The sequence below is a fragment of the Martes martes genome (assembly GCF_963455335.1).
Source record: "Martes martes genome assembly, chromosome: 13".
Classification (NCBI taxonomy): domain Eukaryota; kingdom Metazoa; phylum Chordata; class Mammalia; order Carnivora; family Mustelidae; genus Martes; species Martes martes.
Window position 1 is genome coordinate 54,098,698 of NC_137901.1, and position 144,179 is coordinate 54,242,876.

The 144,179-nt window shown below is 39.6% G+C and overlaps 2 protein-coding genes across 3 annotated transcripts in view; both read right to left on the reverse strand.

Annotated features, from left to right (window-relative positions):
- Nucleotides 1-16,104: 16,104 nt before the first annotated feature.
- On the reverse strand, nucleotides 16,105-62,109 carry AKAIN1 (A-kinase anchor inhibitor 1; the record flags this gene model as incomplete). Its single annotated transcript, XM_080821581.1, has 2 exons — nucleotides 16,105-16,298; nucleotides 62,073-62,109. 2 exons carry the CDS (start codon nucleotides 62,107-62,109, stop codon nucleotides 16,105-16,107), a joined length of 231 nt encoding a protein of 76 aa, XP_080677707.1.
- A 76,585-nt stretch (nucleotides 62,110-138,694) lies between these two features.
- ZBTB14 (zinc finger and BTB domain containing 14) overlaps nucleotides 138,695-144,179 on the reverse strand; it is a 5,896-nt gene continuing 411 nt past the window's right edge. Inside the window, exons 2-3 of one of the 2 annotated variants that reach the window (XM_080822145.1) lie at nucleotides 143,036-143,119; nucleotides 138,695-141,941 (exon numbers count right to left, since the gene is read on the reverse strand). In XM_080822145.1, coding sequence (XP_080678271.1) covers nucleotides 140,595-141,941; nucleotides 143,036-143,038 — 1,350 coding nt within the window. In that variant the 5' untranslated portion in view covers nucleotides 143,039-143,119 and the 3' untranslated portion in view covers nucleotides 138,695-140,594. Of the gene's footprint in view, nucleotides 141,942-143,035; nucleotides 143,432-144,179 lie in introns of those variants that run through there. The other variant, XM_080822144.1, reaches the window with a different exon arrangement.

Consider the following 144,179-nt stretch of genomic DNA (forward strand, 5'->3'; position numbering starts at 1 on the left):
ATAAGGCAGAAATGGATTTATCTGATTATGCCAGCCTAATAGTGCTGCTACAGGGTAGTCAGAGAGGAGAAAACTCAAAAAACGTTAGAAAGAATGTGAGTAATCATCACTGTAAAGATTAGGCAGAGATTAAGCCTACCCATCTACTCTGAAGAACTTCATTTCTAAAAACCTAAAAGTCCTTTTCAACAACTAAAGTGACACCTAGTGTCCAGAAAGAGAAGTGAGGCCGTTCTCAAGTTGAGAGCAGCCCATTTATTTCTTTGCTTCACGCCCTTCAGTCAAGGATTAGTTAAAATGGACCATTTTGGGCTCCTGTCATCTCAGAAATAGTAACAAGAAGTCACTAGCATGGACAATGGTAAGAATCATGGAGAAACTTAACTCTTTCTTAACAACCATACAAAGCATATTGGATATTTGTTTGCAAATTCATGTTAAAATTAGAAAAGAATCATTACTATAAAGGCCAAACGATATCCACTGATAGAAAATGGATTAAATAAATTATAACACATCCTTTCACCAAAATGTAACTCAAAAGTTAAAATGTTTAGGGGTGCCTGGGTGGCTCAGTCAGCTAAGCATCAGACTTAATTTTGGCTCAGGTTGTGATCCCAGAATCTGAGGACTGAGCCCCCACATCAGGCTCCCCACTCAGTGGGGAGTCTGCTTCTCCCTCTGCCCTTCCTCCTGCTCATGCTCCTTGCTCGCTCTCACTCTCTCTTAATAAATAAGTAAAAATCTTATTTAAAAAAAAGTTAAAATGTTTAATAATATGGGGGAAACATCTAGAATATCTAAGTTGGGCAGTGGGGGGTGGGGGGAGGGTGGGGAAAGCTATGTAACACACAGAGAATGCCTGGACTTTGTAAAAAATTTTTGAAATGCATATACTTGTACATAACACCCCAGAAGTTAACAGTAATAGTGTTTGCCTTTGAGCAAGAGAATTAAGGTGAACGTTTTTTCTTTTTTTGTCAATGTATATTGCTTTTGCGATAAAAATACGATTCAAATTTTTACCAAGGGCACAAATATAAATAAGAAAAGTGGGAGATACTAAAATATCATAAATTAGATAAACAGATTATTGATTTCTGCTACAATTAGGGGGGAAATCATACATAAAATTGGGTAAGAAGAAAATATTGGTAAGTAGAACACTGACAAACTATGTCACATTATTTCCTGATGATATTTACCTTATGTCACTACTGGATCTATTTCAACACCAATCCTCCTGCCTCTGTACCAAAGATTCTGGGGCCAAGGTGCCAACTCATCTGTCTTAGGGGTCAGGAGCATATTGACAAAGGGTGAATTGACAATGGGGAGGGCTGTGGGGTCTGAAAAGAGCACACCTCATCAGAAGACATGTAAAATCAAATGCTTTCACCTCCTCTCTGTGCCGGACAAATGCATTGGACTGCTTATCTCATGCATCAGTCGGAGACCTCCCAAAAGTAAATATTCTGCTTAATTCATTATAGCACTGGTGCTTAATGCCCTTCCTTAAAGTTCATGGTAGCTGACTGAATGTTTGGTCAAATGTCCCTACAGCTGTACTCGTTCTGTTTAGATATCCTGGGTGGTCAGCATCAGTGTCTTGCCTGGACGCTTTTATCAGAGAATGGCATAGCCAGAACCTGGCCACGCTCCTGGATTCTGGAGACAACAGACTGAGATCTAGATTCCGGTCCTGCCTCTTCCCAGGATCTTCAGCAAATCCTTGAATGTCCCTGAGCCTTAGCTTTCAAGTTTGCAGTGAGGATAATGGTGATCTTCCAGATGGCTGTGCTGAGGAGGGCATGAAATTATACTTTGAAAATCCACGGCATAGCAGAAGCTTAGGAAAGGTTGGTTATCACTGTGTGGCCGCACTACCTGGAATTGGTGGTTGGCTCTGCATCACACTTCACACGAAGCAGGTCTCGAACAATTCCTGGTTGAACCCTGGGTCTATAGGCTCATCCTTTACCTTCCCCCCCTCTTTCACCAGCTCCTTTCTCCAGCTCACCAGGCTGCGGTCCCTCCCTGCCCCAGCCTTTCCCAGAGAATACAAACCACCGGGATACCAAGCTCTTAACTTTTCTGAAAGCTTTTCTCCAGGGTTGACCACCATCAATAAGTAGTGTGGTAACAGTGACGCTGCTCAGGGGAACATTCGGGGCCTGTTAAACATGTACCTACTCCAAGCGGCTTGACGTGCCTGATATTTCTCTGTAGGCTTCACATCTTCTCACTAATAGATGTCATTTGAGAGTGGCCCCTCCTAATTCTTATATTGCCAGTCTGTGGGCTCTCAGCTCTCTAGAGAACCTTCACCTTAAGAATTTCACAAGTACTCTAGGTATGAACCCACTACTATTTATATAAGGGATATGTTCTGTTTTTAATCCGGGTGATATCAGCATTTTCCTTTTTGTTGCAGAGTGGGGACACTAATGTAGTCAATGAATTAGGAATTAATCCAAATGTGTGAGTAAGTTTTTCAGGGTAAAGTCTACAAATACTATGGGGTTAAATTCAAATTACAGGCATATCATAAGCAAAAAATATTGAACTATTTGTTTTCTATCTAAAGATCCAAAAGTTATCATACAATTATTATATATTAGATTAAATAATATGCCATTATTGTTGTATATGTAATGTATATGTAATGTTGTATATGTAATATGTAATGTTGTAATAAACAGAAATAAAACTTATCTTCCATTTCTTTAAGAAGAAGAAGAATTAGAAAAAGCAAAACCTTGGTTAAAGTGGAGAAGAAATCAAGATGTATAAGGTGATTGTGTCAGAGTAATTTGTTACTTCCAAAGATTCTAAATATCCAAACCAGATGAATCAGATCATAAGATTGGAATAGGTGTTACAACCATTATCAATTATCTTTGGGAAATCAAAGCAAATGAAAAAGACATCAGAGGATTGAAAATCGGCAAATACTTCAAGTTTCAGGAAGTATTAATTCCAGATTGATAAACTTAATAACCAGCAACCTTTTACAACATGTTATTAAAGAGATAGTTTGTGAACATTAAAAAAAAAAATCACCAATTAGTAACCGTAACCGTATGTTCTCTAAAAATGAACCATAACAACTACATTTTCTGTTCTTTTTGGTAAGGACATTAGCTAGCTGTAATAGATTGGGAATCAAGATCCATGAGTTTACGTGGCCACGAGCGAAGTCTCTTGATCTGGGACTAAATATCCTCAGGTGTTTTCTTTATATGTCACCAATAACTGTTTATCAAGAAAGGTTCCACGGTAAAACACACTGCAGAAACCTTCAGTTAAACAGAGATCAATAAACAGAGATCATTGTTACAGAATTCTCAGTCCTTAATAAGTTCACTACATTGTCAATTTCCAAGTGAGAGCGACTGTATCCAGTGTTTCCCAACTTCATTGCACAAAGAGCAGTCTTTTTCCACAGCACCTAGTAAGACTAGGCTTCTGCAGAACTCGGAGTAATGCTGTGCACTAAATCCCCTCCAGTTCTAACAGTTTTTGGTTAATTATAAACTGTCAGTCAATATAGTCACTGTTGCTACAGTTAAACCCCATGGTTTAGCAACGTTGTGTCAAATTTTTACACACATACACAAAAACAATGAAAACTGAAATACGTATTTTTGAACTCTGGAACTTACAAATTAAGTGATTCAAAATCCAACCTCAAGCTAAATTTTAAGGCAATTTTAGATTCAGTTAAGCTTATTTTCCTATTAGTTTTTGTTCCGGGAGCTATTAAAGTTTATCTCCTGATAGGCTATCACTCATTCAATTTAAATTGCATGTTAATTCACTTATAAAAAGAAGCAAGAGGACAGGGGATGAGGGATGGAGAGAGATCAGCCCCTTTATAATTCAGTTAGGTAATCCTACATCCTTAATTAGATGAGAAAAACCTTTTAACTCTCTCCCATATTTGAAAGAAACCCTGAGATATGTTCCAGATACAACACAAAAGGAATAAGCTTTAGCAAACAGTATCATTCTGTAACCAAAAACATTCTCCAATCACACTTAAACTACTGATATGTCCTTTAAGTCTTATTTTTAAAATACCTTGTGGTATTGATGAAGACCTTCTAAGGCTAATTAATACCTATGATCTATATAGGCATATAAATTCTGCAAATACCAATCTCTCTATTAAAAAAAAATTCTTCTTCTTTTGATTCCGTATTCTACCCCTAGTGCCCTTGACTGACCCATGTTTCCAGGGACATCTCAGGCTCCCCAAACCCTCAGTTTAGTAAACTCCAAGAGAAGGCACCCTCTCCACCCTCTCCTGCCTAAAGTCGCAACTCCCACTTCTCTATTTACCTAGCCTTTCAGAAATACCTTGACTTCTCCGCCAGACCGTTCTTTATCACCTTGGTCTTAATCTAATCCTCACCATAACCAGTTGGTACCCTCTGTATTTACAAGTGAGGGCACCCAGGCTGGGAAGGGTCATATGCACAGCAGAGGGAACAAAAACCTAGCCTCTGGCCGTTCCCTTGCCACTTCCCACTGGGCCCTGTGTCTCCAACAGCAGCCTTCGTTCACAACCTGCAAACCGCAGGGTGCTTTTCTGTAGATTCTGATCTCACTATTCGTTAGAGGGCGGCTTCGATCCAATTACTTAGTTTCTCTGCATCTCAATTTCCCAAACTGTAAAATGGGCATTTTGTTCAGGTAACTCTGAACTGTAATAATACATAACAGTGATTCTGTTCCTTCATCATAGACATAAATATTGGCATTTTTCCTGAGAGTTCTCTGATTCACTGACATGAGGAATGGCTGCTATTGAATACCCCTTTGGAATAAGTGATTTCTGACACAAAATAATGTCAACCTTAATCCTCATACACCTCTTAGGAGCCGTCCAAGATCATTACAATGCGAGGGAATAAACTTCCCTCAGTTTCATCACTCATATGGAATAAAGACAGTCCAGACTGAGTAGGATCCCCTTCGTTCGTGCCCCAACCCTATGATGCAACGCAATTTAGAATACACGTTGGAAAGTCAAAGGACAACTCAATTCCACATCTACTGAGTACAAACATGTTCAAGGCACTGTACTGTATCATGTGAGTGTAAGAATGATTACGACATGGCCTCAGCCCCAGAAGTACTTGTAATTTGCCAGCAGAGATAGAGATCTCGGGAGACAATTCCAAGAATATGTGATAGACACTGAGAGAGGCACCCTTGGGACCACTGGACACAAAAAAGACTGTGTTTAGACCAGTCTTATTGGCTGGAAGTGTACAGGTATGAAAAAATATTTTGGGGAAGATAATACGCTTGAGCTGATTCTGAAAAGTGAATAAAAGATTCTAAGATAAAAGAAGTTGGGGGTGGGGCGCCTGGGTGGCTCAGTGGGTTAAGCCTCTGCCTTCAGCTCAGGTCATGATCTCAGGGTCCTGGGATGGAGCCCCGCATCAGGCTTTCTGCTCAGCAGGGAGCCTGCTTACCCCTCTCTCTGCCTGCCTCTCTGCCTACTTGTGATTTCTCTCTCTGTCAAATAAATAAATAAAATCTTAAAAAAAAAAAAAAAAGAAAAAAGAAAGTTGGGGAAGGCATTCTAGGCAGAGGGGACTACTTACGGTCACAGACACTAAGGTGTGAAATCAGAGAGAAACTGCAAGGGATTAGAACAACTAGAGCATAAAGTGTTAGGTAAAAGTGGCATGAGATGACCTAAACAGGCAGAAGGAGGCTACAATCTACAAAGCATTTTTGATATAGAAAAAAATTAGAATTCAAAAAATTAAAGATAATTTAGAAATTTTATTTAAAACAATGACTTTTCCTTCTCTTTTTTTCCATTTCTCTAGCCCAGAAAGATTTCCATGAAATAGCCTTTCCTTCATGGAACTGTTCTTGATCCCCTTGGCCATTTTGTCTCTATCTTAATTAATCTGTTTTTATTATATATTACATCCATTTGCACAAAAGTATTTTATCTCCTTTCTCTTTCCTACACCTTAAAAGCATCTTGCAAATTAGGGTTTTCACATAGTACTGGGTATCACAGGTTTTCAGCTGAATGAATTTGTGTGATACTTTGAACTTTTCTATTTTTTTAAGACCTTTTTTTTTTTTTTTTTTTGAGAGAGAGAGAGAGAGAGATCACAAGTAAGCAGAGAGGCAGGCAGAGGGAGAGGGGGAAGCAGGCTCCCTGCTGAGCAGAGAGCCCAAGGCGGGGCTTGATCCCAAGACCCTGAGATCATGATCTGAGCCGAAGGCAGAGGCTTAACCCACTGAGCCACCCAGGTGCCCCTTGAACTTTTCTAAAGAAGCCAGTCATTCACACATTTTCTTGAACTAATCCTCAAAAGTTATGTTAATAGCACACTCTTCCCTCTAGAGGGAGCCAAGGAACTTCCTTTCACTCCACCTCTTAAAAACTCGTGACAAGGACACAAGGGAATCCTCATATACCTAAATCATCAACCATGGGCTATAGCTTGTAAAAGACTGGGTGTAGCTTTGATGGGTCGTATAAACAGAAATGGATTGCAGAAAAAATTTTGTTTTCTTGGAACTCTTTTCTGCATAGGACCAACGTTTTGATGGTTCTCACCCTCCCACACACATGGTATGAAAAGACCTTACTAAGGATTACGCCTATCTTTGGAAGCCATGAAAGAATAAAGAAGAACTTAAGAACGAACACACACACATGGCAGGCGTACAGCAAGGTACTTAGGCCCTTTACTAGTCTAGGTAAAAAGATTTATCCTGCTTTTTCCACCGGGTTAAGAGACCACATAGTGGTCATGGCCCTAATGTCTATCTAGTATTAAAGAACTTTCCATTCTTTTAGGTCTTGGGATCCTCAGGACTGAATATAATGACACTGGCATTCAGAAACTGATCATACCAACATGACCAATAATAAGTGGAATTAGGATAATGATCCTCTTTCTCTGAAATAATAAAAACAAGCACTAGGAAGACAAACTCATTTGCTTAAGGTCACAAACCTAATTAGTTTGGAACAAATAACAGCACCAGGGTGATTTATGATAGTTGAATAATTACTTCAACCTGAATTCTAATTTTCAATAAACTTCTAATTTAATAAAAATAAACATACATTATCTAAGACATATCAGAATAATAAGCTACCCCAAAAGGTAAATATTTTACAAAATGATGAAGAATAATTTTGTTGTATGGGGTTTTTGTTTTGTGTTGTTTTTCTAAAACAGTAGTGAGACTCTGAGTTCATCATTCAATCTGAATGAATGAATTCTTTCTTGAAGTTTGCCTGGCAAGCTTCCAGGAAATCAAGAGGTCACATGTCTGAGGAGGACCGCTTTCATTGTCCTGATGCCGCAATGCTCCAGTCTCTGAAACAGAGTGAAAGTCCAAGTACCTACTTTCTATGCAAATTATTTCCATTTACTACTTATATGAACTGCTCTTATGCAATAGGCCTACTTCTCATTTAGAACCAAGACCAGAAGATTTTGCTTATTTTCATCCTAAAAGTACAGGTTTGGAGTCAGGACACAAGCCTACCCTAACACACACACACACAAACACGCACATTTCTCGCCTGAGCATAAAGCACACTCCTTTCCTGATTTATTACGCCCTTCTTTCCCTTTTTTCTTCTCTCTCACCTCTTCTCCCTTCATAGTTGGATTCAAAATTAGGGTTGGTGACGAGGCACAAGCTTGGTGGACATAGGGAAGAAATTACTATAGAGGGTACAAGCAAGTTTACAGAAAGTTGAACAAAAAAAGACAATCGAGGGCGCCTGGGTGGCTCAGTGGGTTAGCCTCTGCCTTCCGCTCAGGTCATGATCTCAGGGTCCTGGGATCGAGCCCCGCATCGGGCTCGCCGCTCAGCAGGGAGCCTGCTTCCCCCTAAAAAAAAAAAAAAAGACAAGCAATGAAAAGAGTTGTTATCTAATAGCACTGAATTTCTTTCTTACCCACCTCAAGCATAATTTTAAGTGACTACAAGCCTATCCAAATTCCCTCACTGTAAACCACTGTGTATCAGCAAGGACATCAGTGAAGTCCATTACTCCACGTTGCTTTTAGGGTTGCGATTCTAAAACAAATGAGGGTGAAAACTGGATGTTCTTTCTTCTATCTGATCCCAGTATTACAAATGTGATCTGTAACTGGTACGATACTACTGGTCCCAATATGTGTGGATCAATGATTCACAGATCAGAGGATCTTTGCTTCTGGGAAGTGTATAGCCCAATGCTGCCCCTAGCAGCATCTAGGAGAGTGGATGAATGACAAAAAGCATACCTTAGTTAAGGCAGAGTGGCATGGATGCCCTGGGAACTAGATGAACTGGAATTCTAGATTAGGGGGAATCTTTCCACGGCAAGATATCACCACCAACTGTCCTCTTGTTGGGAGGAAGTGGTTGGAGGTTTCGAGTTTAGGACTGGAGGAAAATGAAATCAGCAAGGATTTTGGCAGCCAGATGGACTGAATGGAAACTTGAAGTACCCAAAATGTAGCCAGTTTCCCACCCTTCAAAGGACTGTTGCTGAATTCTGGAATTGCCTGTGAGAGATTGGGGAACCAAAGGCTTTAAAAGGCAGAGTAACATTTGCCTTCATCTCTTAGAACTCTTGTACATCCCTAGTAGGAGGATAACTTAGTACTACTGCATAGGAAGCCTCTAGTATCTAGTAAACAAATGCATACCATGACCTAGCAACCCTAATCCTAGGTATTTACCCAAAAAACAAACTATAGACCGCCCCTCCTCCCCCCAAATTGGTAAAAGAATATTTACAGTGATTTATGGGATGGCTCAGTCAGTTAAGCGTCCAGCTCTTGCTTTCTGCTTATGTCTTTATCTCAGGACCGTGAGATTGAGGTTTTTGGTTTTTTTTTTTAAGATTTTATTTATTTATTTGACAGACGGAGATCACAGAGATTGAGTTCTGAGATGGGCTCCATGCTGGGCAGGGAGTCTCAAGTCTCCCTCTCCCTTTGCTCCTCCCCCCCACCGGGCTCTCATGCTCTTTCTCTTTCTTTCTCTCAAAAAAAAAAAAAAAAGAAAGAAAAGAAAAGAAAAAGAAAAAGAAAAAAAAGTAATAGCCAAAATAGAGGGGAAACCCTATTAGAATTGATTAGTAGTGGTATATTTATACACAGTAATAGCAAATAAAAAGAACAAATTACCACTCTTGACACCAACCTAAGTGAATCTCACAAAAAACTGAGGAAAGTAAACCAAGGAATAATGTATACTGCATGATACCATTTATATGTAGTTCAAAAGTGAACAAAACAAATCCAGGATTATATAGGCTGGACAAGTTGTTAGCTTTGGGGTGGTAGCCACTGGCAGGGGCATAAGGAAACTTGTAGGGGTGCCGGTAACTTTCTATTTCAATCTGGTGGTACTTCCTTGGCTATATATCCATATAAAAATTCATCAAGCTGTACACTTATATGAATCTTCAATAAAACGTACCCAAAATACCTCACATAGAATCATTTATTGTTAGAACTAGGAAGAAGCTTAGTGATCACCATGGCCAACTCCTTTTTTTACACATGAGGAAACCAAGGCTCAGAAAACTTAAATTGTAAATGTCCTAGAGCTAATGTATTCATTTGTTCAACAGGTAATGAATGGGTGCTTACTCTTTGCTGAGACAGGATTAAGATATTTAAACAAGACAGATATATGACCTGCTTTCATAAAGCCTCTGACTTAGTTGCAGAAACAGAATTTAAACAGATAACCTAAAAAAATAAGTATATAATTGAATACTGTGATCGATGTTGTGAAGGACTGACACCAGGTGTTTTTGATGATTGCACCTGGAGCCGGAACCCAGCTCACTTGGCTAATGGGTTAGTCCTCTCTTGACCCCGACAAGATTGCCTTTTTCCCTAATCTGAGCTTTTTCAAAACTAGGAACAAATTATACATCTACATGAATTTATTTCTCCAGATTTAAAGGGCAACCTTTAATTGCAAAGCATAAGCAAAACAATAAATAAACCTAAAGGGATGATTTTCTCCCATTGCCAAAAAAAAAAAAAAAGACCCAATTTCATCCGATGAGGCAGAATTATTGGACTTAAAATTTGTTTTCTGTTTGTTAAATTTCAGTTCTTTAGATTCGTCAGGTTTATGGCCTGGCAATGGTCTCTAAATCACTTTCCCTTAGCAGAACAGCCTCTGCTGCCTGATTATTTGATATTTATCTGAAGACAGTGGTTATAAATTAGCCAACTTAGAAAACAGAACTGAGATAAATCAATCTCAAGACAACCAAGATATCCATAATAAAATTAAAATATACAACACTTCTGATAGCTTAACCAACTCACGGTCTATTACTTTGGAGATCTGTTTTGAAAGGGGCCAGCTACTGCCCAGTATCTGGCTGGAGCAGATTGTCTCTGCAGAAAGGCTGGTCCAATTTTCCTGCAACGAAGCAGAAGTCATGAGAAACCTCAGTTTTCTTGACAAGAAATAACCATAATGCCACTGTGTTCAGCTTAGTTTCCTGAGAAGTGGACCCTGAAACAAAGAAGTGGGTGAACGCACTTCATCTCGGAGCTCACCTTAGGAAGCACCAGTGGGAAGGAAGATGGCGAAGCAAGAGAGAGAAGGCACGGGCCATGCACACCTGGGACTCATCAGGCTGGCAACCGCTAGAAGACCGCGCACTGTGCCTCGAGTGGGCCCACCTGAGAGGCCACGGGGCTGGGACACAGAGGCGCCAGCTCCCATCTATTATCCTTACAGGGTTGCTCCTGGGGCCATGGTCTCCTGGTGCTTCCAGCTGCCCCTTGCATGGGCTGAACACACAGATATAGCCAGAAAAATCCCACAGGCAAAAAGTGACAGCTATTTGCAGTCAGAAGCCATCTGTGCACAGAAAAAGGGCTAATGCTGAGAGCGTGGATATGGCCACCAACAGAGCCAGAGTATCTCAATGAGAGGAGCACACAAGAATGTCGATCCTTACACACAACTGAGAACCATATAAGAAATGCACTGCTTAATTGGTTATGTAGAAATCAGGTAGGAACCTGCTGTACAATAAACAGTAACTTGCTCTAAAAACTGAAAAGCTCTATAGGAATAATTCTATTTATTTCTTCGCTTATTACTTAGAGTGTGGGCCATCTGTGGCCCAAGTCTAATGATTAAAGGAATTATTTTTCTCAATGGGAAGATCACCCTGGTTCTTCACAAGCTGCCAGAGTCTTCCTGTTCAGTTTTAGTGGAATAAGCCAAAAGTGGTTAGGTATAGCATTAGGGAATTTAGAGAGATGATAGATAGATAGATGGATAGATGATAGAATGGCAGATATGAGATAAACTATATCTACATAAAATACATATCTCTTAATACTTTTTTTAATGAAAGAAAAAGAACCTAAATGAAACTAAAGGTACTGTTAATTTTAAATAAATCTTTCTTTAGCATAATGTATTATTTTTCTAATACAGTCCTCTCGGGTTAAGAAAAGGGATTATGAAATCAATTAAGAATTTTGCATCATTGAATTTTTTAACTAGATCATTCAGCTTAAGATCATATCAATTCTCTTTTCTCTGACAGATGAAGTCATGAGCACGGTATCATTTCCTTTGTCCCACCTCATGATTTTTGTCAGTTATATCTTTATACTGTCAAGATATAACAATTTACATTCTTTTCTTTGGCCTAATCTTCACAATTATGTAATGTTTACTTGATATTTAAGTGAAGGCAATACTCCTCACCAGTCCTTTTACTGTAGCTCCTCCATTGTTAGACTCTTTTTTTTTTAGATTAATTTATTTATTTTAGGTAGAGAGCAGGGGAGGGGCAGAGGGAGAGGGAGAGAATCTTAAGCAGACTCCGGGCTGAGTGGGAAACCTGAAAGGGGGGGGGGGCTTGAACCCATGACCCTGAGATCATGACAGAAATCAAGAAATCAGACACTTACCTGACTGTGCCACCCAGGTACCCCTAGACTGTTTTAACTTTTAGGTGGCTGAAGTTCATGGATAGGCAGTTTTTCAAGAAGGGCCCTTGAGCACCAGTAACCCTTGACTTTTCCTCCTTCCCTTTTTTTTTTTTTTTTTAATTTGCCTTTACTCTCCAGTGAGTGTTGGCTGGGAATAACAAGCTTACTTCATACTTTCCTTTTCAGAGCTACTTTGTAACTTTGTAGATTTTTCTCTCTTCTGATAGAGTACTGATTGTTGCTATGAAGTAGTCCACACCAGCCTGAAGTTTTTACCTCCGCAAATGGCTTGCTCTCAGCGTAGGAATTTCTAGGATATTTCTCTTATTCCAGAAGTATCGGTATTGAGCACTTTGTATCCGTTTTCTAGAACACCTTGAGGGAATTTTTCAATATGCGTTTATCTTTCCCTTTCTTCATTTCTGTACGATAATGCTGTCACTGCTATGTGGGAGGAGCACCTTCTCCAACTTTGCCTTTTTCTTCCTATGAGCCATTTCCACTACACGGTAGTCGACGGACAAACAATAACATCACCCACCACATTCATCTTTCTCCACACCTGGGTCAGGATTCCATGGACTTTGCATGTGGCTCTGAGGAGGAAAGATAAGTGAACTTGCCATGCTCTGTTGTGACCTTCTATTTTGTTCCCTCTACGGTTTCTTTTTCCTTCCTTAGCTACCACTTTCTGACGTTAACGGCATTGAGCTATTTCTACTGATGATGATTTTTCTGGCCCTTTACTATTTTTGTGACATTTCTTACTAGGAGGCAGTTTTATTCTTCCATCTTAACATAGAGATGCCCAGAATTTATATTTCCTAGGCTCCCTTAGCTAATTCATATGCTCTCAAAGTTTAAGATCAGTGATTCATGTATTTCTGAGCCAAGTACTACTTGCTATTCATCACTTAGGATATACTTATCCTTCTGAGACTCAGTGTGACTTTATCTGCAAAAGAATAACATCTTCCCAGATGCAACATATTTTGAGGTTGTAACAATGAGAAAAATGAGTTAATGTGCAGCAATATATTTCAGAAAACTTTCTCATGCTCAAGAGAAAAGATGTTATTATTGTGGTTTCCACAATCTCCTCACATGAACTAAAGACTTTACTCAAGGGTTTAGTCTTTTTCACCTGTTTGGGTACTGTAGTGACTAAACTAGTTACCAGATTTCTCAGAACTTTTTATTCTCTATTGTATCTTATTGGAATAGCCATTACGGTGGATAAGTTGAAAACTCCCTTTTCTAATTTTTTTTGGTAAGACCTTAAAACCTTGAAAATAGTTATTCATTCCGAATTGGAATAAATAACATGGTTATTTTTAAACGGTTCTTTTTTTTTTTTTTTTTTTTTGGTAACCTGAAATCCCACCATAAGGGAAGATGAAGCAGCTAAAAAAGAGAGCTTGGGGCAGGCTAGGGGGGAGATGAAGCCCAGAAGGCAGGAAGTTGTTTTGTATCGATTTACAATCCTGTCCATACTGGATAGATTATTACAGAAAAGCAAAGTAACATAAAAGGATTTCTTTTCTCTCTTTGGTCTACTCCAGGGCCAGGCAAAGTAAGAGATGAACAGCTGAACACACAGAGCTGGGAGGCCCATGTCTGCTTTGCCATGTAGTAAATCAGGAAGCTAAAAGACATTAAATAAATAAATAAATATTCCTATGAATTCCAAAAACCAAAAGCTGTGTGCTGGTTTATGATAATAGCCAACTGATAACCCATCTTAATCCTATGCCACATGAAGCTTGATAGGCCCCTTTCAAGGCCAATAACTTTATACTGAGAAAGATTAGCAAGAGTTTGACAGATGGATTTATTTTTACAGGGGAACTTCCTTAGGATTCTGCCAACATGGCCCCAACCTACTGGGTGCAGGGGTCGCCCAACTTTCTTTTCTTCTTTCAAGAATTTCTCAGTCTCTGTGTTCCCTGCTGTAGATGTTCCATCTCACAAAGATCATGAAAGACACTCCACATTCTAGATCCACTCACCTTTACTTCCTGAGATCAAAAGGCCACTTTGTAGCACGCGTCCTTTCCCTTTCCAGCCTCGGGAACTGCCATCCCATAGGCTCACAGCACAGGCCCAGGGAAGAAACACTCTCAGGATCATGATATCTAGGGGTTTGGAAAACTTGGGGTGCTCTCATGGTGCCAAAAGAATGTAAGATACATGTATGAAATGAGCCACACAGTAGGGTAGAGAAGTGACAACATATTCCAAAGCTGGATATATTTTATTTACAAATAATGTTTAGATACCAAAGTTAATCAGATGTTCTCAAAGATCCTCAATGAATTAGCACAGACACACCAGAGAAGAAAGATAGTACATTTATGAATTTCCGCCACATGATATGACAGCAAGGTCCAGGACTGGTTATAACCAGACAGCTTAGTATGCATGGTGCTAGATCACTTGCAAACTACAAGCATTGGGTTTACTTTTTATAGTAGATCCTTCTGAATAATTTACCTTACTACTTTCATTCCCATTATCTACAGACTGTGCAATCACACCATATCAATTATATGACTTCAGATCAACTTAAACTCATTCTTCGATTATCATGAGTTTTGCTAAAAAATATTTAAAAATAAATCACACTTAAATTTTAACTCCCTCTGCTCCCTCTCATAGCCTTTCTTCCTGTGAATTTTTTCCAGCTGTGCATCATGTGAGATAATCTAAGAAAACTGATAGGAGAGTGTTTCCATTTATCTACTATAATCAATAGTATCCATTCTAGAAAGCATAACATACTGTAATTCTAGAAGTATATCTTAATATCAGTCATACCATATATGCTGATACTGGCTTTAAAAAAAAACTATCAAATGTAGACATTAATATTCTGAAGCCACAGGGTTTTTACTAAAGGCCAAATTCTTTCTCTGTCTTCACTAGCACCAACTCAATGACTGTTGTGAAACCCAGACTGTGGGATTGTGATGACTCTAGAAAGATGCGCATTATTGACATGGAAGTGGAGCCAAGGTCATACCATTGCTATAATGATGGCTTTTTTCATATGCACATATATCTCCATAACTGCATTGTCCATAACACTGTTACTTTATTGTTCCCACTCTATCTTCGTGCTTCAGAGAATTAAAAATTGGTTTTTCCCATTTTCAGTGTTATTTATTCCTGATATGTATGATTTTCATGACTTCAAAAATATAATTTTAATTAGTGGGTGGGAAAAGAAAAGCTCCTATTAGAAAGGTACTAATGCGACGACATAGCCTGATGATAACATACTCTTTATAAATAGAATCTATGGTTCCAGTTGGTCTCCATAGGGCTTCAAAAAAACAGTCATTGGCAACTCATGCATCTAGATCTATCACTTGTCTTATTTTAATTTTAGATGGAAAAAGAAATCCCTATTTCCAAAGGATTTCTGCACAGAGAGTAAAGACCAGCTATCAAACCATGGAGAGAACTGAGACCAAAAAAAAAACAAACAAACAACAAGAACAAAAAACAACCAACCAAACAAAAAAACCTGAGTCCTTTAAAAGTTAAACTCCTCCTTTCTAAAAAGTAATATAAATATATGCCTTGTAAGATCCTGAGGGACTGAGTCTTAGAATTTGCCTTTGCTCCATTTGATCTAGGACCTGAACCCAGTGAAGCCTTCAATTCCATATTCGAAGTTGACGAACCCCATTCCTTCACCTTTCCAGCATGTCTTTTTAAAATACAAAGAACACAGTACCATACTCAGTATCTCAGCAAAAAGGGTTGCTGTTTAAACTCATAGAGAGGTGCATAAAAAGCAAAAGTAAATAAGCAAGACAGAATCTCAGCGGGGTTGGGGGGGGGACCTTAAAAATAAATGGTGCTGCAAAACTACTTCTGCAATTACAGTGTCCTGTTTGGGCCCACTCCGTTTCAGAGGCACAGCATTAATATAAACAGAATCATCTAACGCACTTTTTCAAAACAGTGCATCTCAGCCAAGGGCTAGCGCGAATTCATCCTACTTCTAGGTGCCGATGACACTTTGGTTTGCTTTACTGGCAACATTTTGGCAACGCATCCTATACTAAGAGGAAGGCCGGAAACCAAGCAGGTGACAAGAGCCAAATCGACGCTGTTACTTCTTTTCATGTTTCTTGGTTAATTCCCCGACGCCCAGCTGGAGGCTGCCCCGGCTGTCCCGGGCTCTGTTCCCCCTCTGCCGGCTCTCCTGGGAGACTTGCTGCACGGCTTGCAAGATGGCATTCTGCACAATCTGTTTGCTGGCTTTCTGCAGCTTCACCTCTTCTGGCTCACTTCCAGGTTTCTCACCTAGCCAGAAATAGGAAAGGGGGGGTGGAGAACAAAATCAATTTCAGGAAAGGCTACAGGAAGGAGCAGGGAGGCAAGGTGAGACCCTCAGAAGGTGCTAGCGTGGCCCTGTTAATTGTGAGGAGCCCTGCTCCTGTCATACTGCTCCTGGCTCCCTCTCCATTTGTTTGCCTCAGTCGGGTGTCCAGTGTACATTTCTCGCCACCTCAGGATCCTCTGCAGCCAGCAGGTGTCATGAGAATACAGTCCTGGCCAATAAGGACCTCTGGGAAGGTTCTGGAAAGAGACAGACTCGTGCCCCTTTTGGCCTTTGACACCTACCCCTTCTTCTGAGGCAGGATGCAGACCTAATGTTTTTAAGCATGGAGATGGAAGTCGACATTCTGCCATGGTTGGGGAGAAGACAAGAAACCAGTTCGGAAAGCATCATTCAGCTTTCACAGCATCACACCAGCCGCAGACCATGCACTTCTGGACTTCTTTGTATGAGAGATAAATGAACTCCTTGCTGCTGAATCTGCCACTAGTAGTCATGTTACTTGTATGTAATGTATGCCTGAGAGATTTAATTTCACTGGGGCTGGTGAGTAGATTGTTACTGAATCTATATTACGCTCAATCCTGCTCCTAGAACATCCCAAGGAATGAAGCCATTTGTTCATCAGAATCTGTCTTCCATGATCTAGAACAGGGTTGGCAAACTTTTTCAACAGGACCAGATAGGAACTGTTTTATACTTGGGGACCATATGATCTCTGTGGATCATGTGACTCAGCTCTGCTTGTTGTAGCATTAAATCCACTATAGACAATACAAAAATGAATTCATATGGCTTTGTTTCAATAATTCATTACTTATTAAAAAAACAGGCTGCGAGCCAGGTTTGGCCCATAGGCCACAGTTTGCCAACCCCTGGTGTAGGATGGCAGGAATTTTCTAATTAGAAGGCAGGCAGTCTACCCACCATTGATTGTTCACCTCCTTCCCTAGCTAAAAACAAGACAAAACCTTGATTTCATCCAGGCAACTATGTAAGCAGGTATAGCTAAGTTCTGACCAATGAAGTGAAAGTTCATTTAGTAAACAATCTGAAAAAGGTCTTTACAAGGAAATAGGCAGAAAAAGGCCCTCTGCCCTCTCCCCATCCCACTGCCTGTGACTCTGACACGATGACTGTTACTACAGGGGGTTTTGCTAACCATGACGGAATCTTTAGAATGGAAACCATTTTCAGGGATTTACAGAGAAAAAGTTAGAAGGAGCCTAAGAAGTCAATGACCAAGAGCCATATGTCAATCCTTGGCTGACCACCGCCAGACTGCTCTCATGTTAGGAAAACACACACACACACACACACACAGCCCTTGAGGTGCCTGGGTGCCTCAGTTGGTTAAGTGTCTGCCTTCAGCTTAGGTCATGATCCCATAATCCTGGGATCGAGCCCGGACTGAGTTCCAGATTAAGCCCCAGATCAAGCCCTGGGTCGTGCTTCCTGCTCTGTAGGGAGTCTACTTCTCCCTTTCTCTCTGTGCCTCTCCCCACCCCCCCACCGCCACTCCTGCTCTCTTGCCTTCTTGCTCTCTCACTTGCTTCCTCAAATAAATAATTTTTTTTAAAAAAAGAAAAAAAATACATATTCTATTTGATACACTGATGCAAATATATCTTATTGATGCATTTAGGGCTTTCTTTTATTACGCAGCATACTTATTACTAACTCACGCATAGCAGAATGATCATGAATCTAACATTTGACTAAAGAACAATCATGAAAATTTTAAGTTCCACCTGCTTATATTTAGTGATAAATAGAATGGGCATCATTCGTTATGCAAAACCATCGTTTTGGATGTTCCCTCTATTCAAATATGCTGCTACCATGAGAATGTATTTAAGATCGGAGGTTGTTCACCGGGACTGATTCACTGACAATGGAATTCATCCACCCAGGAGAAAAACATCACGTAAGAGAATACTGAGTCACTCCGGAAGACTAGGCAGCTCTTATCCCTTGAGACACAGGGTTGTCATTATTTAGCCACATTTGTACCACGAGCATTACTTCCTGAGGGATTTACAGTTTAATGAACAAACTAAGGTGAATCTATTCAAAACCGAGGGACAATCCTCACCTCGCTCCCCTCCAAAAAAGAAGAATAAAATGAGCAATCTGCACCAAACTAAGCAGAGAAGCAATCAAAAGCTACAATGTGTAACGGACAGAAACTTTAAATTAGCTGACAAGAATGCTTCAAAAATGCTCTGTCTAAAAAGAAAAAGAAAAAAAAAAAAGACTGAACAGTAATACCAAGGTATGCTAGGGCACAAAGATTTAGAATCTGTGTTTTGAAACCCTTCAGAGCTGTATCCAGGTTCTTTCCACTGCTTTATAGCCTTACCATCTTGGGCAAATCATTTAGCCTCTGTAAGCCTGTGTGTATACCTGTCAAATGAGCAATTAGTATCTATTTTAGGAGAGTTGCTAGAAAATTAAGTGACATGACACTTATTCAGCACTCAGTGTGGTTCCTGTGGACTTGGTATGCACCACTGTGTATCAGTTAGGGCAAAAACAAGGCTATTGTAACAAAGAAACTAAAAAATGTAGGAGAAAACTCAGACAAGAAAGTGATATTTATTGTTCTCCCTTGTATCAGCTCAGAGAGTCTCCAGGGTGCAGGTGGCTCTGCTCCACCAGGTTACTGAGGGGTCGGCTTCCTTCTGCCATGTCCTGCTCTACTCACCTCATCTGCATGAGTTGAGCTGGTTAGCCAATATCCCATTTGGGGCAAGAAGGTAGTCAAAGGGAAAGTGGAGGGTAAGTGATTTCCTTTAAAAAATTACCATCTAAGGTGCAAACATCACTTTGCTCACATTTTCCTGGGGGAAACTGAGTCACAAGACCAGACCTGGCCACCAGGAAGCCTAGGAAATAAGTTGCAAACTGGGTGGCCACAGGCCCTCCTAAAACTCAGGGAGGTTCTAATGTTAACATGAAGAAGCAATTACATACCTTTTGAAATTACTTCTGTGCCATGGCCAAGGCTAATTTGAAGAGGAAGAATATATATTTACAGCAGGGCAATAGGAAAATCGGGGAGCTCTGCCTACTACCACTCTAGAGCATAAACGTGTAGACAAACAGAAAAGCTATAAAGGTTCCTGTTTGCTCCTGGAAAGAGCATCTTAGCCAAACTACGTGTGTGTTAGCTCTAAGATGTCCCTGTTGTACAGCTATTTTTCTGTCTTTAAATGGAGGAAGGAAGAATTTAAGTATGAGAGTAAGCTGATTCCTTAATAGGAGAAAAAGAGAGAGAGAGAGAGAGAGAAACACTCTAAACTTAGCTGTGACCTAATATCTGAGCTAAACTGTCACATTCTCATCCATCCATTATGAAGATAAATTGATTACAAAGTCAAAGGCAGTCTGTGCCATGCTGTGTCTAGAGTATCCCTTGGGTGACCTGAAAGGTGGGTAACCCTCGTGGCCCTCATCAACACTTTGCCCTGGGTCATGAGTACCTGTAGTGAAGAGTATAGGACAAAAAGAGTGGCAGTTAACTAGGACAGAGAAAGTGAGGAATGCAAAATGAGGGTAAAAGCCAGGCAGAGCACTTGGACAATAACAGAAAGACAAAAAAAAAAAAAAAAAAAAAAAAAGAAAGAAAGAAAGAAAGGAAGGAAAAGAAAGAAAAAAAAATTACAAGAAACTAAAAAGACCCCAAATATCTAAATTAATCCTGAGAAAGAATAAAGCTGGAGGCATCACACTTACTGATTTCAAGCTGTATTATAAAGCTACAATCAAAACAGCATGGTACTGGCATAAAAACAGACACCCAGACCAGTGTCACAGACTGAGAGCCCAGAAAGAAACCACACATATACATACATATATAATCAACTGATATTTGACAAGGGAGCCAAGAATACTCCATACTTTTCAGGAGAAAAAGTATCTTCAAGAGATGGTATGGGAGAAATTGAATAATCATATGGAAAAGAATGAAACTTGATCCCTATCTCACACCAGTCACAAGAAATTAACTCAAAATGGATTAAGAACTTGAACACCTAAAACCATAAAACTCCTAAAAGAAAGTATGAAAAAAGCTCCTTGGAATGGATCTCAGTGATAAATTTTGGGGTGTGGCACCTAGAACACAATCAAAAATAAGCAAAGTGGTGTTACCTCAAATTAAAAAGCTTCTACACAGCAAAAAGAACGATCAACAAGTGAAAAGACAATCTACAGAAAGGGATGGAAAGGGTTAATATCCAAAATATATTTTAAAAAACTTATACAACTCTATAACAAAAAATCAAATAACCAATTAAAATGGGCAAAGGACCTACATAAACATTTTTCCAAAGAAGATATACAAATGGCCAACAGGTACATGAGAAGGTGTTCATCGTTAATCATCAGGGAAATACAAATCAAAACCACAATGAGATATCGCCTCATGCTTGTTAGAATAGTGAGCATCAAAAAAACAAGAGGTAAATGCTGGTGAGGATGTGGAGGAAAGGGAGCCCTAATGCAGGGGGCAAGGGGTGCAGGGAGATTGTAAATTGGTGTAGCCACTATGGAAAACAGTACGAATGTTCCTCCAAAAATTAAAAATGGAAATACCATATAATTCAGCAACTCTAATTCTGGGTTTGTATCCAAAAGAAACAAAATCACTATCTTGAAAGATATCTGGATCCCCATGTTCATGGCAGCGTCACTTACCACAGCCAAGGCTTGGGAACAACTTACGTGTCCATCAGCAGATGAACTGGATGAAGAAAACGTGGTATGTATGTAGAGTACATGAAAGAAAAATATGCTGTCATTTGTGACAACGTGGACAGACCGGAGGGCGTTGTGCTAAAGGTAATAATTCAGACAGAGAAGGGCAAATACTGTATGATCTCACTTTTATGTGATCTAAACAAAACAAAACAAAACAAAAAAACCAACTCATAAGAAAAATAGATCAGAATTGTGGTTCCCAGAGGTGGGGGAGAGAGGGTGGAGGTGCTGGATGAAGGGGGTCAAAACAAACTTCTGGTTACAAGACAAATAAGTGAATAAATAAGAAAAATTTTTTTTCTTTTTTCCCTTGTGTCCGTATGAAATGATGGATGTTAGTAATCACTTCACAGCATATGTAAGTGAAGTCATTGTGCCCTACACCCTAAACTTGTACAGTGACCTATGTCAGTTATATCTCAATAAAACTGTAGGAAATAAAGAAGTTAGGTAAATCACAGATACATACTGTGTGTAGGCTCTTCGGCATGCAAGGAAATCCTAATACTCTTCTGTTCCTTTACGTGCTGGGCGTTTTTCGGCGGTGTGATTACCATGGGGAGGCGTGCGTCCCAGCCGGACATCTTGGAAATATTTGGCTGAGTCTCACATTACAATTCAGAAACTGGAATCACCCAATACAGCTCTAATTGGATATAACTGGATTACCTAGATTGTTCTCTGCCATTAGAGAGTTTCAGCGCTCCCTCCCCAGTGCTCCCTTCCTTCCCAAGTCTCCCTGACTTCATGGCATTTACCTACCCTTGTTTCTGCTTATTCATGACTTGAAGTGCTTCATGAGTTTACAAACTTCCTTCTTTCTGAGGATTTTTTGGCTAAGGTTCTGCTTGTGATGGCTTGATTCTCAACATATCTTCAGCTGAAATTTCTGAGAGAGAAACTGAAAGACTCACCATACCACCACTGTCCTTGAAAAACAGGACTCTTATCCTAGTCACCTCCTAGGCAGCCATAGACTGACTGAATGCCCGTGGCTCATTTTGGCCTCATCAGCTGTGGCCTGAGTTTGGATCAAGACTCATTTTGGCCTCATCAGCTGTGGCCTGAGTTTGGATCAAGAGGTGAGAACACATCTGCATAGGAGTTAGGAACCACCTAGCCCCCTCCTCCCCGGGCAAGGGGCCAAGGGCAGGGCAGACACTCACGGGATTGGCCTCATCCAATATCAGAACTGACTGGTGCTCCTATGGCATTCACTTGGAAGGACAGGACATTTGACAACAACCTGGGAGAGACCCCTAATAAAAGTACAGTGTGAAAAAGTGCATTACAACCCGACAGAAGGCGGAACCAACCAGAGAAATCCTCAGAGTCCTGCCATTTACTTACACGCATTACGTTCGCTTGAAATTAATGAATCACCTACATGTTGTAGGTGGCCAATTGCCTAATTTTAAATGATGCAAATGTACTCTAGCCTAATTAGCATTTACAAAATCATTCTGGTATTTCACAAAAGATGATGAATCGATTTAATTAGCTTTCAACTCTAAATGCCCAATACAGATACACCCAAGTCAAGAATGTGATGTAACTAAATTTATCTTCAGTGTCTTTCCACCTCAAATCATATCCACCTACACAGGTGGGCAGGCACACACACACGCACACACGCAGGCTTCCTCAGGATCATGCTTCCTTAGGACACCCAGTCCACTCCATGGTGACACAGATGACACTGAGCTCCGAGCCCCTCCCTTCTTCAGAGCCTCTGCTTCCATATGGCCTCCTCATCTGCCCCAGTAGAAGCTGTCTGGAATTCAGTGCAATATGGTTAATAATTGGTCTTCATTCTTTTTTTTTTTAAAGATTTTATTTATTTATTTGACAGAGAGAGATCACAAGTAGGCAGAGAAGCAGGCAGAGAGGCAGGGAAGCAGGCTCCCCGCTGAGCAGAGAGCCCGACTCGGGACTTGATCCTAGGACCCTGAGATCATGACCTGAACCGAAGGCAGCGGCTTAACCCACTGAGCCACCCAGGCGCCCCTGGTCTTCATTATTTAATTAAACCTATTAAAACCAGGATCGTAGGAAGATCTTCCTGGTAACAATTTATATTTTTCTCCCCCTAACAACCTAAGGGCCACTGGCCTCTATTACATTAACCCTATCATTCTATTCCAGTGAAGTGTGTTTTAGAAAAGGTCGGTGTTTCCATTTTGAGGCAGAATCTGATTAGTGATTTTCCTTTGATCGGAGAGATCAGTTTCCTTCGACACACAGACAGTGTGGCAGCAGTTGTATCATAAGCAGCATCTCTATCTATGGTCCCTCCCCATGGGGTCACTAAATATACAAATTACAGAAGTCTGTCTCCAGGCAGCGTAGGGGTGGGTTGGCACCGCCCGCCCACACTCTCCAGGGCACAGCGCTGCTAATGGTGACCATGGATCGTATTTTTTATCTTCCCCTCTGATTGCTTGAGACTATCGAGACAGTGTTATCATTCATCAATGACTAGCATGTGGAACACAGAGAACAAGGACTAATTCTGGTCCCTTTATTAATGGAATGATGGTCTATTTTCCGGCTCTAAGTACAGGAATTTTCCATGAAGGACCAGATGTTAGCTCTTACTCATTTGTGCCAACTGCTAGCGAAGCTGTCCTGGGTGCCCTGCTTTGCCACTGAGCAAGCTAAAGTTATAGGACTTCCCAGCAATGGAAAGTCACAGCCCCCTGAGCTTCCAGCTTGCTGTTAGCACCTTCAAACCGAAGGTGCTTTCCTATGCACCATAAGCAAATCAGAAGCAGCATTTGGCAGATTGAGAGTCAGAAGGCAAGACAGGTATTGGCAGGTATAGGACACCTCTAAGTTATATTTGACTTACCACCATCACCCACATCAAATCAAGTACAGAGCATTAAGAAACACTCCTAAGTGTGCCTGCAATGGCCAGGCTGGTCATTTTATGAGGCAAGCTACATACATCTCATACACTATACAGAGTTCTTTATTGAAATGCCCTATAGAAGAAGAGAGGAAAGATATTTATTGAGCATCTATACACAGGGTCCTGTGGAAAGTGACAGAGACCACTGGGCCAAAGCATTTCATTCATGCATGCATTCATTTTTAGATGAATTACAGAGCACTTGCTATAGGACAAATGCTAGGTTCAATGTCAAGCCAAACAGTTCCAGACCCTGCTTTACTGGAGTTTACAATACAGTGGAAGAGTCAAGTGTGGATCATATAATCAAACAGGCTTATAATTTTGAGCCGGGACCCATGCATGAAGCAGCATGAGAGCACATTACAAGGGAAACTGATCTAGTCTGGGACCAGAGAAGGATGCTGGGGGAAGGGGACTGAGAGGTTCACAAGGTGTTAACAGATGAAAGGAAGGTGGTGGGAGCAGGAAGAAAAGACTATGTCAGGCAGGAAGTTCAACCCATTGTGGAAATTCCCTATTGTGGGTAGGACAGGGTCGTGTGGGGAGCTGAAAGCAGCCTAGGTAGCTGGATGCCCAACAGTGGGGAATGGTGGGGGAGACAGGAGACCGTGCCTAGGAAAGTGGGCCAGCCAGATGGTACAGGTCCTGGCAGGGTAGGAGGCATTGGGTCTTTTTTGGAGAGAGAAGCTGAAATGCACCCACAAATTCATGCCACACAGGGTACGCAGAGAAGTCGGAGGAGAGTTGCATAACCATGGTGGGAACATCCAGGGCTCAGAGCAGGTCTAGCAAAACAGATTGAACTCGGAAATGCCAACAGGAAAAGAGAGGGAATTCCTTCCCAGGCCTCAGAGGGCACGCCAGACACACGACTCTCTGACCCAGTGTCCTAGAAAGCTTTTACCTGGTACGGCTACCTCATTATCTTAGAACATAATTGAACTTATATTTTTAGGAAAGCCATAAAGAATAGCGCCAACAAAACTTGAAAAGAAAAAGTCGTCTTCAAACTAGAAATCCAATTTGAGTGTGTTGGCCAAGACAAAGGTAATTTTGAAAAAAGAACAATAGGGAGGACCTAATTTACCGGCTATCAATAGCAGCTATCAGTAGCGATTCAGAAAGTGTGATCTTGGTACAAGGATAGAAAAACTGGCCAATGAAATAGAATAGGAAGTCCAGAAACAGTCCTACTCATTCGAGGTCACCTGATTTATGAAAACTATGACACTGTAGTACAGCGGGGAAAAGACAGTATGCTCAGGCAATGGAGTGGAGCCAGGTAATTATTCACATGGAAAAATAAGGAGCTTTGGCCGTCCCACACTGTACATAAAAAATCAGTTCCAGGTGGACAGCATATCTATACTTGAAATGCAAAGCAATCAGGAGCACTGACGCTTTTTAGGACAGTGAAATTACTCTGCGGGACACAACAATCATAGATACAAGTTACTGTACTTTTGTCCAAAGCCCTAGAATGTACAACATCAAGAGTTGACCCTGATGTAAACCATGAACCGTGGGTGCTAATGAGCATTGCTGTAGGTTTGGCAAGTGTAACAAATGTCTACTGTGGTTCAGGATATTGACAATGGGGGAGGGAGGCTGCAGCTGTCCGGGGTTGGGGCAGGGGCATTGTTCTTTCCCCTTAATTTTGCTGAGAACGAACTTAAAACTCCTCTAAAAGGAAAATAGTCTTTAAAGGATGATCAAGGGGCACCTGGGTGGCTCAGTCAGTTAAGTGTCTGCCTTTAGCTCAGGTCATGATCCCAAGGTCCTGAGATGGAGTCCCGAACCAGGCTCCCTACTCAGCCAGGCGTCTGCTTCTCCCTCTTCCCCTCCCCCTGCTCCCACTTTTTCTCTTTCTGCCTCTCGCTCTCTCTTTCGCAAAAATAAATAAAATCTTAAAAAAAAAAAGGCAATCAAGCATTCAGAAGAAAATATAAAAGAATATCTTTCTAATGTGGAGGTAGGCGAAGAGTTCGTAAACAGAACACAGAAAGCAATAACCATAAAGGAAAACTGATATATCGTACTATAACTAAGCTAAGTGGGTTTTGTCATGGAAACACAGCCATGGGAACAGGCTTTCCACTTGAGGAAGCTGAGGTGAGGAAAATGTTTGTGAAAAGCCATCTGGGAGATGCCTCAAGTATTTAATTTTCTGAACACTTGGATAACAAATAACTCAACCACGACTGAGTTATGAATTCAGAGAGACTCGCAGGGCTGTTCTTCCTTTTTTTAAAATCTTATTTATTTATTTGACAGACAGAGATCACAAGTAGGCAGAGCAGCAGGCAGAGAGAGGGGGGGAAGCAGGCTCCCTGCTGAGCAGAGAGCCCGATGTGGGGCTCGATCCCAGGACCCTGAATCATGACCTGAGCCGAAGACAGAGGCTTAACCCAATGAGCCACCCAGGCGCCCCACAGGCTATTCTGACCACCACACAGATTTCTGTAAAACCTTATACAGGCTTCCATCCTTTTGTCCCAAAAGACTAGGAAGATCAAACTTCTCCCCAAGTCCCTAGTTTCTTACAGTCAGTAGCAGCTCTAGAATGTCAATGGAGGAAGGATTTAGGAATAGCAATCCAGAGGAAGGGGAAACAAAGAATTTGTCCTGAATCTAGGGCATGCATAGCACTTTACACAGGGCGTATCAAATGTTCATTTGCCATCTCAAGCCACAGTGGGTGGGATGGAGGAGACGGGGCCAGCCCCCCAGTGACAGTGATCACCTGTCTCCTCACCTTTTCTTTTCTTTTTTTTTTTTTTTTAAGATTTTTATTTATTTGACAGAAATCACAAGTAGGCAGAGAGGCAGGCAGAGAGAGGAGGAAGCAGGCTCCCCACTGAGCAGAGAGCCCAATGCGGGGCTTGACCCCAGGACCCTGGGATCATGACCCAAGCCGAAGGCAGAGGCTTTTAACCCACTGAGCCACCCAGGCGCCCCTCCTCACCTTTTCTAACCAGCTCACTCCTTCAGAGCGGGCATGTCACCCAGTGATCCAGAGCCACCAAACAAACCCAGCCCAAATTCCTGGCTCCTGCATGCCTGTCCCAGAGGTATGCCAGGTTGGTGGGTGCAGCACCTCCCAGGTAGCCACTCTGGAAATACAGGAGCTGGATGTTAGAGGAAATGAGCACCGTGTGAGCCTCTGAATTGAAGAAAGTGCCAATACTAGACCTGAATAGAAAGCAAAATGAACCTTGGAACCCAGGGGATCACGTTCTCTCTTCCCAGCCTCAGAACTAGGTCTTTGCCTCAAAACAAGTACTACCACCCCCAGGGCTCATCTCCCCATCCATCGCCTCCCCAGCTGGGCCATGGCTCAGTTCTACAGCCTCTGCTGCCCCTTGGTGGCAACTCCTAGCATTGCTGCAGAAACATAACAGATATCCTATGTGCCCTGGTTCCTGGATACCGGGCTTATGTGTGTACACGCGCACGTATGTGTGTGTGCATGTGTGTATATGGGAAATCCTTGACCCACGAGACAAGACAAGACTCTGGCTATTTTATCAAACATATAAAATAAGGAGCTCATCCATGGTACTTTCTGACTACAAGAACTCTTATGAGGCCATTTATAGATAGATTCATCCTCCTGCAAGTTCTGGAGCAGCTGAAAATGCAGTCCAGAGCTTTCCTGTCCTCATTCAGATGAAAATTGCTTGACTAAATTAAAAGATCTCTTAAATATTTAAGGAAGATTCTGAGTTCCAAGGCAAAACTAGCCACAAGCTCTCCCTTCCTACCCATCCTGGAAAGGGAGGGAGGGAGAGAGGGAAAGATGTCAGCTCTTGGAATGATTTTTAAAGAATCCTTAAAAAACAAACACAAAAACTCTCCTCCTGCTGGCCTCCCTAATGTGAACAGGATAATCCTTCCAATCACTTTTTTTTCCTGCCTAAGAAGGAATCAAATTCCCAGCTGTGACAAGTCATCAGAAAGTACAAGTCTAGAACTTCACTAAATAATCTCTCAAAAGTAATGTTTCAGCCCCAGAGGATGTAAGTATATAGCAAGGATCCCAGGGGGCTAACCAGGGGAACAGTACGCTCTGACATCAAGTAAAATCTTGCCTACTTTCCTTGACGAAGCAGCTCCCAACCTTTTGAAGACGGTTCCTTTGCAATGTCAAAATATTTCACATATCCCCTCGTAACACAATGACAAAAAGAGGCTATGAATTCTGTAATGCTTTTAGTTGAATTTGAATGTTATTAATCACAACAGCCTCCGTGTACATTTGAAAAATTGCAGGGCTTATGTTGAGACTGTATTCCAACTGTGGAAAGAATGTGGGGCAAATGTGACACCCCTGTCTCTCCAAAGAGCTGCTTGGTTCCCGGGGTCTTTGTTGGTCCCACATCAGGCTAGAGCTGTTAGAAGCAATAACAGGAAGACGGATGTTACAAACTAATCCGGAATGATGGAATGTGCATAGGGCCCAGGGCACTGTGTGGACCTAGAAGCCTCCCACCAGCTAGCCTCAAATTCTACCCTCTCCGAAATAGTCACTCAAGTAACATTTATTCAATGTCTAAATGGGCCAGGTGTGCACAAGACAGACCAAGTTTTCACCTTCAGGAAGAAAATGATATCTAAGATTTCTCACAGTTTTTAAATACCTCCAAATATTTTAAGACTTAAAAGATTAACAGGGATTAAGAATGAGTTCTCAGGGGGCGCCTGAGTGGCTCAGTTCATTGGGCATCTGCCTTCAGCTCAGGTCATGATCCTGGGGTCCTGGGATTGAGCCCTACTTCGGGCTCTCTGCTCGGCAGGGAGTCTGCTTCTCTCCCTCTGCCTGCCACTCCCCCTGCTTTTGCTCTCTCTCTCTCTCTCTCTGTCAAATAAATAAATAAAATCTAAAAAGAAATTTTTAAAACAATCAATTCTCAGGCATCTGGGTGGCTCAGTCAGTTGAGCATCTGCCTTTGGCTCAGGTCATGATCTCAGGGTCCTAGGATTGAGTCCCGCATCAGGCTGCTGAGCAGGAAGCCTGCTTCTCCTTCTCCCTCTGCTGTTCCCACTACTTGTGCGCTCTCTCTCGCTCTCTCAAATAAATAAATAAAATCTTTAAAAATAAATAAATAAATAAATTGGTTCTACATGGTTTCCAGGCAGCCTTTGTCTAAAACATAAACCTTTTACACAGGGATTTGACCTCTGTGGCCAATTGCACTTAGCTTCCTGGCATTAGTACATAGGCAGCACCTCCGCAGAAGTCTCTTCTTAAGAATGTGCAGCTGCCAGAAATGCAACCCAACGCGTCCCATCAGCTGATCACACACCTGTGCTTGCTGTCCACCTTCCCGGCCAGGGCATCGGCTCCCTAGGGCACGAGCCCCGTCTGTCTCGCTCAGCCCTCTGTCCCCAGGATGGAGCACAGCACTGGCTCACATCAGATGCTCAGTGTTGGTCCAAGGAATGATGAATGGTGGTTGCATTAGTTTTCCAGTTTCCGCTTCCCGTTCTGTTCTAGCTTTCTTTCCCTTTTCTCTCTGCGCCCACTAATTTCCTGCTCTTGGCCGCCTTTGCTCCTTGTCACTGCTTTCCTGCAATTAGAATCCAAGCGCGGGAGGAAACAGCTGAAGAGTTGATCTTTTGGCACCACCTCAACCCCTCTGTGCGAACAACGGTGCAGAAAGCAGCCTGGAGTACGACTATCAGAAAGTCGGCCTCAGTTCCCAGACCACATATAACGAGGCCAATTAGCATTCAGAAATTGGACAAGGTCATATCTCTTCCTCTCTCTGTCTTCTCCATCATCTCCTCCTTTTCCATCTGTACAAGCCCCTTTAAGGATCAGTTCTCTGCTGCCTCCATTTGATTTCGAATACTTTTCAGAAGTAGGCAGTGCGGAAATGAGCTCCCTTCTGTGGGGGGTCCAGTGACATCCCCACGTGATTCACCTTCTACTGGCCCTCTCCATGTTTATAAACTCCGGAACCCTGCACACCTTGGATCCTTGGACTCTCGGAGGCTGTATACTCATCCATTTGTCCCAAGGACACCCCAGTCCCACTCTGAGTTCTCCTGAACCAGCCCTGACTTTGTCCAATTTAAATCGCGTAACACAGGTGAAATGGGTAAAGGTGAAAACATTTGATTCATTTCTTTAAAGCAGAGAAATGAGAAGGCATGTCGCCGTTGTATCATCTACAAATTGGACAAAGACATACAAAACTCCTTCTTCAACCATGAATCTCCTGGAGCAACATTTTACTATATGTGGCTTTTCTTTTACTACACCTTTTTTTTTTTTTTAATGTAACCACGAGAATCTTGGCTTTCTTTGCTGTGTTGGGGTTAATTAGAAAAAAAGAACAGGTGGCTGGAAATAGAAAAGGAAGTGAAGAACAAGATCAGATGTTTCATCTCTCTCTCTCTCTCTCTTTTTAGTGATATTTCAGAAGGAAAAAGAAGCTGAGGAAAATAAACCCACAGTTCGGGAGTGTGTGTTAGAGTTACGTGACAGGAGGCTAATCTCCTGTCTCTCCCTGTGTCTCCGGGAGCTCCACCTTGGAGCACAGCATAGGTACAGAGCATTCATCTAAGATCCCACATGGGAAAAAGAAGAAAGGGAGGAGGGTGAGATGGAGGCAGGGAGGACACGAGAAACAGTTATTTCAAAGGACGGAAATAAGCTACCCCCTCCAACAAAACTCAAATTACATGCATCTAATTGAAATTGCAGATAGTGTCTTTAAAACTTTCTATCAACAAATTATGGTAAATAAAAATTCCTTATACAAGACACATTACAACCAGGCTAAGATGTAAGGGTCTATACTGGTATAATTTGGAGAGGTAAGTACTCTCATTTTTGCTTTATTTAGTGAAAATAATTAATGTGCATGGGTTTGCACAGGTAGATTTATACCCTATCATTCCTCTCATCTTTTTTCATGAAATATCAAGTTCCTCAGCCACAAATTCTTCTGCCATAAGTTTTTTAGTTTAACAATCATTCCACGTAAGAACTATATGGGCAGTGTCTCTGAGGCCACTCCAATCACACCCTCTCCTTCCAACTAAAGGTAAACAAGCTCCTGAACTTTCTCATAATCATTCTCTTGCTTTTCCCGTTGCTACATTGTCACCTGTAGCTCTAGTTTGATCATGTTCACTGCTGTATAGCATCCCATTTAATGACCAGATCAAAATGTTTATTCTCCTCCTAATAGCACTTGGCTTGATTCCAGTTTTAAATGACTGTGCATGATTCTGCTGCAAACATTCTTGATTTTTATCTATGAAGGCACATTCACCAAGAGTTTCCAAGATCTTGAAGCAGGAGTAGACTTCTGGGTTGTAGAGAATGAGCACGCCCAAATTCCCTAAGTGTTACCAACTTGTTATCCAAAGGACTTGTACAAATTTATGCTCCCAGGAGAGAGGAATATTCCTACTGTTCAAAATCCTGGTCAATAACCAGTATGTGTCATTTTTTAAAATTCCCAACCTGGTAAGCATGAAATATTATCTTCTAAAAAAATTATCTTCTGGATTTAATTTGCATGTTGTAGATACCTAACAAGGTTAAGCATCTTTTCAGAGATTATCATGTTTTCTCCATTTATGAAGCACCTAGTCACCGAATTCACCCATTTTCCCACTGAGTGGTTTGCCTTTCCTTTATTGTCTTGTGTATATGCTGGACACAACACTTTTGTCAGTCATAGGTCAGTCATAGCCACAGTCTTCTCCCTCTTTGTGGCCTTTTTTCCTTTTCATCTTAACTCTTGGGTTCACCTACAGATCAAATCTCTCTCTCTCTCTCTCTTTTTTCCCCATTTCTGTTCAGTGATTTCTTTTGTGATCTGAACTCACTCCTGAGCTCAGCGAGTTATTTTGGTGAAGGAAAACATGAGTGAGAAGCCAAGCTTTTTTTTTTGTTTTCCCTTTCAGTGTGTTTATTACTGCATTAGAGAAAAAAAAAAAGGCACAAGCATGTCATTTTGCTTTTGTCATTGAGTAGAATGTACTGATCAGAACAGGGCTCTAAAATATAGGATAAAGGCCTGGCAAGAGAAGGAAACTTTGGAGAAATTGTGCAGTTCAGCCGTATCTTAAAAAGTAAGCCGATGGCAGAAAAACAAGGCAAGAAAGTAGAGAGAGGGGCGCCTGGGTGGCTCAGTGGGTCAAAGCCACTGCCTTCGGCTCCGGTTGTGATCCCAGGGGCCTGGGATCGAGCCCCGCATCTGGGCTCTCTGCTCATCGGGGAGCCTGCTTCCCCTCCTCTCTCTCCCTGCCTCTCTGCCTACTTGTGATCTCTGTCTGTCAAATAAATAAATAAAATCTTAAAAAAAAAAAAAGAAAAGAAAGAAAGTAGAGAGAGTCGTCACTTGGTTGATATTATTTTGACCACAAGACGGATGGTAGACAGAAATCCCAAAAGGAAACTCACGAAGTAGACTAGAGCATCCAGACCTGACTGCCCTTACAGCACGGGACCCCAATTTATAGTGACCAACTTATAATGAGGATAGTCACAAGCAAATGAAGGAAAAAATAAGAAGAGATGGAGCCCTTCGAGTTTTGGGGAGATCTAGGAGGGGGTTGTACCATGGACCCCCCCAAAAATGTTATAACCAATAAGGAAAGGATTTATATGTAAAAAGCTAACTTGGGTCTATGCACTCTAAAGAGAGTGCTAGAGTCCTAGGGACTCAGGTCAAAGTGAGTGAAAATAACAAATTATGTATTTTCATGGCTACACTGTCTCACCTGCCCAATTTGCCAGCAACTTCTCTTGGGAAGAAAGCCCAGGAATCAGGAACCCAGGGCTAGCACAGGTGAGTCTCAGCTCCTGTCCCCGTGTGTAAGGAATCAAAACAATTAAAGCAACCTGTGGGGTGCCTGGATGGCTCAGGTGGTTAAGCATCTGCCTTTGGCTGGGGGTCATGATCCCAGGGTCCAGGGATGGAGTCCCACGTCTGGCTCCCTACTCAGCGGGAAGCCTGCTTCTCTCTCTCCCTCTGCCTGCCCTGCCTTGTGCTCTGTCAGATAAATAAATAAATGCATACTTGCAACCCCCTGATCTGATAGCTCTCTCTGCCCTTGCCCTGGAGGGTCTGCTGGAGGACAGAAATGCTACATGGAGTTATTCAAACATTGATTGAGCATTTCCTATGTCCAGGCAATGCTAGGCATTAGGGATATTGAAATAATCTACGTTTCCTGGCACTCAAGATATTCACAGAAGACATGGGCTATAACCTGATTCTATGTGCAAGCCTCTTAACCCCTTAGCCTGGTTCAACTCATCTTCCAAATTATAATAGAAATGCCTTCCTGAGTAGATTTCATTGGATAACTATGAGGCTAAAAAATGTATAATATTCAAATGCTATCTAGAGTTGAATGTGATGTATACATATTACATCACTAATATATTCATCGATAAGGCTGATGGGCCTCTTACAAATTCTGCCATGAGTTTAAAATTCTTATTTTTTACAGTTTTCTCTTTAGAAAGGACTGACGAGGGGTGTAAAGGAGAAAGGACTTCCCCATGATGGCACTGGCAGTAAAAAGAGAATGAAGCAATGAAGAGAATGACCTATACCGGGAAGGCCAGCCTGTGGGCATCTGGCTGGTTTGTGGTTCTCAAATTCTGGCAACATCAACGCCACCCCAGGTTTAACAGTTACAGCAGCGATGATGGGATGTAGCTCAGAAATTTACATATTGAACTGTGACTGCAGGTAACATGGATACCGGTGACAGGTGGGCTGCCCTGTTATTTTCAGCTCACCTTCAGCCTATCCCTACAAAGCATGAGGAATTAAATGGATAAGTGACCATTTCACAGTTTATTCAATTAAAGGGGACAACTGAGCAGATGACACAGGTCCCAAAGTGCAAGATAGCCTTTTCCATTTACTAAATTAGCTAACTGCCAAATCCATGCTATACTTTGAGAAACAAATCAGCCATTAATCTCCAACAAGGTTTTAACCTTAATTTCCCAAAATTCTGACTGTTACTTCATCTACCCACTCTTTAGGTCTCAAATTGGGGTTTTGGAAATTAGCATCATTTTCAGGGCTTTCCTCTTTCATTATACTTTAATTTGTCAAAGCACTCAGGTTTATCGACAATATAAGAAACCGTTTGCTGAGGGAAAATGGAGCTGCTTCTATAATTTTTGGATCACTGAGAAGCAGAAGTAAATCAAGTGAAAAATTTTCAAATTCTACTGTGTTGTGAGGCCAAAGGCATCATTGGCTGGGAACACCCTCAGATGAGTTCCTATTTATGGAAAAATTGCCTCTCCTATATATGCTCTGAATTCTTTGTATGTTAAACTAAAGTCATATTGTCTTCTTGGCAGCCTTCAAGGTATTAATTTCAATACTTGATTGGATTTAAACAGTATGAATTAAAATGGATTCCAAGAATTAAGAAAATTAGGAGACACGCTTCCAAATCTCATGAAGCATTAGCAAGTAAATCAATGTAGAACATTCGCAAATGATAAAAGAGAAATGCTGGCAGATAATGTTATCAATATGTGTGTTCAGAAGGCTGAACAATATGACTTAGTATCTTTTGGAGCCATCTGGTAAACTTATGTGAGTCACATAATGTACTGGACAGTTTATTTTAAAAATCCAATAGTACAACAATTATGCCTTTTTAGAAAACAGGGGGTTATAATTCAAACTATCAGATGAACAGAAAAAAGTCATTACACATTCGAATACATATCATAGGCAGCAGTTGCACCTAATTGACCTACAAAAGTCCTTCCTTACCCATGGTTCCACTGTCCACAGTTGCCCACAGTCAACCATCACCTTGGAAGAAGATGGTCTTCTTCTTCTTCTCCTTCTTCTTCTTCCCCTCCTTCTCCTTCTCCTTCTTCTTCTTCTAAAGATTTTGTTTTTAAGTAATCGCTACACCCAGCCTGGGACTTGAACTCAAAATCCCAAGATCAAGAATCCCATGCTCTATTGACTGAGCCAGCCAGGTGTCCCAGATGATCTTCTTTCTTACGTACCTTCAGAAGGTCAGTAGTAGCCTACTGCTGTGTCACAACACCTACATCACTCATTTCATCATATAGGTATCTTCTCATTTCATAGCATCATCAGAAGAAAAGGGGATACAGTATAATAAGGTGTTTCAAGAGAGAAACTACACTCCCATAACTTTTAGTACAGTTTATTGTTGCAGTTGTCCTATTTGATTACTAGTTATGGTTGTTGATCTCTTACTGTGTCTAATTTATAAGTTAAACTTTACCATTGTTATGTCTGGGTAGGAAAAAGCATAGTCCGTACAGAGTTTGGTACTTCCTGTGGTTTCAGGCATTCCCTCAGGGTCTTAGAACGTATCCCCCGTGGATAACAGGAGAGGAGGATTCCTGTATTTGGAAAATATTCTCTAATCGTGTGGAGAAAACCTAGACCAAGATGAAAAAGGATGGTGGAAGAAAAACAACAACTCATACTTCAATTTAACAGGCGCATAGAAATGACTTTGTGTAAAATCATGTTACCACGAAAGAGGGACGGATAAGTTAATTCATAGCAAGATGACACAAGATGAAACATATACTCTATTAGTACCTTTCTCGTCCATTAATTGAGTAATTTTCAATTCATCATTTCAACTCCGACAACTCATGCTATATACAGCTGGTGTCTCTGACATGTTTATTCTAATCTACCACCCCAATCGGTTATCGAGCATGAAAACTAACTGAAGAAATATGGATCAGGGCAAGTGCCCCCTCAAAAAGAAAGATGAGCCCAGCAAAACATTCTACTGAAATGTTTCAATCTGTGTGTTGTTCTTATGGAGGGGAGATGCCCTCCAAGACTTTTTAACTGGTGCCTGACATAAGGAGATAAAATGGGTCATCAGCCATTGGCTCTACCCCAAGCTCAGCTCACAACTGGAGAGTAGCAAGGCCTGCCTGGCAGACACCTGTTACCCCTCCGGGGGCAGTAGGGAGTACATTCCGAGAAAGAATGGCAGCCACGACAAAGCATTTCACTTCCTTGGGCTGTGTCCTCTCTGGAATTACACTATAAACTCAAATTCCTAAAATCAGTATGAGAAAAATGACATTCTAGAGCTGCGTCCAGTTTTCAGATTAAGCAGCAGGGAGGGTTTTCAAAGACGGGATGCGACGTGCTCTGACCTGTGTTCTTGTTCTCCCTTTGTGTTGTCCCAATCGGATCAAAGGAGCTTCACCCACACGTCCACCAAAATCCTTCACATATAAGCTAAGCACATCTATAAGCTTGGTCTCTCTAAGTTAAAGAAAGGTGTGCCACGGGAAGAGGACATAGAGGCCTCCTGTTTCTCCACTCCTCTTTCTAAAGCAGGCCCTGCTGAGCCTTCATGTCACTTGTTATAAGTGAGTGTGGCTGACCTTCAGGAACCTTCTCCACTCAGTGCTCCAAACAGCCCATGCCCATGAATTGATCCTCATAGAAAAGAGCCAGCAGTTCCGAGGTAGCAGAACCCACCCGGGGCTGAGAAGCAGCCAGCTTCACCACCAGCCCACCGAGTAACTTTGATAATTCCCTTGACTTCTCTGGCTTCAAGCTTCCTTTGCTAAAAAGGAAATATTCAACATTCCAAAATGTGCTATGGGATTACTGTGATAAACTATCACTTACATTGCTTTTAAACTATCTGATCTTTCAGCAAATTAATTAAAACGTAGACAGTTTCCAGAAAGATCATAAGCATCTATTGGTGAGCAGGTTTCCTAAGCTAAATAACAAATTAGCTAAGCATCATGTTGTTGTCTATGTGCAAGCCCCTCTCCAATTCATTATTATATTACTGATTATGGGAAGAAATTAAAATGCTCACATCGTGGTGAGTATTGCATAACATACAGAAATATCAAATCACCATGTTGTGCATCTGAAACTAATATAACATTGTATGTCAACTAAAATTACAATTTTTAGGGGTGCCTGAGTGGTGTCTGCCTTCAGCTCAGGTCATGATCCCAGGGTCCTCGGACTGAGCCCTGAGTGAGACTCTCCACTCAGCAGGGGGCCTGCTTCTCCTTTACCCTCTGCCTACCACTCTGTCTACTTATACTCTCTCTGTCAAAAAAACAAACAACAACAACAAAAAACCCTTTATAAATAAATAAATAAAATAATACTTTTAAAAAACAAAAGGCTCGTGTCTTATAGCAATGCATTTGGTTTTGACTCTTGAGGCATCAGAAAATGCTAGAGTTTTGATTTTTCAGAATTAATAAGTTTGGCTCCTCAGGGACTAGTGAGTTGACATTTTCTATCCGTTTGCCCTAGGAAGCAGGGACAACGTGTTTGCTATGCTATTTCTCCCTTACTTTGCTCCCCCTATAGCAGGCCCATAGAACCACTGTCCAATGCTATTGCAAGGAGCAAGACACTCTTCTATGTTCGGTTCTTGGCATCACCACAATCTGTCTGATAGTTCATGGAGTATGAGCTATATTTAAACCAAATTTCAATGATAAACTTGTAGAAAAGACAAAAGTTGTTGATAAAAATCAAGTCCAGACAGAAGAGTCTGCTCAACATGGATAAAATTAAAAAGAAGGTCAGAACGTGATTTTGTTCCTGCTTCCTATTTTGGTTGCTCAAAATGACGTTTGAAATTGTTTTCTTAGAAATTGGCAGAGCATGATTTAAGGCTGCAAGAATGTTAATCACAGTAAGCATCCTGAGTAACTCAAACCCAGAGTTCCCCAAAACATGTGAGTGTCTGTTTTCTTTTCAATCAGTTACAGGCACTTCTTTTAAATGTGTTTCTGCTCTTGGGTTACCTGGGTGTCTCAGTGAGTTAAGCATCTGCCTTTAGCTCAGGTCATCATCCCAAGGTCCTGGGGTCAACCCCTTCATTGGGCTCCCTGCTCAGTGGGGAGCCTGCTTCTTCCTCTCCCTCTGCTGCTCCCCCTGCTTGTGCTCTCTCTCTGTCAGAAAAATAAATAAAATGTTTTTAAAAAATATGTTTCTGCTCCTAAAGTGACATCTTCCATAGTGTTTTTCACCATCTGCAAAACATAGCACTTGACTGGCTTAGGTGACAGTAACCAGCCATTTGCTGTGCTAACTTGCAAGGATGTGTTCATAATTAACAAATGGCCCTGCTTCTCCATCACATTAAAAAAGGGGAAAAGAAATTAAATGATCAGGAAGGACCTTGCATGTGATTTGCATTCTTGCATACCAAAACATTTTTTAAATTATGTAATAATTAAAGCAGTGTGATCCTAGCACCGAAGCTGACAGATGGGTAAATGGAACAGGTTAGAAAGCCTGGTACCGGGAATTTGGCAAAGATGGTAATTCAAATGAACAGAGAAAGGTACTGAGAAAATTGGATAATTGTTTTTTAATTTAAAACTCTAACTCCAGATGGAAAAATAAATGGTGAATTTTTTTAAAAGTGAAGAACATATCCATATACACTAGGGTGGATACATAGGGCTGGAGAGATGCAATGGAGAGAAATGGTGAAAGAACAGAAAATAACAAAAGAAAAGACAGAGGCTCTGCATGAGCCAATAACAGTGATATGTCATGAACTAAAGAATGTGATCAAATCCAACACATTTGAGGTCAAAAGGAAAGAAGAAAGGAAGAAAAAGAGGAAGTGAAGATCAAAAATAGACAGTGACTATATATCTGATCTTGGGAAGAAGAAGTCCTTCTCAGAATAAAAACAAAGAAAGAAACCACAAGAAGAATGATAAACTTTACTACCCCACAGTAAAATATCCTATATGTCAAGAAAGCCATAATAATCTTAAAAGGCAATAAACTGGAGAAAATATTTGCTCTATATTTAAGAAGAGATTGATCTCTTAATATGTACATGGGTCTTGCCAATCAATAACAATCCCATAGGAATATGACGTAATTATAATGACTAATTGACAAAAGACATACTCAAATTGATCAACCAAGAACAAGCACCAGCCTGTGTATCTTCCAATGTATAAAAATACAAAAAGGAATGAACCCAAAACTGTGACAAGAAGGGAGAATGAAACTGAAGGCACCTATGAAGGGAGAGCTCTACAAACGTCTGGAAGAAGGAAAGCATATGGGGTTGAGTTAGAGACAGGAAAGAGTCAGAAAAAGCCACAGCCTGGGATATACCAGAAGAGGACAGCCAAGAAAGTGAGCCACAGTCAGTCCAAGAGAACAGAGAAACTCGGGGATACATATGGGATCAGAATGCTCAGTGCTGTGGGGGCGGAGATACAAAGAAGGAGTCAATGGACAGAATGATAGAAAACAGACGATGGGTATTCATCCTCCTTCTTCAGCCCAGTCCCCTCCAGAATTAAAACATCACAGTATTTTTCTCCCTAGGCAAATGGAAGACAGCAATAATAATAAGTGACAGCTCTTCTCCCCCTCATGTTCACAAGATGACTGCAATAGATTCGCCTATCAGACCCTCCTAAAGCAATGTGCAGAGGCGGAATGTGGACTCCTTCCTCCTAATGACTATTGCTACGAGTTAGTTTTTTTTTTTTACTAGGTGCCTTCCTCCTTTTGCATCGCTCTCTACGCACAGCTCAACCAACAGGCCTTCTTTGGTCATACGGCCAGACCAATCATGGGCAACAGACATGGAAACCGTCATTATAGCCTAGACTAGTCAGTATTTTCCTGAGTCAGACAGGTGAATGCAGATACCAGAACAAAATAAAGACTCTTTTACACAAACGCAGAGGAGTTGCTTCTGCATAGGCAAGGATCAGTGTTTGCCACATCAATGTCGTCAGCCTAGAAGAGCTACCAGGAGACATCATCCCATCAAGAGTTTTTCATAACTAAATTTACAACACAAGTGCTATTTGCAGGTTCTCATAAACCATCGCCAACAGCAGTGCAAATAACCATATAACTAACTGTGTTTTGAGTTTTATGACGGTGTCCTGGCTCTACCTGAAATGTTGTATCTTTTACTAATCCCCGGTGCAATCATCTTCCTCCGTCTGGCTGACAACAGAATGCCGTGTTTATTTCCCCACCTAGCATTCTTTCATACACTCACCCATCTGAAGAGCTCTGTGCCAATTTTTGTAATAAAATTACTGCTGCCACTGGGGCTGCCGCCTGCTACTCTTTCCCGCTAACCTTGATTGAACACTTGCTAGGTTCCCGGCACAGTGAAGCACGTCTTGTGGATTATCTCATTTATTCCTCTAAACACCCTCAGGAAGTGGTGCTCTTCTCCCCACATGCAGACAGAGGGATAGGGTCACGGGCACAGCTGACCACAGGGGAGACCACTGTTTCCCAGTCCCCCCAACCCAATCCCAACACGACTTCCCCTGCATTGTGTGCATTGTGATTGCACCAGAATTTTGTCACTTGGGCTCTTTTTTTTTTTTTTTTTTAAAGTCCTGTTGACACATAATGTTACCTTACTGTCAGGTATACAATTGAGTGATTTGACAAGTTTATGCCTTATGTTATGTTCACCACAAGTGTAGCTATCATCTCTTTCATTGCATCGTTATTACAAGATCATTGACTGTGTTCCTTATGCTGTGCCTTTTATTTCCATGCTTTATTAATTTCATTAATTAGGAATACAGGAAGCCTATATCTTATTCTTAACCCTTATTGCCCAAAGGGGCAACAATGTATGCTCTTGTTTAGCACTATGTCTTGATACAAATGAACATTCTAGAAGCAGGGTTGGGTAAAGTAAATGCAGGAAGTGAACTTGAAAAAAAATTATTTCACAGAGTAGAAAGAAAATGGAATAAAGAAAAACATAACCCACCTCATTATTTTACCACTGCCCTCATACAGCCTTCCTTAATAACCCAACAGTCAAAGTCATCATTGATTAGCACTAGAAGGTAGGTGAGATTCTCCCTGTTTTATGGATGAGGAGAGCAGAAACTCACAAATGTTAAGTACGTTTCCAAAGGTTGCAAGATCACATTCCAAATCCAAGCTGCCCAGTTCCAAACCTCATGACCATTCCTCCTCAGCGCCATGCCATCTCCATATTTCCATATCTTTTATTGCTTAAAATGCTACTTTATCTTGAAATATACTTTTTGAAATCAACTTTTGGAACATTTATCTTAGTGTGAACCCTTCTCCTTACGGTTCATGCCTCCAAGTCCAGAGTTTCTAGAAGTGTGTCACTTGGGTAACATGGATCATGAGCAGGTGTCCATATCTCAAAATGAGGCAACTCTCAAAAAGGTGGGGAAGGACTACATAAGGGACCTAAAGGAGGTGTATCCAGTCAGGGTTCTCTGGAAAAACAGAACCAAATGGATAGAGATATAGAAACAGATCAGGGATAGAGGGAGGGATGAGGGGGCTGGGGAGGGAGAGAGAGAGAGAGAGAGAGAGAGAGAAAGCCTTTTAAGTATTGAAGTATTGGTTCTCACAGCTGTGAGAGCTGGCAAAGCCATACTTTGTAGGACAGATCAGCAGCCTAGAGACACAGGGAAAAAATGATGTTGTAGTCTTAAGTCCAAAGGGATTCTGGAGGAAGAATTCCTTCTTCCTCAGGGAACCTCAGTCCTTTTCCCTAAAATCTGGCACTGAGTGGGTGAGGCCCCCTCTCATTAGGGAGGGTCATTTGCTTACTCAGAGTCTACTGATTTAAATGTTAATCACTGAAAGATCCCTTCCCAGCAACAACAGACTGGTGTTAGACTAAAATCTGGGTACCATTGCCTGGTCAAATTGACACACAGAATTAACAATCAGAAGACAACTGGATGAAATTCACGGCCAAGACACCAAATACACAGCATGACATTGCAACCACCCACTCCACCTGAGACCATGACAGACACCATTCATCAGCCAAAGCGCTGTTCCTGGTGATTTCTTTAAAGTTCAGCTACAGGAAGCCAGTCTGAATCAGAAGATGAGGTGGAATCTACTATTACCCATGGCCTACAAGGTAGCACAGGGAGCATCCTTCCTCACACCAGCACCGCTGTCACAGACAATATTTGCATAGATGCCCACTACCAACTCCAGTCTCTTCTGAGATCTCTAGAGGACTAATAGACAAATTTAGAAAAGCCAGATAAACTAAACATGAAAAAAACACTTTCCCCAATTAACATATTTCTGAGCAAAAAAGATAAAGCACTATTGCAAACTACCTAGATAATTCCCCAGGAGAGAAATGAATACAATCTCATTGTTTATACAGATTTTGTCATCTATAATGATATCTACCCATCTATCAAGACCGCCAATGTCCAGCAAGTACAGTTACTTTTCACCTGCCTGTGACCTGTCAGTCCTATACTAGCCTAAAGTTTTAAGAATTGTAACAATTTGAAATTTTACATTGGGTACAATTGTATTTGTACCTAAGCCTGGCATACTCTTTGTATTACTAATTCACACACTTGAGACATTTAAAATATTCTGATATTTAACAAAAATACAGTCTAGTATACATTATATGGCAAAAATGTGGTACTAGAAACTTTGGCTGAAATTCATCTGATCCTATCAATCACAAAATAAAGCCAAAAAGCCAACTTTGTCACTGAACACAAATATGCCAAAAGTAAGAGAGAAGACTTGCTCCTATTATAATCAGGTCTCTGTTTGATTCTAAGGATCTCTGGAGACAGAGGATTCAATACTGGACTTAAGTAACTACTTAGGGGGTCTATTTCCATGATTGCCAGCTCTCTAAGTTTCCATACTTCTTAGTCTGACCTTAAGTAAGAAGCATTCACTTGGTCTCATGGCCCAGGTTCTCTCATTGGATCGCTGCTCAACTTAACCTCTGGACTTCAGTGTCCTTATGTTTAAAACAGGAGTTAGACTGGCAACTCTAGAATTCTGAGTTTCTGCTAGCCAAAAGACTTACACAGTCCCGAGCACATTTTACATAATCCATAATTCTACTAGCACACTCATTTACTATTTGATATGTGCTAAACATTTTAAGTACAAATTGACTCATCTAGTCCTCATGGAAACTATATTAAGTAGAAATTTGTGTTTTCCAAAACTGACCACAGCAATATCCCTGGTCCCTCACATTCTTCAGAAACTTGCTATCACTCATAACAGATGGAGTCTAGTTCTCTTCACCTTAAACTTGTGTAAGCATCTGTGACTGCCTCTGTTAATAGAATATGATAGAAGGGACATGGCATGACTTCCAAGGATACAGCTTCCACTTGGCTTTTTCTCCCTGAGGATGCTGGCCTTGGAGTCCAGCTACCATGCTGTAAAGAGACTCAGGCCCTGTGGAGAGGTCATATATAAGTGTTCCAATCAATAGCACCCAGCTAAGATCTTAACTGACAGCCAGCATCAACCACCAATGATGCAAGTGAAGGCACCTTCACGTGATTCCAGCCTCTAGAATCAAGTCATCCTGGCTGACACCCAGTGAAGCAGAGACAAGCTGGCCTTGCCTACCTCTCCATGGACTCCGCATGGCCCAGGTTGAAGATTCATGGCCAAAAGGAATGGTGTCATGTTGTTAAGCCACTAAGTTTTGTGGTGGTTATACAATAATAGCTAACTAGAACAAGGTCAATACCTATTACTGTAAAGCAAAAATGTGTTTATCCACATTTTTACAGATGACAAAACTGAAGCAAGGAGAGACTGTAAATTTCCCAAGGTCACACAGCTTGTACATGGAATTTGACCCCAGATAGTCTGCCTCTACAGGCTGGGCTCTTAGGCACTATGCTATCCTTCCCCTTAATAAGTAATTATGAAAAGAATGGTTAGTCATGGATTCATAGCCCTACTTATCCTTTGTGATGTTTCATGGTGCATCTCACCCAACCAAATTATTTACAGTTATATATTTATATAAGTTTTATATAATTGTATTTCCTAAGAAATCATGTTACCAGTTGATAACAATATCTTAGGGGAAAAAACCATATCAAGAAAGAGGTTTTGGGGGATGACTGGGTAGCTCAGTCGGTAAGCATTCAACTCTTGATTTCAGCTCAGGTCATGACCTCAGGGTCATAAGATCAAGCCCTGCATTGGGCTCCATGCTGGGTGTGGAGTCTACTTAAGATTCTCTCTCTCCCACTCTCTCTGTCCCTTCTTCCCTGCTCTCTCTCTTAAAAAACAAACAAACAAACAAACGAAAGAGATTTTTGACCTTTTCTATTTGTGCCTCCCAAGAAAACAAGAAATTGAAATTTTACTGCTAGAAGAAGCAATTTCTAAGGAGTCTAACTCCATTCATTTGTACCATATTTGTAAAACCCCTCTAAGGGAAATATGAAGATTATAAAGATCGGGATCCTTCCAAAGAAGAAAAGAGTTATGATAGCAGAAAAGAAGGGTGGTATCTAAATTATGTACCTTTTGTTTTAAAGTTTACACTGTACTTAGGTATTTTAAAGCAAGATAAATGATATGATGAAAAGTTGTATTCAAATATTGTCTGAGTTAGGATGATGAAAAACGTTTCATTTCACAACTGGTTAAAAAGTATTTAATCACTAAAACACTGCAAGCTGATATTACAATGTGCAAAATAAAAATGTAATAACCATTCTAATTACTACTAGCCATGAAAATGCTCAAATCCTTTCCCAAGAGAGAACTTGCTTTCACTGACCAAAGCACTGCTGCATAATACATGTGCATTTCCTTGATGAACACAATTGCTAAATGCCTTTTTTTTTTTTAAGAAATAAGCAAAACAAAAATCAAACATCAAATCATGGGGCACTGTAGTTGGTACCTTGTGTGTATTGTATTATATTTCGTAGCTTTTCCAATTTCTTTGTATTTTCTGTTTTCCAAATCATTGATTCAAGATACTGACATTTTCCCCATGTCCAAAAAGAAGAACAGTCATCAATGACATGAAAGCCCAACCAAAGCAGCTGGCAATGTGACTGTGAGCCAAAAAACAGTGGATCGACTTTTGTTGTATTGTACTTGGAATAAAATTATGTACTTTTCTTTGGAGGAGAAAACCCTGTCAAGGGTACTGGCAGGTGTTGTTTTTCTCAATTCTGTGCCTAAACATACTAGGCCCCTGAGGGTGGGGATCATGTCTATTTAGCTCTAGCCCAGGTCTGGCACACAATATTTGCCTAATAAATAATTAATATGAACGAAACTCTGTTATGCACACTGAGAATTCAGAAATAAGGTTCAAAGAACAATCCTGAGCTCTAGGAGAACAGAAGCATAGTGGGGTTGGTGATCACCAAACCCTTGACCACAGTAGTGCTGGAAAGCAGCAAACACCTGTCCCACCTGGGCCTTCCTTGGCATGGGCCCTCCTCTGCCACCTGATTTTCATGGTTAAAGACCTAGAAATGGGATTACAGCCAGAAAAAGGGGGTACAGGATTACTTCTAGGCTGTCTGGTATATTTTGTTCACCCGCTCCTAGCACTCTTCCTGGCACATGAAGAACAAAATCCAAGAAAGATGCTCCAAACATTTGCCCAGAGCCTCCCCTCACTGATGCATTTATTCTATCCCTGTTTTTGCTCCCTGCCCTCAGTGTCCTGGTGGCTTAATCTAGCTTTTCTCCCACAGACTTTTTTTGAACTTTCAGACTTATAAGAAGTTGCAAAAATGCTGTGGACTCTGGTGTTGAAGATGGTCCAGCCTGGCTAAGAGAACCCTGGGAACCACAGCATAAGCAGGTCCAAGCTCTTGAGGGCTACCTCTTCCAATGTCTATCTGTGTAGGAGAGGTGGTGCTCTGAGGTTTCCCTTTCTAGGGGGCCCTACCTGCAGAAACACTGAGGTCCATGTACAACATTCAGGAGCAGTCAATGTCCTCCTTGGAGACCTTGTCTGGCCTCCTCAGTAAACCGACAGCAGAGAGGAGTAAGGAGAACTGCCTGATTAGATGAAGTACTAAGGGGTCTGACCATTGATGAGTAAATAGCCCCCTCAAAAAGCAGACAGTGGGGGGCGCCTGGGTGGCTCAGTTGGTTGAGCAACTGCCTTCGGCTCAGGTCATGATCCCGAACTTCCAGGATCGAGTCCCGCATCGGGCTCCCAGCTCCTTGGGGAGTCTGCTTCTCCCTCTGACCTTCTCCTCTCTCATGCTCTGTCTCACTCATTCTCTCTCAAATAAATAAATAAAATCTTAAAAAAAAGAAAAGCAGACAGTGGTTGTCTCCAGTACAATGACCATGACATCATAAAACACAGAGCAGGCCCCATCATGGGAAAACTCTACCAAAAAGGAGACAACTGTCCTTGTGCACAGGCCTCAGATGCTTTTCGGAGACAGAATACCAACCTTTCCAGCAGTGGCTTGAAGTGGGGGGCTGTTCTGGACACTGTGGGACATATACGTGCATCCCTAGCCTCTAGCAACTGGATGCCTGTATCCCAGGCCAACTTCACAGGCATATGACTGGGGCAGTCACACGGAGCTCCACATTCAGAAGAGTCTGGTGCTTGTGCTAGTGTTCTCTTATCGCCATCTTGAAATTCTTAATAATCTTATCATTGAGCCTGTGTTTTGTGAGTGAAGTTCAATGGGACAATGAAGCATATGCCTGTGCAGAGAAGCACGCTGTATGTCATTCCTTTGCTACCCCATTTGCATAGACATATTACTCTAGCAATGCCCTTTGAACACAGAATTCCAGTGGATCATGAATTCAGCAAAGCTCAGAGCCTCAAAGGAAGTACAAATGTTATGTCTACAAATGAGGGAGGGGTTGGGAGGAGGTCACACTTGCTATTAGAACCATATCTTACTTAGGACACAGAAAGAAGGCAACGGCATTCTAAGAAACATGAATGACCCAGGGACCTTACCTTAGTCTTCCTTCCTCTTGTTACTTCCCTATATTAGCCAATCATTGATGCTGGAAATAATGATATGGGGGGGGCGGGGGGAAGGAAAGATGGTTGTCTTAATTGCTTGACTTTCCATTCTTTCTGACTCATGGGTAAGCCAAGTAGAGCATATTGTCAGACTATGTGCATTTTAAGAAGTGAAATAAAAATGGTTCAGTAAATGTTGTGCAGAAATAGATAGTGGAAACTGCACACCACAGGTGGTCTCTCAAGCAAATCAATTTTGAGAACATATATTTAAAATAACAACATAGAAGGGGACATGGCTGGCTCAGTTGGAAGAGTGTGCAACTCTTGATCTTGGGGTCATGAGTTCAGGTGTAGAAATTACTTAAATAAATAAAACTTAAATAAAATAAAATAATGACATAATGCAGGGTCAACAGAGAGCTTGTAAAAAGGTGGAAAATGCTTAAGGATATCATGATACTTTTTTCTTACAGATTCATGCCAGGTGAGCCTCTCATTAAGGTCAAAAAATTTTAAATACAAATTATAACTCAAATTTTTACTAAGCATATTTTATAGTCATTTCTCTACAAATCATTATCACAACCCTACATGATAAGAAAGAATATTATTATTACTATTCTATAGTTAGGTAAACTGAGGTTCAGGAAGACTAAGTAACTTTCTCTGAATTACTTAGCAGGTATGTAGAAAATCCTGACATTAAAGTCTAAGTTTCTGATCCCAAGCCATGTAATGTTTTCCAATGTCATGTGCCTGTATACTTTATATGTTAACTTTGAGTTATGTTTTCCTAAAGGATTTGAAGATTAATGATTTCAAAAATTAAATATATATAATTGCTTTTCATGGCAGTATAACAAAACATTTAGGCAATTCAATCCCAGGATTTCCAAAACAAAATAGGACACTTAGCATATTAAACAGCATTAAAAATGTATTTCCAGACTCATACCTCGTATGTAATACTCTATAAATAATAAATATGCTAATTTTCCTATATATAAATTGCTTCTAAGTTAAATTATATAACAAAAATATATCTTAAGCCTAAAGGAAAATTGATTTGATTATATATTTACTTTGATTCTTTTCTTCTGTGTTTGAAATTTGCAGTAAAGTGCCCTTCTGAAATGTGGAACCAAGAAAACTATCCCCATTTTTCCATTTGACCAAGATTATTGTAGGAACATGAAAAGCTACTTAGAATGTCACTGGAGAGGATACAGAGTCTACACCGGTGAGCAATCCTTGGCACATATATCATGGGCTCTGCCCTATTCCTTCCTCAGGCGTGACCCAGACCCTGTCTCAGAGTAATGCCTGCAGGCAAACCACCAAGCAAGAGGGATATCACACCCAAGGCCCTTGGTGCAAATCCCTGGTCGATGTCCCTCTGCGGCCATATGCCCCTGCCTTCTGCCCTGTACTGGAGTACTAAACTTACTCAACTTTGACCCTCTGGTTTAACTACAGTAGGACTCATCTGCCTGTGGATCTACAGACCCTCCTGCTAACTGGTAGTATGGTAGTTAACTGGTAGTATGTAGTAACTGGTAGTATGACTGCTATGACCATTGAGTGACTGAGATCTCACCGCAAACAAGTGGAAGAAGACACCACCAGTTTTTAATCAGTGACCATCCTACAGTCTTGTCAATGACCAGAAGAGGTATCTTCCTCAAACCAGAGCAGCACTTGGGTGGGAAGGCCCCAGACAGGCAGGAGAGTTAGAATCTTCTCTTGGTTTTTAGTTTAATAGGATGACTATGAGGTTAAAAAGAAAGATGACCATTTGTCCATTCATACATTCATTCATCCATCCATTCATTCATCCAATGTATACAAAGCACTTGTATGTGCCCTGTTCTGAGTAGAGAAGATACATAAGAAATAGGAGTATAAGGAACCAGGCAAGCTGCCTACCTGTTGTGCTTGCCCTTGGAAGTTTGATCAGTGATTCTCAGCCTAAATGCACAATCAGCCACCAGGAGAGCCTTTAACAAACACTAATGCTTGCTTAGGGCACACAACCTGAGATTTTATTTTATGTTACCAGTCTGGGTAGGACCCAGTCACTATGTTTCAAAAGCTCCCAAGGTAGGGCTGCCTGGGTGGCTCAGTTGGTTGGGCACCTGCCTTTGGCTCAGGTCATGATCCCAGAGCCCTCGGATTGAGTCCCACATCAGGCTCCCTGCTCAGCTGAGAGTCTGCTTCTCTCTCTGACCCTTACCCCACTAGTGCTCTCTTACAGTCTCTCTGCCTCTCAAATAAACAAAATCTTTAAAAAAAAAAAAAACTTCCCAGATAATGTTAATGTATAGCTAGCATTGAGAAACCCTGAGCTATAGCACAGAGAGTGATGGAATGGGCAGGAATAAGGACCAAGAAGTAAAATGTCTGTTGCCAGATCAAAATCCTGATCCTTTTAGTATGTTTGCATGATAATTTCCTTTGGGTTTTTCCCTAGTGTTCAATAAAAGTTCTCCTTAGCTATAGCTTAGGAAAGGAAAAGACATGTTGAGCAATGCTTTAAAGGGGGCACAGAACACCCTCGTCCCATCTTAGTGGTGGCAGTGGTCATATGGTCATTAAACGGAGATGACCTTAAGCAAAGATAAATTCTGGAGGCCAGAGTCAGGCCCAGATCTAATACCTCTGCTCCTCTTAGAGAGTCTTCTTTCAAGTCCTCTTGGGGGTATCCTTATTGTCATTTCAGGATAATAGAGACCGTTTCTTTTTTTTTTTTTTTAAGATTTTACTTATGTACTTGAGAGAGAGAGAGACTGTGAGAAGAGAGAGAGAGATCAGGAGCAGGGAGGAGGGCAGAAGGAAAGGGACAAGCAAACTCCCCATTGAGCAGGGAGCCTGATGCGGGACTTGATCCAACCCTGGGATCATGACCTGAGCTGAAGGCAGCAGCTTCACTGACTGAACCACCAAGCACCCGAGATATTTCCTTATAAAGTGCATATCTGTACCTAAAAGGACAAGACAAAAGAGACTCTGTCTTTCTACCTGGTTATGCCTCCCAGTCCCACACTCCGGCACTCACAAACAGGATTCTTACACACAGCCAGCCCAGTGGCAGTTAAAAATGGTCCAGATAGGAGGGTTTCTCTATTGAAATAAGGCTTCAACCATTCCCAGAGCAGGCTTCCCAGAAAGAATCAGACCCAGGCAAGACGGTCACTTCCTTCCCTACAGAACTGACCCATTCCTCCTCTTGATCCCCTCTACTCTCTACTCTTCAGTTAAGGGACCCTAACCTTTGTACGTACGTTTTTATGAGGAAGGCCTAGCACTGAGCACAGAGCAGAGCACCTGGCTCACAGAAGAGAGTCTGTGAATGTTTCTTGAATCAATGAATGAAAATATATAAAGTATTATACCCCCTCCCCATTCACTTACTGATGACCTTTCTTGATATCCCCAGCTCTGCTCCTACAAAGGTTACTACATTTCTTTCCCCAGGCCAAGCTGCACCTGACCTTTCCTAAGGGGATCTGCTCTGGTCCAAGGTTCTGAGTGGAGAAGGGTCATACTTATTCTTTTTACTGAGTTCCAGTCTAATAAATACTGATTGGGGCCACCCAACTGGTATTGCCCTATAAACACAAGAAAGAATGGCAAGATAAATGAAGCTATAATGTTTGTCCTTCTTAACATAAGTTATTTTTAGAGTGAAACAACTATTATTTATTGACTTGTACAGCATGGCCTGATGATGTGGTGAAATAATCTATTCTAAAACATGAGTCAGATTGCAATTAAGACTATAGGGAATTTCATTCTAAATTCCCTGGTCAGGGGTGATCAAAATCTCATTTATGGTGCTGCAAGAAACATATAATTTCATTTTTCCTTCACAAAAATGTAAAATTAAAGTGGAGAGGCAGAAATAAGTACACAAGAATGTTAGAAATAAATTCCATAGAGAAAAAAAATTAACAGCTTCTGTCAGGCAACACAAGATGTGGATTCTACGAAGGCTCCCTGTCTAAACACCATACAGACCCCTCATACAGTTTATGCCAGGTGTCCAGAATGGAGATATCACATTCCTAATTTGAGCATATTTCTTGAGTACCATAAACACTATTTCTCTCATTTTAAAGAAAAAAAAATGTTAAAGGAACGGGAAAAGGCATTGCATTTTTGCCTACTAGTTTCAGCAAATAGATCATCTGTCACTGTTTGAAACATGAAACAGTGTTTTAGTGACAAGTTAAAGAAAAACAATTTGGCATGTACTTTATAAAGTTGTTCCTTGCATTAAGAAAAATGCATGGGATACACACAGTGCGCAATGTGTCCTCTACAAATGTTAGCTGCCCTCCCTTTTCTTACGTTTATCTCTTCTGTCCAGTAAATGTGCACACTGAGAACCCTCTGAGATATTGAGGGTGGCTTTTAGACAAAGATTGAAAAAGGGGCACAGGAAACAGGTTAATTAACTCAAAGTAATATTGCAAGTCAGAACAACTTCTGAAGGAAAACTCTAACACCTGTCCCTATCTCTGGTTAGTGACTGTGGTTGTTTCACCAAGAAAGTATCTTTATAAGAAGAAGAAGAAAAGCTTTCTTCCCAAGAAGATTCATGTAGGACCAAAGATAATATTCAAAGAATAGTATCTAAGAATGTGCATATGGCTATGACAAAAGACACACACACACACACACACACACACACACACGACAAAGAGAATGTGAAATAAAACTTCATATTCTAAATACAAATCTACCCTAATTAAATAGTTAAATATTAAAACATAATGCTTTATATCCTCACCAGAAAATCACCATTCAGCTTTTAAATTTAGACAATATCAGGATTATTCAGATCAGCAAGATGGCCATCTGCTTTCAAGCATGCAGCTGCTGGCTTTTAAACAGCAACTTTTCATGATTCATAACTTATTCATCCCAGGACGCACTCAGACATCTGCTTTATCATCAACTCAGTTTGTCATAGCACTTGGCTTTAACGTTTAATAACCTCTACCCAGGTAACATATTGAACCAGTCAGTCAGTCTTCTTCTGCAAAAAGAAAATTAACTGTTGAGCTTTCCAAGACTGATGGTCCAATTTTGAAATCATAACCCTGAATATGTATATAAAAACACATTATTATTCATTTCCTTTTTAAACAACAACATCAGCAATAGCTACCATTAAGCCTACTGTGGACCAGACACTTCATCTTTATCTTCATTAACATTTTGGAAAATAGATACTATGATCTTCATTTTACAACTCTGCAAATCATCAAGATTGGATGGCTTATCCAATTGCACTAAGTATAGACATGGAAGAGGTAAGCTTTTAGAGCCTACACCTATCTGTCCTTAAATCCATGCTTCTGCAGCAACCAAATTTGCCTCATCTTTTAATTGTTCTAGCATAAGTGAAATATTCTCATCAGTTGTACAGAGAAGGAGAGACTACACTTATTCCAACGCCATTTATTTCAACTCAAAGACTATCTTGCATACAGCACCTTATTAATATAAGTGGTTTGAAAATTATTAAGCATTGTGTAAATTTGTTGGCTCTTTTTTTTTTTTTTCCTCCTGGTCAACTTTTGGCAATCTTGTCTGTCCACTCTTTCCCTCTATCACCAACAGCAGCAACCTGGAGTAGATGAAGAATCCAAGAAGTGTGAAAGCACAGAGCCCATTTCTGTGTGGTTGACAGTTGTAAACTCTAATTTGGAAGAAGGGGTTCTCAACATGCAGATTTTCTCCACAGGAGAATAGCTTTATCTCTTTTTCTTTGTCTCTAATCCTAGTGTATATATTATTCGTTGCTTGCTATATATTTAAAAACTATGCTATTTTTAGAAGGTCAATGGATCCAATGTCAAATCTTGGTTCTGCAACATAAAATTGGTCAGGCATTCTGAGCCTTACTTTTATCATCTGTAAAAAGGGGGGTAATGGCAACATTTGTTCCATGTCTTTTTTTTTTTAAATTATATGTATTAGACAGCTAAATGGCATGAAAAGATGATAACGGTGCATGTGTAAACAATCATGTCATAAAGTAGTATGTATGTCAAGGTAACATTTTTGTTTAAAAAAGTGGGAGCTATACTCATAGAGACAAGGTCTGAGAAGTTATACATAAAATATTAACAGTGGTGGATAATGTTGTGATTTTTGTTTTCTTTTAGATTATCTATGCTCATTAAAATTTCTAAAACTCTAACAACAAAAATTTTCAAATGTTAAAATATTATTTAATTTGAAACAATAATGGGAAATTAGAAAACACAGTAATAATAGGAGAAAGACATACAGGCAGTCAGCCACTAACTTAAACCTTTAAAACTACATATTTGATTAAAAAGCAAGACCCAAAAATATGCTCTCTGCAAGAAACCCACATTGAATACAATGATCAAGGTGACTTAAAAACAAAAGGATGGGGGCATATAGGTGGCTCAGTTGGTTAAGCATTTGCCTTTGGCTCGGGTCATGATCCCAAGGTTCTGGGATCGAGTCCTGCATTGGGCTCCTTGTTCTGCAGGGAGACTGCCTCTCCCTCTTCCTCAGCCTACCACTGCCCTGTTTGTGCTCTCTCTCTCTGGGTCAGATAAAAAAATAAAATTTTAAAAAAATAATAAAAGTATGGGAAATAATATGCAGGTTATTCTCATTATTCACAAAAGTTGTGTTCTATAAAGTAGCTGCAAACAGTGAATTAGCAAATATGGAACCATTGTTCCTAAGAGAAATACAGGGTTAGGTACCTATGAACCTCTGGTTGTAACATTTTAGTCAACTGATCAATACGTAACTTTGTTTTATGTGCGTTTCTGTTTGAGGACACTTTATTTAATATATGTTGTTGATGTATTAAAACTTACCTCACAGCCAACAGCACTATAACTCATACCTGAAGGGAGCTTATCTAACATTCTCCTCCATAAAGCATGTCACTACCTTCTTCCACTTGGAAATCTTAGACAACCCCTCAGCACTACACTTGAGGACCACACTAAACAGTGACATCACCAGCAAAAAGTACAAATGTGTGAAAAACCAAACAGACCACAAAAAGCACATTTGTTTACAGTATGAGAGCTAAAGTAAGAAGGTAAAGTGTTGCTTGTTCAACCTTAGCTGGGAACATGCATGTCAAGCAACTCAATTTTTTCTACCATTCTGTGTATGTCCTTGAATGGCAGAGGAAGTGCTGCAAGTACTGATTTTGATTGATCTATTTTACAAATAGATTTTACTGAGCAAGCAAATTTGCAAATATGGAGTCTGTGAATAATGAGGATTGACAGTACCATTCAAACACTAATCAAAAGAAAGCTGGAGTAGCTATGTTATTACAAGTCAAAAGAGACTACAGACTAAGAGAAATATCAGAGGTAAAGAAGAACATTACTAAATGATAAAAAAGTCAACTCAGAAAGACCTAACAGTCTATTAGATTGTTGTCTCTCTAATAAGAGCGCTTCAAGATACATAAAGCAAAAAGTGTCAAATCAAAAGGAAAAAGGGGGAAAATCCACAATTTTTGCTAGAAGTTTCAGCACTTCGTGCCTAATAATCAATAAACCAAGTAAGCTGAATATGAGTTAGGATATAGAAGAAATGAACAACATTAGCAATCAACTGTATCAAAATGACATTTATAGACCATTCTATCCCAAAAGAGCAAAATATACATTTTTTGGTGCACATGAAACATTTACCAAGATACACCATATTCTGTCTCATAAACATACCTTAACAAATTAAACAAAACAAAAATCACAGAAAGCTTATTCTCTGATCATAATGAAATTATAGTAGAATAATCAATAACAGGAATATATGTAGGGAATCCCCAAGTAATTGGAAACTAAACAATGTATTTCTAAATAATCTATGGGGAAAAGAAGAGGCTATCAAGGGAAATTACAAAACATTTTGTACTGAATGAAAATAAAAATACATTAAAAGTTGTAAGAACTGTTTAGATGAATATTTACAGCATTAAATGTCTATACTAGAAGAAAGAAAGATCTAAAATAAATAATCTAAGTTTAAGTCTAGAAAAAGAAGGGCAAAATAAAGTTAAAGCTAGTAGAAAGAAGGAAACAATAAAGAGCAGAAATCAATGACATTGAAAATAGGAAAAACATTAAGGAATATCAATGAGACCAAAACGATGTTTCTTCGAAAAGATAAAAAATTAACATTCCTGCAGCCTAACTGACAAAAAATAAACAAAAAAGCCAGAAATTACCAGTATTGGAAATGAAAGGAAGATATCACTATAAATCCTACATGTATTGAACAGATAAGAGAGTATTACAAACAAATTTGTTCACAGAAATCCAGTAAATCGGATAAAGTGGACCAATTTCTGTAAAAACTACCAAAACTAACCCAAAACTAACAGAACAGTCCTGTATCTATTAAAGAAATAGAATTCACGTTTAAAGAGCTTCCTGCAAAGAAAATTCTAAGCCCATATGGTTTCACCGATGAATTCATTTAAGGAAGAAATTATACCAGTCTACAACTCTTTCAGAAAATCAAAGGCAGAAATACTTAGCTTATTTATGAAGATAGCATTATACTGATATCAAAACCAGATAAAGATAGTATGTGGAAAGCAAACTATAGACCAATATATCTCATGAACACTGACCAAAGTATTGTTCAAAAAATATTAACAAATTGAACCCTTCAGCATATGAAAAGAACAGTACATCATAATCAAATGAGTGTTATCTCAGGAATGTAAGGCTGGTTCAACATTTGAAAATTAATCAGTGTAACCTACCATATTAATACTCTAAAAAAGAAAACCAACATTACATATTATTAGAAGCAGAAACATTACATATTATTAGAAGCAGAAAAACATGATATTCAATGTCTATTAATGATAAAAATTCACTGCAAACTTGGACTACAAAGGAACTTCCTCAACCTAATAAAAAGCATCTATGAAAAATTCTATGGCTAACATCATGCCTAATGGTGAAAGATTGCATGCTTTCCCCTAAAATTAAAATGTCCACTCTAATTATTTATATTTAATAGTGTGCTAGTGCCCTAGCCAATGCAAAATGGCTAAAAACTGGAAAAGAAGTTAAACAGTCCTTATTTACAAACAACATGATTGTCTAAATAAAAACTTAGAAGAGGGGTGCCTGGGTGGCTTAGTCTGTTAAGTGTCTGCCTTGGGTTCAGGTCATGATCCCAGGTCCAAGGATTGAGTTCCTCATAGGACTCCCTGCTCAGCGGGGAGCCTGCTTCTCCCTCTCCCTCAGCAGTTCTCCCTCCTTGTGCTCACTCTCTTTCCCTCTATCTTTATGAAATAAATAAATAAAATCTTTAAAAATAATCCTAAGAAATCTGTAAGTTAGCTCCTACAACTAATAAGAGAGGTAAGCAAGATCATAGGAAACAAGATTAACATTTTTTAAAAAACTGTATTTCTATACTAGTAATGAACTTTTAGAAATTGAATTGTTTTTAAATGCAATTTACAGTAACTCCCCCCCCCCAAAAAATTTAGGTATAAATCTATCAAAACATACACAAGACCTATAAGCTGAAAAGTACAAAATGCTAATGAGAGAAATCAAAGAACTAAATAAATGAAGAGAACTATCATGTTCATAGACTGGAGACTCAACATAGTTGAGATATTAATTCTCCACAAACTGATCAGTAGATTTCATTTTATGTAGATATAGGCAAGCTGATTCTAAATTTATGAGGAAAGTCAAAGGAACTACAACAGCCAAAACAATTTTGAAAGAGAAAAACAAAAAGGATTGTACTACTTAATTTTATTTTAAGACTTACTATAAAGCAAGATGGCATGGTATTAGTGGAAGGATAGACATATAGATGAATGAAATAGAATAGAGTCCAGAAATAGACCCACAGAAATATAGCCAGTTAACTTCTAATAAGTTACAAAGGTAATTCAACAGAGAGATATTATCTTGCCAACAGATGGTATTAGAATAATTGAAGATTCATAGAGGCACCTGTGCGGCATCTGCCTTCGGCTCAGGGCATGATCTCAGGGTCCTGGGATTGAGCCCAGCATTGGCTCTCTGCTCAGTGAGGAGTCTGTTTCTCTCCTCTCCCTCTCTGTATTTCTCTCTCACTCTCAAATAAATAAATAAAATCTTTTTTAAAAATAATAATTGTGGGGCACCTGGATGGCTCAGTGGGTTAAAGCCTCTGCCTTCAGCTCGGGTCATGATCTCAGGGTCCTGGGATTGAGCCCCACATCGGGCTCTCTGCTCAGTGGGGAGCCTGCTTTCTCCTCTCTCTCTCTCTCTGCCTGCCTCTTGCCTACTTGTGACCTCTGTCAGTCAAATAAATAAATAAAATCTTTTTAAAAAATAAATAATAAAATAATACTTGAATATTCATATAAAAAATAAACGTTAACCTATAATTCACAACGTATCTGAAAGTCAACTTGTTAAAGTCTATTTAACCATAGGTAATTTTTAAAAATAACAAATTAATAAAAGTAAAAAATAATTATGCTAACAGAAGATAACTTTTTTGCCCAAGTTGGCAGCTTATAAACCTTAAAGTTAAGACAGTCTATTATATCATTTATTTATTCATTGATCTCTCAGGAATTGGTAAGAGGTTTATATAAATAAATAAAAGTTATAATTACCTTGCAATAAATATTTTCTTAGATATTTTAATAGCTCTCTGTAGAACTATTGTTGCTAAAGGTTTTTGAAACTAATCTTATAAGTCAAAAACCTGGCTATTCAATTGTTTACAATTACACCATTTTTATTTCACCTTGAAATCCTTGTTATCATACCTAATCTAATTCATGAATGAGAAGAAAGATCTTTCTCTTGATAATAGATGTTACTTGAAGGAAATCCAAACAAGTCAAGTATATATCAGCTATCCACAAAAAGAGGTACATTAATTCTTGAATGGGGTGTGTGGGGGATGGCCCAAGGATAAGGAAACTTCTGTTCTCACTTTATATCTCACAATTTATTCTTTTTTTAAAAGATTTATTTATTTGACAGAGAAAGAGAGAGAGAGATCACAAGCAGGCAGAGCAACAGGCAGAGAGAGCAGGGGAAGCAGGCTCCCTGCCTAGCAGAGAGCCTAATTCGGGGTTCGATCCCAGGACCCTGAGATCGTGACCTAAGCCAAAGGCAGAGGCTTAACCCACAGAGCCTCCCAGGCACCCCTCACAATCTATTCTTTATTAGCTCTTTGTCAAGGAAGAAGGAGTTGTTAATCTGATTGTTCGGAGTCTGGAATTCTTTGGATGAAACCAGGGCACTGAAAAAACATTTGAATCTGTGAACATACGCTTTCTCACCCTGGAATAGGCCAAGAAATATGCTGAAATTCTCTTGTATTCTTTTTCACTTTCAACATCAATGCCCAGTGGTTTTTCTTCTTTCTTCTATTTTGACTTTGTCCATGAATGTGTAATAATGCCTTGATCTCTGCCCCCCAAAACCAGCACCATATGTAAACTGCAGACATCCCAAAACTTTTTTCCTCCCAAATGGAAGCTTCTTCATAGCCACAAACTAAGTAACCTGGGTCAATTTAGTGCTATGCACCAGGCCAAAATATTTTTCCATATTGGTTGTGTTTACCCTCTTTCATTTGGCATTGCTGATATGCTTCTAAATCTTCTCACATTGCTTTACAAAGATTCCACCTTCAGTTGTGGGGAAAAGAAGGAGGAGAAATGGATAAGAGATTCAGGAAAAACAAGGGGCCTCATTTTGTTTTTTGCCTCAGCCATGTGCCCCAGCTTAGTTTAATCTATATTTAAGGATAGATGTCACTTAAGGAGAAATTAATATATTTATACTTTGTTCCTCATTTAACTGCTACTAATTTTGCATCATTCCTTTAGAGAGAAGAAGAAATGCATGATAGGTTTTAGATAACTGAATCCTTAAATAATTAGGAGTCATGGTCCTTTACTAGTAAGGAGTTTAAATATTAAAATGCATAAAATGAAAATCCCCCTAAATTACAAAGTCTATGAATGGTATAAGAAGGAAGAAAAGTGAGAGGGTGGTGGGGATATGGACATTGGGGAGGGTATGTGCTATGATGAGTGCTGTGAAATGTGTAAACCTGGCGATTCACAGACCTGTACCCCTGGGGATGAAAATACATTATATGTTTATTAAAATAAATAAATTAATTAAAAAAAAGAAGGAAGAAAAGTATAGAATTGTGTTGTCTGCACTATGTAAACTGAGAAACCACTCAAAGACCCTGCCCACCTTAACCCCTGTTCCTTATAATCTGTAGACGAATTGAAACAAGAGAATGCAAGGTTGTTTTATACCGTGTCATAGAGTGAATCCTAAGTAGAGTTATATAAATTTACAATCATTTCTCCTTCATTACATTGTACTTCTGGACTGAAAATCGCTTCCTGAATCTCTGTAACTTTTCACCTTTGCATTTAAGGTAAGTGAAGAGGCAGCAGAATCATTCAAAGCAGGTCAGTCCACATAGGCAAGGCCAGAAGTAGACCTCAGGATTCTTGTTTCCCTTTGCTAAAACCCAAAGAGCTACAATGGGTTTAGAAGGGCACAGTACCCACTGACCCAATTTTATGAACAGTTCCATGTTAAATTATTATTATATTCATTGTGGATTATTACTTTATTTTACTTTATTAATTTTGGAATAATCATAGCACATGCCTCTGTTCCCTCCCTTCCTGGGTGGGTTGGGGAAAATGGAGGAGTATTTGCTTTGACTAGCACAAAACATCTGGATCCCTGATTATAGAGATCTAGAAAAACAACAGTCCTAGAAATGAGGCTGTAATGATGAAAATCTGGCAGAGTTCAAAAACAATTCACTGTTCTGATATTCTTTCAGAATAAAATCACTATATGAGTTGGAAGACATATGATCAGTATATGAAAAGGTAAGTTGACACAATATTTTAGCACCCTATTCTTATTGTCCCAAAATGCTTATGATTTTTAAGAAAAATTCGAAATTGAAGAAATGACCCAAAAAGTGTTTCCCCACAGGTTTCTGTAACATATCCTATCCAGGTCAATTTATACCATCTCTGACAGTTATGAATAACTTCTACATTCCCTGCAGGGGAAAAAAAATAAAACTAATACAAAACTTAGAAGAAAAATGGAAAAGTAAAGCCCTGGGCAAACAGTAGTCTGCTTCAGCCAGTTCAGTCTTCTCCAGAAATTACTCGCTGCTCATTACACAGTCTTTCACCCACAATCATGCCTTTAGAAAATGCCTAGTTAGCTTCACTCAACAACCCTAACTCTGGACAACACTAGCCCACCTCCACCTCAGAAGTGGAAGGATGTTTCCCTGGGGCTACATCTGACGCTCAAAAAGCGGCTACCCCTGAGACAGAAAAGGCATTTTGTCAAGAAGATAGGTTCTGAGAGAGTCAGAGGACCCAGAAAATTCCAGCTGAGGCTGGAAAGACTATCTGAAATCAGCCCCCCCTGGGGCTGGTAAAAGAGAAATATTGCTTCCCTCAGAGGGTAATTTGAAAATCAAATGAAATAATGGCATAAAAGTGCTTTACAAAGTGCTAAGTAGTTTATAAATGCTACGAAGAACTATTTTTTTCAACTTCATAGGTCCTTCACTGTACAGAACAACTTCCCCCCCTTGAATTATTTGAAATGGTCAGCAGAAGGGCCTCTGGACTTTCCTTTAAGTCATCATCTGAGTCACTGCCTGTGGTGAGTGTCAGGACTGACAGAAACTCACTCCTGCTTCCTCAGCTAACATCCTGTTTGGGGGTGGGGAGGGGGAACTTCCCCTTCTCAAGTTAACCCAGACTCAATTCTTCCCTTTTAAAATTGCATTATACTTTTCCTCCCTAGCTACCTGAGGTCTAATGGTTACAGCAAATGCAAACAAACCTTTCAAGTGAAAGAACCATAACAAACTTAGAGTCTTAGTCCCCTCTACTCTTTTCCATACTTCCTTTTCCCCCACAGCAGTATTTAATGAAAGCAGACCCTGGAATTTGAGAGAAAGACCTTGTTGTATGTACCCCCTAGAGACAGCTTCCTAGGTTAACAATGACCATGTTTTCCCCCAGTGCTCAACTTACACAGACATTACTCAAATACACACACATGCACACACCAGAAAGCCGGTCAACTGCAGGCAAATCTGACTCTTCGCCAACTTGTAGCCACAGATAGCAGCAAAAGGACCAAAGTCCTTCACTGCCAGCTCCTAAAAGACACTGCAACAGCCAGCGGCGCCGCAGTAGCAGTTTCTGAGCTGCAGCCTCCTGCCAGTTTCAGGTCGAATTCCTTGAGGAGTAACGCTTCTCTGCCCTTAGTCCCACTCCCGTGGGCTTCACCCACTTCTTTCCTCAGGACATCGGGAGGAACCGGGTCACTTTGCCACTTTTGCAGAGGGTTAAGTGGTAGAGAAGAAGATTCCCACCGAAGTATCCCGAAGCCCACGACTCCTGGCCGGATCTCTCCACCCTCCCGCCCACGTAGGCGCCTTTGTGTCTGGCAAAGGTCCCAATTCTCAAGGTGCCTGAGCTCCGATGGGATGTGGAGGAAGCAGGCGGCTAGAGCAGCGACGGGACTACAGCTGGGGATGGTTAGAGGACAGATGGGACGGGACTGGGGAGAGAGACGAAGACTCTGCACAGAGGCACTCTCCCGCCCCTAGTTTACAGACAGTAACTCCAAAACCCGCAGATGGGAGGCAAGGTAAAAGGCCTTTTCTCCCTATGCTCTCCCTTCTCTTCCCCGATCCCCGCCTGGACACCTGGTGAAAAAGCAAGGTGCAGGTATACCTGGAGCGAACACCATGACTTCCTCCAGACGCTACGCCCCTAGGTGAAGAGAACAGACAGGCAGACGGAGGGGTGGGAAAAAGGCCAGGACTTGGAGGGGTCAGATGGGCGCAGATGGGCGCGCAAGGGCCGGGACGTTCAGCACCTCGGACAGCTCCCCGCCGCGCGATCCCGGGAAGGCAGCTCCAGCGGCCGCGGCGCGTTCACCCTCCACAATGCACTGCTCTGCCGGCGGCTACCGCGGCGGCGGGAGGAGGAGACCGAATCCTGCTCAGTTCATCCCTCATTCCTGTGCCAGCTCAGCGTACACTGCTGCCTGGGGAGCAAAACACTTCTATCGCTTCCACGGGAGAAGGAAGGACGGAAGAGGAAGAGAGAAAAAGGTAATTGCCCGGCTTCCCGGCAGGGGGACAGCTAATTGCTTCTAATTACCTGCTGTCTCTCGCCCCCGTGGATATTGGACTGACATTTAGAGTGGGTTTGCCCTTTTTTATATATATAATTCAAAGAACTTTACTCTTGAGGATGACACTAAGTTCTCCGGGTTGGGTGACTCTAATAGAGGGGTGGGGCTTCCGAGTAATGGGTCCTTGGGGTCCATGACTCCTCCCTCACTCTGAGTCTCAGTCTTCTGCTAACGTCAGAAAGAGAGCTAGAGGGAAGGACAGGGTGACTGGAGCACATCAAGAGGGCGCCCCTATCAGGCCCCACCCCCAGGAGGCCGATCTGGCCTAAACTTTGAGGCTCCTAAACTCGGAGGTTCTCAAGGTCATCATTTTAGAGAAAGTAGGGCTGGCCAATGCACAAGAAAGACCTCAGTGAGGTATGTCTTCACTGAGACACTCACACACTCCATAAAAGGTTGAGCCAAAAGAGTTCTCTTCAAGAATGAGAACAGCCCTGAGACTGATCAAGAAAGGTTAGTACTTCCCCTACTTTCATCCGACTGAGAACTGGACCTCCCATACACACCCAGTTCTAAAGTGACTGGGACATGCCTCGCACTCACTTCATGCTTCTAATTCACTGCTCATTTTTAAATCATTATCCAGTTCCCCCAAGAAATATTTGTGTAGTGTGGATAGCCCAGACTAGATGTTACTCAGCTTGGAACAAATCTATCTGGGTTATAACCCCAGAGCTAACAAGACAACAGGATTCTCCAGCCTCAAAGCAGATGTCAGGTTGCTTTGGGTTTTATTCTTTGTTTTTGCAGCTGAAAGGAGTTTTCCAAGAACAAAGGGTGATCTGGGTCATTTCCAATGTTTTATGGGGTTTCTTGCACCTCTCCCTAGAAAATACAGCTTTCCTGGAAATACAATATTTCTTAATAATTTGGCTGATGGCCATAAGTTCTATACTCTTTTGCCAAATTAAAACATTCAAATAGCCTTATTGGCACTGGTTTTGTTCAAAGCCATCTGATAGATTTAGAATGCAAACAGTTTTACAGCTCTTGAACTGCAGTTTGCATGGAGGCATATGGGCAGCCTCAACACAACACAATCAGTGCTGCTCTTAGCACCTGGCTCAACACAGGCTTAAGCAGATGGAACCTGCCTCACAGCAGCAAGATGCAAGTCAGCTGATGGTCAGGATAAGGTATGTGCATGACAAGATGCAGTCCTTTCACTTCCCTGAATTACACCAAAACCAGGGACCAAGGGTGCTTCATTCTGTCTTCTTTGCTTTATCAAAACCAGAAGTGCGACACACTCTGAAATAATTTCTGAATGACTGCAAGTCCTCTTTTAAAAGGTCTTTTTATAACCTTTATTTTTTTAATGGGCTTTATTCTCATCATGCATAGACAATTATTCATGATTAAGGTAAAGAGAAAGTAGTGTGGTGTAGGAAAAGAGAAAAGATTTGAGGAGTCAGACTCAAGTCCCCCATTTACTAGCTGTGTGACCTTGGATAAGTCATTTAACTGTCTCATCTGCAACATAAGGATTAAGATATTGTGAAGGTTTGTTGTGGGGATTAAATGCAATGATGTATGAACAGATTAAATAAGAGAGCGTACAGCCCCAATTAAGCCCATTCCAGGAAATTGCTGACACATTGGGAACAGATGATACCCTCAGGAATGCAAACTAAATAGGTTAAAAACTTCTCAAATATTAGTGGGCATCTAAATCCCATGGAGGTCTCCTTAAAATGCAGATTATAATTCAGTAGATAAGGGTGGATGACAGATTCTGAGATTCTGCATTTCTAACAAGCCCCTAGGTAATGTCCAGGCTGCAGAGCCCTGCTGGTCCATAAAATATATTTTGATTAGCAAGGTATTCGATGTATCAGCATTTAAAAAGAGAAAAACTATTTATGCCACCTCCAACCTCAGAGCATGTCTTCCTAAATGTTAAATAAGGAAGGAATGCAGGTATATTCCCATAGACTTCCAAGCATGGCTTCCACAGAAGCCAAGACAGTAGTAGAAATAAAGAATGCCTGAAAATGGTCCCAAGAACATCCTTGATTAGTTTGCTATGGCAGCAGCAGGTAATAATGATGTAGTAAAAACTAATGCACCGGGTCAAGGACAAAAGAAAAATCTCCTCAGCCCGTCCTCAGCTCTTCTCTGCCCTTCTTTCTCCGGTGAACTCTTCATTTTCTCTACACAACAAAATATTGCTACCTAGCCACAGAACAATATACTCCCAACCCAGTGTTTGCTTGTTTATATTTTAGTTAGGGCAATTAATATTATTCCCAGTAAGACCCAAGCCCTGTAATACATTTTCTATTTACAATTATTTCATCAGTAAATGTTATATTCAAGAATATCATCTCCAATTTTTGCTACCCCTGGAGTTATTATTCTGTTGAATTAATTTAAATACTTTAATAAGGCTACTAGATTTTTTAATATCTTGGTGTAAATGATAAATTTAATAACAGACTGTCTCATAGGAAAAAAAAGTTTCCCTTTTTTCTACCATTAGACACAGATTCTTTGATAGATCTAGTCTTAGTCAACAACTGAGGCTTATGTTCCCAAGTATAGTCTCATTGTCTCTGTTTAAACACCTCCACTCAAGGCAACTCATTCTTTAGTCAAACAATCCACTACATTTTGAAATAGCCATCTATCAGAGAGGCAGCCACCCCTTCCACCACCACCATCTACCTCATTCCAGCACTATCATTTCCAGTCAATGATAGCAATACTGATAGGAAGCAAGACAGTGAACAATTTGGACTACATACCCCAACTTCCTTGCTCTCATGCTGAACTTATCAAACTGTGCACTCCTACCTATAGACATCTGAACAAGGAGCTAGATGAACTGGAAGGCACAGAAGGAAAAAAGTCACTTAATGGAATCAACTATTTTACTTGGAATCTTGGGACAATATTTTATATAAAATGAACATGGTCACACTATGAAGTAGTGATTTATGTGATATACAGACATTAAATTAGAAACTCCAAAGAAACTACGATAGACAGATTAGAGCTATAACTCTCAAACTTCCCCCCAGTTCTCATCTCTTCCCTCTAACATTAATTTATTCTACTCGGTCTTTAGAGATTTAAAAAATAGAAAAAATTTGGAAAACCCATCTTGAGATACTCCCACTGTTTGCATTATTTGCAGCTCACCTTGGCTCCAGCCATACTCTGATTCTTCAGGCTCCATATTCATTTTAATGCATTATTCAACCAAGTATAATTTCAAATACTTTTTAGTATCTCTGAGGACAGTTGAAATAGATTGAAAAGAAGAATTTTCATTATGAAGTATTGAAACATAATTTTTTCCAAATGTCTTGGCTTGTAGGTTTCAAATGATTACAGAAATGAAGTGCTGGAAAAGGAAAGATTCCTTTCTTCTAAAAACTGCAAGAAGCTGTTGAATTGAGCCTAGGGAAGGCTATAGAGGTGAATTGAGCAGGAATTAAAAAAAAAAAAAGGAATGAGAGAATGTGACATAGACATGAAAAAAGAAAAACCAAATGAGGAAGAAGACACTGAAAAACTAATCTTTGTGTTATCCAATCTGTAAAGACTTAAAGAAAGCAAGGTAAAAATACATCTAGAGAGGGAAGTGGCATAAATTGAAAAAAAATGAAGATAGAGGATAAAATAAAAGGGAAGGGAAAATAAAATTAATGACTACACTGTTGTAAGAAAAGAAATGGGAAATTTTAAAGAATGTTACAGGCTCAAAGAATACAGGACAGTGTCTCTGTAGGTTTGCATTTTATGAAGCAGTGTATAAGTCCTATAAGATGCTTTAAAAGAGCCTGTAACATAGCCATATTTTCTGAAAGGGAACATTAGCAACTATTGGAAAAAGTAAATTAGAACAGTTATAATCTTATAGTGTGTTTATGCACAATGAACATTTTCATGAAAAAATAAATCTAACATTCTTTGAAGACTTTTTTTTTTCCTAAGAGCTATATATCCATGTCCATTTTTGTACAAAAAGTTCTCCCAACTCACACACAGAAAAGAAAGTTTTTACTAGATGACAGAAGAGGGAGAATCAATGAATTCAAATTAAAACCAATTTGGTGAGTTTTTAAAAAGCACAAAGTGTTCAACTCAATATTCAACTTCAAAATTGTAAATAGACACTATAAATCTTATTCAACAAATTCTGAATACAAAAATTTACCTGTTTATTTATAAGTGCCACACTAAGTTGGGGCACCTGGGTGGCTCAGTCAGCTAAGCATCTGACTCTTGTCTTTGGCTGAGGTCATGATCTAGTGTCCAGCCCTGGGTTAGGCTCCCCACTGAGCTTGAGATTCTCTCTCTCCCTCTCCATCTCCCCCCTCTCTCTACCCCCACCAAGTAAAATAATATTAAACATAAATACATAAAATGGGTAAGTTCCACACTAAGTGAATTTCAGAAACAAAAAAAATCAATGAGAAAAAAAATCTTCTGGAAAGAAAAGGTGGAGAGAAAAATAAGAGATAGGAAAGGGATATGAGAAAGGAAAGGAGAAGCAGCAGGAAATTGACACAGAGTTTCCCACTAAGCACATATATAAAGGAAGAAAGATACTAAAGACAGAAAATAATGGCAGATTGAGAGATTCGGAAAAGACTTTTTAAACAAGAAAAATAAAAAATAAAAAGCCTTTTTAAAAAAGTATAATGACAAAAATTAGGTCCCCATTATAGTCCAAATTGAGATGTTGAGTGCTCTTCTTATATCTGGCTGACTTGGGCTGTATGTCTGGGAATAGATTTAATCATGACCTTTGAAAATAATAACTTTATTGCTCAGCCAAACAATAAGAATGAAATCTTGCCATTTGTGACAACACGCATGGCCCTAGAGGATATTATGCTAAGTGAAATAAGTCAGACCGAGACAGCCAAATGATATCATGTATATGTGGAATCTAAAAAACAAAACAAATGAACAAACAAACATAAAACAGAAACAGACTCATAAATACAGAGAACAAACTGGTAGCTGTCAAAGGGAAGAGGGGTGGGAGGATGGGCAAAATAGGTGAAGGGAATTGAGTGATATAAAGTTTCAGTTACAAAATAAATAAGACACGGAGATGAAAAGTATGGCATAGGGAATATAATCAATAATATTGTAATAGGATATGATAACAGATCCTGACTATACTTACAGTAGTGAAACCTGAGTAATGTACAGAATTTTCAAATCACTGCATTATATACCTAAAGTTAATTTAACATTATATGTCAATTATACTTCAATAATATTTTATATTTTATAAATATTTTAAAAAGAAAAAACACTAAAATTTTTTAAACAATTGTTCAAAGCTCTGCATCTCTATTCAAAGTCTCAGTTCAGAAGTAGAAGAGTCATACAACACTACACAGGGATTTTGGTATCAGAGAAGAGTTATTTTTTAGACCATAGTAGCTAAAAATATAGAAATGCTGACTCTTTGGTTACTTTTTATCCTATTTTAAAAAATCAGCTTGTAACAGAACAGCTATCCTTTGGAACCTCAGAGTAGGAAAAAATTTCCTAGATAAGACACAAGAAGCATGAATCATAAAAGAAAATAATTGATGAATGGGACCTCTTCATAATTAAAATTGTTCTCTATCTGAAAACTACTGCTAAGAAAATAAAAATACAAGCTACAGACTAGGAGAAAATATTTATAATATGTATATCTGACATCTATATTCCTAACTCTTGCAACTCAATAAGACAACAACCCAACTAAAACTTGCCAAAATGTTTAAATTGGTGCTTCATAAGAGAAATGCATTACTAATGGACGATAAGCATATGAAGACTTCTCAACACAATCAGTCATCAGAGAAATATAAATTTAAACCACAGTGAGGTATCATTACATACCTAGGAGAATGGAGAAAATGAAAAAGACTGGCAAATGTTGATGAGCTATGGAGCCACTCTCATGCATTTTTGGTAGGAAGGTAAAATGTTACAACCACTTCGGAAAACTGTTTCATAGTTTCTTATAATATTAAACATATACTTAGCCTGGGACTCCTCTATCCATTTCACTCCTACATGGATACCCAAGAGAAGTGAAAACTGTATCCACACAAAGACTTATGTATGAACATTCACAATAGCTTTATTTATCATAGCCAGAAAGTGAAAATAACCTCTAAGTCCATCAACATTGTATGGGTATACAAACTGTGGCATATAGAGACAACAGACAACAATACGATAAATCTCAAAAACACACTGGGCAAAAGAAACCAGACATAACAGAGTACATACTGTATGATTCCATTTATATGAAATTCTGGAAAAGACTAAAGAGCTATAATGATAGAAAGCAATTCTGTGGTTATCTGGGGTCTGGGGACATGGGAAGATAAATTGGAACTTACTGAAAAGAAACACAGGAAGTTTTGGGGAGGATGGAAATGTGTTCTATCTTTACTATTAGTGGTGGTCACATGGGTGTATGCATATGTCAAAACCCACTGAACTGTATACCTATAGTAAGTGCATTTTACCTTATGTAAAGTGTACTAAAAGACAGTTTTTAACAATCTGATATTTCTAATAAAAATCCTAAAAATGTATTTTTAAATTTTTTTAAGATTTTATTTATTCATTTGACAGAGAGAGAGAGATCACAAGTAGGCAGAGAGGCAGGCAGAGAGAGAAGGGGAAGCAGGTTCCCCACTGAGCAGAGAGCTCGATGTGGGGCTCGATCCCAGGACCCTGAGATTATGACCTGAGCCAAAGGCAGATGCTTAACCAACTGAGCCATACAGGTGCCCCCAAAATACAGTATTTTGAGAACTAGAATTACCTGTAAAATATGCTAACTCATTTTTGCCTGATTTTTAAAAATGTTTTCAATCTCAAATAATTTCACATTTTCTATTCAATCATTTTGAACTAATTGTATTTGTTGTTTATATTTATTGTATTATTATGTGTTGAATTATTGACTTATTGATGGAAGAATGAGTAAGTTGATATAAATGTTGCAATTTATTTTACAAATAGGCATTATTCTTTTCTTCATTCATTTATTCAATAAGCATTTATTGTTTAGGGGATCAATACAAGGAACAGCATCACATACTAAAGATTCAGAAGTATAAGACACAGGCATGCTCTCAAGTAGCTTAGAGTCTAGTAGAGAAAAAAGATAGGAAAAAGGGAGAGAAGAACACAGACACAGCTGAGGTCTCCAAATATGTATTAGGTGGTATGGTTACATAAATTCAGGGTACAGATGTGTTAAGATATCTATAGTAAACCTGAAATGGAGTCATGCATGCTAAGTCCGCATGTCGGCAGAGCAAAACTTACCTAAGTGTCTATGCTTGGCTCTCCCAGAAACAGAAGGCCTACATCAACCAATCAGCACTTGTCTGCTCTGCACAAATTACCTGACCAGGCTCCAAGGCTTCCCTTTGCTCCATGAAAGAAAAGTAGCACTGCTTTAACCAACCAGCAAATGATGTCCTTGTTCCTAATCACTTTGGTCTAGAAAAATCTCTCAACTTATACAACTCTTCAAAGCTTTTTTATTTTTTTTTAAGATTTTTTTAATTTTTTTTTAAGATTTTTTTATTTTTGAAAGAGAGAAAGCTCACATGAGGAGGAGGAGAGCCAGAAGGAAAGGGAGTGGGAGAGAGAGAAACTCAAGCAGACTCCCTGCTGAGCGGGGAGCCCCACACACATGGGGCTCAGTCTCACGATGCCGAGATGATGACCTGAGCCAAAATCAAGAGTCTGCTGCTCAACCGACAGAGTCACCCAGGCGCCCCCTCTTTAGAGCTTTTTATCCTGCTAGATTAGATGCTGCCCAACTCAGGAATCACTGCATAAAGCCAACACGACCTTCTCAAAATTTATGATTGTTGGATTTTTCCTTTAACACATGAGAATGCCACTAAACCAATGGAATCCAATTTGGGAAGGGAAAGAAATTAAGGCACAAGGAACTCTCTGGGGGGAAAGGAAAATAAGAGGTCATTCTTGCCTGGAACTTACAAGGTTGAAAGACTAGCACCATGAGAGCAAAGGCAGAGAAAAGCTGGCGTGACCAAGGCAGGATTTCTGAGCCTAAGGTGAAGCTGTTCTGCATGACAAGGTCTTGAGAGCCCCTCTGTGAGTGACTGCTGAAAAATCAGCAGAGAGGATGCAAAAGAATCTTGAGAGTGACGTGTCTGGGCTGTTGAAGTCTTCCTGGATGGTAGGTGCACAAAGGGCAGAGAAGATAATGAACCTCACAGCTTGCCTTCTATCAGTGGGGAAGGGAGTTGGACATAGAAATACCATTGACCCTTGAACAACACAGATTTGAACGGCACAGGTCCACTTATACATGGATTTTTTATAGTATAGTACTAAAAATGTATTTTCTTGTCCTTATGATTTTCTTAACATTCTCTCTTCTCTGGCTTATTTTATTGTAAGAATACAGTATATAATGCATATAACACACAAAGCATGTGTTAATTGATTGTTTATGTTATGGTGAGGCTTCTGATCCACAGTAGGCCATTGGTAGTTAAGTTGGGGTGTGGGGGGAGTCAAAAGTTACACACCTATTTTCAAGTGTGGAGGAGGGAGGTTGGCACCCCTAACCCTCATTGTATAAGGGTCAACTGTACCGAGATGTTACCATATAAATCTAAAGGGAAAATAGTTAGAAGTTCTTTGAATAAACTAATAATGCTTAAGTAGAATGATAACATTTTGAAATTGAAACTGATGGTTTTCATTGTCAGTAATTCCTTTTTACACCAATTTAGGTAACAATAGTAGACATTTAGGCTGAATCCTATTGTTTTTTTTTTTAAGATTTATTTATTTGAGAGAGAGGGAGAGAGCACTGACATGCAAGAGGGTCAGTAAGGGGAGGGGCAGAGGGAGAGAGAAAGGGAAAAAATCTCAAGCAGCCTCCCTGCTGAGCACAGAGCTCTTTTCTGGGCTCAATCTCATGACTCTGAGATCATAACCCTGAGATCATGACCCTGAGATTACAACGTGAGCCAAAACCAAGAGTCAAATGGTTAATTAACCTGCTAAGACACTCAGGGGTTCCTGAATCCTATTGTTTTATAAAGACATTGAAATGAGTTCAGAAAATAAATAAGCAAATTCTTAGCATTTGAATTTTAAAGTAAGTGCTTGGAATGCAGAGTGGAGACTAAAATGTTGAAAACCAAGGCTTTCAATTCATTGCTGGAACAGTTGGGGGGGGGGGGGTTGTGTGTTTTTGTTGTTGTTGTTTTTTAACTCCTAGCCTCAAGGCCCCAGGGCTAAAATTATAAAGTCTATAAAATAAACAGAGTTGGGGTGAGAAAAGAAAAAAAATAAAAAAGCATAGTTAATTGAAAATTCATTCTGGGGGCAAGTTTTGGTTTTGGTTTTGGTTTTACAAGAATAGATAAGAAAGTACAGATTCAGCAGGGTCTCCAAAAAAGGAAATTGTTGTCCCATGTCTGTGTCCCAATGCTGGTTAGCCCAAGAAGAGGCAGGACCTCAGAAGGGAAATGACTGGTAGCCCAGATGAATTTGGAGAAATCCAAGACCTTCATTTGACTCTCAAGGGTATATACAGCTCAGAAAGACCTCTAGCCTCTTGAAATTCTTCTGGGCTGATGCTGGAAGGATCCACACCGGAAACAGTGAGTTGTCTGGGGAGATGAAATTAAGGCCTCCTCTCCAGTCCTTCTTAACCCCAGGGAACTCTCATAGGAATCTGTGAAAAACAAGACAACAGGCCCAAAATGGAGCCACTCCTGCTCTGCCCAAGTCACCAAACTGAGACTTAAATTGCAGGGTTAGCTTTCCCAGTAATGGGGTCTTAAGCCAGTCACTCAGGAATCGCCTCATCAACGCTAGTTAGGTAACGCGCCTGACAGAGCCTTGCTACTCTCTAAAGGAAAGTAACCGAGCAAAAACGAACCCACTTTTTTGCCCATTAGAACTTCCTTGTTTCTGCTCCCTTCTGCCTATAAAAGTCTTTGATTTTATATACCTCCTTCCTATCTGCTAGATTGCTGCCTGATATGAATCAGTTTTCACTCAAATAAGCTCTTAAAATTACTATGTCTCGGTTTTTATCTTTTTACACCCAGAAGGATTGAACATGTAGCCAGCAGCGGTCTTGAGGTCGGAAAAAGAAAGGCTTCAGAGGGACCAAAGGCCTTGGTGAGACATGGCCATCTAAGATAACAGATCAAGGATCCAAGCCCCGCAAGCAAAGGACCAAGTCCCATGTCACTGACTGCTCGACACTAGCTGGTGTCTGAAAACTGCAGGCCCTCCCCCCTGAGTTTGGATACAACCTCAAGAGAAAGGCACACAGCAGGAATCCTGAGTCCTTAAAATCCTGAGTTCTACTCCGAGGTTTCTGAAATGACAGTCATCAGTCATTTTGACAGGTTTGACCAAAAGTTACTAGATGCAGCATTCTGCTATTAAACAACATCACAAAAAGATTAGCATTGGTTAGAGACAAATCCTTTTTTAGTGGCCTGCACATTTCTACCAGATTTTCTAACATTTTTGAGTGCTTGTTTAATACACTCACATAGTATTTCTGGCTACCGAAAATGCTATACTTCCATTCCACACAGCTGCCTCTATGTCACTCAAGTTTAAGTGTTACTCCTCTGAGAGGCTTTTCCTGTCTAACCAGCCTTAGTGGGTCCAACACCCATCCCCACTACACACACACATACACACACACACACAGAAGCGTGTGTGCACAATAAACAGCACTCACATACTGTTTATTCTCTGTCAGGGTCCTAGATTCATTTCCTTTATATCACTTTCCTCGAATTGCTATTTCATAGTTATTTGTTTGATTACCTGTTTAATGTCTGTTTAATTACCTGTTTAGTGCTACACCATTATCTCTATAAAAGCAGAAACTGCTCCTGTTTTATTTTCTCAGTACTCATAGTGCCTAGCGTGGTCTTCACTGTGTAACAGCCGTTCGATAAACAAATGTTGAGCGACGGTGCCAAGTTCTATGCTGTTATTTGCCTAAATTTACTTACTCCTGAGTTAGGTGCTGTTGTTGTCCTTATCCTAAAGACAAGGAAAATGAGTCACGGAGAGATGAGGCAGCTTTGCAAAGCCAGTTAATGATATAGCCAGAAGTTAAACCCAAGAAAAAAGGAGGTAAAAACTAAGCATGACTGACTTCAGAGCCTGCTGTCTTGTCTCCTACAGAACATTGTGGTACTGGGACGAAGATGACCAGTGAACCCACCCCAAAGCCAAGACGCCAGGGGGCCAAACGGTTTCTAGTTTATTTCTGGAAGAGTTAGTGAATGGCAGAACTATTTGGTCCAAGGAGACGTAGGAATTCATTGACAGAGTAGAGGTTTCTGAGGACCTAGGGTCTGCAGGGGAATGGGCTGCATGGGATGAGGATGAGATGGGGATTTTTTTGACTCAGGGATATTTTGGCATAGCTAAAAAAAAAAAAAAATGAATAATCTCTTTTTTAAATTACCATACTGCAACAGCCATCCTATCCTAAACCCACACTTCAAAACTTCCCGACCCTGAGGTTCACAAATGAGGTGACAAGTGGGCTGAGATAGGGGATTTTGGACTCACTTTATTCAAAACTGAATTCATCAGCTTTCCTTCCATTTTAACATTCTCCTATATTCTCTTTCCCCATAAGTGGCAGTATCTTAGTCTATGCTTGACGTCTCCAAGTGACCCTGAATTGGCTGACTTAATTTTCTAAATATGTCTCAAATAGGCCAACTACTCCCCATTCCCATCACCCCTGCCCTCATCAAACCCTCATCATCTCTCGCCTGGACCCTTGCAATAGCATTCTAACTGCTCTCCTGGTCTCAGGTTACCATATTCACCTGCTTATTTATATTCATCTGCTTTATGTTCATCTCTTTCACAACCACTCAACTCTGCCTTCAGAGCGGGAAAGCAGTCATAGACAGTGAGTAAATGAACAGATGGGGCTGTGTTTCAATAAAGCTTTATTTCTAAAGACAGGTGGTAGGCCAGAGTCACCCCTGATTTACCTCATAGTTATCAGACTTCTCTGTAGAAAACAAAGCACTAACCATGCAACTATATCATTCCTCTAAAAGAAAACTATAAAATGTTTGATAATGCCACATTGTCTATAACAGATCCAAACTTTTGGTCCCTGCCTACTGTCTTACATTCTTTCTCACCACTCTTTGCCTTGCCCTTCCTGTTCCTGTAACACTGAACCATATCTAGTTCCCTGCATACAAAGGTTGTTCCCTGATGTTTCTAATCTGATATTCCTCATCCACACTCTTCCTCCTACCTGGAATGACCTACTTATGTTTTCTCTTCACTTGGCTAATTCCTGCTTATTCTTCTAACAAGACCCATGCCACCTTCTGGAAGTTTTCCATAATCTACACAGAAGCAATGCCCTCCCCTCTGTCCCAGGAATCACTCTGTTTATCTCTATCACTTTTAGTAGTGCACTTGATCATAATTATTTGCCTATCTCCCTCATTAACTATAAGTTCCTCCATAGAAGGTTTCCTGTATCTCATTTACCTTTCAAGTCTACTGCATAGTAGAAACTATAAATATTTTTAAATGCTTATTGAATGAGTGTTCGAATGAATGAACTAAACTAGTCTGATTTTTTAAAGGAGTTTATGTAATTGATATAAGGCTTGTTGAAGACAAGCATTGTGTCTGCCATATACATCTTTAGTTATATTTATATGTGTGCATGCATTTGTGTATGTATCCTGTTAGAAATTACATATATATACATACATATATATGTGTATATACATACACACACACATACATATACATTGTTTTAAATATACATCTATATGTATTTATGTATATACACACACACACACACACATATATATATAGATGTATATTTAAAACAATTTTATTATGGAACATATACAGAATCAGAACAAACATATACAGAATCAGAAAAGAACTGCTTGTTCTTAATGAACTCTATTCCCACCATGTACGTCCTTACCCCCTCACCCAGTGTCAATATATATTAATTTACAGCAAATCTTGTTTTACTATACCTGTACCCATATCCCCAATCCTCCCACCTCCAGATATTTTTGAAGCCTACCTCAGACATATCATTTCATTTGAAACTATTTTAGTAGGTGTCTCCAAAAATTAAGGATTTAAACATTTTAACAGAATCACTGCATTATTGTACCTTTAAAAATTATTCTTAGCCATAGTTAGCATCTTCATTGTCTTACCAATAGTAATATGTCCTTAAATTCTTTAACTCTGATCCCACTTCTTGCAATGTCTACATTACGAGCATCTAATATTTAAGTTCTAGTCATTCTGCCCTAAAATTAGATATTATTGTTTTTTAGAATCTGTATTTCCTTATCAACATACACACAAATAGCTAGCTCACTTTAAAACTCTACTTACTGTGAGGTCTTTTTATAATAAACTTTTAAATTGTATTTATCTAAAAATACCTTGATTTTACCCTTATCCATGAAGGATAGTTTTACTCCACAAGGTTTTGGATTGATTAGTTATTATATATTTTCTTAGTACACCAACCACTTCTCCAACTTAGTTTTGGACAGGGCTGGATTAGACTGGGAAAAGAACCACCTGTTCTATCAACCATCTATGTCCAATCTGCACCATCTATGGCAGCAAATGTAGAAGAGAGCCTATTCTCCACTCAGGACGGGTTCAGACTAAGCCTAAGTTTTGGATAAAATCTTAGCTCTTTCAATAATCCCCAGAATCTCAGTTCTTACCTAATTTAGAAAAAGCTGGTTCAGTTAAGCACCTTGAGCACCTTGGCTTTTAAAATAGAAATCTATATCCAGGGACACAGTGGTAAAAAGAGAAAACTGTACACATTTTTCCCGCTCCCCCACAGCCCTGAGTTTTAAGAATAGAGTTTTCTCTCCAGAAGGGCTCTGAAGTCTGGCTGGGCCTTCGATGCAGGGAGCAGGGCTCACTGTGGAATGAGCTGGCAGAGAGTCACAGCAGCCTTACCCTTTGAGCAAGGTCAGACCTCAGAAGCCATCTCTGGGACCACTGGGAGTCAGTATTTGTACCAGTTCAACTTTCTAATGCTTGCTTCTTTATCTCTCAAATAGTTGAAAGTCTCAGATTGGTCCACTGAAATGCAGAGATGGATGATGGGCCAAGATCGGGCAGTTCCCAAATTTTCTGACACTTACCTCTGGGATGTCTTTGTTCTTCAGATTTGTATAAGAAATCCTTACTATGCACATTTTCCTGACACAAGCCACCTGATACTTTGTTATAATCATTCAACACCTTTTGATGCTTACTGCACTGTTCTGAAATGGGACAGACTAAGCCATACGTAGAATGGGGTCTGTGCTTAAAGTGGAGATATTGTATGATTCCATCCGTAACTTGTCTTTAGCTTCAGAAGTTGGGTTGGCATAATCCACTACTGAGGATGAAGCTTTTCTGTGAGCTGCCCTCTATCACAAAGGTGGGATTCAGAAGGATGGACAGAATAGTCCTTTAATTCAAGTTCAAGCAACCCACTGCCAACCAGTATCAACCCTGAATGGTGTGAAGAAAACAGCTTCTCCACTCCATTGCTCGGGTACCACCTGATTTTGAAAGCCTTTAATCCTCAAAGGAAACAGCTTCTCCACTCCATTATTCCTGTACCATCTGATTCTGAAAGCCTTTATTCTCAACTTATACAATTATACCTCTCCTGAACTTGTTCTCTCCTTTTCTCCAGAACTCTTGAAAAAACAATTTCCCATCACAAACAGTGACTTACTATAGCTAAAAAATATCCCGGCTCCTAACCAAGAAGATTCTGTTTGCCAAAACTGCTATTGAGGTGAAAGAAAAAAGAATAAAATTAACAATAATAATCCTTTCAGGCATGCCTGGGTGGCTCAGTCCAGCAAGTGCCTGCCTTCACCACAGGTCATGATCTCAGGGTCCTGGGATCAAGCCCCATGCTGGCGAGCAGGGAGCCTGCTTCTCTCTCTCCTCCCTGCTTGTGCCCTCTCTTGCTAACTCTCTGTCTCTCAAATAAGTAAATAAAATCTTTTAAAAATAATAATAATATTATTTTCAAAAGAGAGATGAGATACTACCTTTCTTCTAAATAAGACTTTATTTTTTATGTCTTCTCCAGGCCCATCATCTGCCTAAACAACTTCATATTTCAACTGAACTAAGTTTTAAATCAGGTGGTTGTCACTGAAAATGAAAATCTAATGTGCTCTTGGGAATTTCCATACAGAGCCCAGAGTTGCACTGCCCCTGCCCTCTAGCTTCATTTCCTCCCTCTTTTATACTACCTGCCAAAATTCATTCAACTCAATGACATTAGCTGAGTATGTCTATAGTAAGCCCTGGAGATACTAATATGAATAAGGCAATCTCCGCACTCAAGAAATTCACCCTATAGTGGAGAAAAACCACTTAAAGATATAATGATACAAGAAGCACAATAAAGTGGTGACATAATCCACTGTATCCAAAGGTGAGGGCATCACTGTGAGAAGGGATGACTTATTCCATTTGTAAAGTTAGATGAGGACCTGAACGTGAGTAGCTCCACTTTTCTATTTTTGCCTTCAAGCACAAAAGGAGAAGAAAGGGAAACTTCCCAGAATGTCTTAACCCGTGTCCTTTGAACAGGATGACTAGACAGAACTCAAGGCGCTTTGCTGCCCTGTATCTAGACTTCGCCCCGGTGGTAGCCCCTTTGGATGACCTGAGCTTCAAACATAATCTTGTCTCTGAACATTTGGTTCTCAGACATATTCCCACCTAGGCTTAGTCTCCCCTCACGCTAGTGCCCAGTCAAATTGGACCTCCATCACTGGGCTGTGTCTAGGATCCTATTGTGTTGGAAGAAGGGATGTTTACTTCCCACTCTTGATGTTTCCTTCCTGGTAGGAGAAACAACATACCATTCATGCACTCATTTATACAACCAACAAATATTTATTGACAACTATATACCAGCCACATTCTAGACCCTGCTTTCATAAAACTTACACTATATAGTCACTGCCTGCGGAGACTACGCAAACAAAATACTAAACATACACGATAGCTGAGGGTGATGAGTACTGAAAAATAAAGTAGTATAAAGTGGTTAAGAGCTCTGGGTGGAGAATTCTAGGTGTTTTATGTAAGGTAGTCAGGAAAAGCTGCATGGAGAAAAGCACATTTGAGCAAAGACCTAAAGACGATGAAGTTCTGGAGTTTAAAGAAGTATTTCGGTCTGGGAATCATCAATATATAGAGCTGTGAGACTACAGGAGACCATATGGGAAGAGAATAGGATAGGTAAGAGTTTTCCCAAGAGTGAACCTGGAAACACTCCAATATATAGAATTTAGGAAGATGAGGAGAAATCAGCAGAGGAGACTGAAAAGAAGCCAATGAAGTTTCATACTCCTGGCCCTTCTCCCTGTCTCTCTTTGCCCATCTGAATTTCTCCCCTGAGGAGGAGTAACTTACATGATTGGTAAATTCAGGAAAGAACCTGATATTCAATAGCTCCACTCCTTCCTTTTTCCTTACTTTTAGGGAGCTGACTGCCTATGGAAAGCCTGTATTGTGCTCTGTTTCTGTATGTGATAATATCCTCAGGGGCAATATGAAAAGGTCTGCAGTTTTCTGTGCTTCCTATGACTCTGAGAGGTAAGTTTGCCTCCTTCTAGAATTCAGTATTTTAAAACCCACATCTATATAGCTCTAAGCCACATTTTCCTATATCAGATTTACCAGTAATAAAGACAATGTTTTAATTTATATCTGCCTGCCTCCTTTGTCTTATCTCCTGATTTATTCAAAACTCTGGCCGTCAAGAAGGTTTCAGTTCATCAGATCCCCTTGAAAGCCATTACCAAGGAACACAAATTCAGACTCCGATGATCTGTAAGAACACTTTCAACTCCAAAAGAAATCCATGATTTACATCCCTGCCTGTCTGTTGGAAGCCAAATGTAAACGCAGAGATTTTAGAAGTAGAAAGAAAGTAAAATCATCTGTTTGCAGCATTTTGATGAGAAAGCTGACACCGAGAGAACCTAGCCAGCAGGGGGGCCACAACTGTGAGTCAGGTGTCTTGACTCCCACTCAGTCTGGTGAGAACCTTAGACTACTACATCTTATTCATTCCTGAAGGAGAAACAAAATGAAACAGACTAAGTATCTTCCTGAGAGTTTTTCTCCAAACTATCCCTACTTGGCTATTTGGTCACTTAAGATAATGCTATCTCTTAACTGTCTTTCCTTTAGTGATCTTTGCTTGATGAAAGAAAAAGCCTATTATTTCCTGTAATCACCTAGGTGACTGGTGAAATGTTCACTGATAATTCATGATCACCAGCCTCCAAAGAGTCCTTAACATTGTTTTCTTAGTCTGTGACTTTCTTACTCTTCGAACTGCTTTAAGACCCAGACACCTCCCTCATTCCAGATGGAATTTTTTCTTGGAGAAATTGAAGACCTCAGATAGCAGTGTTCTCTCCTTCCCTATCCACCTCTACAAACAGAGCTATAAACCCGGCCTTTCCTTCATCCTTCCAATTACAGTAGAGAGATATCCTCAACCAACCTAAAGCCAATCCTTCCGTCTGTCTGAAGATCCAATCCTCTCCCACCTTCTCAGACAAAACACCACCATAGATTTTCTCTTCCTTCTCCAGCAGTGTATTCTGCTGGTCCCTCTCATCTGGATCTTTTCTATCAATGTCTCAACAAGCCCAAATCTCTTCTAAACAAAAATAGAAAATAGCATTTCTTGATGTTGCACCCACAGACACCTCTAACTATATTCAGATTACATTGTTCTGAGTACCTAAGTATTGACATACTCTTTTCCATATATAGTGCAAACATTAAAAGAACTCAGAGAAAGCCAATACAATTATGAGTTTTTTACTAAAACTTCTTTACTTCCTTGTTTTCAAAACATCACATACTAAATTCTCTCCAGATTTTTCTTATTTTAGTGTTCCTGCTTTGCTAGGACCTTTGCCTGAGGCCCGTCCGCTAACTGGGTAATCCAGAATTTGCACATTCTTTCTCATATTCACAACAAAAATACATGAGTTTTCTATAACTTGCTGTCTTTGTTTCCTCATTTTTCCTCCCACCATTCCATCAGTCTGATTTCTGCCCTAATAACTCCATCAAAATGTCTATTACTGAGATTGTCATTGACTTTCAAGAACTAACAGATATTTTTACAGTCCTTATTGTATTTGATTTCTCAATAGATTTGATTCTATTGACAACCCATTTCCCTTTTAAACTTTTTTCTTTTTCCTTTTTTCTGTTAGCTTTTGTGCATTCTTCTGGTTTTTCTCCTTCTTCTCAGACTTCTCCTTCCCAATCTTGTTTTTAGACTCTCCTTCCTCTATGAATCTTTCAAAGTTAGAGACCCTAAGGGTTCTTCCTAGGTCCTCTTCTGTTTTCATTTTATAGGCTTTCTCTAGGCAATCCCATCTAGTCCTCTGGTTTCAACTGTCATGTGTTTTTTAGGAGAACTATATAATTTATCATTCAAACCAGACCATTTTTAAAAGTAAAGGAAGGGTATTATTAGCAGTATTGCCTAGACTGTTCAGAGCCAACTTGGATATGTGGGCACCCCACATATATGCCCATGAGTGCCAAATTTATTTCCCCAGTGAAGACCTCTTCTCTGAGCTCTAGACTCACGAATTACCTAGCACTATGTGCACTTGAATTCATCAATCCATTCATCTAACAAATACTTAGTCTCTTTCATAGGTCAAGCACTATTCTAAGAACTGACGATATCCTAATGAACAAAACAGACAAAACTCCTGTCCTCCTACAGTTTACATTCTAGTTGAGGGGAGATCAATAAAAGCACAAATATATAAAAATACCTATTTTTTACCATGATGAAGGCTATGGAGAAAAATTAAGCTGGGGAAAGGTATATGGAGTGTTGGGAAGAAGCTAGAAATTGTAAATAGTGTAATCAGGTAAAGCTTCACTGAGCAGGTGACATTTGAAAAAGATTTTTCTGAAAAGGTTGGGAAAGTAATGAAAGTGGATACATGTGTAAAGAGAACAAAATGTGCAATATCCTGTAAGTGGCAATAGGCATAATGTCTTACATGAGGCCATTTATATGAGGCTGAGTGAATAAAGGAGAAAGCATGGAGATAAAATCAGAATGTTAACAAGTTTATATCATGTAGAGCATTGTAGGCAATGGTAAGGAATTTGACTCTTAAACACCAAATATAATGAGAAGCTATTGGAGGGGTTTCAGCAGAGAAAATAATATGATCTGACTTACATTTTTAAAGTGCCACTCTGGGGACACCTGGGTGGCTCGGTCCATTAAGCAGCTGCCTTCAACTCAGGTCATGATCCTGGGATCGAGTCCCGCATCAGACTCCTGGCTCAGTGTGGCGCCTGTTTCTCTCTCTGCCTCCTCTGTTTGCCACTCTGCCTGCCTGTGCACTCTCTTTCTTTCTCTCTCTTTCTCTGACAAATGAATAAATAAAATCTTAAAAAAAAAAAAAAGTAGCACTCTGGCTGCAGGCAAGGGTGAGAGCAGACCAGATGGAAAACAAACACAGAAGTGGAGAGCCTGTTAGGAAGCTATTGCAATAATCCAGCAGATTTGGACAAGAGCATTAGGAAGTAAAGTGGTGAAAAGTGGTTACATTCTGCATATATTTTAAAGATGGAGCCCACAGAATTTGCTAATGAATTGGGTACAGGGTTTGAGAAGAAAGAGGGAAGTCAAGGATAATTCCCAGGTTTTGGCTGGGAAAAATGGAAAAATGAAGTTTCCATTTACTTAGTTGGAGATGATTTCAGGAAGAGCAGGTAGAAAAATGAAAGAAACTCATTTTGGGACATGTTAAATTTGAGACACATATTAGACATCTAAGAGGAGCTGTCAAGTAGCCAGATGGATATGTAAGTCTAGAGTTCAAGGAGAGGTACAGACTGGAGATTAAAAACTAGCGAGTCTTCAGTTTTGTATATGCTATTTAAATCCATGAGCCTGGGTAAGATCACTAAAGAAGAAAAAGAAAAGAGGTCCAAGAAATGACATATAGGTTCTCAATATTTAGAACTCAAAGAGGTGAGGAAGAACCAGAAAAGAGACTGAGAGGAGCATCCCAGAGAGATGGGTGTAAAACCAAGAGAGTATGATGCTTGAAAACCAAGAGAAAGAGTTTCAACGTGGTCAGAGTGATCATCTATACCAAATGCTTCCAATATATCAAATAAGATGAGGATTGAAAAATGACGTGGATATCACAGTGACCTTGATACATTCAGGATAAGTAAAATAGCAAGTACAAAAGTCCAATTGAGTAGTTCAAGAGAGAGTTGGAGGAGATAGTGAGATAGGAGGAAGTGAATACAAACAATGCTCTTGAGGAATTTCACTGTTAAGAGAAGAAAAGGAAAAGGACATTTAGCTAGAGGGAAAAGTGAGGTCAAGAGATGATTTTGGCGGAGGAGAGAATGATAATGCCAGGAAGAGGGAAGAGAGTTTGCAGAGTATTGCCCTTGTCCTTGAGTGGTCCCATTCTAAGGGGAAATGGGACAAGTGAGGAAATTAGCCTATGCCAGTGGTAAGTATAGTTTATCTATAAGAGAAGAAAAAAACAACATAAATGGATACAGACACCTGCAGGTGGGAGTTTGTGGAAGTTCTCTTCTGATTGCTTTTGTTTTTCAATGCAATGGACACAAGCTCCTCAGCTCAGAGTGAGAACTGTGGAAGAAGGAATGGAGGTGTGGTCAGTATGAAACCGGCATCAAGGAGAGATGGAGACAGAGTACTTAGTGAAAGCCAGTATGGTTTTCAGGCAACATGGTGGCCACATTTGATGTTAGTAATCACATACATTGAGCCCATTTGGCATCATTTTTTTCATTTTTTTTCTAGCATTGGGGTAGGTGAGGAGCAGATGGAGAATGGAACATAAGTAGAGTTGTGGTTTTTCCAAGAAGACAGAATGCAGCAAGAGAAAGTCAAGGGAATTAAGCATGCATGTAAGTGAAAGAGTGAATATAATGATGTTATGGAAGGAATATAAATTGAATAAAATGATCAATGAGATCACAAAAGGAGTGGAAAGCAATGAAACAGTAGGAGATAAATGGATTATAGGTTCTAGCAGAAAAAAACGGCTGTGGAATAGGGAAATTATTAAAAGTAAATGGGAAACATAAGAACTGGTGAAAGAGGGTGGTTCAAACTGGGATTAAGGAGAGTTACAGTTATTGGTAATGGCAGGCTCTCCATGTCCCAGATGAAGCTGTTATCCTCTTCCAATATTCCCTGACTTAGTAAATGGAAATGCAAAAGTGTTCCTTCCCTGCATGTGATACATCACTACATCTTCTCTATGTGACCTTTGATAGAACTCCCAAAGCTGTCCATTTCTCTCCTCTTTCTTGCTACTCTCCTTATCCAAGCTACCTTTATCCCTTGCTAAGACAACTATTGGAGTTGTCTTTTAACTGGTCTCCCCACTCTGCCTTGTTCCCAACTATAATCAGAGTCAACTTTTCAAAACAAATAAGAAATCGTGTTCCCCATTAATTAAAACTTCAATGGCTTTCTGTTGCTCCTAAGGATGGAAAACCAAAATTTGCAACATGGCCCTCTGTCTAGCCCCTGCCTTTTTCTCCAGACCTACCTTGTACTGCTCTCCCCCTCACTCTCTGGGTTCTAGATAGGCTGGGTTTGTTTTGTTTTTTCAATATTCAAACATACCCATACTTACTTTAACAGAGTTGGCCTAATACCTTTGTGAAAGTCCCCCATTCCCACCCTTCCACCTGGTTAATACCTTCATGTACTTCAGATCTCACCTTAAATTCCTTTTCTTCAAGGGCAGCTTCTCTGACTCCACAGCATAAGTTGGGTCCCTTGTTGTGTGCTCTCTCAATGCTAACTTTCTTGAGCATGCTTGCCCCAGTTTTCTTTAGTCGTTGATCATGACCTCGAGAATAGCAGTGACTGTATCTGCTTTTATTCACTGTTGTGTCCCTAGCACCTAGGACCATTCTGACACATAATTGGCAATCATATATATTTTTTTCATAAATAAATAATGGCAAAATAAAATAAAATTAGAGGGGCACCTGGGCGGCTCAGTGGGTTAAGCCTCTGCTTTTGGCTTGGGTCATGATCTCAGGGTCCTGGGATTGAGCCCCACATCAAGCTCTCTGCTCAGTGGGGAGCCTGCTTCCTACTCTCTCTCTGCCTGCCTCTCTGCCTACTTGTGATCTCTTTCTGTCAAATAAATAAAATCTTTTAAAAAATAAAAATAAAAATAAAATGAGAAAAAAAATATAACACAGCTCTCATTCTAGCTTAATAATATATAGGATTAAGAATTTTTATGGGTATATGATGTCCTATAGTAGGGATATATTGCTTTATTAAACGATTCGCCTATTAGTGAATGTTAAAATAAATAAATAATGGCATTATTGCATGTATATGTCTAATGCTTTCTTTCTTCACAACCATCTTACTATCATCTTAAGCCAACCATCCTCATTAACTTTATCTCATGTTTCCTACAACCTGTTTTATTCAATTCAGTAGGTACCATGTGTCAGCCATAAAAGATTCAGAAATTAACAGGCATAATCTTCATCTTTAATTTTTATATAATCCAGTACGCCAAACAGATATGTACACACCAAAAAACCAAAATCAATTCATTCAATGGTTATTGAGGTTTTATTAAGTGCTAAGATTTTGTTGGCCCCAGAAATATAGCAGAGAACAAGCCCTTGTGAAGCTTAAAATCTGGTGAGAATGTGCTGTTATACTGGAAGTATGTAGTACCAGCAAGTAGTTCATCTTCTAGGGAGTAGGGAACACAGGAAAAGGCAATGAGTCAATGCTGACAATGTAGAGGATGAGACATGGAACCAGAATGATTCCTATCAGAGTTTTTATTTTCTCCTGAACTTCTTGAAGCATGTTTAAGTATTAAAGTGACATCATTAGTTCAATATTACAGAAAGACAACATTGACGACATGAAAGATGAATTAAAGTGATCACAATCAAGAATGTTGTTTTGAGAACTACTCCAAAGTCTGAGGAAGAAATGATCAAGGGTCACAATAGGATAGTGGCAGTAAGAATAAGGAGAGGACAGATATGTGGGATAGAATTCACTTACTGAATTTGATGGCTACAAAAGAAGGGAAACTCAAAGATGAGAAGGTGTTTCATTTGAATTGGAAGATGAGTTATGGAAGATACTTTTAAATTCAAGTTAAAATTATTTCTTCTTACTTTTGAGCATACAACCAGATTACACATCCCAGCCTCCCTTACAGCTAGGTGTGACTGAATTTTGGTCAAAGGAGTAAGTGGAGATGACGAGCACCACTTTCAGTCTTCATCAATAAAAATCTCTCCTGGTTTTTCTTCCATTCTCTTCTCCTATCAGCTCTATGTCCATGTGAGGATGATGAAAAAAAGAGCTACTATGAGCCTGGATCCCTGAAAGGAGAGCTCATATCCTTTTATCCACTGATTGGACTTTGCATTAGTAAGAAATAAACATATTGTGGTAAGCCACTAAGATTTGGGGATTTACCCAGAAGCTAGGGTTAACTTAACTAATGCAATGGTGATACCAAAATAGAGATTCAGGAGCAGAAGCTGATGCAGTGATAGAGTTTAATTTAGGCCATATTTCATTTGAGATTCTTTTGACACTTCCAAGCAGCTGGAAATAGTGGTCCAGAGATCAGAAGAAAGCAAGAAGCAAAGATTTAGAAAATTTGGGGCTACAAGTGACTGAAGCCCTGGTCCTGATTGATGTAACAGAGATGTCATGGGGCAGAAAAGATGAAGGTGTAGGATAGGGAATATCTGAATGTATAGGAATGCAGGGGGGGAAATTGAATCAGAAGAGAACACCTTCTCAAGATTGTTTTGTTACTTTACACACTAAACCAAAATAGTTGCTCTTAGAATTCTGTCTTTTTTTTTTTAAAGATTTTATTTATTTGACAGAGATCACAAGTAGGCAGAGAGGCAGGCAGAGAGAGAGGAAGGGAAGCAGGCTCTCTGCTGAGCAAAGAGCCCAATGCGGGGCTTGATCGCAGGACCCCGAGACCATGACCTGAGCCGAAGGCAGAGGCTTTAACCCACCAAGCCACCCAGGCGCCCCGAATTCTGTCTTTCTAAAGACAGATTTACCCTTGTTAAACTGATGGTCCCATAAGCCATATTATTGCCTTTGCTCTTAAAAGATTGAATTCAACAAATTCCTTAAAGCTTTGCTTCCCACACTGTAAGCTCCAAAATTCAATAAAACCATTCTTCCTGCCAACACGCCAAAATTCATTTAAATATTGTAAAAGCTTTGAAACCAACAAGTAGCCCCTGATAAATTCTGACGCTTTTTATAATCTCTTTGGTTCAGACCTTGTCTATCTTGTGTCATCAGCTTTCTAATGTTTGATCCCTTTCAAAATGCTTTCACATAGGTTATTCATTTCATGCCCCTAACAAATCCATAAGGTTGAATGCAGCTGGGGCTCCAGACATGCTGACAAATGGTCAAAAGGAACTATTACCTTAGTACGGGGCCCATGTCAAAACAAAGCCCATTCCAGGAAGCAGAATAACTGTCTCCCAAGGATGTCTATGAGAAAAATACACCCATTTAAAAATGCCGTTTCAATCCTATAGGTTATCCATTCATCCAGTCCCTGTAGTTTCTAAGTCTCACAAGTCTTTTTAATGTGACATCAGTGGGTATCTTATTTCCTGACTCACAGTCTGAGTCACTGTCAATGAGCCCCCAAAGAGAGTGAGCAAGTGATGAAGGGTGAATCCTGGACAGCAGAAACAACAATTTATTTGATAGTTGCTGTGGCCTTTGTCATAATAGCTTTCAGGAGTTTCAAATATATTCTGATTAACTCCTCACCAGATATGGGTTATGCATTTACTTGCCTAAAGGAAGTGGCTATTTTGAAGTATTTCTGATTTACCTTGTCTTTTTTTTTTAAGATTATATATTTATTTGAGAGAGAGACAGAGAGGGCACAAGCAGAAGGAGAGGGAGATGGACAGACAGACTCCCCACTGAGCACAGAGTGCAGAGTCAGATGTGGGGCTTGATCCCAGGACTCTGAGACCATGACCTGAGCCAAAGTCAAACAATTAATCAACTGAGTCACCCAGGCACCCCTTAACTTGTCTTCTAATAGAAGTTCAAGTCAAATAAAAACCAACATTTAGATGAGTGCTCAAAAATTCCCACTTTTGTTTGGACCATCTCTTATAGTATCTTCAAATATTAGTCTAAAAAGACCAAATTCTTTTTTTTTTTTTTTTTTTTAAGTAGACTCCATGCCCAGCATGGAGTGCAGTGTGGGCCTTGAACTCATGACCCCTGAGATCAAGATCTCATCTTGAAGAATCAGACACTTAACTGAGCTACCCAAGTGTCACTAAAATGATCAAATTTCTACACAGATGATTCTATGCGTCAACCTGGCAAAACTATGGTGACTATTATTTAGTCAGACACTAGTTTACTGTTGCTCTGAAGATATTTTCTGATGTAATTAATATTTAAAATCAATGTTAATTACATTTAAGGTGAGCAGACTACCCTCCATGATGTGAATAGGCCTCATTCAATTGGTTGAAAATCTTAAGGGCAAAAGCCAAAGTTTGCCAGAGAACTCTGACTCCAGACTACAACACAGGAATTCTGCCAAAGCTTTCAGGTGTTAGACGCAGAACTACACCATCAACTCATACCTGAATCTTCAGCCCACCAGCCTGCTCTCCAGATTTTGAAGTTGCTAGTTCTGAAAATGGCAATTTTCCCACACATCCCTTTTAATAAATTTAACATCCTTTATTCAAACATTATCCTCGTCCAAAGTAGTCATGTAGGGGGCGCCTGGGTGGCTCAGTGGGTTAAAGCCTCTGCCTTCGGCTCGGGTCATGATCCCAGGGTCCTGGGATCGAGCCCCACATCGGGCTCTCTGCTCAGCAGGGAGCCTGCTTCCTTTCCTCTCTCTCTCTCTCTCTGCCCACCTCTCTGCCTACTTGTGATCTCTGCCTGTCAAATAAATAAATAAAATCTTTAAAAAAAAAAAAAAACAAAGTAGTCATGTAGTATCATTCAATGTACTTTCTCTTAAGCCTTTGAAATATCTTGAGAAGGTGGTAGGACCACACACATAAAAAAGAAATTATTGTCCTTGTTCTCATTTGTTATGAGGAATGTTTTTTGGTGGGAAACACTTGAAAGATACTTTTCTGTAAGAATACACCCACAAATATATTCTCGATTGAAGATTTGGAAATGAATAAAAGAAGCATGTATTAGTCTGTGTGTTCCAGAGAAACAAAACAATATTTATGATCTCATTTAACCTTAATCACCTCCCTAAATGCCTTAGCATTTACAACTACATTGAGGGGTTAGGGCTTCAGCATACGAATTTGGCAGGGCGGGGTGGGGGGGACACAATTCAGTCCCTAACACACTTCAAGAAACTTAAAAAAAAAAAAAAAAAAGAACAAATTAAACTCAAAGGTAATAGAGGGAAGAAAATAATCAAGATTAGAGGAGAGACAAATGAAATCGTGAATAGAATAAAAGATTCAACAAAATGAAATGTTTGTTCTTAGGGGAAAAAATCAATAAAACTGACAAACTTTAGCTAGACTGAGAAAGAAAGAAAAAGGAGAAGATGCAAATAGCTAAAATCAGAAATGAAAATAGGGACATTACAACCAACTCTACAGAAATTAAAAAAAATCAAAATAAAAGAATACTATAAATAATTGTCCACCAATAAACTAGATAACCTAGATGAAAAGGACAAAGTCTGGGGCGCCTGGGTGGCTCAGTGGGTTAAGCCGCTGCCTTCGGCTCAGGTCATGATCTCAGGGTCCTGGGATCCAGTCCCGCATCGGGCTCTCTGCTCAGCAGGGAGCCTGCTTCCTTCTCTCTCTCTCATTGCTTGTGTCTCTGCCTACTTGTGATCTCTGTCTGTCAAATAAATAAATAAAATCTTAAAATCCCTTTAAAAAAAAAAAAGAAAAAGAAAAGGACAAAGTCCTAGTAACATACAATTACCAAAAGTGACTCAAGAGGAATAGAAAATCTGAACAGACCTTTAACACATAAAGAGATTAAATCAGTGATCTAAAAAAAAAAAAAACGAAAGAAAGAAAGAAAAACCTCCCAACACAGGAAATTTGGTCTGGGACCAAATGACTTCACTTGTGAATTCTACCAAACATTAAAAAAAGAATTAAAACCAATACTCCTCAAACTCTTCCAATAAAAAGCAGAAGGTCCCCAGAAGGGAACACTCCCTACTTTATTCTATGAGGCCAATTTTACTCTATTACCAAAGACTCCTCAAGAAATGTTCCCTATGAATACGCATTAAAAATTCCTCAGGAAAAAAATACTATCGAACTAAATTGAGCAGCATATTAAAAGAATTATATATCATGACCAAGTGGGATGTATCTCAGGAATTCATGAGTGATCCCATATGTGAAAAGCAATGCTAATGAAGGGGGAAGAAAAAGCACATGATCATCTCAATTGATGCAGAAAAGGCATATGACAAAATCCAACACTTTTTAATGATTATTTAAAAACACTTAATACACTAGGAAAACAAGGAAGCTTCCTTAAGCTGACACATATGGAAAACCCACAATGATCATCTTATTTAATAGTGAAAGACTGAAGTCTTCACCCAGAAATCAGGGCAAGATAAGGATGCCTGCTTTCACCACTTCTTCAGCATTGTACTGGAAGTTCTAGGCAGAGAAACAGGTAAGATAAAGAAATAAAAGCACACAAATTGAAAAGTAAAACTATCTGTATTGACAGATGATATCATCCTATATATAGAAACTCCAAAGAGGCCACAGAAAAACTACTACAATTGATCAATTAGCAATTGATTTCACAAAGTTGAAGATACAAGAATCAGTCATATTTCCATATACCAGCAATGAATAACCCAAAAAGAAAATTAAGGAAAAAATTCCATTTACAATAACATCCAAAACTATAAAATACCTAGAAATAAGTTTAATCAAGCATGCAGTACACTAAAAACTACAAAACATTGTTAAAAGAAATTGAAGAAATCTAAATAAATGGAAAGCTACCCCTTGTTCTGGATTGGAATACTTAGATAACCCAAAGAGATCTACATATTCAATATACTCTATATCAAAACTCCCATGGCCACTTATGAGGAAATAGAAAAGCCAAAACCAAATTCATATGGAGTTTTAAGAGGTCACAAATAGCCAAGACAGTATTTAAAAAGAAGAACAAAGTTGAAGAACTCACACTTCTTGATTTCAAAAGCTACAGTAATCAAGACAGTGTGATATTGGCATACAGGTAGACATACAGATCAACTAATAATATTGGGAGTCCAGAAATAAACCTATACATACATGGCCAACTGATATTCTACAAGCATGCTGACACCATTCAATATAGAAAGAATAGTCTCTTCAATGAATGATGCTGAGACAACTAGATATATAGATATACAAAAATGAAGTTTGACCCCTACATCATAGGGGTCATTGAAATCAAAAACTTTTGTGCATCAAAGGACATTAGCAAGAAAGTGAAAAAACAACCTACAGCATGGGAAAAAATATTTGCAAATCACATGTCTGACAAAAAGCCTAGTATCTTCAATATATAAAGAATTCTTACAACTCAACAACAAAGAGAAAAGTCAGTTGAAAAATGGGCAAAGAATCTGAATAGAATTTGAGTAGAGTATGAATCATCTCTCCAAGACAATATATAAATTGCCAATATTCACACACATGAGAAGATGCTCAACATCATTAGTCTTTAGGAAAATGCAAATCAAAATCACAATCATGTACCACTTGAACATGTACTCACTAGAATAACTATACTTTATTCTTTTTTTTTTTTTAGATTTTTTTATTTATTTGACAGAGAGAGATCACAAGTAGGCAGAGAGGCAGGCAGAGAGAGAGGAGGAAGCAGGCTCCCCGCTGAGCAGAGAGCCCGATGCGGGGCTCGATCCCAGGACCCTGAGATCATGACCTGAGCTGAAGGCAGAGACTTAACCCACTGAGCCACCCAGGTGCCCCTATACTTTATTCTTAATGGAAAATAACGAGTGTTGGTGAAGGTGTGAAGAAAGAACCCTTGAACGTTGCTGTTGGGAGTGCAAAATGGTTCAACTACTGTGGAAAATAGTTTGGCAGTTCCTCAAAAAGTCAAACATAGATTTGCCATGGATCCAGTAATTTCACTCCTAGGTTAATATCAAAAAGAACTGAAAACAGGTACTCAAACAAGTACACATACACAGGCTCAAAGCAGTACTATTCACAATAACCAAAAGGTAGAAATAGTACAAATGTCAATCAACATAAGAAGGGATAAACAAATTGTGGTATATACTTACAATGGAATATTATCCAACCATAATAAAGAATTAAGTACTGATATATGCTACAATTTGTAGCATATATTGGAAAATGGATACTAAATGAAAAGAGCCAAATTCGAAAGTCGACATATTTTATGATTCCATTTATAGGATATATACAGAATTGAAAAATCAATACAGACAGAACACAAATTGGTAGTTTCCAGGGGCAGGAGAAGGGAAAAATGTGGAGTAACTGCTTAATGGGTACAGGGTTTCCTTTTGGAGTGATGAAAATGCCAACCAACATGACTGTACTAAATGGCACTAAATTGTTCACTTTAAAGTGGTTAATCTTATCATATGTGAGTTTTTACCATAATTTTTAAAAATTATGCACAAAAAGAGAGAGATCCTTAAAATACTTTACATAGATTATTAGCTTCCAGGAGGATTGTTTAAATGCTCAATTCCTGAAGTTTTATCATTTCTCCTCAGAAGACTTTAAAACAAGGTAAAAATGCTATTTAACAGTCTTGACTCCTTACTATGTATCAAGCATTATGTCAAAAAGTCATATATACAATACTTCCTTTAAAACTTATAGACAAAATTACCATCAATTTAAAGAAGAAAAAGTGAGGTATGAGAGGTTAAACTGCCCAAAATCACACAGACAGAAAGTAATGAAATGTAATGTAATGTAATGTAATGTAATGAAAGTAAATGAACCTCAAATGAACATTTAGCTATTAACTATTCTTTATTTTAACAAGGAGAATTAAAGAAATATATATTCAAATTCAAAAAGAGTTTACTGAAACTGTTAAATTGTGTTTTCTTCAGTGTGATACATATAACATTGATGGTACAAAAGATATTTGAAGCATATATGGACAAACATGTTAATAGATATGTGCCTTAAAATGCATTAAAATAAATATATTAGATGTCAAAACTATAATGTCACAAATAGTATGACTTGGCATAAGACTATTTGGCATAAGACTAAAATAAATAAATATGAAAAGCTGAGCTCATTTAAAGAAAAATATTAAAAATAACAGCTAGCATTTATTGAACATATATTATTTGCTAGGTACTGTTTCAAGGGCTTTAAATGTATTAATACATATATTTCATGTATTTAACCAATTCTTAATACAGTACTTACATATAAAAAATTATGAAGGATCTACTCATATACTGAAGGGTAGAAAACACTGGTATAGTTAAAAGAAATAGCTTCTGGAATTAGACCTGAATTTAACTCTAGGCTCTACCATTTAACAACTGTGACATGGGCCAAGAGAAGAATTATTAACTATTATAGCTGTACATCCAAAGACATCAGACTGTCAAAATAGTCAGACCTATTTTTTTAATTAATTAATTTATTTATTAGACACAGAGAGAGAAATCACAAGTAGGTAGAGAGGCAGGCAGAGAGAGAGAGAGAGAAGCAGGCTCCCCGCTGAGCAGCTGAGCAGAGAGCCTGATACGGGGCTCGATCCCAGAACCCTGAGATCATAACCTGAGCTGAAGGCAGAGGCTTAACCCACTGAGCCACCCAGGTTCCCCAGCCAGACCTGTTTTAAAAATAACTAAATAGGGGAACTGGGTGGCTCAGCTGGTTAAGTGACTGCCTCAGATTAGGGTCCTGGAGTTCTAGGATCAAGACCCGCACTGGGCTCCCTGCTCAGCAGGGAGTCTGCCTCTCCCTCTGATCCTCCTCCTCATGTTCTCTCACTCTCTCTCACTCTCTCTCTCACACAAATAATTTTTTTAAAAATATTTAGAAATAACTAAGTAAACTTCTAGAAATAAAAAATACAATTATATCCCTGATGAACATAGATGTAAGAATCCTCAACAAAATATTAGCAAACCAAAATCAATACTACATTAAATACATCAAGTGAATTCAACAATAATCTCCTTGATCATTCACCATGATCAAGTAGGATTTATTGATGCAAAGGTGCATCAATATTTGCAATCTATCAATGTGATACATCACATTAATAAGAGGAAGGATAAAAGCCATATGATCAACTCAAAAAATGCAGAAAAATAATTTGACAAATACAACACCCGTTCATAATAAAAAAAAAAAAAAAACTCAGCAAAGTGGGTTTAGAGGAAACATACCTCAACATAATAAAGGTTACATATAAAAACTCACAGCTAACAACATACTCAATGGTAAAAAACTGAACACTTTTCCTCTAAGGTCAAGAATAAGACAAGGATGTCCACTCTCATCACTTTTATCCGACATAATACTAGAAGTCCTAGCTGTAGCAATCGGGCAAGAAAAAGAAATAAAATCCTCCAAACTGGTAAGGAAGAAGTGAAACTACCACTATGTCCAGATAACATGATATTATACATAGAAAATCCTAAAGATTCCACCAAAAAACTAGTAGGCTATTGCATGAATTTAGTAAAGTTGCAGTATACAAAATTAATACACAGAAATCTATTGCATTTCTATACATGAATAACAAAGTAGCATAAAGAGAAATTTAAAGAATCCCATTTACAATTGCATCAAAAATAATTAAATATTTAAGAATAAATTTAACCGAGGTGAAAAACCTATACTCTGAAAACTATAAGGCACTGATGAAAGAAACTGAAGACAACAGAAACAAATGGAAGATCTACCATACTCATGGACTGGAAGAACTGATATTGTTAAAATGTACATACTACTCAAAGCAATCTACAGATTCAATGCAATCCCTATCAAAACACCAATAGCATTTTTCACAGAACAAGAAAAAGAATCATGAAATTTGTATGGAACTACAAAAGACTTTAAACAGCCAAAGCAATCTTGAGAATGAAGAACAAACCTGGAGGCATCACAATCCCAGATTTCAAGATATACTATAAAGCTGTAGAAATCAAAATAGTATGACACTGGCACAAAAACAGGCACAAAGATCAGTGGGACAGAATAGAGAGTCCAGAAATAAACCCACATACATATGGTGAATTAATCCATGACAAAGGAACCAAGAATACACCATGGGGAGAATACAGTCTCTTCAACAAATGGTTCTGGGAAAACTGGACAGCAAAATGCCAGAAAATAAAACGGGACCACTTTCTTACACCATACACAAAAATAAACTCAAAATGGATTAAAGGCCTAAATGTGAGACCTGAAACCATAAAACTCCTAAATGAAAACATAAGCAGCAACTCTTGGATATTGGCCTTAGCAACATATTTATGGATGTGTCCCTCAGGCAAGGGAAACAAAAGCAAAAATAAACAATTGGGACTACAGCAAAATAAAAAGCCCAAGCACAGCAAAGGAAACAATCAACAAAACAAAAAGGCAACCTACAGAATAGGAGAAGATATTTCCAAATCATTCATCTAATAAGGGTTAATATCCAATACATGAAGAACTCATACAACCTAATACCAAAAAGAAACGAATAATCTGATTTTAAAATGGGCAGAGAACTTGAATAAACACTTTTTATAGGAAGACATCCAGGTGGCCAACAGGCACTTGAAAAGATGCTCAACTAATCATTAATCATCAGGGAAGAATAAATCAAAACAGCAATAAGATATCACCTGTTATCTTTCAGATTGGCTATTATCAAAAACAAAAAATAACAAATGTTGGTGAGGATGTGGAGAAAAAAGAACTAGGGATCACTGTTAGTAGGAATGTAAATCGTGCAGCCGCCATGAAAAAACAGTATAGAGATTCCCTACAAAATTAAAAATAGAACTACCAGACAATCTAGCTATTCCACTCTGGGTATTTGTCGAAAGTAAATGAAAACAACAATTTGTCCACTGCAGTACCATTTACAATAGCCAAGATAGGAAGCAACTTAAGTGTCCATCCACAGATGAATCCATACATATATATATACATACAATAAAGTATTAGTCCTAAATAAGAATGAAATCTTGCTGCTGGTGATGACCTGGATGGACTGAGAGGGCATTATGCTCAGTGAATAATTAATAAAGAGAAAGACAAATACCATATGATTTCACTCACATATGGAATCGAAAAAAGAAAACAAAACAGAAACAGACTCATAAATATAGGATGTACACTGTTGGTTACCACAGTAGGGAGGGCTTAGGGGTTGAGTGAAATAGATAAAGGGGATTAAGAGGTACAAACTTCCAGTTATAAAATACTCTTTGGGATGTAATATACAGCATAGAGAATATAGACAATAATATTTTAATAACTTGGGTGGTGATAGATGATAACTAGACTTACCACGGGGATCAATTCATAATATGTAAAAATATCAAGTCACTGTGATGTACACCTGAAACTAATAGGCTATTGTTGTCAATTATACTAAAAAAGAAAGGAAGGCAGGCAGGAAGGGAAATCTCCCCCAAATGGCTAAAATGCATAAACAAGCATGGCACACAATAAGAAATGTAAATGGTCAAAACACATATGAAAAGCTGCTTAAACATATTTAAAAAATAAAGACAATGCAAATTAAAAGAGCCAATTAAACATAATTTTACTCCTACTAGAGTGGCAAATTGATCAGAAAATACCAAGTGTTGGTGAAAGTTTAACTGGTACAAGAATTTTAGAAACCAATGTATCATGTAATTTTAATATCCAAATGCCCTCTAATGCAGCAATTCCATTCCTAAACCTAAATGTAACCCTAAAGCAATTCTTAACATGTGGGCCAGAAGATACATACAAGAATACTAATGTATCATTTATAATAGCAAACAGCCAGAGACAATTCAAATATCTACTATCAGGAAAATGCACACATGAACTATGCTATATTATGTAGCAATAAAAAGAAATAAACTAATGCTCCATGAATGACACAATTTGAAGCAATTTTGGAAACATAATTTTCAGTAAGTCAAGCAAGTTGCAGAAATCCAAAGCAGGCTGATATGATTTTTTAAAAACTGAGAAATAAGCAATACTAAGCAAATAGATCTATAGGTATAGATAGATAAATATAAAACTCATGTTTCTAAAAGTCAGAGGGTGATTAACAATCTTCAGGATACTGGTAAACTCAGGAAAGAAAGGCTAGAGGAATACCACACAGTAAACTTCACAATCTAAGTCTTACTTTTGAGTCATAGATTCAAGAATGTTTGCTTTATTATTAGGCTTCATAACTTAAATATATATATTACATATTTATAAAGCATCTATTATATGTCAGCAATGTAGGGTTTTTTTAATGTACTTCGTAACGTATGGTATTTGCAAAAGAAAATACGTATTTTCAACACGATTGCCCAGTCTTGTATTCAGATTAGTAAATCTTATATTGTGGCCAAAGTAAGAATTCATTTTGGCTCTGAAACTTTGAATGACATTTTGATACTATCTGCAACTCCAGAGAAATTTCATAAATTATACTGATTCAGTAAGTGATTTTCCTTTTTTAAATGAAGTGAATATGATGACATGTTATCTCTTCCTCAATGAAAAAATGAATTTCTAGGTATAAAAGATTACAATAATACTACATGTTCTTCAGATTAAGCCTGAGATGGGAAATGTAGTCTAAGTTCTATATCCATCGTTTATGGTTTCCAAAATTCCCTTTATATAACTAGCATGTTACAATTTGAAAGCATTTCTTTTCATTTTAATGTTTTGTTTTTTAACTATAAAATCACTTCAAAAATAGAGACCTATAAAGTAAAAATTTTCCTTAATAAAGACATGTAGAGTAAAAATTTTACCATTCATAGATAACAACTTTTTTTTTTTAAGATTTTTTAAATTTATTTGTCAGAGAGAAAGAGCACAAGCAGGGGGAGGAGCAGAGGCAGAGAGAGAAGCAGGTTCCCCACTGAACAAGGAGCTGGATGCAGGACTCGATCCCAGGACCCTGGGACTAGTACCCCAGCCGAATGCAAATGCCCAACTGACTGAACCACCCAGGCGACCAGATAACAACAACTTTATTGTTGTATTTTTTTTTCCCCTCAAGGTACATATACTTTAGGTAACTGACATCAAAATTCATCAAGTTTAGCATTTTGCTTTTGGAAGTATTTTATTTTTGTTTTTGGAAGTATTTTAACACAGTTTAATGCCTCCGGTTTCATTAGGAAATGTTATTTGAAGCCGCCTTTACCTACTACATCAACACAAGATGTATGTGTGTGTATACACACACATATATATATGTGTATGTGTGTGTGTATATGGTACCGGGTTGGGTAGGAAGGGGGTCAGAGCAGAGCCTTATTTCAGGAGAGAAGCAGTGCTCATAACTAGCCCTGTAAATCGTGGCTGAATTGAAGCAGATGGTATACATTCCATCATAAATACATTCCAACATAAATATAGACAGCATTAACGTAGACATACATGGTCCTTTCCTATCCACGAACCCTGCCCACCACCTGAAGTTCAAGTTCCTGTCCAAAGACCTGGCATTCAGGAAGCACTGTCTCAGTGTTTCACCTCCATTGTGGCCGGAGTAAGCTTGTGTACTTTCTGAACTGCCTTTGACCTCCATGAAAAACAGCCTGGACTTCAGAGAGTCGGGAAGATGACAGAGATTCTGGGGCGCCTGAGTGGCTCAGTTGGTCAGGTGACTGCCATGGCTCAGGTCATGATCCTGGAGTGTTAGGATCGATTAGGTCCGGTATCAGGCTCCCTGCTCAGCAGGGAGTCTGCTTCTCCCTCTGACCCTATCCCCCCTCGTGCTCCCTCACAAATAAATAAATAAAATCTTTAAAAAAAAAAAAAAAGGCGATTCTGTACGGCGCCTAGCACAAGAGGCAACTCCACAGGAGAGAGAGCTGCCGCTCCGGGTCCCGTCCCTGGCGGGTAGTCTCTTCTGGAAGCGCGGAGGGCTTCATTAGAATTGCCCCCTTGTAGCTGTCCGGCTTTCACGCGAAGGACCGGGACCGTGCGACACACTCAATAAACATTAAGACTACAGTAATGGGGGGGCGAGCGGGACAGAGGAAGCCGCACTCCCCTTCCGAACCCCGCCAGCGTTTCGCGGCCGAGTCGGCCGCTTTCCCTTTAAGGACCTGCGCGCCCATCCCGCGGAGGGAGCCGCCGAGGGCCGTACGCGCCTCCGCGAACTCAGATTCCTCCGCCGAGCCCCGCGCCCGTCTGCGCCGGATTTCCTTCTCTCGCGCCCGCCCGCCGGTCCGCTTCAGGGGTCCCGGTTCGCACTTCCCCGGCCGCTAGTCCGGTTGCGCCCGCCCCCCGGCTCACGGGCCTAGGCCCAGTCGGGTCCGCGGAGCCGCCCCGCGGAGCCCCGCCCCCGAGGTCGACACGCACTTCCGTCGACGCGGCAGCGGGGACGGAGCCTGGCGGGCAGCGAGGTTCACCGCGCGGCGGGCGGTCCTGATGCAGGACTTCCACACAGAGCCGTGCCTTGCGCGGGGAGAACGACGAGCTCTCGGGCCTGGGACGGCGGCTGCTGTGCGGGACGGCCAACCCGCTGGCCCGCCTGCCCGGTGGCTTCCCCCCACCTCCCCGCCCAAACGTTTAATGGGGACTCCGCCCGACTTTCCGGGTTCTTGATTCAAGCAGCCTCTAACATATGGTTCTCCGAGCCAGATTCTACAACGACACCCTGGAGGTGGCATTTTTAATTAGCCGCCTCCCTGGGACGGCCGAGGAGGGGGTAATCCCTTACATCGAGAGGGAGAACCCCATCCTGGCTCATTCCATGGACTTTGTGGACGCGCCGAAGCGGGGCTTGGCCGGGATGGGTAAAAAGCCGGCAGGGGCCCCCCAGAGGGGGACGGAAGGCTGGGAGCCCCTGCAGTTGGCTTTGATTCACAAAGAGCTCTCCAGTTCCCAGCTGCCTGGGCCTGACCCTTGCTTGGAAGCTTGACCGCCGCCTTGTTCTTGCCAACCCCACTGCCTTTGTACCCCGCCCAGCAGCCCAGCCACTGGCAGGAGACCTGTGAGAAATCGAACAGACCACCCAGAATCGCGCCCCTGCCACCTGCCATCTCTGAAGACTGCTGCCCACCGCCTTTGAAAATCAGGCCCAACCTAGGAAGTGCCTGAGTTTGTCACACCCTGTGGAAGCTGATTTGGAGAGCTCAGGCCAGGAGACAGCTTCCAGTGTTAGTGTGCTGGCCGGCCAAATTCACATTTTTTCCCCCACGAGCCAGTTTTCTCTACTGGTTCCATCCTTCATTTTCTGTTCTGAAAACACAGGTCTCATAGATTGTGCCTTTTGGGCAGAGGAAACAGGCACCAGACACTACATGGAAAATCTATTTCCTTTTAAGACCTTAAATATATATCTTGCATTGCCACATGCCCAGTACTAAGTGTTCGAGAAACAGATGAATGAGACAAAATATATGATCTCAGGAACACGATTTTGTTCTGAGAAAAAATTCTAAGTGCATAGTCTGATGTCCGGTAAAACATGCTTTTGTGTGTAAAGAATGCATACTGGATTCTTGTTTTATGGCCTTTTTATCTTTTTTACCTCATAATTTATGCATTAAAAACACGCAGGTTACAAAGGAGTTAGAACTCAGCTTGAGCAGTTTTTAGGTTACGGATTCTGTGAAAGTGGTGTTTTTAAAGATGCATGTAATTCTACTTACATTTTTGCAAGATGTGATTAAAAGACAGGTTATAACCTCTTAGCATTACAGGAGTTTATAAGGAAACTGGGCCCCTCCACATGATTTCTTATATACCACACTTCTGCTGCACACATGTACTAACCAAAAAAAAAAAAAAATGAATCTTGGACATATTCAAAGCAGTGGTTTTCCCACAGGGGAAGAAAAAAAAAATCTGTAAGATATGGCACCAAAAAAATGTTTTCAACAAGCCTCACAAGAGCACATATCTGATAGGATACAAAAACTCCCTAATGAAAGATCAGCACTGACATTTAATAAGTCAAATACATCTGAAAAATGGAACTCAGAAGTCAAAATATCTCATACTTACTTTACCGTAGCCTTTTTTTTTTTTTTCTTTCTGAGGATTATTGAGATCTCCACTAAAAGAAAAAAGAGAGAAGAAAGTACATGAGGCTTGCTTAGTTACACGGAGAGATAGGAGTGGGGAGAGAAGGCCGCAGGTCAGTGCCTTCCATATCAGATTTTTCCACCTCCGAAATCAGATCATAACAGATCAGTTCATGATCAGTTATGATCAGTTCACCATTTTCTTTAGTCTTCTGCTGAATGGACTGCAGGGAATAGTTCTGCATCTGGCCCCTTACCAATCCCAGGTAGAAGGCCAAGAGGCCACTGAGGCCCTCCTGACCTTATCACTTTCCTTATCTGCTAGATTGAGATGCTTTTCTGTGTGGGCCTCTAATGACTGGTATCTTTGGCCTTCCATTTCAATTCATAATATGTAGCCCTCAGGATACTTCTTCATTTTGAGGATCATCTTCAGTCTCCTTCTGCTTTTCAAATCTCTTGAAAGGTTCAGAGAAAGATGTGTTCATAGAGTTCGTGTCTATGATAAGTTGATCTTTTTCTTTCAGACCTAGATTTCAGCTTTCGCAAGTTCCTTCTGTTTCAGCTTCCTCCATCACCTGGGGTACAGTCCTTAAAAATCCATCCAGAATTTTCCCCAACTCCACACATTTCATGTAGAGCTCCTTGTATTATTGCCTTTAAAAAAAAAAAAGATTTTATTTATTTATTTGACGGACAGAGATCACAAGTAGGCAGAGAGGCAGGCAGAGAGAGAGGAGGAAGCAGCTCCCTGCTGAGCAGAGAACGGATGCAGGGCTTGATCCCAGGACTCTGAGATCATGACCTGAGCGGAAAGCAGAGGCTTTAACCCACTGAGCCACCCAGGTGCCCCCCTCGTATTGCTTTTTAATGCAATTTTCCATTTTCCATTTACCTGGCTTTAACTGCCATGTCCAGGTCCTTCTAGCAAAACTGCTGTACATCTCTTTTGGGATCAACAGACAGGCAGCTCCATGGTCCCAAGGACACATGGGGGAGAGTCCATCACAAGCATATCCAGAGCTCCTAAGAAATCAAATGCCACCAGCCTCACTTTAGATGGACTTCCTCAGGAAGCCTTGGCATAATAAATGCTGTTTGTGGGGCGCCTGGGTGGTTCAGTGGGTTAAAGCCTCTGTTTTCGGCTCAGGTCATGATCTCAGGGTCTAGGGATCGAGTCCCGCATCCGGCTCTCTGCTAGGCAGGGAGGCTGCTTCCTCCTCTCTCTCTCTCTCTCTCTGCCTGCCTCTCTGCCTACTTGTGTTCTCTCTGTCAAATAAATAAATAAAATCTTAAAAAAAAATGCTGTTTGTTTCAGTGGCCACAAAAACCAATTTACTAGGGCTGTCTTTCAGGAGTGGGTCAAATTTGAGGTATAAAAGACTGTTCTCAGAGATTGAGTACACTTATTTGTATGAGTACTGAGTAATGTATAGAATTGAATCACTCTACATTTAAAACTAATATAACACTGTATGTTACTTATACTGGAATCAAATAATAAAAATATAAATAAAAAGTAAAAGAACAAAAAGTAGAAGCTATGGTAAACAATCTCCAATAAAAACACATGAAGAAAAAGGGGGGGAAAAAAGACTGTTCTCAAAATGGGCTCCTTAAAGGAACACATTTCAAACCACTCCAAACAATTCATCTCTAGCCCTGTGCTAGAACTTCATTCAGCTGGGTCTCTAAAGCTCCCTTTCCCCCTCCCTTCCTGCAGACAAAAGGTATTTATTCAGTACCTAGGAGGAATTGAGACATACAAGTAACTTCATATACAACACTGAAAGGGAGGTTTTTACGCAGGAGCTAGCAGTGCAGGAAATTGGCCTTAGTAGCAATTCACGAGACTTGCAAAGTAGTCCTATTTGACCGTTCAGAGCCACAGCACTTTCCCTCCAATAGAGACCAAAGTATTTTAAAGTACAAGCACTTTTACAATCCTGACTAGCTTCAACAGGAGAAGCAAAGAGGCAAAGCAATCTGTTTTCATTTCATCCATTGGCCCCTCTCTGAAACCTCGCTGAGGAGAGTGAACTTATTGTCCAATTTCCACTGCCACTTAAGAGTTAATAATAGGGGATTAGCTTTAGAAGGTTCTTAATATGATGACTTACCACAAATACACAACTTCAACACAGCAGTGACATTCAACTGAAGAATTTAAAAGATGTTTTGGTATAAATCATGTAATTATTGGCTTGAAAATCCATTGCAATTTTCTAAAGTTCTCTGTGTATCAGCAAACTACAAAAAGCTATAAGCTAAAAAAATCTTTACTTAATACATATAGAAGTTTTTGTCCTTCTGCTCTTCACACTACAGATTTATATGTCAGGATGCACGTTTGACACCAATAATCTTAAATTTAGAGGGGTAGGATTCAAGACTATAACAAGATAACAGGTCTGCATATTGCTTTATCATAAACCAACTAATTAGGTTTCAACTTTGTCACATGCTCAATAGTGTTAAGACCCCCCTCAAGGCATCTGAAGACAGACCTAAAATTATCTTGCCTTTAAGAATTATGATTTTTTTCCTAGAACTGTATTCATTAATTCCACAAAAATTAATTCAGCACCAGCAACATGCAAAACAGGTTCTTGACTTTGATAATTCTCCAGAACATGAAGCTAACAGTCTTTACCCTCTAGTAGTTTATAGTCTATCTGTAGGTCTTTCAAATAAAGAAAGTGGGTGCAAATTCTAAGAATGCACAAGTAATGTGACAAGTAATATAACAGGCCCAAATTCACTGACAGCTACAGTGGACAGGTTCCAGTGTACTGGTAGCCTCCAACCTCAAACTTTCCTCACCTGTGTTCATGAGAGTAAAACTCTCCTGAGTCCATGTCAGGTTCTGGCCCATGCTGAGGAAGCTGGGCAGAGCTCACTGCTCAGACTGCTTTTATGAGCTGATACACCTCCAACAATCCAGATTTCCTCCCTCACCTGCCGCTTCGGATACCCTCCCCACTGACTGTGTCTTTTTTATCCTCAAGTGATTCCACGTTTACCTCCAAAATTGAGGAATACGGATAAAAGAGAGATTTGCCCCGCCTCTGCCCCCCATAGAGAGCCAGGTGTACTTAAGAAAGGGTCCATGTTGGGGGGAAAAATTGCACAATTGTTTCATTTCTCTTGAGTTTGCTTTCTATAGCTTTACTATTTTGGGCCTTTTGTGGGTTGCCAGAAAATCAGGCAACTCTTTGTATTTTAAATTAGAGAATGTACTCTAGAGCCAAATAAGCATTATCATTTTTGGTAATGCTTTTGCTTTTATTTCCCTCTCTTATACAAGTTGTTAAGATGTGACTAACTTAGCTAAAGTTAGGTTCATTTAATAGCTTCATTCCAGACATCTTAATTTCTTGCCAATTAATTGGAGGTAATTTGCTAGCAGAGCAGATAACTATTAATTCAAGTAAAATAAAAATCTCAAGACCCTTTTCCAATGGCCTGCTGTTAGCAGTCCTCTGCAGTGATTCTCACACGTGAGGGAGTGTCAGCATCACCTGAGGAGATGATTTAAAACCACTGATTGCTGGGTCTGATTTCTAGAGTTTCTGATTGAGTAGGCCTGGGTTGGCATTGGAGAATTTGCATCTCCAATTAGAGTTCTTAGGTGCTGCTGAGGCTATTGGCATAAGGATAAAACAAATTAGAAGTAAGAAAAATACTTAATTCTCCCTGGTGCAAAGGAAAAAGAAAGCATTTACTTGAGAAAACCTGTCATTGTCCATTCTTTCTCTGCCTCACAGAAATATGAGGGCACATTTTAAAGACGAAGGAGGCCCTTTGCTCACATAACAATCCAGGAATTTCTCTTTGAAATGGGACCTGGAGCCATCCCTTTGAAATGTAATCATCAGCAAAGACAGCACCCCATCTCCCAGTTTGCTGGGAGAACCAGAGCCTAACTTCAGAAGGGACCTGGCTCCAAATTACAAACCTACCTTCTGTCATAACGGAGGAGATATTTGTGTTTCCTTTGTATATAAGGCAATTAGTCCTCTTACTTGAGAATTCGTTACTGTTTATCTTGAAAACATGGATGTGATGATTTTATCTGTGTGCCTGAAAATTGGGTGAGATTTTTTTATCTGTCTTTGCTATCTTTTTAGTGGCTTTTCTGTGATCCACATCCCATTCCGATTGAATGTTTATTCAATAATAAAACGATCTTCTTTCTCCCCTACCTTTATGGACAGCTTTTTGAGATTAACAAGAGATTTTGTTTTTAATGACATTTCCCTGACATTGAACTGTGCCACACTCTGAGTGAGAACCACTGCACAATTTGAATCTAAATGTATTATCTATAATTTCTCCCTAGAATTCCGCCTTGTTGGTTCCACCCTGCTCTTACAGCATGTTGAAGTCTTTCTGAGTCTTTGAATTTTGATTATATGATTATATCATATACAAAATTGATACATTTGTTTTATGTTTTCCATACCATCAGTAAGTTCTGAAAAGAGGCAGCAAGCATCCCTGTAACATGCATCAGACAATTATATACCATATAATGTGCTAGGTACTGAAGACACAACTATGAACAAAACAGTACTGACTCTCAAGGAGCTTACAATGGGGAAGACAAAGGAACAGACCGTTGATGCAGGACTGCAGTGGGAAGGTAGGAAGAGTGCACCCATAATAGAACAAAGAGCGGCCCCTGACCGCAACCTTGGAGGGTGTTATGGATTAAATGTCTGTGTCCCTCCAAAATTTATAAGTTGAACTAATTCTCAGTGTCCTGGTATTAGGAGGTAATTAGGCCATAAGAGTAGAGCCCTCATACATGCAATTAGAGCCCTTGTAAGAAGAGGCACAAGATTTTGCTTCCTCTCACTACTCTGTGAGGATACAACACACAGATAACTGAATGTAAACCAGGAAGCAGGCCCTCACCAGACCCAGGATCTGCTGGCACCTTGATCTTGGACTTCACAGCATGGAGAGCTGTGAAGAAAGAAATGTTTCTTCTCTAAGCCACCCACCAGTCTATGACATTCGGTATAATAGCCTGAGCTGACTAAGACAGGGAGCCAGAGATGACTTCCTAAGACAGATGCCAAAGCTGATAGGGGAAGGATGAGTAAGAAGGAGGGAAGGAGGAGAAGAACGTTGGTCTAGACAAAGAACTAGTAGTTCCAAAACCCAGAGGTATGAGAATATGTACATTTAGGGAATTGTAGGAAGTTCAACAAAGCTGTGTGTGAATGATTAGGAACACTAGGTGAGAACAGGCAGAGGCCAGATTACTATGCTTACGAATGGTGTCAAGTACCCACAAATCCATCTAATTATACCACTGTGTCATGTTTCTCCTTTTTATCTATGTGCACACCTTATGACTTGGTCAAATGACTTAAAATTGAGATACATAAAGTATCTATCATAGGCCAAAGCAAATCTTATGGCCAATCCTAAGGTTAAGGTGGGGACAGAGTCAGGGGTATGCTAGAGCCCCCTCTTACCAGCTCACAAGAGTCTATTGTTAAACATTTTCAGGAACCTGGCAAACCAGTTGTTAAATATAGCCATTATCTAAAATTAAATTATTATAAATTATATTAAAACAGTGATAATAAATATTAAAAGTTCATGACTCCTTAATTTACTACATTTTACTACTGTCTATATTCTTAAGGCTATTTGCATTTATTGTGTCTAATGGAAAGAGATCATATTTCAGATGCCACTAGGAACTTGAAATCAGCTGTTGTTAAGAGTGTTTATACCATGGAAACTTACAAACACTACAAATTGGTGGTTATTATTTTGTTGATTGCCTAGCTTAAGAAAGTGACAGAGAAAATAATAATGCAGATTAAATCTTAAAGTGTGTTGTATCTACAGCCATTACACCATGAATACCAGTAAATAAATAAATAAATAAATATTCTTCCAAAATGTGGAAACTTACCCAGTTCCACAACTGACAAGATGTCACCTCACTGACAAACAACTGAAGTTCCAACTTACTGCTTGTTGTTTCCTATTCTTTTACTCATTAACACTGGATGTATCAACCAGCGTTCAGGTTGGAAATACACTTGGTCATCAATCACAACCTTGGGCTGGCTACAGAAAAGAGAGTTAAAGCAAAAATCAAAGAAAGCATTCTGTAAGAATCAACTGGCCATAAGCAATTTGCAATAAAGAGCATTGCGTATTTTATCATTATTTGTCAGTTGTTACACATTCTTTATTTCACTTAAATTTATAATTCCATATATGTGTATATTTTGCATAGGGGACTATTTTGTCATTAATCCAATTAAAATGCCCCAAACCCAAGCCTTTCTCATGTATTTTCCATGAAACTGTTGCCAATCAGTAGGGCCTAGACCATGGGCAAAGATCAGGTTCTGTCTATTATCTCAAAATGACTCAGGATTGGCAACATCTTTTGGAGAGTAGGGGTGCTGGGGGGAGGGGAAAAGGAGAGCCTAGATACCAGTACATAAAACGCCTGACTTCAGGTTTAAAATTTCTCTAAGATATTATGGCTACTAATACACTTGGAAGTAACTAAAAGCAAATAGATCAGAGTATTATCGAATTTTAAGAGAACTGTTTTGCAAAAGAAATTTCAACCCTGGGGACACCTTGGTGACTCAGTTGGTTAAGCCTCTGCCTTCGGCTCAGGACATGATCCCAGGGTCCTGGGATCGAGTCCCCCATCAGGTTCCCTGCTCAGTGGGGAGCCTGCTTCTCCCTCTGCTTGCTGCTCCCCCTGCTTGTGTACTGTCTCCCTCTATGCCAAATAAATAAAATCCAGAAAGAAAGAGAGAAAGGAAAAAAGGAAGGAAGGGAGGGAGGGAGGGAGGGAGGGAGGGAGGGAAAGGAAAGAAAAGAAAAGAAAAATGGAAAGGAAAGGAAAGGAAAAAGAAAAAGAAAATCACTGGGTCTGAAAACCCACACCAGCAAGAAGGCTTCTAGAACTGTAAACACCAAAAAGGGCCCCAGCCCCAGACTGACTTCAGATGCAGCCATGGAGGATGAAGTCCCAGAAAGCAGAGATAGGGACCTAAAAGGGCAATGAACAAGAGAGTTTGATCAGGGTTTCCCAAATGAGCTAAGCCAAGAATTCACTCCTTTATGACCAGAGAAAGTGCTCACCTTCTGCTTAGAGGTATTTGATAATTAATATTACCAGTGACTGAGGTTCTCCTCCTCCCCTTTCCCAAATGGGAATTTTTATTGTGATATCTTGTTTCCATATCTTTTAATTTATATGCTTTCATACCATAAGAAGCAACATATGATCTAAAGGAAGAGATCGCATATGCTGCAGAGACCCTGGACTTGGGGCAGGAGGCAGGAACTCAGAGTTTGAAGTCATCTCCTTTGGGGAAGGAGTGAATCTGTTCTATGTATGTATGTTCTTGATTTGTCTTGAATCATTAGTTTTGAGGGATATAACTACCCCACAACAAGAACACCAAAGCAGCCCCATGTGGGGGGATAAAAAGGCGCTCACAGACGTTTCCATAGCCAAAGGAATATTCTCCATGGCCCATAATCATTCTTTCTCCCTTAGCAAGAAAACTCCTGATAATTTAGCTGAGCATATGGCCACCTGCAAATAAAGACTACATTTACCACACTACTTTATAAATCATATGCCTCCATGTTTTGTATCCTATGTTTACAAGTAGTTGAATGCTGACCATTGAGATGGAGGCCGAATTGTAGCTTCCAGGAAAATTCTCGAGTGGTTGCTAGCACACTTCTCCTTTCTACTTTCCTCTGTCCCACTGCCTGGATTTCAGCTGTGATAACTGGAACCCTAAAGGATTTCTCAGACCATGAGGAAGAAGGCACGACCTTACCAGCCTCAGACTGCATGCTTCCAAATGCTTTTTACAGCATGATAACAACAAACGTCTACTGTTGCTTAAGCTACTGCTATTTTGTACTTTCCTGTTACTACAGCCCAAACCAATTATAGCTGATACAGAAATAGATCAGGAAATGTGTGTGTGTGTGAGATGGGTGAGTGAGGAGGTGAGGTTTGGGATGGGCAAAGGGGTTGCATTGGCGAGGCAGGAGCAGAATTCAGAAAGAGACGATACATTGTGTGGGGGGGTGGATTTAAAAATATGCCCCCAAATTCTTGGGCTCTCCTCTCTTCAAAGGTGAAGTTTAGTTCTCCACTGATGTGTGAGCCAGAATTAATGATTGGCTTCTAATGAATAGAATGTGTCTGAGTGATGTTGCATGGATTCTAAGATTAGGTTTCAAAGGTACTCTGGCTTTCACACTGATATCTGTTGGATCCTTAGCTTCAGGCAAAGTCAGATGCCATATAGAAAGGGGTCCATGTGGTGAGCAATGAGACCTCAGACAGTCAACATAAACTTGCCATGGGGGAGCCGTCTTGGCAGCCAATCGCAGGCCCAGTCAAGCCCTCAGATAACTATAGGCCCAGCCAACATCTTGACTGCAACCTCATGAAACACCCTGAGCCAGGAGCAGCGAGCTGAACTCCTGCATTCCTGACCCACAGAAACTGCAATCATACATTTCTTTTTGTTTTAAGCCACAGGGTGCAGCAATAGATAACCATAAATACATTATCAAATTGATACATACATTATGGATGGAGAAAAACATTGCAATGATGGAGTAGGATGGGGGGGGGGGGTGTTTGCCAGTCTGGGACATGACATCTGGGCTCTGTACTTAATGCTAAGTTTTGCATATGATGGAGGAAGAGGGAGCAATGTTTAGTCATGCTGATCAGATGCAAATGTCTTCTTGGTTGGGGTTCAAGATGCAAGCTAACTCTCTTCCTTCCTGGGACCTACCTGTTGAAGCATACACAATAGGGAGGGCAGGGAGGTGGAAACAAGACAGCATCATTGACTAATTCATAGGAAAACACCCTGTCATGAAGGCTTCTGATAGACTTGGGGACTCCATGGGACCTCATTCATCCTCTCCTCTGAATTTCAAGCAGTGGAGTCCTGAATTGCAATAATCCCAATGTGAAAGGAAAGGGTTTTGGCCTAAGGTGGAAGTGGCAGAGGTGGAAAGAGGGGGATAGATTTAAGGTATGTTTTCAAGATAGGAATGACAGGTCTTACAGATAAACGGGATGATGTAGGAAGTGTTTCTTCATCTTTCCCCAGTCAGGAATATTGGAGATTCTGCTTTTCCATTTTTCAACATCCCCTGACTTGTTCCTCCCCAAGGAAGGAGAAGGAGATGATGTGATTGGTAAGAGATCACTAGTCTTTGGACATCCTTTTCCTTGAGGATGGGGTTGGGAGAGACTCGCTCCCTGTGCCCAGGTACAGCTGGTCCTCTGGTGCTTACTGTCACTCTGCGGTATGGCACGAAGCCAACGGCCTCCTAACTAAATCTGTTCTTACTCCCTTCCAGTGCACTGTCCATACGAGCCCTGTTATATCTTTCATTTAATTTCCCCAAATATTTGCTTTACCTCACTTGATTTACCTGAAGAGAGTTGAAAGTCTATGTTGAGCCTACAACAATGGGGATAGTAGTAAAAAGCATTTCCAGCCAAGTTCACTGTTCATTTTGATGCAGGAGTGGCATTGCCATTTTTACGATACAATACTGTCTATGTCTCCCATGTCTCTCACTGGACTTCATTGTTTGAAGCCACAAATATCTGCATCCAAAAAATACAGGTATGTAGACTTTCCAGTTGTCTTGAAATGGGAAAAGAATAGGTTGATAGAGATAGTTTCCATTTTTGAAAGGCCTATTAAAAATGAAACCAAAAAAATACATTACAAGTTATGAAAAATGCATTGACTGACCTTTGAAGTTCATACAAACTCAAAAAGAGCAGGGTAATTAAAGAAGACAAGCAAAAAGCCCAAGAAAATATATGAAGCTTGACGAATGAGCGGGTTTAAAATAAATGATGTATCTTCGTGAGTTATTGATGATCTTATAATTCATGAATGCTGAGAAAAATATAACAAGGAATGATTTGTAAAAGGTCATCAAAAACAACTAGGAACATAACCAGCTCACTGCTTATCTTGTAATTGACTAAAGTTCTAAGAAACAATGAGAAAAGAAAAAAAAAAAAAAAGGAGTAACGGAGAGGGGTCTTTGCTTGGTTGAATAATGTTCCCCCCAAATTCATGTTCACCCAGAAATTTGGAGTGCGATCTTCCATAGCAATAGGATCTTTGCAGAGGTAACTGGTTGCAATGATGTCATACTGATTAGAATGGGTCTTAAACCCAGTATGACTGGTATCCTTATATGAGGAGAGGACACAGAGAGACACAGAAACACACAGGGGAAGAAAGCCATATGACAACAGAGGTAGAGATTTCGTGATGTAGCTGCAAGCCAAGAATGCCAAAGATTGTTAGCAACCACCAGAAATTAGGAGAAAGGCATGGGAAGATTCTTTCCTAGAACCTTAGGTAGGAACATAGCCCTACTGACACCTAACTCAAATATCGAATTCAATGTGTATATTTACCACAATGTGTGAGCCACATCTTTTTAGTCATAAATAGCCTATATTTGAGTATCAGTTCTATTCAAGAAATATCCAATGATCCATCGGACCTAAGAATGCTAACAGCTTTTAGTTAAATAAAAAGGGTGAGTATATAAATTACAGGTCTTAAGTAACCTCACTTAATAGAAAACAAATACTAAATAACCAAGGAACTTAGTGTAATAAAAGAAGATTAATTATAAAGTACACATTAGGCTGTAGTTAGGGTCCAAAGAAGATACTAATTGTAAGGGTTACTAAGCATTTTGAAAAAGGAGACGGGCTGAAGTCACGAGGTATACTTCCTAGAAATCAAGAAACTTTGTGAGGCTACAATATTTGAGATGTGAGATTTAGTAAAGTTGAGTCAAAAAAAACCTGGATGTGCGCAAACATATTTAAACACCGCTCTCTTTTGGAGATCCACTGAGATAGGCTCGGACAACCAAGCAATTGCTGAAGCACTCTGCTTGCTTTTCCTGATCTTTTCACTGTTTACATCTTCTTGTGGGATTGTGACACTCACAGTGATCAGCTAGTGTTGATCCTGATTTTGGAACCAATCATTGCTAACCCTGAATAGTAGGAAGGAAGTTGTGACTATTAATAGCATCAAGGCATACAGATCAGTAACAAGCTATGAAAAGTGAAAAATGTGAAACAATTTTAAAGCTCAACGTTTATGAGTATAGGAGTTCATTTTTTTTGCTTCAAATTAATCACTCTTTACTTAGTAGATTATTCTGTAATTTCTCTTGCTTAATGTAACAAAACATGGAAATCATATAATTTTAAATTTCATACCATCAGTTAACGTTCAATTACCATTGACTTTAAAAGTCTATTATTTTAAGTTTAAAAATCAACTCTGTTCATATCCTAAGACTGGTAACTAAATGGTTGGGAAGCTTCCCTATTGTTGAATTAAATTATAATTAAATGCATCTACGCTCATTTATACAATCTTGTTATTTTAAAATTTTCATATTTTCATAATGCCATTAAAAATACCCTACCATATACCACCATTGCATGTCAAAGTATGTAGGTCAACAGGAAATTATTGTGAGTTTTATTTAGGCTCTAGTAGCTCATTAAATTTGCTTTTAAAAAGTTAATGGCCACCTAATGCTCAGATGTTGACTTCTTACACCATTCTCGAGTAAAAAGAAACAGAGAGAAGTGGCTGATTCCACAGAGGAGCAGACAATAAGTGAGATGATCCCGAAGCATCTTGTAATGCCAGAAAGTAAGGAAGTGTTCAAAATGACTAAAAGATGAGACTGTCAAAAAAAACCGCAAAATAGTAAACGCAGGAATAATTTGAACAATAACATAGTGTATGTAGTACTGGGTTATAAACCACGCCATGAATCCCATGACTGCCCTAGCTTGCTGCCCAGAAAGAATTTCCAGGGACAGAGCAGGCAGAGAGACCACAACCAAAGCCTGGATGGTTCCCAAGTTCAGAAGTGGCAGAGGCCAAAGCAGCTGGTATTCTAGGACAGAGTAAGTAACAGAGAAGAGCAAGCTCTGGACACCTGTAAAGGAATCCCCTCGGGTCTTTAGCTGAGTCCTAATCCATGTGTATGAGTGAGGAAAGGATGGGGGTTAGGAAAGAGACCGCCAGAAAGAAGCAGGCAGAATGACCCCTGAATCTCACAGGGGGGAAGGGATAGTGTATTCCCACCAGCCAGGGTAGATAGAACTACCACTTGAGACATCTAGGGAAATCCACAGACAATCTCACAGAGGGGCTACATTAGCCCTTTGTTGAACCACCTGACAAAGTTGCAAATCAAGCCTTGAAAACATCAAACTGTTGGAGTAAATTAACTGCATCCCAGAATGAAGCCCAAAACAGTTTGAGAAATACAAAAGTCTAGCACCCAATAAGGTAAAATTCACAATGTTTTCAATGTGATTTAAAAAAAAATATGAGCACAAGAAACAAGGATGTGGAGAAAAAGAAAGACTCATGCACAGTCAGTGGGAATGCAAACTGGTGTGGCTACATTGTAAAACAGTATGGAAGTTCCTCGAAAAATTAAAAATAAAACTACCCTATGACCCAGCAATTGCTCTACTGGGTATTTACCCAAATAACACAAAAACACTAATTTGAAAGGAATAAGCACCCCTATGATTATTGCAGCATTATTTACAATAGACAAGATATAGAAGCAACTCAAATGCCCACTGACCAATGAATGGATAAAGAAGATGAGATATATATACACAATGGAATATTATTCAGCTATGAAAAAGAATGAAATCTTGCCATTTGCAACAACAGGGATGAGCCAGAGAGTTTAATGTTAAGCAAAATAAATCAGTCAGAGAAAGACAAATACCATATGATTTCACTTCTATGTGGAATTCAAGAAATAAAACAAATGAGCAAAAGGGAAAAGAGAGAGAGGGGCAAACCAAGAAACAGACTCTTAACTACAGAGAACAAACTGGTGGTATGAGAGGGGAGGTGAGTGATATAAGTGATGGGGATTAAGAGTACACTTATCGGGGGGAGGAGTCAAGGTGGCGGAGAAGTAGCAGGCTGAGACGACATCGGGTAGCAGGAGATCAGCTAGACAGCTTATCTAACCATTGTGAACACCTACAAATCCAACGGGAAATCGAAGAGAAGAAGAGCAACAATTCTAGAAACAGAGAATTGATCACTTTCTGAAAGGTAGGACCTGCGGAGAAGTGAATCCAAAGCGACGGGAAGATAGACCCCGGGGGGAGGGGCCGGCTCCCGGCAAGCGGTGGAGCGACGGAGCACAAAATCAGGACTTTTAAAAGTCGGCTCCACTGGGAGACATCGCTCCAGAGGCTAAACCGGGGGGAAACCCAGGCGGGGTCAGCATAACCCCAGGTCCCGTGGGGTCACAGAAGGACTGGGGGTGTCTGAGTGCTGCAGAGCTCGCAGGTTTTAGAGCGGGGAAGCCGGCTACAGCGACAAAGCCGAGGAGTGAGCTCTAAGCCCGGGGTTACCTTGTGCCGGTCGCAGGCTGGGTGGGCTCGGAGCGCGGGCAGAGGCCACGGAGACAGAAGCCACCTGGCGCTTTTCTCCAGCTCCAGCAATTGACTGCTTTCCTCAAGGCGTGACCACAAGCCAGGGAGGCGGGGCGGTTGGGCGCTTTGCTCTGAGAGCACACTGAGGAGCGGAACCCCAAGCTCTCGGCTCCTCCGGGCCGAGAGATTGGGAGGCCGCCATCTTCATTCCCGACCTCCAGAACTCTACGGAAAGCGCTCAGGGAACAAAAGCTCCCAAAAGCAAACCCCAGCGGATTACTTAGCCCGGCCCCTGGCAAGGGCGGTACAATTCCGCCTGCGGCAAAGACACTTGAGAATCACTACAACAGGCCCCTCCCCCAGAAGATCAACAAGAAACCCATCCAAAACCAACTTCAGTCACCAAGAACAGCGGAATTCCACAGCAGGAGAAAGCAAATCTTATCTGGACAAAATGACAAGGCGGAAAAACTCACCTCAAAAAAAAGAACAAGAGGCCGTACCGAAGGCTGGAGACCTAATCAATACGGACATTGGTAACATGACAGATCTAGAGTTCAGAATGACAATTCTCAAGGTTCTAGCCGGGCTCAAAAAAGGCATAGAAGATATTAGAGAAACCCTCTCCGGAGAGATAAAAGCCCTTTCTGGAGAAATAAAAGAACTAAAATCTAACCAAGTTGAAATCAAAAAAGCTATTAATGAGGTGCAATAAAAAATGGAAGCTCTCACTGCTAGGATAAATGAGGCAGAAGAAAGAATTAGTGACATAGAAGACCAAATGACAGAGAATAAAGAAGCTGAACAAAAGAGAGACAAACAAATACTGGACCACGAGGAGAGAATTCGAGAGATAAGCGACACCATAAGATGACACAACATTAGAATAATTGGGATTCCAGAAGAAGAAGAAAGAGAGAGGGGAGCAGAAGGTATATTGGAGACAATTATTGGAGAGAATTTCCCTAATATGGCAAAGGGAACAAACATCAAAATCCAGGAGATGCTAAGAACGCCCCTCAAAATCAATAAAAATAGGTCCACACCTCGTCACCTGATAGTAAAATTTACAAGTCTTAGCAACAAAGAGAAAATCCTGAAAGCAGCCCGGGAAAAGAAGTCTGTAACATACAAGGGTAAAAACATTAGATTGGCAGTGGACCTATCCACAGAGACCTGGCAGGCCAGAAAGAACTGGCATGATATATTCAGAGCACTAAATGAGAAAAACATGCAGCCAAGAATACTATATCCGGCTAGGCTATCATTGAAAATAGAAGGAGAGATAAAGAGCTTCCAGGACAAACAAAAGCTGAAAGAATTTGCAAACACCAAACCAGCTCTACAGGAAATATTGAAAGGGGTCCTCTAAGCAAAGAGAGACCCTAAAAGGAGTAGATCAGAAAGAAACAGAGACAATATACAGTAACAGTCACCTTACAGGCAATACAATGGCACTAAATTCATATCTCTCAATAGTTACCCTGAATGTTAATGGGCTCAATGCCCCAATCAAAAGACACAGGGTATCAGAATGGATAAAAAAACAAAACCCATCAATATGCTGCCTACAAGAAACGCATTTTAGACCTGAAGACACCTCCAGATTTAAAGCGAGGGGGTGGAAAACAATGTACCATGCTAATGGACATCAGAAGAAAGCTGGGGTGGCAATCCTTATATCAGATCAATTAGATTTTAAGCCAAAGACTATCATAAGAGATGAGGAAGGACACTATATCATACTCAAAGGGTCTGTCCAACAAGAAGACTTAACAATCTTAAATATCTATGCCCCTAACATGGGAGCAGCCAACTATATAAACCAATTAATAACAAAATCAAAGAAATACATCGACAGTAATACAATAATAGCAGGGGACTTTAACACTCCCCTCACTGAAATGGACAGATCATCTAAGCAAAAGATCAATAAGGAAATAAAGGCCTTAAATGACACACTGGACCAGATGGACATCACAGATATCTTCAGAACATTCCATCCCAAAGCAACAGAATATACATTCTTCTCTAGTGCACATGGAACATTCTCCAGAATAGACCACATCCTGGGTCATAAATCAGGTCTCAATCGGTACCAAAAGATTGAGATAATTCCCTGCATATTTTCAGACCACAATGCTCTGAAGCTAGAACTCAATCACAAGAGGAAATTTGGAAAGAACGCAAATACATGGAGACTAAACAGCATCCTTCTAAAAAATGAATGGGTCAAACAGGAAATTAAAGAAGAATTGAAAAAATTCATGGAAACAAATGATAATGAAAACACAACGGTTCAAAATCTGTGGGACACAACAAAGGCAGTCCTGAGAGGAAAATATATAGTGGTACAAGCCTTTCTCAAGAAACAAGAAAGGTCTCAAATACACAACCTAACCCTACACCTAAAGGAGCTGGAGAGAGAACAACAAAGAAAGCCTAAACCCAGCAGGAGAAGAGAAATCATAAAGATCAGAGCAGAAATCAATGAAATAGAAACTAAAAAAACAATAGAACAAATCAACAAAACTAGGAGCTGGTTCTTTGAAAGAATTAATAAGATTGATAAGCCCCTGGCCAGACTTATCAAAAAGAAAAGAGAAAGGACGCAAATCAATAAAATCATGAATGAAAGAGGAGAGATCACAACCAACACCAAAGAAATACAAACAATTATAAGAACATACTACGAGCAACTCTACGCCAACAAATTTGACAATCTGGAAGAAATGGATACATTTCTAGAGACGTATAAACTACCACAATTGAACCAGGAAGAAATAGATAACCTGAACAGACCCATAACCAGTAAGGAGATTGAAACAGTCTTCAAAAATCTCCAAACAAACAAAAGTCCAGGACCAGACGGCTTCCCAGGGGAATTCTACCAAACATTCAAAGAAGAATTAATTCCTATTCTCCTGAAACTGTTCCAAAAAATAGAAATGGAAGGAAAACTGCCAAACTCATTCTATGAGGCCAGCATCACCTTGATCCCAAAACCAGACAAGAATCCCACCAAAAAAGAGAATTACAGACCAATATCTTTGATGAACACAGATGCGAAAATTCTCACCAAAATACTGGCCAATAGGATCCAACAGTACATTAAAAGAATTATTCACCACGACCAAGTGGGATTTATTCCAGGGCTGCAAGGTTGGTTCAACATCCGCAAATCCATCAATGTGATACAATACATTAATAAAAGAAAGTATAAGAACCATATGATACTCTCAATAGATGCTGAAAAAGCGTTTGACAAAGTGCAGCATCCCTTCCTGATTAAAACTCTTCAAAGTGTAGGGATAGAAGGCACATACCTCAATATTATCAAAGCCATCTATGAAAAACCCACCGCAAATATCATTCTCAATGGAGAAAAACTGAAAGCTTTTCCGCTAAGGTCAGGAACACGGCAGGGATGTCTGTTATCACCACTGCTGTTCAACATAGTACTAGAAGTCCTAACCTCAGCAATCAGACAACAAAAAGAAATTAAAGGCATCCAAATTGGCAAAGAAGTCAAACTCTCACTCTTTGCAGATGATATGATACTATATGTGGAAAACCCAAAAGGCTCCACTCCAAAACTGCTAGAACTTATACAGGAATTCAGTAAAGTGTCAGGATATAAAGTCAATGCACAGAAATCAGTCGCATTTCTTTACACTAACAACAAGACAGAAGAAAGAGAAATTGAGGAGTCAGTCCCATTTACAATCGCACCCAAAACCATAAGATACCTAGGAATAAATCTAACCAAAGAGGCAAAGAATCTATACTCAGAAAACTATAAAGTACTCATGAAAGAAATTGAGGAAGACACAAAGAAATGGAAAAATATTCCATGCTCATGGATTGGAAGAACAAATATTGTGAAAATGTCTATTCTACCTAAAGCAATCTACACATTTAATGCAATCCCTATCAAAATCCCATCCATTTTTTTAAAGAAATAGAACAAATAATCCTAAAATTTATATGGAACCAGAAAAGACCTCGAATAGCCAAAGGAATATTGAAAAAGAAAGCCAAAGTCGGTGGCATCACAATTCCGGACTTCAAGCTCTATTACAAAGCTGTCATCATCAAGACAGTATGGTACTGGCACAAAAACAGACATATAGATCAATGGAACAGAACAGAGAGCCCAGAAATAGACCCTCAACTCTATGGTCAACTAATCTTCGACAAAGCAGGAAAGAATATCCAATGGAAAAAAGACAGCCTCTTCAACAAATGGTGCTGGGAAAATTGGACAGCCACATGCAGAAAAATGAAATTGGACCATTTCCTTACACCACACATGAAAATAGACTCAAAATGGATGAAGGACCTCAATGTGAGAAAGGAATCTATCAAAATCCTTGAGGAGAATGCAGGCAGCAACCTCTTTGACCTCAACCGCAGCAACTTCTTCCTAGGAACATCGCCAAAGGCAACAGAAGCAAGGGAAAAAATGAACTATTGGGATTTCATCAAGATCAAAAGCTTTTGCACAGCAAAGGAAACAGTTAACAAAACCAAAAGACAACTGACAGAATGGGAGAAGATATTTGCAAACGACATATCAGATAAAGGGCTAGTATCCAAAATCTATAAAGAGCTTATCAAACTCAATACCCAAAGAACAAATAATCCAGTCAAGAAATGGGCAGAGGACATGAACAGACATTTCTGCAAAGAAGACATCCAGATGGCCAACAGACACATGAAAAAATGCTCCACATCACTCGGCATCAGGGAAATACAAATCAAAACCACAATGAGATACCACCTCACACCAGTCAGAATGGCTAAAATTAACAAGTCAAGAAATGACAGATGCTGGTGAGGATGCAGAGAGAGGGGAACCCTCCTACACTGCTGGTGGGAATGCAAGCTGGTGCAATCACTCTGGAAAACAGTGTGGAGGTTCCTCAAAAAACTGAAAATAGAGCTACCCTATGACCCAGCAATTGCACTCCTGGGTATATATCCTAAAGATACAAACGTGGTGCTCCGAAGGGGCACGGGCACCCGAATGTTTATAGCAGCAATGTCCACAATAGCCAAACTGTGGAAAGAGCCTAGATGTCCATCAACAGATGAATGGAAAAAGAAGATGTGGTATATATACACAATGGAATACTATGCAGCCATCAAAAGACGTGAAATCTTGCCATTTGCAACGACGTGGATGGAACTAGAGGGTATCGTGCTTAGCGAAATAAGTCAATCGGAGAAAGACAACTATCATATGATCTCTTTGATATGAGGAAGTGGAGATGCAAGGCGGGGGGGAGGGTTGGGGGGAGGTAGGAAAAGAAAAAATGAAAAGATGGGATTGGGAGGGAGACAAACCATAAAAGACTCAATCTCAAGAAACAGACCGAGGGTTGCGGGGGGGAGGGGGGACGGGACAGGGTGGTGGGGGGAAATGGACATTGGGGAGGGTATGGGCTATGAGGAGTGCTGTGAAATGTGTAAACCTAGCGATTCACAGACCTGTACCCCTGGGGATAAAAATACATTATATGTTTATTAGAATAAAAAAATTAAAACTCAAAAAAAAAAAAAGAGTACACTTATCATGATGAGCACCAAGCAAGGTACATAATTGTTGAATCACTATACCTATACACCTGAAACTAATACAGCACTTTATGTTAGCTATGTTGGAATTAGAATAAACAATAAAATAAAATAATTATCAGTCAAACAAAGAAGCAAGAAAATACAATTCATAACAAGAAGAAGACATTTTTTTAAAACACAGAACAAGAAATGATACAGTTGATGGAATTAGTAGATAAGGGTGTTTAAAACAACTGTTAAAAATGTATGTTCCAAAAAATATATATATATATATGTTCCAGAGGGTGGAGGAAAGCATAAGCATATAAGAAAACAAAAAGGAGATATAAAAGATCCAAATCAAACTTCTAGAGGTGAAAATGATAATACTTGAGATGAAAATTGCCCTGGATGAGGTTACCAGCAAATTAGACACTACAGAAAAAAGATTAGTGAACTTGAGAACACAGTCAATAGAAACTACACAAAATGAAATCAAAGGGGAAAAAAGACTGAAAAAGTAAGTGGATCTGTGAAACACCAAGCAGGTTAGCGTATATGTAAGATTGGAGTCCTAGAATGAGAGAAGAGAACAAAGAACTTGTGTCTAGCATATACAAAGAATCCTTAAAACTCAATAATAAGACAACTCAATAAAAAAAAAAAATGAGCAAGATTTAAATAGAGTCTTTACCAAGAAGATACACAGATAGCTCCAAAGCACATGAAAAGATGCCCAAAATCATTAGTCATTAGGAAATTGCAAATTAAAACCACAAAGGGGAACCACCATACCTATTGGAATGGCTAAAATGAAAAATACCAAGTATTGACAAGGATATGAAGCATTAGCACTCTTATACAATACGGATGAAAATTTTAAATGGTGCAATCACTTTAGAAAACAATTTAGTGGTTTCTTAAAAGGTAAACATACACCCACCAAGCAACACAGTCAACTCACGCCTAGGTGATTATACAAGAGAAGTGAAACCATGTGTCCACACAGTGGCTTGTATACAAACATACATAGGAACTGTATTTGCAATAAAATTTTGGGGAGTTATAGAAATGTGCATTATGTTTTCTGTAGTGGTGGTGTCATGTAATATATATGTTCAAATTAATCAAATTATACATTTTAATTCTATGCAGCATACTGTATATCAGTTATATTTAAAAAGACTATAATAAAAATAATTACTAGGAAATAAGCAGAAATTTAGAAAGCATATAGAAAAGAGTTCTTTTATAATTTCTGAGAAAAAAAAAATAGCGTGTTAGTCAGAATTATAAGATGGCCCTCAAGGTTTCTGCCCCCTGGTGCACATGCCCTGTATAAATCTCCCACTATGAGTGTGGGTAGGATATATGAATATGTTGGGATATCACTCTTATGATTAGGTTACATTCTATGGCAACAGTGAAGGAATTCTGCATATGCAGTTAGCTCTCATATCAGTTACTTTTGAGTCAATCAAAGGGATCATCCTTGGTGGGCCTGACCTAATTAGGTAATCCATCTAAAAGAGGATCCATAGGTAAGAACTCAAAAGCAGCACGATGCTCTCCTATTGGTCTTGAAAGAGTAAACCATCATGTGGTAGGGAATAGCATAGCAGGTAGTCTCTAGTTGCTGAGGACTTCAGCCCTACCATCCTAAGACCTGACTTCTTACAACCACTGAGCTTGGAATAGAGTCTGGAGCATTAGGTGGGATCATAGCCCTGGCTGATGAGTTCCTTGCAGCCTTGTTAGATAGTGAGCAGAGAACCCAGCTAGGCTGTGCCCAGACTCTTAACCTCTGAAACTGAGATAATAAATGTATGTTGACTTAAGCTACCAAGGTTGTAGGAATTTGTTACACAGCAATAGAAAACTAATACACATGAAAACTATGTCAGTACAAGTGATGACATAAATACTAGCCTGGAAATGAATGAATTACTGAATTGGAAGATAATACTTAGTAACTCACCCAGAATGCTGCTCAGAGAGATGAAGTGCTAAGCACAATAAGAACAAAACTTGAAAGAGCATTTGTGAAATGTGAAGGGTAGATTGAACAGCCAGTGTCTGCGTGTGTGTGTGCATGTGTGTGTGTGAGAGAGAGAGAGAAAGAGAGAAGTTGTATAAACACTGAATGTGTAAATGCTGATGAAGAAGCAATATTTAGGAGATACTGGATGTAATGTTCCTTTATTAAATAAAGATGAGCCCCCCTGTCAAATATACATTGTAGAGGTAAATAGAGTCCACAACTAGAATATTAAGTATAAAAAGAAACCCTTAAAATCTAAGAGATAAAGGACAAATTATCTTTGCAGAAAGGAAACAGTATTGTGAGGAAGGGTAGGATTTGTTTGTGAAAGATAATTGTAGTAAACCTTTAGGAAGAAAGAAAAATCTGGAAACAGTAGAGAGTGTATTATACAGGAGAGAGGGAAATGAAAACCAGAGCAATATGTAAAACAAACAAAAACTTTTAATAGTTTAGGACTATTAAAGGACAAAAGATAAAAAGGACAAAAGATAAAAGATGAGCCAGGGCAAAGAAGTATCATAGGCTAAGAGGAAATTTTGGAATAAAAATACTGTGCTTTTAGCAAAAGTAAATAAGATATATTGTGGGTGGTAGTTACTTTTTGTTTTAATCTATTCCTGAACACCAAACAACAAAAAAAGGGTTTTAAACTACAAATAATAGTAACACTTCCAAGATTATTATGCATAAAACCTAATTTTGAGCATCTCCTTATTGGTTTTGTTCCGCGTATGAAATTGGACATTTGATCTAAGAAAAACCCTGCAGTCAAAAGGATTGTTAAGAACTAAGGCACATGTTGAAAGTCCATTTCATTGTCTCTCTTTAATTTCCAAACTGACAAAAATATTTTGGTCAGTTTATTTAATGTTAGGCATTTTCCCCCAAAATGTTTAGAACTATAACAAAAATATTTTGGTCAGTTTATTTAATGTTAGGCATTTCCCCCCAAAATGTTTAGAACTATAGCAGTAACAGACTCCTTCTTATTATTGGAAAAGCAGATTAATCCTCTTTCAAAGGTATATACCTCCTTAGCTTTAGCAGGACTTTCTTTTAGGAGGAACTGGTAAATGTTTTGAACATAACTTAATTCCCAATGGAGTCATTTTTATAAAATTCTATGTAAGAGAAATACAATGTTAGAGATATGAAGAGAAGAACACTAGAGTAAAAATGAGAAAGCTGTATCTCTAGGTCTGTCAGTGACTACAGAAGAAATACAAAGTTCCCTAGGTTTGGGATTTCCCTTTTTTTGAACAAGGTTGTGGACTGGCTTATTTCTAAAATTCCTTCCAGAAATAATGTAATTCAGCTTTGATGGTTAAATATAATACATGACATTTGTTTATTTTAATGTTTTGGTTTAAATTTAATGCACAATATTTTATTCTATTCTATTTTATCTTATTTTTCACTTTCTCCATTACCATTAATACACAATATTTTAATATTTCACGTATGATTATTAACTTTTTATTACAAAATGACACACATTTATGGAGACTTTATAAAATATAGAAAGGTGGGGAGAAGGAAATATAATCACTTGTCTCCACCACTTAGATGGGGAAGAATTTCCAAGTTCGCTAAAAGCTGTGGGCCTGTCACCTCCCCCTCATGAAGTCATTAAACTTATCTGACTATCACAAAGGACTAATTCTCAGATTCTCTCTTTTTTTAAAAGATACTTATTTATTTGAGAGAGCAGGAGGGAGCATAAGCAGGTGGGAGGGGCAGAGGGTAAGGGAGAAGCAGGCTCCCCTCTGAGCATGGAGCCCAACATGGGACTCGATCCCAGGACTCTGGGATCGTGACCTGAGCCAAAGGCAGACACTTAACCGACTGAGCCACCCAGGTGCCCCTAATTCTCAGATTCTGACACATTTTCTACTTCCATTTAGGTCTTATCAGAACTCAGTCTCAACTTCTAGCTCCCCAGACTCCTAAAGCTGAATCCTGTAAAGGGCTCCTCCTAGAGGAGGCCTGGGTGGCCCTGCTCTGACCCTTGCCTGGAGGAGGTCTTAGATCCAAAGCCCCTGAAGACCAGGAGGCCATCAGATTCGCCATCCCTTTGAATTGTTCCTTAAGACCAAACCCTATTGTTCGGCTTATTTGATTTTTCTGCCCATTTCCCAAATCAGTCTCTCACACCAGCTTCTGTTCCTACCCAGAAACGACCAGGTTTGGTTAGATTATGTGGATACTTTGCATATTCTTCCCTGACAATGGTGAGGTGGGGTGAGGAGAGGATAGCATAAATCCACGTTATATTACAAGTGAGGCTTCTGTCAACAGTAGGCTATTCCTAGTAAAGTTTTTGGGAAGTCAAAAGTTCTGGGGTGCCTGGGTGCCTCAGTTGGTTGGGCAACTGCTTTAGGCTCAGGTCATGATCCTGGAGTCCCAGGATGGAATCCCACATTGGGCTCCCAGCTCCATGGGGATTCTGCTTCTCCCTCTGACCTCCTCTCCTCTCATGCTCTCTCACTGTCTCTCTCAAATAAATAAATAAAATCTTAAAAAAAAAAAAAGTTCTATGTGGATTTTTGACTCAGCAGTAGTCGGTACCCCTAACCCCTGCACTACTCATGGGTCATCTGTAATTGCAAACAAGATGGGATAATAAGCACAAATACGAACAATGGTAATAACTGAGAACTGAACAATTTGTCACCATTATAGTTGTTTTAGACCATAGAGAGGTGAGTTCAGAATAAAGTATTTTTGAAGGTACAAATCAATTTTGGGGGGTGCGGTTTGTTTGTTTTTAAAGATTCACTTATTTATTTGATTTTTTTTAAAGAGAAGTAAAGCCTTTATTTCCTTGTTTCACAAATAAACTTGGCTGAATCGGTTGCTTTTTGGTAATTAGCTGAGAGAGTGGGGAGAGAGGAGCAGAGGGAGAGGGAGAGACTCTCAAACAGACTCCCTGATGAGCACAGAGCCCCACATGGGGCTCGATCATGACCTGAGCAGAAATCAAGAGTCAGACGTCCAAATGACTGAGCCATGCAGGCGCCCTTCAAATCATGGTTTTTAATGCTGAAACGCATGGTGCAAAAACAAAATTGCAGCAGGATCAGACCAAGTTCTGGACTTTGCAAAGAAGCCATCTCTGCTTTTTCGTGGCACTTATCTTTTTGCCTTGTTAACTAGTAACTTTTGGTTGAAAGAGTAATTACTTTGCATGTATTTTCTCCTTTCCAGACTGACTTCTTGAAAACAGGGGTCAAGTTTTACACAATTTTATATCCCCTCCCCCCAAATCCTGTGCCCCAGCACTTATAACTTGGAGACTTGTTTGTGTAATGACTGAGAGTTTATTTAAGGGGGGAGGTGCTAAAGGATGAGAGTAGAACAAATGTAAATATATGTGTCTCTTACAGATGGATATGTGCCCTTTTTATATCAATTCTTACCAATACCTCCTAGCTCACATGACAGGTGTTTCTCATATTTGAGCATTGCACAAATCTCTTAAAATTAAAACCAAAAGTTATCACCTATCCCTGTCATTGGTGTCAATTCTTTTTGTTAGACTGTTACTTAAACATATAAAAATTAAACCAACTATAAATCCTTATGATCGTAATTCTTATACAACTATTAAAATTACAAATCAAGTACAAACCAAACTTCAAAACCAACAAAATTCAAATAAACAACATGAATTAAAACTTAATTATGATGTGCTTTACTGAAAACAAATGATTCCTTCGCAACATGAATGTGGTACTAATTACAAATGGCATTATATTCCTGGTGTGATGCTTATAGCCCAGCACAGGTTTATGGCTATGGGCTAATTTCTAGAACAGCCACATGTTTCTGCCTCTGTCAGTTGAATTATATGACCACCAAGAGTTTGCTGTGTTCCCCCATCCCCACCCTGAACATGTTAATGTTAGTTGTGATTCTTAATTTAAATATGCAATTTAATCAAATGTCTTACAAACTGATAGATAATTATGACATGAGAGAAAGGTTGCTTCTCTAAAAAATTCTTTAGATATTTAAAAAACTGAATGGCTAAATTGTTATATTACATACAGATGAGACAAATATAAAATATTGGCCAAAAAGATCTAGGCAATACTTGCTGTTTCATAGTAGTTTTAAGCTCTCTATTTTAAAGAAACAGTGGCATTATAGGTATAAATTATTTAAGACATTGATTATGACAATCTAGTCATTGGACCCATGAGAAAGGCCTTGACCCTATATTAAAATGCAGATTAATAAATGTATGTTCAAGTGGTTTACATTTAGATGTTTAAGGTACACATTACTTTATCAATGTTCTAAGTGATCAGTCTTTTATTTGCCAATGCTATTTGCAAGAATACAATTCTTACATTTTTTTTTTCAATTTTTTTTTTTTCAATTCTTACATTTTAAATCTAACTTCATCCTCTTATTATTCCATGACAATGCAAGTAGTTGGATTTCCTGCTGCTTGTGCATTCCTAAACACAAATTAAAAATGTGGGACCTACATGTGACTAGTAGTTATTTCTTGCTGTAGGCTGGCCTTCCAAAAGTATTCAATATTATTTTTATATTATTATAAAATTCTTGCAGAAAAAGCAAAGCCAGTGAATATATCAGTCTGAGAAAGCCTTATAGAAGATAAAGCTAGTCTCTAGGAAACTACTGAAAATGTTATTTCACTATATTTAAGTGACCTCTGCAAAGTTTTAGAGGGACAGATTAAGCAATAGACTGAAAGAAGATGATTTTTATCTTTAAAAAGACTCCAATTCTTTCTGGTTTATTAAGTTTCATATTGAAACACTGGTTATTATTCCATACCTCCCACACCTACTAATATAAGTGTTAAAAAAAAATTGTAGGACACAGCTGGTAGAAGTATAGATGACATCAACTTCCTGAAATGTCATTTGGCAGTCAGTAACAAAGCATTATAATTTTCCATATATTTCAACCCAAAAAGTCTACTTCTTAACATCCATCCCAAGGACATATAATGTGCACAGACATATGCATAAATATTTGGTTAGAATGGTACGTGTTATACACATTAAAAATGAACATACAGGGCGCTTGTGTGGCACAATTGGTTAAGTGTCACTCTTGATCTCAGCTCAGGTCTTGATCTCAAAGCCATGAGTTCAAGCCCCATGTTGGGCTCCATGCATGGCATGGAGCCTACTTTAAAAAATGTTTTTTAAATTAACATACAAAAGAGTAAAAGTTAAGGCTTGGATAAATTATGGTAATATCCAAATAATGGCATACTATGCAGAAATGAAAATCCTACTGCTCAAGACCAGTGTTGTTACTAAAAAATGTTCAATATGTGATGTTTAGTGAAAGAAGTATGATAAAAACAGGATGTATAGCATGGTCCTATGTGTATTTATTTATTTATATAGAAAAAAAGCCTGGAAGGCATACATAAAAATGTTAAGAGAAATTTACACAGTTCTAGGATTATCTAGGAACTATTACAATGGACAAAACAGACCGGCTTTTAGTTATTCTGGATTTCATATTCCAGTGGGGAAAGACGGAAAATAAGCAATAGTAAAATTACACAGGTAACATATATGTCATAGAGTGCTGAGTACAGTGGGTAGTAAATGCCCAGGTGGAGGTAGGCAGGGTTGTTGTCCATATAAAGTGGTCCAGGAAGGCTTCCTTGATGAGGTGACATTTGAGCAGTGCCCTAAAGGACCCCAGGAATGTGATGGAAGTGATGTTGTTTTCTACTTAAAAAAAAGATCTTTCTTGCCATTATATTTCACACAGAATGTAGTAGAGTAGGGCAAGGGCAGAAGCAGGGAGCCTAGGAGACCATTGCAGTATCTTGGCAAAAGACAATGATCACTTAGAAGGTAGGCGAATTTTGAAGTCCAGGCCCACGGGATGCTGGTGGCTTGCATGTGGAGTGGGTGTAAGCTGCGAAAGAGTATGGGTTTTATACCCTCAATGGAGAGGGCAGAGCTGCCATGTGGTGAGAAAGGAAAGATGTGGGGGAACAGATGTGAGGCTCAGGTCTGGAGTACGGTGTCAGATATGTTATGTTCGGATGCCTACTAGAAAGCAATGTGGAGATCATTTATAATGCAGGAGGGGGAAGAACTTCCCTCCAGTCCTTCCCCTAACCCCTCCCTCACCCTAAGTTTGAATCAGTTACTCCTGCCCTGTGTGGCACCACTGCCCTCTTACCCCCAGCTCCCCAGACACACCCCTTGCATGAGCTAGCAATTGTTTATGAATCTTTTCTCCCCCTACCAGAGTGAGAGGATTCTAGCTGCATCTCTGGCACCTGCTAGAGGACTTGGATTGTAACAAAACACAAGTGTCTGGAGAATGGGGTTAAAAAAGTAGAGAACTAAAGTCAGTAAACATCACCATTGACACATGGGTTATTATGACCAATAAGATAAGTCTCTTTCTGTATTTTGTTTAGAAACCTACTAAAATGTTTTTACCCTGGGAGGGGGGAGGCATCTGAGTGGCTCAGTCTTTAAGTGTCTGCCTTTGGCTCAGGTCATGATCCCACAGTTCTGGATTGAGCCCTGCATGGTCCTGGGATCGAGCCCCGCATGGGGTTCCCTGCTCAGCAGGAAGCCTGCTTCTCCTTTTTCCACTCCCCCTGCTTGTGCTCCCTCTCTGGCTATCTCTCTCTGTCTCTGTCAAATAAATAAATAAAAAATCTTAAAAAAAATTTTTTTTAATGTTTTTACCTGGGAATGGAAAAGTTTAGTAACACTTTAATAATAACTTATTTGAGTCTCATGACAGCCAATCCAGTAACACAGCTGTATGCCGACTTCTTTCCAAACTCTACAAGTTAAAGATCTACAACCAAAGTGCAGAATTTGAATGTTCTCATGTTAATTGAGTTCGAAGGAAAGACATTAGAACTTCAGACTTACTGACTGAATCCACAGGCTAATAGGCAGGCCTCAATACATTCCTGCCAAATTCTAATTTTAGATCTTCTAATAACTCCTTAAGGAATTTCATGTTGAAATAGTTACTGGTGGGGCACCTGGGTAGCTCAGTGGGTTAAAGCCTCTGCCTTCGGCTCAGGTCATGATCCTAGGGTCCTGTGATCGAGCCCCGCATCGGGCTCTCTGCTCCATGAAGAGCCTGCTTTCTCCTCTCTCTCTGCCTGCCTCTCTGCCTACTTGTGATCTCTGTTTGTCAAATAAATAACTAAAATCTTTAAAAAAAAAAAAAAGAAAGAAATAGTTACTGGTACTTCTGATAGACAAAACAGGTATTTGTTTACTTATTTTACCACCTCAAACTGCCACTAAATGATGGTGAAATGATTTTTTTTTTTTAAGTATATGTGCTGCCAAAGCGAGCACTATGGTGAAATGATTTTTAAAAACATTCTCCAGATGGGGTAAAATAGGAAGTCTCTGGATTGTGGGACACCAGAGCCAGCTGAAGGTGGGAATTTAGAGAACAAGAGGACTAGAGGGAACACATAAATATTGAATAATGGCATTCCTCAGCCGTCCTCTCCTGTAGATTCCTAGAATACTATCAGCTAGAAATCTCCCCCAAAGAGATGTGAGAATATGTTTTACCATATCTGACCATCTCAAAAGGAAGGATCTAAAGATGTCAACATCAGATAATAATCAACAAGCATCCCAGTCAGATCACCAGAGAATGAAGCCTCCCCAATGCGCTCAGGAATTCCCATCAGCTTTTATAACCGTTTTAGAAATGAGGTGACAAAGCAATGTCACCAGTCATCCCAGGAAAGTCTTTACCATGAAAAGAGAAACCAAGTCAAACAAACAAATGGGGGGAATAAAACAACTTAAAGTAAACAAATGATAGTACAGGGAGAAGAATATTCAAAAACAAACTGTCATTAATATCTTCAGAAACACAAGAGAAGATTTAGCATCCATAAAACAAGAACAGGATACTATGAAAATGGAGCAGAGGGAGGCATTCAAGAACAAAACTAAGTGCATGGAAATTAAAATTATGATGGCCCGGTGGCCAAAGCTGAAGCAGTTTGAGTAACAAAATAATGCTAACATTGGCATTAGCCCATAAATAGACATTTATGAGCTCTGATATAAATCACTGAATAAATAAATAACTGGGGGAGAAGGTACATTCTTGCTCATAAAATAATTTCAATTAAAACATCAGAAAGAATGAGTAAAACAGAAAAATCACTATGAGAATACCATAGTAATAACTGTGGTAGGCAATTTCGACCAAAGTCAGATGCTAAAATTAGTGACCAAATGTTTGTGGAAAAACTTGATTTTTACATATTCTCAAAGTACCACCTCCAAGATATGGGAGTTTATTGTTGAGTAACCTTACAAAAACTAGGCTCCTCAAGTGAATAAGTTACACACCACCAGTAATAACACACAGCAACATCAGGAATCCCTGATACGATTCACAGAGGAAGGCACATCACTTCTGTGGTATTCTTGCCACAAGATGCACAGCCTCAATGTCTTCACAAGAAATTATCAGAAAACTCAAACTGAGACACCTTCTACAAAAATAACACACCAGTACTGTTCAGAAGTGTCAAGGTCATGGAAAAAATGAGACACCATCACAAATCAGAGGAGTTTAAAGAGATAGAACAAATAACTGCAATGTGATATCCTATGTTTGACCCATTAACAGAAAAAAAATTACTGGTAAATAAGCAAACAACAACAAAAAAACTGGTGAAATCCAATAATAAAGTCTGTAGCTTGGTTAATGGAATTGTTCCAATATTAATTTCTTAGTTCTAATAATCATACTGTAATTATGTAAGATGTTGACATTAGGGAACGTTTACTGGGGTGTATGGAAACTCTTTTTGCAACATTTCTGTAAATATAAAATTATTTCAAATAAAAAGCTCTCTCTTAAACCTTAATATAAATGTCAAAAATGTAAGATTAAGGAAATCTCTCAGAAATTAGATCAAGGACAGAGATGGAAACAGAGATGGAACAATAAGGATTTTAGAGGATTTGTTGAGAAAACTGAAGAAAGAGAAAACAAAGATGAGGAAGTCATAAATGAAATAATTCAAGAAAACTTTCCAGAAGTTGAAGGACACAGTTTCCAGATTAAAAGGACTTACCAGTTTCCAGCACAAAGATCCACGCCAGGAAATATATTGCAGACCACGAGGATGAAGAGAAGATTCCTCAAGCTTTAAAGAGAGAAAAATATATAGGCTACACATTAAAAACAAACAAAAAAAAAATCAGAATGGCTTCAGACTTCTCAAGATACTTTGAAAACTTTGAAGGTAGAGTATAAGTTTTTAATATCTATATTTATTCACATTTTTACCCAGACACAGATGTGAGATTTCTGGAGTAGAAATCAGTTGTTATTACTTACAGCAATAACTGCATCAGCTCCCCAAACCCAGGGCCCTAGGGATCACATGATGGGAGCCAGATGGCACCCTGCACAGAGGAGGTCGGTCTGAAGTTGTGGATCTAGGAGTTTACACTGGGCCCGAAACTGACCCTTCTCTCAGGAGCTCAGAAGCTTTTGTTCCCTAGTCATTAATAATCCTTTGGAATGTAAATGACTGACTCCAGGCTCTGCCTCTTCATTCCCTTTCAAATGGGGATATGCAGGAAGATAAAGCCCCAAGTCTTTCTGGAGGTAACTGGCTATTCAATTATCCTTTAGCCTCCAAGGCTAGTTTTTCAACCCAGCCGCCATTAAAGGTTTGCTCAAAAAGCTCTAACTGTGCAGGAGCATGAAATGATTCACTTCCTGACAGGTTATTTTCTGATCTAGAATTCTAGCCCCAGGCCAACCATCAGTAAGAGTGAAGGTAAAATGAATCTCCAAAAGTTCACTTTCTGTTCACTCCTCAAATTGCAGATGTGCTCCTCCACCAAGGAGAGAGTAAATCAAGAAAAGTGGACAGCATGGGAAACCGGCATGCTTTTAAAAGCAAAATTTGCATTTCTTTTAGATTCATCTCAAAGTCTGAGAAAGTCCTTAAGTGAAGCCTGGGTTTTAGTTGCATTACATCAAGCGTGGGTCTGAGCTCCTTTGCTAGGAGTCATGACAGTGTGTGTGAAATCATTCACATCCCCTTCATTTTGAACATGGCACAAACTTGAAAGCTGGTCACCAGTTCCAAACACCCCTTTCCTACTATTTCTTACAGGTATTGAGGAACCCAGATGTGCTCATGGGTGGTGCCCAGTTGGAGTTAGAAGGTAGGCAAACCAAGCAATTACATTAAAAATGCCTGTAGTGTATTATCCCAATAAATAATTACAAGAGACTTGAATCCCAAAATAACCTTAGAGACCATCTAATACATGCCTCCTTTTTAAAATAGGGAGGTGATTCGGGAAGATCAAATCAGTTGCTCAACGTCTGTACAGGCAATTTAAAGTTAAGAAGAAACTGAAATTCAGGAGTCCCCTCTTTTTGCTGATGGACTGAGAACGATGATAATTATGTTTCCCATGCCTAAGAACTTCCCATAGATGATTCACCTCATTCTCCCTTTCTTATATCTCACGTTACAGATGAGGAAACCGAAACCTAGGAAGGTTCAGTAACTTGTCCAAGGTCACAGATTTCATGATGGAACAGGATTCACATTCAGGCAGTCCACACATAGAGCATAGTTTGTGGATTGTGTCATTCATGCAAATGGTGTCATTCATACAAATATTTTCAAAGTTTTTCAGTAGGGAAAAATCCCCACAAAACTAGCTTCAGAGATTTTAGCCACAAGTGCAATGAGTGCCCCAGCTAAAAATTCAGGTACTGTAGAACAAGAGCAGAAGGAATACTGGACGATAATTAATGGATAGTTGTGCATAATAAAGATAAGAATCAACAGGGATGCCTGGGTGGCTCAGTCAGTTAAGCATCTGCCTTTGGCTCAGGTCATGATCTTAGGGTCCTGGGATTGAGTCCTGCAACGGGGCTCCATGTTCAGTGGGGAGACTGCTTATTCCTCTGCCTGAGCCTCCACCTACTTACGCCCTCTCTTTCTCTCTGACAAATAAACAAATAAAATCTTAAAAAAAAAAAAGAGAGAGAAACAACAAACATTAGGAACTCAGGAGTTTTAAATCCAGTCTTTCAAATCTTACTCTTTTATATTAGGAAGTTTTAGAAAGGGCCAAAGCTTTGTATAAACTAAATAGAGTATATCTATCTATCTGTATATATGTAATATATATATACACATATATATAATATATATAATTATTAAATTAAATATAGTTATTAAATATGTATATATTTAATTATTCTATGCCAGGCTGCTTATAGTTCAGGGATTAATCTATCTGCAGTTTGCAAAATCAAAGAACTTAGATTTAATTCTATTTTATTTTTGCCTGTAAAATGAGAATGATAGTTATCTCTTACTATTGTGAACTAATTCCTGTAAACTGTAAGGCAGTCTGTAGATGTCAGCTATATTAATTAGCATACAGTCTCCTTCCACACTATCACCAAAGTTAAATGGCTTTCTCTGCATTATTAAGATACCACTTAAAGAAAAGTAAGAAAACTCTCATGGTCTCATAATTCACAGAAGTGACTCTGGGAAAATAATGATTAATTATATAGCACCTAAAATTAATTCATCCCTGCCATTTTTCATTCTTCTTTTCTCAAGCCCACATTTTATTCCAGAGTATCCAGACTATTAAATATGATCTTGTTGGCTCTAACCAGGCCAAGTGGTCCAGTAACCTCCCAGTCTGGCTAATATTTCCTGTTTCTTATCGACTAAAAGAGTGTGGAAAGATTGCAGAAAGCTAACCCCTTCAAAACTGTAGGAGAAACAGCCCTCATACACATAACCATGATTTACATTGAATTATGTAAACAACATAAGAATGCAGTGTAATTAAGTTTTCCAAGGATTAACCTTTCAACCATCTTTGTCCCCATTTGAGGTCAGTAATATTTTAAATCAATTATATCAGATCTTCAAAAACGTTGTAGAGTTCAATTTCTTACCTATAACCTATGGAAAAGAACAAGTTTATCTTTTGAAATAAGCAAGACTGGGGTGCCTGGGTGGCTCAGTTGGTTGAGCGACTGCCTTTGGCTCAGGTCATGATCCGGAGTCCCACAACTGAGTCCCGAATCAGGCTCCCAGCTCTACGGGGAGTCTGCTTCTCCCTCTGACCTTCTCCCATCTCATGCTCTCTCTCACTCTCTCTCAAATAAATAAATAAAATCTTAAAAGAAAGAAAGAAAGAAGCAAGACTTCCGTAAACTGAAGGAACTCACCATTTGCACTTTGGCTGAAGAAATTAAGAAAGGTTAGGCAACTAGCCCAAGGTGGAGACAGAGCTTGAAAAACAGATTTAGAATGTGAATTAAAGTTTTCTAGAACTTTTCAGAGAGGGGGTGGAGGGAGGGGCGGGCAGGTAAGAGGTTACATAGGTAACCCTTTTAGAGTTAATTTTGGCACCAAACTGGATGACCTTTGGCCTGATGGGGATTTTCCAGCTCACCAGATAATGGAACAGGTGAAGAAGCCCAAAGGGTAGCTTCATGCTACACTGCTTGCATCCGAGACTTTCTATCTGCAGTTTTCTAGATTATTTGAAAACAATGGAGAGCATTCTCCATGCAGCCTCTACATCTGAAGCAAGGTAAAAAAGACAAAAAAACAAAAAAAAAACAAAAACAACAACAAAAAAAAATGTTGACTTAGTATTTGGTCCGTTGCATGAGAAATGTCTTGGAGAGTTCAAAATATTGGGACTCATTTATTATAGAAACCCAGGGGCAGCTATTTGCAAAAATGCCCCTCTCTCTCCTCCAGTCACCTCCCTGACACCGGGCAGAGGTTGGTAAGGATGTATGTGTGGCCACAGTTGCTCCTTCCCTGGCTTAAGGGCATGTTGACAACATGGCTGAGGGCCCAGGATGTGGAGGCCGATGGACCCGATCTTCTGTTCTGACTCTGGTAACAACTTGACATTGGCAGGATTTTTAAGTTCTTCCAATCTTGGTGTCTTTGTCAGTCATAATGCATTCCGCAGAGAGGTTGCAAAGGGATTGTACGTATCATGCCTGCTACCTGGTAAATACTCCACATATGCTGGGTTTTATTAAATTCCTGATCCTCTTGACCATCAGTGGTGGAGGTTCCAAGTGAGATGTGAAATCAAACAAGCAAGAACACAGCAGACCCATCAGAATCACTTACAGAAATCATCTTTTTAAGACTTGTCTCTGACTGAAAACAGAAAATGACCACATTCCAAATAGTTTTAATGGCCTAAGATGCTTTCACAAAACTCCATCAGAATGATGGGCTGTCTCATGGTCATCTGAAACCAGCAGAAGAAATATCTTTTCTATTCAGCTTTCCATAAGCTTATTTGCTATCCTACCCTCTGCACACTGTCAGCCTTCACAGTGGGTGGGCTCTGAGGGAATAGCTACTGACCCTCCGTTGTCCTTTCAGAGCTGCTGCCAAGCATATTCTGCATTGCCCGTGGAGCACCCTCCATTAGAACCTTCGGAGTTATTAATGTACTTGTTGAAACTGCTGGAAGCCCAGATTATTGTTCTTTTACCCTTCTAATTTTCTTTGCGTCCATACCCTCTCTTGATGCCAGGATCCCTTATGTTTAAGAAATATACCTTAGTCTCCTATTCCTCTTTCCAAAATCACCAGTGAGAGACAATGAGAATCGTTCCATGGAAATGGTAATATTTAGCAAATACGTTTCCAGTATATATTCAAAAATTCATTTAAGAACAGTTGTTTTGGTACCACAGTTTACATGACTATTTATCTCAAACGCTACTTTCTGAAGTATGTTCCATGAACTGGATTAAAATACAAACCACAGATTTTTTTTAAAAGCACTTGGCTTATTTTTGATGATATATTTATAAATCTTTGTAAAGTTTTGTAAAATTTAGAAAGGCAATCACTTAACTCCAGCCTGAATAGTAAATTCCAAGAGATGGGACTGGCTTCAGTCTTGTTGCATGCCCAGCACTTGGTCCAAGGCCTGGCACAAACAAGGCATTTAAAAACATTGGTTGATGATACACTTTAATCTTACTCTGGAGGAAGAATTTTGTGTGAGATTAATGGAAAACCTCAAAAGAAGGGCAAAGTGATTTAGTAAACTGGTATTCTGGAACTAAAGGAAAAACCAAAATTCTTGGGGAATAGTGTTAAGTCTCTTTGGGGAGAAAGCTACAGATCATCCTGATCATCCTAGAATTCATACAAACTAGGAAGGGAAAGGTTGAGTGCAGTCTGAAATACACCCAAATTTAGAAAAACAAACATAAACATACCAAAAAAATTAAGTGATTTCGAGCTGCCTGCCTGGCTCACTCAGTAGAGCATATATGACTTGATCTGAGAGTCATGAGTTCAAGACCCACTTGGTTGGCAAGTTTACTTAAAAATAAAATTATAAAGGGGTGCCTGGGTGGCCCAGTTGAGTAAGCATTGGACTCTTGGTTTCTACTCAGGCTGTTATCTGAGGTTTGTGAGAGGGAGCCCTGTGTCAGGTTCTGCGTTCATCGTGGGAGTCTGCTTGGGATTCTCTTCCTCTCCAGTCTCTCCCTACCTCGCTCTAAAATTAATAAACAAATAATAAAAAAGTAAAATTAGATTTTAAAAAGGTAAGTGATTTCACATATGAAACTCAAGAGCCAGCTCTCAAAATTCCAATTCTGACCCTGCCATCAGATAATTTCCCCAGAAAGCCAGGAGCCATCCAGAGGGCAGTGTTTACACTTGACTACATGCTGAGGATCTATTCAGATGATGGGAGATGACAAAACCCAGGACAACTCTAAGATGAATATATGAGTATGTGAGAACCAAGGCATGAATAGGTTGAAGATGACAGAAATGCTAAAATACACATAGCTTCTGTGGATACTTCCAATCAAGAAGCCTCAATGAGCTTCAGGTCTAAAGCTTGAGGCTAAAGATTATAGACCTGACAGATGTCACAACAGAACTGCAATTTTGCTTCTACTTCTCTAGTGAGAATGTCCTTTGGGAAGAAGGGAACATTTATGGTGTACCTAAAAAGGGATAGGTGCTGGGCTCAATATTCCATACTGGTTATTACATTTAATCCTCACAGCAGCCCACGAAGTAGAAATCCCCATCACAAATATAGAAATGGCAAAACTAAACTCAGGTTCAGGGCAGTTAAGAACTTGCCTAAATATACATGGTAATAGCTAAGCAGAGCCAGGATCCAATTCAAGTTTTCTGGAAGTCTTTCCACTAAACCACATTACCTTATCAAGCTGAAAAGTTTTGCATAAATACTGGTAATGGGAGAATATATCTTGAAGAGATCATGAAAATGTAAAACTGCTGAAAGCTGTCATAGACCAGATAAATTACATCTACAATCCTTGAGAAAAAATTAGTATGGTAACCTTTAAGGAATCATGGAGAATAGGTGATGGGCAAATGGCATCCTCATTTTGAAAACGAACATATAAGACCCGGAAAGGAAGCACACTCTTGCTGGGCAGGGGCCAAATCTCTTTTGCCTGTATCTCCACGATCCAGCCCAGACCCTCACACACAATGCTCAACATATGTTCAATAAGATACGCTCCCTTTACGAATCTCAAGTATTGTCTAATAGATTAAGAGTTAAACTTATTTTGGAATAGTTCCAAGGGGGAGAAGTTCCCAGTTACAAGGGGATTTGCTAAAATGAAGACAAAATTCAAGAAATAATGAGCAGTTTGGGCAGTCTCAAAATAAATGGCAGTGCTTCATCAGAAAGGTAGGGAGTTGCCTATCATTAAGCTGCTCCTTGATTTAGTAGGAGAAGGAGGCAGAATGGATTTAGGACCTCACCTCTGTGACGGCTGTCAGTGGTCACCTTGTCTCCAGCCTAACGTCTTGTATCCCAATCCTGGGGATGGGAAGGAGGTAGAGGGTTTGGGCAGTGGAGAAAAGGAGTTGGATGTTAAAAGTAAATGACAGAAAGGAAAGCGAGAGCTCTCCAATTGCTGCCCCGGAAGCTTCAATTCCTTCATTCAAGGACTTAGGACTTGAGACTAGAGTCTTTAGTATACCAGTTGTATCACACTTACAGGGAAGGCTTTTATCTGCTCTGGAAACTAATCACCACCAACAGCATTACTCAGGAAAATGAATTCCAGGTTTCCAATGACTGAGTTACACTCAACCTTCCACAACATACTCTAGTAGGAGACTGCATAAATTTGCAACATTCTCCTTCATTTCATTTTTTTTTTTCAACCAAAGAGTAGGAATTTGTTAGTGTCCAGATCACCTGGTGGTGACTTCTGTAATTGCTAACAATTCCAAAATCATGATCAAGTTAATTAACAGGCAATTACCTAAAATTTAGGCTTCCTGAAATTCTCTTCACCCATCATTGCCAACACACAACAACTTAGAAAAAAGTTAAAATGTAGACATTCTCTTTGTACAAAGAGAAAAAAGTAGGTGATTTTTAAATGAAATTTTAAAATCAAATTATTTTAGTAGTGCTGACATTTATAATTTCCTCTCCTCTCACACTAGATTCAGAGTAAGCATACTTCAGGATTAACTTCCTGTGACTGGAGGTCTTACATGATGGGCTTTACCATCCAGGGGATCACTCAAGCCAGCTGGGTGGACAGAGGCAGTCTGAAAGACCAGAAGATCAGAAAGCTATGACGTCATGACTTTGCTGCCACCAAAAAACCAGAGAGAACATGCATACTAACACACATACAAACCCAGTCCTGGTGTTAGACATGGTAAACCACAAATAAGTTTCTTCTCATGCAAAATAGGTCAGATGATAGATATTTACACAATACAAATTAAGTGCTGAAAATGAAGCTTTCCTTTGTGGGGCTGGCACCATGACTGTGGTTTCAGTGAGGGTCCACACCACAGGTTTAACTTGCAACTCTGTAGAACCAAGTTGAAGAGGGCATAGAAAATGTGCTTTGGTAGAAACCTGGATATGTGAGAGGTTGCTATGAAAAAAATGAAAACAGGAATGATAGAAGTATATTTTCTTTTATATACAAAACTGAAGTCCCAAAAAATGGTTTGTTGAAGTAGCTATCAACAAGATGTGAAATCATTTTTCCTTTGCTTTGGTTAAAACAGCCAAGGAACGCCAATCAGTTCCCCTTCCACTAACAGCATATAAACACAGTGACAGGACTACTTTTAGAACAGAATAAACAACTTTAAAGAAAGGAAATTAAATTAATTTTAAACTAAAGTAAACATTTTACCAATAAATAAGTCTCTTTAAAAGGTAGCATCTTCATCCTACAATCTTGGGCATAACATATACATCAATTTAAAAAATAAAATTTCTCCCACAATAGTAATTACAGGTGTTAATGCAACAAGCTATGAAATGAAATTATTTTAATGCAACTTGAAAAAAAAAATTCTAGGATCAAAAATAAAATTTTTTAAAAATGACACGTTTCTAAAATTGTACATTCTAAAATAATCGACTAATACTTTGTTACAGAAAGTAATTAAAACTATTTTGGTATTTCAATATATTCCTAAAGAAATGGTTAAAAAAAAAGTTTCATACACCAAAACTGGAACAGTGTTTATAATTCTGTTTATGGCTATGAAATGGCAATCAAATTCTACTTAAAACTGTAACCACCAATGATGAAATATACTTCAAAAAAATAAACATTTGGTCTTACAATCTTTAATATTGGTTAGAAAACAGACTGATGTTTGCTGCTCATGGAAGTTATTTTAATCCAATGTGCAAAAAAAAAAAAAAAGTGCAGCTGTCTACTTTTACTTGAAATACATAAGACCAACACTTCTACACTATTTACACACTTAAAAAGATTTTCTATTTATTAATTTAAGTAACGCTATTACATCTCCTTTATGGATAAATCACGTGCTGCAGAGAGCCCAAAAGCTTGATGACATTCTCTTAAGTGACACAAATGTATCTGAAGAAGCATACCTGTTCTTGCCCTAATTTTGATCCTAAATAAAAACCCAATTTCAAAATCAATTAAGAATCATTTTGATCTAGAAAAATCTTCCAATTGTTGCAAACGTGAAAACCTCGTCCCTGAGAGCCAGGATCCTATTCCCCCTTTGCTATCCCTCTAACAACTGGTCTACCCCAAAACCCCATCTGTTGCAAGGTGGCAAGGCCCCAAAAAAGAGGAACAAAAAGAACTCAGCCCCCAGACCACCGTCATTCCTGTGGGTTTACTCAGCCTTTGTTCGGGACTTGTGACTCATCTTTTGGGGTTGGTGTGGGCCATCAAAATGAAGAAGCGCTTTAGCAAAGCAACCATTATTTGTCCACAAAAACAGTGAAAAACAGTGATATAAAATTAACAAACCAAATATAAATCTAATACCGTTCTGCAATTCTGGAACTTGTTTTCGTATCTGCGCAGTGTTCTTGGTCAACCACCCACCAGTATTTTCTGCATCTACATGACGTACTTTTATCAAGTTATTAAAAATACTGTTTTGCCCTTAAGTCCCACAGAATCGTGATGATTAGGAAATCAATGCACTCAATTATCACTCTGTGCAGTACACTTGCCAGTCAGCAAGTGCAGAGAGGAATTAAAAAAACGGAATAGAAGTCTCTCACTTCTGAACTGGACACAAGAGTTCTCAAATTAAAATCATAAAAAAGAGGGGGAGGGGAGGGCTTACTGGCAACATTACTACTAGACACCAGACAGGACAGTGAGACTGTTTGGTCAGAACCAAGGAACACCATTTCCTTGCAAAGTTTTCAAAATACCTAACCAAGCACTGCCTTGCGTCCAGTGAGTACAATGCTCCGTAAGTTTCCACAGCAATACAGTGACTGGCGTTCATGTGTTACCAACAATGCAGTCTCAGTCTCCGGGACTCAGGGAAAGTGGTCCTGTCCCAGCACCTCTAGCTACAGGCGATGGTTTCCAACTGCTGCTCCGCTTCGGCGGCCATGGCGGCCGCCTGCAACTGTTCTGTCTCGCTCTGGATGGCACTGGGGGTGACCTGCTTCCTCTCACTGTGCATATTGTTCTCGTGCCTTTTCAGATCGGACGCCTTGGCAAATGCCTTGGTGCAAGAGCCACAGACAAAAGGCTTTTCCCCTCTGTGTCTTCGTTCATGATCTTTGAGGTGGGACTTGTGTTTGAAGGCTTTGTCACACATGTGGCACGCAAACGGTCTCTCGTTACTGTGCACTCTCTCGTGCTTTTTCAAGTCCGGGGCGCGGATAAAGGATTTTCCACACACCTCACAGCTGTAGGGCTTATAGCCTGTGTGGATTTTTAGGTGTTCTTTCAGGTGGGCCTGTGTGGTAAAACCTTTTGTACACATTTCGCAAACGAATGGCCTGTCAGCCGTGTGCAGTTTCTCGTGCTTCCTCAGCCTGCCTTCGTCGGAGAATGTCTTCCCGCATGCCTGGCAGGCGATCTGCTCCCGATGGTGGCCATAAAGTAAGTACTCGAACTTCATGTCACTGGCCGCTGTCGTCCAGCCTGGTGTCTGTTCGTCCTTCACTTCACTCATTCCATCATTAAATGTTAAGGCTTGAGGGGTCTGGGACCCCAAATCTTTCGACTCTGGGGTCTCCATGGATTCTACTTCCTGGCCGTAGCAATTGACCTTCCGAACTTCCTCACTCCCCAGCTCTTTCAGGATCGCCTCCTGAACCCTGAGCGTCGTCGTAGGCGACTTGCCGTCCTCCTGACTCGGGGGGGTGCCTTCTACCGTGTCATCAGAGGGACTGTCATCCTGGTCTCCAATTTCTTCCACATCATCATCCTGAGTGTCAGCAGCATCTCCAATGGGGCGATTTATTTTGAGGCAATACTTACTTTTAGATTGGCCGTTATTTTCGTCGGGACTAGATACATCACGCTTCTGAGAACAGAGTTTATCTAAAAATCGGATCCCGAGGATCTGACCTGATGACATCATTAAGTTAACATCTTCTTTTTTCACAGAAATCTTTGCTGTGTACATGTAGTTCAGGACCTCTTCAAATATATCAGAACGAAGAAAATCTATTTCTATTACTGAAGAGCTATCAACCTCAAGCTTCTTGAAAAGCTTTTTAAAGTAGGTGCTGCAGGCAGCAAGAACACACCTGTGTGCTCTGAATTTCACATCTTCAACCACAATGGCAATATCACAGAATTCTCCTTCCAGGCGTTGTTCATTTAGTGTTTTCAGAAACAGAGTTTTATGATCATCGTCATTATATTTAATGGTTTCAGACATACTGATGAAAAACTCCTACAAAAAATTTTCAAAAAGAGAGTTTGGTAATTATGAACCAGTACTTTTCCATACACAAAACACAGGCAGACTTTCATATCCTGATCAATTTTCAGTACCTAACAATTTCAGAAAATCAATGTTAGAGGTGGCTCCAGAAGAGGAGTTCAAAACACTGATCCCAGCTTAGGGACTTCCATTTCGTTATTTCTATTATCTCCAGTTTATAAAGTATTTGCTTAGTAATAATAACAGCAACTTTTACTGGGTACAGAATACATGCCAGGCACTGTTCCATGTGCTTTGCATGTCTTCACAAATGTACTGATCAAATAACCTTAGACGTAGGCATTCCTAGCCCCCTTTTTTAGATGAGTTTTGGAACCTGCCCAATATTCTAGTCATTTACTGGAGAGCTGGGACTCAAATCCAGGCAACCAACCACTATAACCTGTGCTTCCTGACAACCTGAGGTAATAACAAATAACTTCAAGGCTTAAGAAAGAGGTCTAAGGCAAGAAGGCTCTATTCCTGTTGTGTCTACTCTAATTCCAGGTACAGAAGAGGAGTTTCGGTGAAATAACTAATAATAGTGCTCAGTATTTCTACTTTCTTGACAGAAGAGACAAATCACTGTTGCAGAACCAAAAAGGGAGATCACTGCCAAAACATTCCACTTAGTGTTGTCTTCTGCTTTTTTCCTCACCAGCTTTGGGCCACTTGAATGAGGGTTAAGTTTAATATGACCCCCAGATGGCATTTGGGAAAACAGTGACAAGCGCCTTCATTCCATCTGGATGCCAATCTATCTGCCATCCAGATGAAAGTGTCATCAAGACCGGATATACATGACAAGTGCTGAGTATTTTATAAGCAAAAGACATTCTGAACTGGCACGAAAGACATCTGTGACAAAAGACCCTGTTAAAGAATTACCTTCTTAAGATAATTTGTTCTGTGTATTTTCTTTTTGGAAACATTGTTTTCCTTTTATTTCACAAAGCATTCCCCCCAAAGAAGCAGAAGTACTAATGCATAATTTATACACACACACACACACACACACACACACACACATATTTGCAAGATTTAATACCCAAAGTTATAGTTACCATGAACAACTCAGGCTATTATCTTAATGCTTTAAACACCAAATTCTTCAGATCAGAATAACTCTGATCTGGGGCACGCCAGTCCTACAAGAGAAAAGGACAAACAAGAATAAGGTAGAATCTTCCTCTATCCCAAATTCTAAACAAGAATGTTTTCAAGAATTGATTTTAAAAAATAAAACTTTCCTTTCTTGTCCTGCCACTTGCACATGTACCCATTTTCAGGTTGGGAACAGAGAGGAGGGTGACTGGCAGCATCAGGTCCAGCTCTGAACAGATATGAATGAGAACAGATAAAGGCTGTGGCACTTGGAGCATGCAGGGGGCTGTACACTGGGACTGAAGGAACGTGTTGGAGAACCACTAAGGAAGTTCTCATAAACAGAGGCCATGCCCATATTTGCACAAATATTGATAGCTATATAGATACAGAAAAAGCCTGTAAGTCTTCCCTAATCCCCCATATCCTGCTAGGTATGTAGTCCTCCATATTTATCTCTAGGCTCATATACAGTGTACGTTTTTAAATAAAGTTATAGAAGTGTACATCCCCAACAGTTAACACTGGAGAAGGAACCATAGCTGCTTTCTCCTTTCTGTGCTTCTGTGTGCATAATACATATCACGTAGGCTACACTAGTCTTTATGGTTTTATTTGAGAAATCCAGGTGTGTTCACCTCAATCTCCACAGGGAGGCTCAAAGAATTCTCCCTTTGGGGGAGTTTCAACTCTTACCAGAGGGACTCCATCCTGCAGCCCAATATCCTGAAAAAAACACGTTTCCTCCACTGAACAGTGACCACACAAACTTTGGTGTGGTGGGACCAAGAGACCAAGTTGCAATATTCTTACACAAAAATTGTGGTGCAAGACCTGAACTTCAAGACCAACACTCTGAAAACCCTCAAAAGTTCCCTCTTCAGAAAAACACACCGATAAGATGCCTGCAGTAGCAGGGGGATTGCACAGTGAGAGCTGGGCAACATTACTTCTAAGGACTCTGCCTGTCCCCTAGATGCACCTCAACCTGCAGTCATCTCCAAAGGAAGGCAGCCACGCAAAACCTTCCTACCTAATTACTTCCCCTCTTCCCACTACTGTAACTCTGCCTAGGGCTTGCGGGATAAAAGTGCATGGGACTAG